We start from the raw sequence: 144,179 nt of genomic DNA, 5'->3' as shown, positions 1-144,179 counted from the left end.
TCTGTTCCACTAATTACAGCTCCCCTTCCAGGGGGATAAATTGCTTTTAAGAGTATTTCACCCCCTGATGAGTAATAGGGAGCCAGAAGCTTCCCCACTCAGCTCAAAGTTACATTAATTTAAATGAGGAGGTAGCACCGAGTTAACGTACTACCTGCCTTAATGGGAACAGATGTATGGGATCTAAAATCGCAACACTAAACCTGCAAAATGACCTCAGCAAATTTTTATCCTTGGTGTCTGACAATTGTTGGATGCTTTTATGGACACCAAGCTACCTCATCCAGCCTATATCCTCTGTAAAAACTCCCCCTCCACAAGACTTCCCCAGCAACCTCCACAGAACTCTCCCACACCCCCGTCCATGGGACTCCACCCTTCGACAAGACTGCCCATCCCTTCCCCACAGTTCTCCCCAACCCCCCTCCATGGGACAACCCCCACTCCACAGGACTCCCCCACTGCCCCCACCAATCCCCACCCACCATGAGACTTCACACAACCCTCAACTATACCCTAGGCCTGACCCGACCCGACCTGACGCACTGCCCCAACATCTGGCACAACCCAAGCCTCCCTGACACCGCCACCACCCTCTCCCCCCTAACACCCACCCCCAAACGCCCAACCCCAAGGTCTGGCTCAACATGATCTGATTCCACCAGCTAGTACCATAAAAAGGGGCCATGGCTTACTTATCTTTGACTTTACAGCCCTCAATGCTAGGCCCCAGGGACATACTGCACTGCCCAGATTGCACCCAGCCTGAGTAGGGAGATCGGGCAAGATAGGATCGGTTGGATTTTCAGGTAAGAACTTTAAGTGAAGTGGCAATCCGACTGAATTGCCACTCCATTGGAACTTACAGCCCAGTGTGTTTCATTTGAATCGTGAGTCCTCAATAAAACTGCTAGTTACTCAATATTTTGTATAATCTGTGACTCATGATCAAATCTTGCATAATGGAGTCTACAGATGAACCAGACATGAGGAAAATCCTAGCAGAGAAGAGTTTTGGGCACCATACGTCCAAAGTGACTTTTTTCTTCCAAGGCAAGCTAGAATAATTGTGTCATGACTCAAGTTACTAATGTACAGTATCTAAAATCCTTATATTTTGAAGCAAAGCTAACTAATTAGCATTTGAATGAGTGACTCTCTTAAGAGCATTGAAGTAGCTTTGCACCCTGAAAATTATTGCTTTTTGACAGTAACACGAGTGTGAATGAAAAGTGGCACAAAAATACCTCTGCGTCAGATAAAAAACATTTTTAAAAATCCAAGAAAAATCCACTGACCGCTGGAGTGACACTTCACAACTTTGTTGGTCTTTTATGAACCTCCAAGATTGATTATCAAATGAGAACCATAAATCGTGTAATTAACAGGTTTAAGTAAGACATTAACTACAAGTCCTCAATGGCTGCAGCAAGAATAATTTGTCATAAGGTTATAAAGCCAGCAAGTTCACAAGCACTATTAAGTTCAATGGGGAACCTCATGGTAAGAACAAGCTTTTACCAGCTTTGGCAAGGTGTAAATCGACTCGTAGTTTGTAGGCAATTGGAAATGGGAGCATATCTCTTTTACTCTGCAAATTCCTGTATTTTTAACAAATTATTTACGGTGAATGCCATTGATGCATCATTCTAAATTCTGGCCCAGTGATGCACAGGCTGGACTCCTTTGCAGCTCCTGAAAGTTGCCCATAGTGTTACCTACAGAATGCAGCACAATGTAAATTGGCTCTGTGGCCTCTGCCTCGATTCAGCGATCTGCACTCACTATAAGCAAAGTTCTATGCCGCAAGCGGAATCCTGTGAAACGCGGAATGGGGCTAATTGACAAAGACTAAATTAGTTCTTTTTAAACAGGCATTAAATGGGCCAAAAGGTTTCCTTCTATACTGCTTCATCCTATGATTCCACAAACATTGAAACATGTCCTTTTTGGTTCTTTATTGTCAGCCAGTTCACTTCAGACATGAATTCAATGTTTATGTTCACACTAATGGAATTTTCACACAGGACAATCCAAAGCAATTTTCTGAGGACACAGTCTTACCTCAACTTCCGAGCTCCCTTGCGTTGGATTCGGAGGGTACCACAAAGATGCACTGGGGAACCCCTCTCAGAGCTTCAAAGCTAAGGGTTTGCATGGCAATTGCCCAGAAGTGAAAACTTCCTCTGGGAAATTGCCCTGCTCTGGGAATTGTCCAAAAATGTGATTTAAGTCGCAAACATCAGATGGTTCTGGCTCTGTTACACAAATAGCTACTCAGAAAAGGTTAGAAAAATTTAATCCTCTTCGAACTTCTAGATAATTATTGTAAAGACACGTTCTCCCCTCCCTCCTGCCCCTGACCTCTGACACTCCTCACCTCATCCAATATCTGATCCCCAACCCCCGCCGATGTCCGGAATCTCCTACCCCCGCTGATGTCCAACACCCCCAAATGTCTGAGCATGGCTATCCCCAGCTCCGCAGTGTCCAACCACCCCCCGATGTCTGAACCCCTGCCACTGGTGTATGAAGCCCCCTGATGTCCAACCGCCGCCCGACCCCCATAACCGAATCCTCCCCAACCCCCTCAATGTCCGACCCCCCCAGCAACTTCCAACCAATGTCCAACACCCCCACCTCACCCCTTTGATGCCTGGCCCACACCATCCCCACCCAACCGCCAATACCCCACACAGCCCAAATCCTTCCACTTATCTTAGAGACTTACCATGACAGTAGGAGTGACCACCGCATATTCCCTGTGGAGACAAAGTCCCGTCTTCACGCTGAAGATACTCTCCATTGTTTTGTGTTGCACTAACACCATTCTAAATAGGATAGATTTCGAACAGATCTAGCATCTGAAGACTGGGCATCCATGAGGTGCTGTGGACCATCAGCAGTATCAGAAATGTACTTGAACACAACCTGTAACCTCAAAGTCAGGCATATCCCTCACTCTACCATGACCATCAACCCAGCGGATCAACACTGGTTCAATGAAGGCTGCAGGAGGGCATACCAGGAGCAGCACCAGGCATATCTAAACATGAGATGTCAACCTGGTGAAGCTATAACACAGACTACTTGTGTGCCAAACAGCATAAGCAGCAAATGATAGACAAAGCGAAGCAATTCCACAACTAGCGGTTCAAACCTAAGCTCTGCAGTCCTGCCACATCCAGCAATGGACTATTAAACAACTCACTGGGGGAGATGGCTCCACAAATATCCCCAGCCTCAATGATAGGGGAGCCCTGCAAATCAGTGCAAAAGATAAGGCTGAAGCATTCGCAACAATCTTCAGCCAGAAGTGCCAAGTAGCTGATTCATCTCAGCCTCCTCCAGAGGTCCCCATTATCACAGCTGGCAGTCTTCAGCCAATTTGATTCGCTCCGCGTGATATCAAGAAATGGCTGAAGGCACTGGATACTGCAAAGGGTATGGGCCCTGACAATATTCCGGAAATGTGATAAAAGTAAAATACTGCAGATGCTGGAAATCTGAAGCAAAAACAGAAAATGCTGGAAAAAGCTCAGCAGGTCTAACAGCATCTTTGGAGAGAAAAAAAAAAGAGTCAACGTTTCAAGTCCAAATGACTCTTCTTCACAGCTAAAGAGAAATAAAGATGTGATGAAATTTATACTATTTAAGCAGCTGGAGCAGGTGAAACTAGAAAGAAGGCCAGTGATAGGTGGAGGCAAAGGAGAGATTGCCAGAGATGTCATGGACAAAAGGGTATTAATGGTAGTGGTACAGGCTAAAGGAGGTGCTGATGGTAGCATTAAGGTTTAGAAAGCAGAATGTGGAGGGGTCCAGGTGGAAGGAGAATATTGGAGGTGAGCGAAAGGATCCATGGAACAGGGGGAGGATTCCTGCCAAAAGAAGTGAGCACGGAAACAAAGGTGGTGGAAGAAAAGTTCAGCATCATGCCAAGCCTGGAATTCATTAAAGTGAGGGCGTAAGGATATAAAACTGAATCCTTTGCTGAGTACTGAACGTTCAGCATCAGAGGGGGGAAGGTCAGGGGGTATGGTGAATACACGGCCAGGGCTGGGATTGGAAGACGGGATGGGGACAGAGGGACAGGCAGGGGTGGAGGGTCCTGGATGGGTGTTGGTGTCAATGAGTTGTTGGAGCTTGCGTTCCTTTGCACCTGAAAGGAAGAGACAAAGTTTCTTCTTAAGGTGTTGGATGAGACGAAGAATGAAATGAAACTGGGGGCAAGGACAGCTTTGAGATAGGGTGAGTCAGTGCTGCTGAAGGGAGAGGTCGAGTGTGTTCATATGGCGGTGCATGGCACTGAGTATGGATCTCAGGATGTGATGAGAACAGCAGTCCGAGGATCATTGTATGTCCCGGAGATACCTGTAATCCTGAGTGGATTCGAAACCTGAGGGATAGAAGTTCAGTTGGAATCCATGTAGGGTAAGTTGGAGATAGAGACAGTCACTGAGGAAGGAAATATGGCTGTGAAAGTGAGTTTTAGTAAACACCTTTCAAAACACCAAGATGGAAATAGAAAGCAGTGAAGATGAACAGGGCAAAAGAGACAAGTGGAAATCCTGTCGGAGAGAAGAGCAGTACTTGTTCAAGGTAGGAATTCCTGGAAGAGAAGTGGCAGTCATTAAACACTAAGGCAAAATACTGCAGATGCTGGAAATCTGAAACAAAGACAGAAAATGCTGGAAAAACTGAGCAGGTCTATCAGTATCTGTAGAAAGAAAAAAACAGAGTTAACGCTTTGAATCCATATGACCCTTCTTCAGAGCTAAAGAGACATCTCTGGCAATCTCTCCTTTGCCTCCACCTATCACTTGCCTTCTATCCAGCTTCACCTGCTCCATCCCTCTTAAAAAGTATAAATTTCATCACATGTTTATTTCTCTTTAGCTCTGAAGAAGTCATACAGACTCGAAATCTCAACTCTTTTTTTCTCTCCACAGTTACTATTAGACCTGCTGAGTTTTTCCAGCATTTTTTGTCTTTGTTTAATATTCTTGCAATAATATTGAAGACTTATGCTCCAGAATTTGCCGTGTCCCTAGCCAAGCTGTTCCAGTACAGCTACAACACTGGCACCTACCGGGCAATGTGGAAAATTACCAAGATTTATTCTGTAAACATAAAGCAGGAGAAATAAAACCCGGCCACTTACCACCCCTTCAGTCTACCCTCAATTGTCGGCAAAGTGATGAAAGGGGTCATCAACAGTGCTACAAATGGCAATTGCTTAGCAATAATCTGCTTACTGAGGCTCAGTTTGTGTTCCGCTAGGTTCACTCAGCCCCTGACCTCATTACAGCTTTGGTTCAAGCATGGACAAAAAAGCTGAACTCAAGAGGTCAGGGTGAGTGCCTTTGACATCAAGGCAGCATTTGCCTAAGTGTAGCATCAAGAAGCCCTGGCAAAACTGGAGTCAATGGGAATCAGGGGGAAAACTCCCTGCTGTTTGGAGTCATACCTAGCATAAGCAAAGGTGGTTATGGTTGTTGGAGGTCATTCATCTCAGTTCCAAGACATCACTGCAGGGGGTCTCCAGGGTAGTGTCCTAGACCCAACCATATTCAGCTGCTTCATAAATGACCTTCCTTCCATCATAAGGTCAGAAGTGGGGATGTTCACTGATGATTGCACAATGTTTGGCACCATTCACGACTCCTCAGATGCCGAAGTAGTCCATGTCCAAATACAGCAAGACCTGGACAATATCCAGGCTTGGACTGGCAAGTGACAAGTAACATTTGTGCCACACAAGTGCCCGGCAATGACGGCTCCAATGAGAGAAAATCTAATGATCGCCCCTTGATGTTCAATAGCATTACCATCACTGAATCCCCTACTATCAACATCCTGGGGGTTACCATTGACCAGAAACTGAACTGGGCAAGCCATATAAATACTGTGGCTACAAGAGCAGGTCAGGAGCTAGGAATTCTGTGGTGAGTAACACACCTCCAGACTCCCCAAAGCCTGTCCACCATCTACAAGGCACAAGTCAGGAGTATGATGGAATACTCTCCACTTGCCTGGATCCAACAACACTCAAGAAGCTCAACACCATCCAGGACAATGCAGCCCACTTGATTGGCCTCCCTTCCACAAACATTAATTTCCTCCACCACCGACAAAGAGTGGCAGCAGTGTGTACCATTTAGAAGATGCACTGCAGAAACTCAGCAAGGCTCCTTAAACAGCACCTTCCAAACCAATGACCACTACCATCTAGAAGGACAAAGGAATCAGACACAGGGGAACACTGCCACCTGGAAGTTGCCCTCCAAGCCACTTACCATCCTGACTTGGAAATATATCACCATTCCTTCACTGTTACTGGGTTAATATCCTGGAACTCCCTTCCTAACAGCACTGTGGGTGTACCTTCACCACAGGGACAGCAACGGTTCAAGAAGGCAGATCACCACCACCTTCTCAAGTTCGAGTAGGGATGGGCAATAAATACTGGCCTAGCCAGCGACGCCCACATCGCATAAATGAGTTTTTAAAAAATTTTTCCCTGGCCTGTCAATTTGAATGGGATCTTTAAACTTACCTGGTTTAAGACAGCTAGTGCTGTTAAAAAGGGGGCGTGTTCTTCTGTGATCCGACTCTACTGGACTGGGACACTGGGCTTCAGAAACAGCTGCGTTGCCTGGTTCTCACCCAGCCTGAGTCAGAAGGTCAGTAAGGCAGGTACAGAAGACATTTCCTGTCAGTAGTTGGGCATGTTGTGGCAATCTGACACTGATTGACACTCCGAGGAAGTTATGGCCCAATAAATGGCCCAATATATGTCTATCACTGAGGATATTATTCTCCTTTTTTAATTGTGGAAGGTCATTATATACAAAGGAAAATGTTCCTAAAGGTCCAGATGGCAATGATAAATATATTGATTCCAGATATTGTTTGGCATAACAATGAATAACTGAATCAAATAGCCTAATTTCTGCACACTTAATATCAAGCCACTGTCTTTTTATATCAGTGCTTAATCCAGTTAAATCCTGTAGGCTCAATTATATAATAATAAAGTAAAAGAGAATTTTATTACCAATATTTATCATGAATTAATTATAGTGGATAATATTGTATGATAACCATTCACTTTTCAGCTTAAAATTCTTGTAAGCTTCCTTGCAAGTGCAAATTAAGAGAACATTGGTTATGTATGTTGTAATATTTTTATAGCTAAGTACTATACACAGTTTGGGTCTCCATATTACTAAAAGGGTACATTTGGGCAGAATTTTCCCATTGGCATGGGGGCCAGGACCCGCACACCGACGCGTAAGATGACACATGGTGACATAGTTTTAAAAACCTCATCCACGGGTGGGATAAGAAGGATGAGTAGGGTCGCGAGTGGTCTTTGGTGGACATTTAATGTTTAAACTTACTGCTACTGGGTGAGCCCGGTGCCTTCGTCAACAAGAAGGGCTTCCACTCATTGAACATGCAGATAGTATCTGACCACAGGATGCAAATTCTGCAAGTCTGTGCAAGGTACCCAGGCAGCTCCCATGATGCATACATCCTGAGACACTCCCAGATGCTGAGGCTCTTCAGTGCTCTGGCTTGGCTGGATGGATGGCTGCTGGGTGACAAGGACTATCCTCTCAAAAGGTGGCTCATGATGCCTCTCCGCCATCCAAGAACAGAGGCTGAGCAGCAGTACAATAGGAGCCACGCTTCCACAAGGGCTGTGGTAGAGAGAACTATCGGTCTGCTCAAGGTTTGCTTCCGATGCCTGGACTGTTCAGGGGGTGCACTGCCATACCCCCAGATCATGTGTCAATGATAGTGGCTGCATGCTGCGCTTTCCACAATCTGGCACCGGAAAGTGGAGGATGAAGATGTAGACACAGATGCTCAGGCTGTACATGATGAGTCCAGTAGTGAGTTGGAGGATGAGCACGCTCTGGAGAACGCTGAGGGGGTAGACGCTGACCTCGCAACATCTAGAGAGGCAGGGGCACCTGGGAGGCTTTAATGAAATGAACCTTCAGCTAGCCCACCACAGATGGACCACACACCAGGGCTGCAGACTCCATACTTCCATACTCGATACCTGAGAGCAACAGCTGCCTGGATAGGAACATTAACTACGTGCCTTGTCAATAAAGCTCAATGACAAACAAGTCACTCATAACATCATGGAGTCCCGTACACCTGCAGAAGTGAAGAATCACCCTGAGCCATGTTCACAAATGAAGCATTTAATCAATGTAACAAATAAAACAGAAAAGAGACTTAATTCAAAGGTGTTGAGCTGCACACCAATTATAATCAACTAATAGCGGGGCAACATAAAACCACCAGTGAGAAGCCCGTGATGTGCCTAAGGTGCTTTAAGTTTATGTTTCCAGCTGCTACATCTAGATGCTCCCCTCTCGCTGGCACTGGTATTGGAGACAGCCTGCTCACTGTGCTGCCTTTTGGCCTCGATGACCTTGGTGGGAGTTTTCTGGCCCGTGGAGCCTTTGATGGCCCTACCTGGGAGGGAGTGGCCAGTTCCAAAGCTGGCATCTCCCCAGACATCGCAGCCTCATCTGATGCCACGGTCACTGACAGAGGGGTGGAGGAGCTGCTGCCCTCATCCGGAGTGCCCTGAGAGGAGCCCACAGAGACGACAGGCAACTTGTGTGCCTATGTGAGGTCGCGTCGGACCTCCCTGCCCACCATTGATGGATGGATACCAAGCTGGGATAATTCATGCCCAATCTATCTCCCACACTGGCACTGACCAGCTGAGGTCAATACCGCTGTGAGGGCTTGCAGATCTGAGCGCAACTCCAGGGGGCCCTGATTGTTCTCCTGGAGAAACCTCCCTACGAGAGTCGCCACTCTCTCCATGGAGGAACCATGAGAGCCAATGTATTGCTGATGCTCCGCACGGACTCCTCCAGCACAGGAACCATGCCATGCCTTGCCTCATGTATCTCCGCCAGATCCTTCTGCAACCCTGCTGGACTTCCAGTGCCTGCTGCCTCACGGATGGCTCCAGAGGCACATCATCAGCCACTGACTGAGCATTGTCCTGGTCGACACCAGTCCTCCGACTGCTGGTGCCGTGGGCACTCTCTGTCTCCGCCTGCATTTCAAGCGAGTGTGAAGTGCCCTCACTGCTGTGTCCTGGGACACTAGCCGCTGATCTAATCTCCACTGAGGTGCTAGTATGCGAGCTGGTGCCTGCCTGGCAGAGATGGTGTGACACTGGTTCTCGTAATTCGTCAGGGCCTTCAGATATTGGTGGCAGCCTCTCTGCCTCCTCCTCCTGGCCCTGCTCCGGTGAGGCTGAAAAGAAGAATAAGGACATTTGATTAGTTCAAATCATTACAATATCAATGTACCTGGTTGGCTCCCGGATCAGTGTGTGCTCCTCCTGCCATAATCAATGGGAAATCCATGTTGGAAGCTTCAATCACTAAACATTCAACAGTGGGATGGCTGCTGGGACACACATGCACGGCACTCCTGCCTCCTCCTGGCACCACAGCCTCATCACCACCAGTGAACCTGGGCAAATGGCACCTCTCCAGCTCCATAGCCTCCTGCTTGTATCTGGTTATAATTGGCAACTGTGCCTAGCCTCCATCAGTCCACATCCGCTCTGCATTATTGTGTATGGTCTTCTACTGAAATGGAGAGAGGAGCATTGATGAGTCCACCCTGTACCTGGATAGCCATTGCATCCCTGCCACCCCCACCTGAATGGGACATTGCAGGGCTCCAGTGAATTGTGAGCCTGGAGCTGCCACACACTCACACCAAGAAGCCAGGGCTGATCCCCCCTTGCCCACACGCTGCCTCCATCACATTTGCCACCACATGGTCTAACTTTGCAAAGCAAAGATGCACAAGCAATTGGAACACCAAGGCCAGTAGATGAATGGGTGCCCCATCACCTGGAAGTTCCCCTCCCAGCATGTCAGCATCCTGACATTGACATGTTTTGGAGTTTCAGCACTGTGCCTTGTGCAGATCCTTGTGCAGGTCTCCCCAAAACAGTACTCTGGGTGTAAGTCTACCACATGCAGCAAGTGTAGAACCCAGCTCAGCACAAACCTCTCGGGGTGAACTAGGCATGGGCAATAAATGCTGGCCCACCCAGCGAGGGACACATGCCGTGAATGATTCAATGCAGTAACTACACTGAGTTGGGGAGGGTTGGGGTGGGCGATGGGTGGAAAGCCTACCTGCTGGGTTAAGTGATCAATGCCAACATGGTACTCACCCTTCCCAAGCGCAAGAGGTCGTTGAAATGCTTGCAACACTGGATCAAGGTGCATCGCACCACTTTGCGGGAGCTCACCACCTCCACCACATCCTCCCAAGCACGTTTGGTCATGTGGGGGTCCTCCTCCTCCCATCCCTGGGAACAAGGATCTCACACCGTGTTGTCACCTCCTCGAGAAAGCCACAAGGCACTCCTCTGAGAAGCAAGAGGTACAGTGCCTCACCAACCTGCCCTCCTGCCTGGTCTGCTCACAAGCAGTGCTCTGGGGACCCCTTCTGCTGGCCATGTTGACAGCCTTTGCACAACCACCTGAGCGCTCTTTTAACTTGCCGCTGGGTCACCACTGCACCCAGCAATCATTGCAGTCCCATGGCCGCCTGCCCCCTCCCACTGTCATTGGGAGCTGTGTTTCACACTGGGTGGGCTTAATTTGCCCACTGACGTAAAATGGCGGCAAGGAGCAGACCGTGGGCGGCGATCGGCTCTGCACCCACTCCCAAACAGCCCACCCAACGGGGAGAAAATTCTCCCCGTAAGTATGACAGAAGGTATAAATAAAACTTGACAAGGATGATACCAGAATTGAGCTATTGTAATTATTAGGATGGGCTAAACAGGCTGGGCATCTTCTCTTCAAGTGAAAGCTGAGGAACATAATGGCCTGATTTCAACTCACTCAAAATCCATTGTCTTACATAGAGTTAAAATCAGGCCCACATGATTGTAGCAACTTGAGCTGACCATTTTGTGCTTTGAGCCATTTCCACCATTTAACGAAACCATGGATGATCTGACAGGTCACCCAATAAATATATTTAAAATGTTGAATGGATTTGATAGGGCTAACATAAAGAAGATGTCTCCAGTTGCGGTGGAGACTGAAACTATAGGCTATAATTATGAAATTGCCACTAATAAGTACAAAAAGGAATCCAGGAGAAACTTCTTTTCTCAGAGACTAGTGGGAACATGGAACGCACTATCACACTATCATATGGAGTGGCTGAGATGAATTCTGTACTATTAAGTACAGGAGGAATAAAGAAATAGAAGGTTATGCTGATGGGGTTAGGTAAAGGGAATTGGGAGGAGGCTCATGTGGAGCATAAACACTGGCATAGAGCAGTTAGGTCAAATGGCTTGTTTTTGTGCTGTAAATTTTGTGTAATTCTCTGTAATTCAAGTTTGTTTTTTCTACAAATAAATTTGATTTTTTCTATAGTCAAAAGCTCCCTTCCACACGCACTCTCATGGGTGAAGAATGACCAAATTGAAGTCAGGAGACCCAATGGAACTGCAACCCAATGAGTCAACACCCAGCCAGGGAGATTCGGTTTCCTCTGCATTGGAGAGACCAAACGCGGACTGGATGACTGCTTTGCGGGACACCTTCAGTCTGTCTGCAAGCATGACCCAGACCTCCCTTCCCTTGCCATTTCAACATTCTACCCTGCTCTCATGCCCACATGTCCGTCCTTGGCCTGTTGCATTGTTCCAGTGAAGCTCAACGCAAACTGGAGGAACAGCACCTCATCTTCCGACTAAGGCACTTCACAGCCTTCCGGACTGAATATTGAGTTCAACAATTTTAGATCATGAACTCTCTCCTCCATCCCCACCCCCTTTCCGATCCCCCTTTTTTCCAAATATTTATATAGAGTTTTCTTTTCCCACCTATTTCCATTATTTTTAAATGTATTTTCATCCATTGTTTTATCTCTGCCTTTTAGCCTATTTCGATCCCTTCCCCCCACTAGGGCTATCTGTACCTTTATTATCACATTTCTTAGATAATATCACCAGCTTCAACACCTCTTTGTCCTTTCGTCTATGACATCTTTTGGTTATCTCCACCTGTCACTGGCCCTCCATCCTGCCCTACCTGTCCCACCCCCAGCCCCCGCTTAAACCAGCTTATATTTCACCTCTTTTCTATTTTTCCTTAGTTCTGTTGAAGAGTCATATGGACTCAAAACGTTAACTGTGTTCCTCTCCGCAGATGCTGTCAGACCTGCTGGGTTTTTCCAGGTATTTTTGTTTTTGTTTAGGAAGATTTAAATGTTAGCTCTGTTTCTCTGTCTACAGATGCTGGCTGACTTGCTGAGTATTTCCATCTTTTTCTGTTTTTATTTCAGGTATCTAGCACCTGCAGCATATTGATTTTGCTTGCATCTGGGTTTTGTTGGAAGCTTGCTATGTTGGCATAACTTTAGAGATATAAAAGTAGTAATCATTTCAGATTTATTTTCATTATGAAGTTAGCCCTGCTGCAATATAAGCATCTGTGTGGGTCTCTGAAATAGCTGAAAGATTTTCTGATTGCTTTGTATATGGTCTCATGGAGGGATGTAATTGCAAAGCACACACTTTGCCAATTTACTTTGGCTAGGCAAGTGTTGGATAACCTTACATTTGCAGTTTTCCTGAGGCTGGCAAAATTTTCTGCATTTGGTGCCAATAAGACTGTACATTAAATGTTTACCCTTTTGGCCACATTTCTCTATGCATTACAGATCACTGTTTTATGTCAAAGGTTCCTTCCCTGATCCTTGCAGCTGCACTTGCCTTTTTCTTCCACTGCTGAATCAGTATCTCCAGTACTGCATTGGTGAAAGCTCGTTTTTGGCAATACCATCCAGTCATGAGATTCCACAATGATTTTGTTCCCAGAATTTTCTGCCAGTTCATCAAAATATCTTTAAGAGCTGCTCCTGAAATCCCAACCTGTTTAATTTACAATGATTTCATCCCTTGTTCTGGTCTGGTTGTATTCTGTGTTTTTTTTCTTTTTCGGGCAAACATCTATTCTTTTAAGTGGGATTTGTAAAAGGCAACACAGGAATATTAGACAAGACAGCAGCAATAATGTCCATCACATGTCAGTAATAGTGCATGAAACTGATAATTTTTCTGGCTACTGAGGTATGATCAAATAAATAGAAATTTGACATGATATGATATCTATTTAATTTATACAAATATCACCTAAAATGTTCTCCTTCATTAGCATCCAATGAAGTATAGGAAAGAGGCCTATCCCAACCTTTCATTCATCACAGGAAGGCTTAAATAAAGAATGTAATGTTAAAATATCCCAGCTCAAAATAAATTGCTCCATAAATTTTGATGCGTAAGGAAGCTAAACGTGACAGTGTCTTCCATTATTCTGCAACTAGCAGCAACCTAATGAGGTGAGAAGCATAAAGCTCTCAGCAGGGTTTTACGAACTATTGATTACTATAGAAATTTAGAATGATAAAGTCAGTTAGCACGCCACACTCAGAAGTGTTGCTGTTTTCATATCTATCTGCATTAATTTTCCATTTTTATTTGATAAGTTAACCTTGGGACATTTAATTTCCAATCATCTCTTGTAACTCTAACTAATTATTAAAATTATGCAATTAGCATTGCAGGGTGATAAAAACTTTAGCAATGTCTATTTGGAAGTGTGTTCAAAGCTTGATGAAGCAATTGTAATGTTAATAACATATAATGTGTCAGTCAAAGATTTGGTCTACTTCTGACCACCTATTTGCTCAAATGTCTAATTATATAACAGTCTTTTATTGACAAATGGATATCTATCTTACTGATTCAGAAATAAAATACTGCAGATGCTGGAAATCTGGAATAAAAACAGAAAATGATGGAAATATCGAGCAGATTAGGCAGTATCGGTGGAGGGAAATTGAGTTATTGGCCTAGGTTTTTGCAATGACATACAGCCTCTCCGTTGTTGCATAAATAGCGGAAGACACCAAAATCCAAAAGTCCCATCTCGAACACGGCACCTATTATATTTTTAAGGGTGGAATGGGCCTGGGACGGAATTTGCACATGCGCAGTTCACGCAGGAAGCTGCCCAAAAAAACAGCAGATGCATCCACTCATGTCTCATTTTAGTGATCCAGGTGTGTGAAACAGGATATGTACAGGTCAGACCTGGTAGGAGCAGATCTGAACTATGTGGTATCCCTTGGAGAGTTGGGGTACCCTTTTGAAGAGATGTGGTACCCCTTTGTACATGGCCCCAGGATACCTTTTGGGAAGTTCAGGTGCCCTTTGAGGGAGGTCAGGTGACGCTTGGGAGAGGTAAAGTGCTCCTTGGGATTGTTAATGTGATGTGCATGAATGTGTCTAAATGGTGCATATACTCATTAACTGTCAAGCTAATTGGAACTCTCAAAAGTATCAAAATGAACTATCAAAGGCAGTTAGAAGTGTCAAAATGAACTGTCAAAGGAAACCGTCAAAAGTAGCTGTCAAGCTCTTAAGACATTTAAAAATCCTGCCCTTTAAATCTTTGAGAAAAAACATTGGGAGTGTTTAAAAAAAATCATTGCTTGCTTTTTCATTCTGTTTAGTGTCATAAGCTTGAAGGCTTCCATTACTGGATCAGTGCTGTATTACTGATTTCACAATGTTCCATTAGCACAGTGGGATGTCTGCCATTTCACAGTTTGATTGACAGTCCATGTGGTTATAGACTCTTTGAAGTAGGACGATGAATTCAATTGCTTGTTTTTATGCACTTGAATGAAATGTTTGTTCTTATAAAGGATTATGTTGAAAGAATGTAAATATAGTGCATGTTTTTTTTATGAATGAGATCACTTTTTAAACTAAAGTCTGCAAAAACACTTAGAACTTTATTTTGTTTCATCTCAGCGTAGCTCCTAAGAGTTGGCCATGGTTGATACTGGGTGAGTTGGTATGATAGGTGTAAGGGTAAATGGTGGTGGATGGGGGCGTGGGTTGGCATGAGTAGCACTAAGTTGGCATGGGGCTATAAAGGGCCATGGGGGTGAGCAGAGGGACATGAGGTGATATGGATGTATAAATTATATGGATGAATAAGGAGCCACGGGGGGTTGGTGGTGGGCATGAAGTGGCCTGGAGGGTATGAGAAACCATGGGGACAATGTGTGGAGGGGTGACAGGGTGTGAGGAGTGAGGGCTGGAGGACTGTTTTATGTTTTACTGTTTTTCTGCACTTCGACCTAGTGCAGGAGCACAGAGGCAGTCCTTCTATCCAGCTTGCCTCTGGGCCCAGTAGCCTTCACATTCATTGTGGGATTACCTGGCCCAACACCCAGACAACACAACAACCCCTGGAATGAAAATCTAGGCACTTTCTCCCAGCTAGGGTTTGCAGAGCCAGGAAATGTTCCGATTCTGTTCTCCCGCCCTGGGAGCGAAAATTTAGGCCAATGTTTCAGGCCGATGACCCTTCATCAGAACTCTACCTTACTAATGTTAGTTATTAGTTAAAAAACTGTAATTCACTAAAATATCCAGTAGGTATAATTTTGACTTTGTGTGATTACATAAAGAAGGTGAGAGCAAGCTTAAAGCCTGTTATACAATTTATCTGACCATTATTTCCACCCGACTTCAATGAAATAAAAATGGGGAGAAATGTAAAACAGGCTGCTGACTCACCATTGCCCATTTCATACAATTGCACAAATCCAAAAGCTCCCCCAGTGGATTCACTTTTAGTTCTTCAGTACTTGATCAGTGGAGATCAAGTAAATGCGACTAAAGTTACATAGGCTGAGATTTTAGATTTCGAGTAGGGACCCCAGTGGTGCAAAGACATCATGGTCCTGATCCTGCTCGGGCAGCAAAACACTCATCTGACACAATCTCCAAATGCAAATGAGTTAATTGGTAAAGAGGCGTTGCTGCCCAATTTTCTATGATGAACTTGCAGGAGAGGTGGGACCACTTTGGGAGCAGGCTGATTTAAAAGAAGTTCAACAGCCATTTCTGAGGCTGCATTCATGAAGGTTATGAATGCTGATGCAGAACAGAGGGCAAGAGGCAGGGAGTGGCCTCTTGCTAGGGTAGCTCCCACCCAACTGTTGAAGAAGCACTTCAATGACCTGATTAGGTCTAGCAGGGTGAGTGACGAGAGAGACACAGATGGCACGCCACATGGTCAACAGAGACCAAATGCCAGGGAGGAGGGCCAATGACCGGGCCAATCACCATGGCAGAGGGGTGTGCAGTGGAGACTCGCTGGCCCACTAGCACAGCTCAGAACTCAAGTGCTGCAGTCTGCACTGTTGCCAACAGGTGAAAGATTATAAATGGAGAAAGAGCCCTTGTGCTAATTGCAACGTTGTTCACCTTGCAGGCAAAATGAGAGATTCATGCTGCTGGAACGGAGAGCACATGTCTGGAAGGAGGGCAGACACAGCTGGCAGTTCTCACTCGCGTCAAAGAGCAGGCACTGCAAATGGCCAGAGTGCCCATCCACAGGGACACAAAGGAAAGGGAGGTATGGACTGTTGTAGACTGTTTCAGCATTTCTAGGTTTAGGAGATGGAAGCAAATGCTCCCCATGCACCCAACTGTCATTTCAGATTCCTGTCCTCAATGTAAACTGTCCAAGCATCTACTTTGTCCTCTGATCTTTCCTCACTATCCTCTCTCATGTCTCCCACAGATCCATTTGCGGATGGCCATCAGTTGCCATGTGGGCAACAAGTCCTCGAGGAATCCACGGGGGAAGACACCTTGGACACTGCACCATCACATCTCACCACTGCAGCAGTGCACCTTCCAGCAGTGCAGATACTTGCACCTCAGAGGGTCTATGCACATCAGTAGATGTGGTGGCATGGGGTGCATGTCAGGTCGGAGCTGGAGGATTCAGAGCAGGCAGATTTGACCCTGGCCAGTCTCCCTTGGAGTGTGGAGGATGGAGGACAGAGGACAGGCTCAGCCCTGCTCAACCAGATGGAGATGATGAGCATCATATGTCACAAACCAAAAGGCTCTTTATAGAGAAGCAGCGTGAGAATCCCATCTGTCTGAGTTAGCTGAGATGAGAATGGAAAAGTCGATCAATCTGATGGGCTCCACAAGTGACTAAGTGTTTTGAGCATGTGAGCTCCTTCATTGAGGGAGAGTGGAAAACCTCATGGATAGTCACGTGCGGCATCACTCAGAGTGGGTGTGAGAACAGCATTCTGACATGCAGAAGGTTCACAGCATACACAGCAGCATCCACCCGTCAGTGGTGCAAATGTGGTAGAGAGTGGTAGAGAGGCATGGAGTAGATGCCAGCTGTGACCCAGCTGGTAGAACCCTCTAGTGACCAATAGTGTCAGGAAAGGCCTGAGGTGGTGAGAAATGGTGCTAGGGGAGCCACTCCTTAGTTGGCTCAGTTATTGTCATCTGCCCAGCTTGTCTCCTCCAACCATCAAGTCAACTGAAGAGTCAAGCCTGTGACAGAGGCTGCCCCAGCCATGTTGCAGGTGCAGCTGCTTTTGGAGGGGCCACCCCTGACACCACCTGCAAGGGTAGCTGCCATAGGCATCTCAGGTCCAGACAGACATGATCGAGCAGCCTGCCCCCACCTCATCCTCTGCTGCAGTGGGTGGGTGTTCGTGCAGGCCATTGCAACAGTCAGATCACTTTGTGGGTCACCCGGGTGTGTAGAACATGAGACGATGTGTGATGGTGGGAGAATAAAGCACTTGTACATATTTTGCCCTAGGGTTAACTTATGTATCTTCATGTGATGTTGCTGATACTCCGGAGAATATAAGCGAGAGGTGGCATAGTGAGAGAGTATACTATTGAAGTGTGTATATATCTCAGAAACTGGGGCCAATTTACAATCCTTTTATTGAGGAAAGACATCCTTCTTAGTTGCATACTGATAAGTGAACAGAAAAATGGAAGGGTTGATAAAGAAGGAGGGGGGAATAAAGTTCTGCACTTTAAGTGTCAGTCTGTCCTCTCTCTTTGACTATTCTTATAGATCTGCCAATGTTGGACCATGAATTTCTAGCCTTGCCTTAGTCAGCACTGTGTCCTTCCTCTCCAATGCTCCTCTACGATGTGCAACTACTGCCAACTTTCTTTCTTCTGCTGCCAGTATTGTGAAGGCCATCTCACAGTCTTTTATAGCAGTGGCTGCTGTTTGCCTCTGCTCCAATGTCGTAGAACACTTCCTGCTCTTTTGCCTCCTGTCGCCCTAAATGAAAATTCAAGTGTGCCAGTCTTGAATTGGGAAACTGGCACACTAACCCAGTGGGTAGGTTTCCGCTGCTGCCGACCCCCGAACACACACTTTTACATCCTTTTAAAATCCAGCCCATAGACACAAAAGGAGAATTGTATTTGCTTCCTGCTCAGCCAATGAGGGCAGTTGCACTGCATGGCTTATGAGGATTCTGGGAGGAAATTGTACTTGGATGGCAGTAGACCGGACCCTGAAGGAAAATACCAGCCAATGTCTCTCTTTGAACTGAGTGGATGAGGGACAGGGAAAGTAGGAGCAGAACAATAGTTCTGTGAATTGTAGGCTGGTAAAAATTTTATAAATGTGTTCAAAGCTTGATGAAGCAATTGCAATATTAATAGTAATGTGTCATTCTTTAGAGAATGATTTAGTCTACTTCTGACAGCCTTTCTGTTCCAATATCTATTTGTATGTCAACACTTTAGGAGGGAATGGATGTGAACTGTGGGGATTTAGGGGGGACAGACACAACTTTCCTCACCATTTTAGCACAGCAGTGGTACATAACCAGGAACCTTAGGCACAAAAATCAGTTGCAAGTTATCTCCTTTTTTTCAGCATTGAAATGCTTCACCTGTTTCTCTCAAGCTTTTGAATCCTTCCTGCGATTCATCACTTGAGTCCACAATCACCTCGTTGTATCCTTTAGAATGATGAGCAGAAACTTACCTGAATTTGTGCTGCTTATGTACTTTTGGTAAGTTGATTGAGATACATGAGGTGCAATAGCGGCTGGATCACCTGGCCGCAGCAGAACTGAACCTATAAAGTCTGAAGAGTTTAAACATTGATTTCTCCAGCAGCAAAATGCTTTTAATAGTATTCTTTTGGAATCATGACTACAAATACCTTCACTTATATTTATCTGTATCATCCTACCAGCATTGTGTCAGATCCTCTCTCCCACATAGTCAGGACTTTTCAGTGTAAGTACGACATTCCCTTGTATGTCATTATCATGGTGAACAAGGAGCAGCAGCACAGAGTGGAATTGTCTTGCTTCTTATTTCTCAATAATGCACACAGGTGATTGACATTGTAGCTGAGCTAATTTTATTGATAACACATTTCCCTAACATGTGAACACATATCTGCAGGATCTGAACTCTATCAAGACAGGCTCCATTATGTGCTATCTGGCCTTCAACCCCCAGGTCAGGTGACCCCATATTTAATACAGAGTACCGTATAGTATCTAATACTGGAGACATACCACAATTGGTTATTATCTTTGCATTTCCCTTTTAAAAAAAACTTTTATACAACTTAAGTACACAGAAGCCTGAATCTTTAGGTCAGTGGGCAGGCACAATCGACCACCTGGGATCAGCCGGGGAACAGACCGCCGACCGCGATGGGCTTCTGACTGCAACTTCACGCTGGCTGACCAATTAACGGCCAGCCAGCATCAAACGTGCGCTGAGAAGCTCAGCGCTGCTGGGGTGGGGGTGGGAAGAGAGCAGGCGCTGGCATCAGCACGGGCATGAGTGAACGTTGACAAAGCTACCTAAAGGCAGAGAGCCTTCAGGAAAAAAATTGTGAAAGCATCACAATCAGTCACCTAAACATATACATTCCAAAAATACTGTCCATAGGTTTTTCTTTTTCTTTCATTTAATAACGGCAACCTCATCCTGCCGACGGATAAGGTTTCATGAAAAATGCAAAGTCCACCTGACCGATTTGCCCATCCACCAATGGTAAGATTGGACTGACCACAAAAAATTGGAGACAAGTGCACCTTTAATTACCTTAATTGGCCTCTCAATTGTCGGCAGGCATGTTTCTAACTTTTGCGTGTGCCTGCAGACTGAAATATCGCGCAAGCGCTGGATGATGTCAGGACACTCGCCTGATCTAAAAGTTCTGCCCAAAGTCTCTTATCTCTTCTTTCCCATTTTGTTTTGATCACTCTGTCTTGTCTTTTCCCATCTGTGTATCTCTGTGGCTTTTTCACAATTCTTGTAGTGGATGTTCTGAATGATGACAGAGGTGATTTTGAAGGACAAGATTTCTTCTCCAGCTTTGTGTTACTATCACCCCTTAGATAGTTTTCAGGGGTCTCAGGCTTTGCCTGGTTATATGTTACTTCACTGGTGCATTCTGGATTTTGATCTTCAGCTACCATTTGGAGTCTGCACCATGTAAGACCTTGGTTCTCCTGAGATTCCTGTGATAATAGCAGAATTCCAATCCCTTCTGCTGAATCCTCACTGTCTCTACAATGTTCAAGTCAGGTAGAGGTTGGGCGCCTCGATCAAAGTACTGTTTCTGCTTCTGCTGTCTCAGTTTGAGCAGGTGCTGCATGCTGTAGCTCACTGGCTGTGGAAATAACAGTTGGGATGCAGTTGGAAGCTTAGTTCTTATTCTTCTCCCCATTGGGAGCTGTGCTGGAGATGATCCAATGCCCTCTAATGGAGTATTCTTGAAATCCAGCAGAGCCAGGTAGGCCGACAATTAAGAGGCCAATTAAGGTAATTAAAGGTGCACTTGTCTCTGATTTTTTGTGGTCAGTCCAATCTTACCATTGGCGGATGGGTAAATCGGTCAGGCGGACTTTGCATTTTTCATGAAACCTTATCCGTCGGCGGGATGAAACTTCCTTCAACAGGTGTTTTAAGGTCTGCACAGTATATTCCACCATTCCATAGGGTTGTGGATATTTGGGACTTGACATAGTGTGGCAAAACTCCTAGTCCTGTGCAAATTTGTGAAACTCAGTGCCTGAGAATTGTGGACCATTATCAGAGATGAGCACTTCAGGTATGCCATGACAAGCAAAAATTAATTTCAAATGATTTATTACAGTGATGATCTTATTGCCATTTCTCAGCAGCAGCACAGACTCAAAAAAACTTTGAGTAATAATCTACTGCTAGTAGGTACTCATTGTTGTCAAATGTGAACAAGTCCACTCCAATTTTCTGCCAGGGGTCTCTGGAACTTTGTGTGGTTGAAGTGGTTCTTTTTATTACGACTTACTGTACTTTTAGCACACTGCACATGCGTTCACCATTTCCCTGATTTGTGTTCCCATTCCAGACCAAAACATTACATCTCGAGCTCTTCTCCTGCATGTTGCTATGCCGAGGTGAATTTCATGAATGCGCTGCAGTATTTTTTTCCTTAGTGTTGCAGGAATTTTGATATTTTCTCCCTTGAAAAGTATTCCTTCTGATACATGAAGTTCCTCACGAAAGTTCCAGTACTCTGGTTTGGAAGGGGGACTCTCTGCTCTGATGTGTGGGCCAGCCAGTTTGCACAATCTGCTGCAGTTTTCTCAAGGTGGCATCGTTCTTGGTCACTTCCCTGATCTTATCCAGTTTGGTTACAGTCACAGGTAAGTCCTTTGTCAGCATGTGAACCTGTGCTTCCATTTTTTTTATCCTCTTCCTCCATGATGGACAGGTATGCATGTGACAGAGTGTCTGTGATGTACATTTCCTTGCCGGGTTTGTATTTAACTCTGACCTGGGGCTCCTGCAGACACTTTCATAATCTTTGGATTCTTGGTGGTGCACAGTTCTAGGGCTTTTTAAGTATAACTTCCAAAGGCTTATGATCAAATTCTACCTCTACATCTTTGCCATAGACAAACTGATGGAAGGTCAAACACAATAGCATTTCTTTCTCTATTTGGACATACTGCTGCTGTATTTCAGTCATTGCCTTTGAAGTGTATGCCACCGGTGCCTCACTTGGCAAAACGACAGCTCCCAGGCCAGTCTTTGAAGCATCCACTGAGATCTTGACTGGCTGATTGATGTTGTAATACTTTAATACTGGTGCCTGGGTCAGTGTTCTTTTCAGGCTGGTCAAAGCTTCATGGTGACTTTGTTCCCAGTGCCATTCCACATCATTTTGTAGAAGTTCTCTGGGAGCTGCTGTCAGGTCTGACATGTTCGGAATGAATTTCCCAAGAAAGGTCATCATTCCCAAAAACCTCTCCAAGTCTTTCTTGCATTCTGGGGGTGGCATGTTTACAACTGCTTCAATTTTACTCTGGTCCATCTTCACTCCCTCATTTGTTAGCACATGTCCCAAGTACTTGATTTCATGAAGACTTATTTTGCACTTTTCCTCCTTCAACTTGAGGTTTCTTTCTCTAGCTCTGGCCTCAGTCTGTGGTCGTGTTCTTCTCGTGAGGTTCCCCAGGCCAGTACATTGTCGACTTATGTTTCCACGCCCTCTAACACTTCAAACAGATGCTTCACTGTTCTGTGGAACACCTTCAGAGCTGAATTAATACCAAAAGGTAAGCGTAAAAACCTGCATCATCTGTATGGTGCATTGAAGGTACAGAGATAGGAGCTGTGCTCATCCAGTTTGACCTACCAGAAACCTGAACTCGCATCCAAGGCTGAATAGTATTTAACATCAGCTAGCTTACATATGATCTCTTCTACTGTGGGCAGCTGGTAATATTCTCTTTCTACTGCCTGGTTTAGGTCTCTGGGATTCAGAGACACTCACAGATTCCAATCTAATCTTTCTACAATTACAATTGGATTAACCCAGTTTGCTAGTTCTTCAATTTTCTTGATGATTTGGAGTTTCTTCATTCTGTTCCACTCTGCTTTCAGTCGATCTCTCAGCATTACTGATATTTTTCTGGGCCGGTGTATTCTGGGTGTCACAGTTTTGTCAATCTTGATGGTGTGTTCTCCTTTTAGGCAGCCAATCCCCTGGAACACATCTTAATATTCCCTCAGGATGTCATCAGTGGAGACAATCATTATTCACCTGATTAGCTTCAGATTTCCACAAGCTTTGCTTCCAAGAATAGGTGCTGCATCAGTATTCACCACTATGAATGGAAGTGCTTGAGAATTTTTTTTTGTAGTTCAACTTGAGTGTGCACTTGCCTTCTACTGTATTTTTTTCACCTACATAAGTAGACAGCTTCACTTTTATTTTAGTTAGCTGTTTTTCTTTGCTTATCTTAAGATACAGGCTTATGGGAATGACATTTGCTTGTGCACCTGTGTCGAGCTTGAAATTCACCATCATGTTGGCAATTTTTAAATCTCTTCCATTCATCTTCTTTGGAATTTATTGTTACTGCACCAATAGAAAGTTCAGTTTTAGTGTCTGAGTCATCATCTGCAATTGTGTGCACTTTCTTCAATTTACACATCTTAGCAAAGTGATTTAGTTTATCACAGTTCTTACACTGCTTTCCATAAGTTGGACAACCACATGGTAAATGCGCTGTTCCTCATTGGCTGCATTTAAGTGTTTTAACAGCAGCTTTGTTCTTTTTACCTTCAGGCTGTCTGTTTGTTTTTTCCGGGGACTGTTTCTGTTTAAGTGCATCTAACTGTTCGACCATGTGCAGCTTATCATCTTTTGTGATCTGTTTAATCTAGCATTTCATTGTCTCTGCCACTCTGTAGATATTTATTGCTTTCTCCAGCATGAGATTAACTCCTCTCAAACCCATTCTCTCAGTGTCATTTGTGATCCCGCAAATTATTCTATCTCAGATGAGTGATTCTTCAAGCTCTCTAAATTCAAACAATTTAGCACATTTTCTTAGTTCAGTTATCTACTAACTAATGTCACTTCCTTGTGTGCACGTAAAAAATCTGTACCTTTCATACGTGATGTTTTTCTTAGGACTGCAGTAGGCTTCAGTTTTTTCCATTATTTCTTTCAAGTCATTTCATTTCTCATCACTTCCAAAGGTGAATGTGTTATAGACTTCTATGGCTTCTTCCCCTGCAACATGAAGAAAGATGGAAATCTGTACCTGAGGGTTTTGTTTATCACTGCCATCACTGTGAGTTACAGCTTGAATCGCTGCCGGAACCTCCGCCAGTTTTTGGTGAGATTGCCCTCCAAGCTGAGTTCTGTCAGTGGTTTCCGAACCTCCATTGTTGCGTTTAGTTTACTTCTGACACCATGTCTTGTTTCTTGTTTCTTAATGATGCGCAGAAGTCATTGATATTGTAGCTGGGCTAACTTTATTGATAACAGATTTTCTTAACATAGACACATAGTTGCAGTATTTCTATCAATGACAGGTTCCAACATGTGCTATCTGACCTTCAACCCCCAGGTCAGGTGTTCCCATATCTAATACAGAGTATCATATAATATCTAACACTGGGGTCCACAACCACAATCAGCTGTTACTATAACGGAGCTAAGGAGAAGTAGTCAGTACTTGGTGAGGATGCAGCCTCCACAGAACACAAATCTTGTGAGGACCTTTATATTTTTCTATTTATTCAATGGATGTCAGCAGCAAAGCTAGCATTTAATGCACATCCCTAATTACCCTTGAGAAGATGGTAGCGAGTGGTCTTCTTGAATACAACTGAATGGCTTGTTATGCCACTTCAGAGGGTCGTTAGGAGTCAACCATGTTACATTAGGTCTACAGTCACACATAAGCCAGACTGGGTAAGGATGGCAAATTTCTTTCCTGAAGAATATTAATAGATGGATTTTTGCAATAGATCTCCATGTAATGTATAAAGTTTAATAGAAAATTAAGTATAAAAGGCCAGCACATTAATCATCCTTAACATTAGATCTTCCCAGGGTACTTTTATAATTCTCCTTCTATATAATATCTGATGACCAGCATTGCATGATCTAATTGTCTCCTTATGCTATACTGAAAGGACTGGGTGATCTTCATCTGACATTTTAGTGCTTCTGGGCAGCCTAACGCCTCCTCCCACATTCCATTAATGTAATAGTAAGAGGTGATTGACCAGAGGGCTATCAAGTACTGCTATGTACTTGAGATGGTCATCTCAAGCAGTGCCACTCCTGAGTGCTTAGTCCTCATCACCCTCTTCAGCATTATCATTATGTTCCTCCTTTGCCATCCATTGCTGTGGTGGATCCACAGGTTGGGAGGGTACAGTATAGGTAAGAAATTAATTTTTAAAAGCAATTCAGCATACAAACTTCACATGCAATTACAGTTTTGCTTCTACGTGTGCTGTAGAAGTGCAAAGGCTAATTTATTTTTAAAAATGTTCGAAGGCAGATTATTTTTGTGAACATGATGCTGAGCCGACAGATTGTGAATCAGACACCGCTGAGGGGTGTTGTTTTCTATCTTACCAGAGATATGTCAGTCAGGGCTGTGGCATTTACTATCAGGTGGCACACATCCTCAGCGATGGATGCAAAACTGAGCTATAATCAGTAGGTGTTTGGAAAGAACACAAATATTTTATTTGGTTATAGTTAGTCATTATAATATGTTCATGATGACACAAATGCCCTCCTCACATTCTACTCTGGAAACCTGAGCTCTAAAATCTAGGATGACATCTTGATGTAATACTGAAGGAGAGCTGTACTGTCTGAGGTGCTGTCTTTTGGATGAGATGTTAAACCGAGGTCCTGTCCACTCTCGCAGATGCATGTAAAAAATTCCACAAAGTCCTGGCCATTAAACATCCCTCAATCAACATTGTACAATAGATTAAAAGCAAACTTGCGGATGCTGGAAATCTGAAACAGGAGATAACATAAGCTCTGAAGAAGGGTCATACGGACTCGAAACATTAACTCTGTTTCTCCTTCCACAGATGCTGCCAGACCTGCTGAGCTTTTCCAGCATTTTGTGTTTTTGTTTTGTACAGTAGATTATCTGGTTATCATCACATTGCTTTTTTTTTATCACTGAAGAAAGAGACATGTCCAAGCTTTTCACCTTGCACTCATCAGGACTCTCACAAGAATAAGAGTGGGAACAACAATTTATACTGTATGTGAAGCGAGTGCTGATTGCTGGTTAAAAGGCATTGTCATGGAGAACGCACCACTAATGGTGACAGACAGTTAACTGCCTAGCACTGTTTGAAATTTAAACCAGGCAACTTGATCCTGATTGGTCAAGACATTGCCCTGAAGAATGAGTCAGCGAATGGATGTCACTTATTTCGTTTAGCTGAAACGGGCATAATGTGTGTGCATGCTCTTTCTGCCTGTGTATTAATGTGTGCAGCTTCCAATACACACAATGCGCCACACTACGAGCCCAACTGACAATCTTAAATTGGTTGTCAGCATAAAACATAGCAAACTGAAGATTATTTAGCAAATGTTGTCCAATTGTGGAATCACATCTAAAGTTGAACACTGTGGGCGGAATTTTCCGTGCCCACCCTTGTCAGCCATGATTGGTGGCATGAGCAGACACTATGGCTTGATTGGTTTTATGATGGCCAGAAACCAGTTCATGATCATCCGCTCAGCCCTCTGATAGTGGGCCACGTTTCCCGCCATTGGACATCAGGAAGCTCATTGTAATACATCAGCATATCATTATCAAGCCAGGCCACCGGACACGTCCCCCCTGTGCTGGATCATCCGCCCAGGTCGGCAAAAAATCACGCCATCGTGTTTCACAACAGTACATAAAAGCCATGCACTGGAAGGTCTGTGCTTTGAAGGGAACTCAGAGGTGAGTAAACAGTAACGTTGTAAGCATTCACCAGGGGCACCTGTTGGACTTCAAGCTTCAGGGGTGCTGGGGGGGGTTGGGGTAAAGGGAAGCCCTGCCGTTGAGGTGACTTGTGGTGGGGTGGGGTTAAAGACAGCCCTGCTGCTGAATATAGTGTACAAGCACTCAGGGTGGGGTTTCAGGTGGGTGAGGGAAGTGGCCATGTATTAAGGAAACCTATATAAAAGTGGTTATTCCCCTGCAACGGAGACAGCTCAGGTGCAGCCACATTGATATGATTGAGTTAGGGCTCCTAACTTATCTGTCCACTCAAGTAACTCAGAGGCATCAAAGTGCCACTAAGTGCTCCAGAGCTTCCCATGGCTCCCCTCCACCCACCGACCTCCGCACAGACTGCAAATCTGTGAGCATTTTAGCAGACTGCAGAACAGTTGGATGACTGCAGGCATTGCTAAATCTGGCCATGTAGCAGGCACTGCTGGAGGTGCTCACAGCCCCTTGCAATGTCATCATGCCGGTTTGCACCTGTCTTCCCCATGGTTCAAGCTAGCAGGGCAGCCATGCAGCGCACTACTCTCTGGCCATCCAAGTGGTGGTCAGCACTCTCCGGGAAGCGTTAAGGAGCTGTCAAACTTAACCAGGACAAGTTCTTAGTGCATCTATGCTAACCGCATGTCTCTTTCTTTCAACCTGCAGGAGGAGTACATCAGGATCATGGAGCCTGGAGAACTAGCTGTTTGCCTGATGGCCTACAGAGTGTGAAGACGATGGGGGAGAGAGCGACTGGAGCTCCTGGCTGTGCAGAGGCAGGAGCAGCAACCTCAGGAAGAAGGGGCAGCTGGGGCTCCTACACATGCAGCCCAAGAGCCACAGTGAATCATCGCAGGCAGGCACCTAGCAACACCCAGGGTCTATAGACACTGCATTTCATTCCTGCAGATGACCAAGAACCAGTGTCACCAAAGACTGTGCATGTCTAGGGAACTAATCCGTCACATCTGCCAGTTACTGCAGGACTTGACTTGAGGGCATTGACTGCCAGTGGCAGTGAAAGTGACCGTGGTGCTCAATTCCTACACAAATGGTTCCTTTCAGGGCTCCACAGGTGATCTCTGTGGGATCATCTACCCACAAATGCAACCATGGTGTCTTGGATGCCATCTTTGCAAGGCCACACAACTTTGTGCATTTTACCCGGAATCAGGACTGTCAGGATGCAAGAGTGATTGGATTGGCTCAGATCTCGGGTTTGCCGCAGGAGCAGGGTGCGACGAACTGCACTCAAGTGGCGCTCAGATCTCGGTCACAACAAAAGGTGAACTATATCAGCCGCAAGGGGTTCCATTCACTGAATGTGCAACCAGTGTGTGACCACCAGAAACACACCCTGCAGGTCTGCACACAGTTGCCAGGGAGTGTCCATGACTCCTACATTCCCAGTCAGTCACAGATCCCCACAGAAGCTGCAGGGATGGCTCCTCAGGGACAATGGCTACCTGCAGAGGACGTGGCTGCTGATGCCCATGTGGCGGCCTCAGACTGCAGTTGAGCGACGATATAATGAGACTCATGCTGCAACTCGCAACTTGGTGGAGCAGACCATAAGGATGCTGAAAATGAGGTTCTGGTGCCTGAACCGGTCTGGTGGAGCTGTTAAATACAGTTCGCATAGCTGCTAGATTTATGGAGGATGATGACAACAGCAGTGAGGAGACACCATAGATCCTCACATTACATGTACGAACGTTTGACTCCAGTCTGGCTTATGGCAGTGCGAATACCCTTTGTGAGAATGCTCCTATCAGTGGAGGCCATAATAGTCACTCGATTGCAGGGGGATGATGACAACATGCAGTGAGGACATTCCATAGAGCTTCACATAGCCCCTGAGGATGTCTGACTCCTGTCTGGCTGAGGGCAGCTCGCTTGTGCTCTGTGATCAGGGTCATATCATAGAGATGCAGCCATAAAACCTTAGAAACATCTGATGCTTTGTCTGCCTTCAGCACCTGATTCCTCCAGGAGCATACTATCACTGGTCGCAGACGCTGAAGAGATGGGTTCCAGCCCCACCTTAAAGGTGCTGAGAGCACACAGAGAGAATGAGCAAACTCTGTGGTGCCTGCTCACTACAATCTGGAAGCAATGATAAGCACCGTCGAGGTGCAGGCACCAGTAATGTGTCCAGGGAGTGTGTGTCTGGGTCATCACTGTGGTCTGAAGGCTGTACAGAGCACAGGGAACAGGCCCTGGACTGAGACACCTGCCTTTATCTTATGCAGAAAAGTTTCACATCTGAGTGACATGAACACTGCTCATCAGAACATGGAGCCATAGGCAGGGAGACATTCTTGGGAGTTTATTGACAATAGTGAACAGTATGTACAAGTGATTAGCACCCGTGCCCAGGCTGTGCAACTAATTTTCCTTAACTTTTCTAACCCTGCCGCTAAGTCTTGGTGCTCCCTGGACATCCACAGTTGAGGTGTAGGCAGCCTGCTGTGGTGACCTTGGCGGGCGTCCTCTGGAGAGCCAATACTTGGAGGGCCCCAGCCTGCTTTCAGAATCCTGCTGTGTGGCAGTGGCATCCTCCTCGGTCTGTGTAGCTGAAGCTGCTGAGTCACAGGAAGAGGGGAGTCGGATGAGCCGGAAATGCTTGGAGTCACCTGGATGGATGGCCCCAGAGTGTGCACCTACTAATCCTCCTCCCTATGGGTTCCTGAGCACCCCAGGCTGACTCCTTGAGGAGCAGGGATAGTTGGAGTAAGTTGAACTGCCTGGCACCCCTCTCGCGTACACACTGTTGGAGGCTAACTATGGTATCAGCGATGGAGTCGAGCCCACCCAGCAGTGCTGGACCAAAGTCCTGGACCATGGTCTCCAAGGCGGCTGCCATCCTACCAGTGTTGACCTCAGTGCATTGGCATGCCAGCGCTATCACCGCAGCCTGAAGGAAGATGGACACTTCCATCATGCCCTGCAATCTGCAGAGTTCAGCGGACATCCCTTCCTGATGTTCCCGAGCTTGCCTTTGCAGCTTCAGCGACTGTGACATGACCGAGTCCAGAGGCTCGTCTTCTGACTCGGACACAGCAACGTTCTGGTCTCCAGCAGTCCTCTGAGTGTCAGGGACCTGGGAAGTCCCTCTCTCAGCCTGCTGTGGATCAGACAGTGCGAAGTGCTCACCAGATTGTGATTCCGAGGCTACTCTAAAGCTAGGTCTCACCAAGTGTGTGTTTTTGCGCTGGTGGGGGGTGTGGGTGAGCACTGTGACGGGACTTCAGGGAGGGTGCCTTCAGATTCCTGTTCAAAGGTTTCTTCAGGGCTTGATGGGGCATCCTGGGTCACGGACTCCATTGGCTGTTTGGCAGATGTGCCTGCGAAAGCAAGCAATGGTAATTAGTGCACGGCCTGTGAAACAGGACACATCACTCACAGTATGGTTGTCTGATGGATGTTGCACTGCTGGATCCTCACTTGCTAGATTACCACTGACCTCACCGTCAGCACAGGACTGGTCCAGATCCTCACCAGCCAGCTGGATGGCTCTGTTTCCAAAGTCCGTGAGGGCCTTGATTTCAAGCATTTTGCCACTGGCCTATGACATCTCTCTCTTGTGTGCTAGCTTGTCCTACATGGATAGAGATGGAGAAAATGTAAGCAGGATGCCTGATGATAAGTATGCCTGGCTTGTGTGGGTAGTGAGTGGTCTTATGGACAGGAGGAGGACAATGATGATGAATGTGAGAGAATGAATGGTGATTTTGCTTGAACCAGCAGTGAGCGAGCACCCTGTGGATGTGTGATGGGTTTGTGAGTGTGTGAGTTGAGAGTGATGAGGAGAGTGACTTACCCTGGCAGAACAGAGGAGATAATTCATCCTCCTGCGGCACTGGATGACTGTACTCTTTTGAAGGGCATAGGCGCTGACCACCACTGCCACCACCTCCCAAGTCAGGTTAGTGCTGTTGCTGCCCATCCTACAGCCAGAGGGGGTCTAGAGGACATCTTGGTGGTCCATCACGGCATCCAAAAGGCGCCTAAAGAATGCATCGCTAAACCTGGGGGCTGCAGCCTTCTTCAGTTTCAGGGCCATGTCTTCCGTGCAGCAGTGGTGGTCTGGAAGCGCTCAGATGTATGCTTGCGGCTGAACTTTAAACATGGTGCCCTGCATGATGCAGTGGCGGGATGATGACGGGCAGCAAATGAGAGCCCACCAGCCATGGAAAAGGTGTGTTTCCTGGGAATGCATAAATAATGTGACAGTTTTTGGATGATACGGCGTGAAAACCCGCCATCGTGGCTGACAGGTAAAACATCACTTTACACGCCCGCTACTGCACTTCGTGCAAATCTGGGAAAATTCTGCCCTGTGTTTTGAGTTTTGCAAGCAGGGGCTGGTTCGGTACAGTCTGTCCCCTGTCCATTGCAAACAGTGACTGGGAGATGCTGATTGATATGATCCGCCAGTCTTAGGGACGTTCGGCTTAAATACCTAACATTACACTGGCACTGAAATTCATATACCACATTACTCATTTGTGTGATAGCCAGAATGTTCTTTTGGCTTGACAGCAGCATCCTGTTAGTGGTGAAAATCACTCATGTTGCTACTGCACAGTAGCAGCGTGAGACAGTTAGCTTCATCTGTTGCTCAAATTATTGAGATACGCTGCCTTTCCTGCTACCCTGATCAGATCATTTCATACTGTATATCACACAAGCTCATGAATGGGCCTGAGGCTGTCACTTTCGGCCCTGAAAAGTGCCCAGTCTAGCTCAGATTATCCTGCTCACAATGGGCAGGTACCCAACCAACCGTTGCTTGTAAAAATCAAAACACAATATCTAACATTAGATGTGATTCCGTGATTGGACAACCCTTGCTAAATAATTCTGTGTGCTAAGAATTATGCTGACAACGAATATAAGATTGCCAGTCAGGCTTGCAGTGTGGCACTTTTGCGTGTACTGGAAATGACATACATTAACACACAGGGTCCTGTTCTTTGTAGACAGAAAGAACATGTACACACATTGCGCCTGTTTCAGCTAAACAACATAAGTGACAACCATTTGCTGACTCATTCCTCAGGGCAATGCCTTGACCAATCAGGGTCAAGCTACCTGATTAAATTTCAAACAATGCTTGGCAGTTAACTGTTAGTCACCATCAGCAGTGAGTTTGCCATGGCAACAGCACTCGCCAACCAATCAGCAATCTCTTCACATATGGTATAAATTGTTGTCTTCCCCTTATATTGGTATTCTTGCAAGTGTCCTGATGAGTGCAAGACGAAAAACTTAGACATACCCCTTTTTTTCAGCAACACTCAAGTTCTGTACTACCGAACAACTATTGTTTTCTTTTGTTGGAGCTTGCTGTTTGGGAATTAGTTGTCATATTTCTTGAATTACAATAGTGACTCCACTTCAAAAATTCTTCATTGGCTTTAAAGAGCTTTGGGATATCCTGGGGTCATGAAAGGCATTCTATCTTCCTTTCTGACAATAAGGTTACCTTTATTTGTTCCATGGAATGTGTAATCTGCAATCCTGACAATATTTCCATCATTTCAGTCCTGCTCAAATATCAGACTGTACAGCTGGTATAATAAAAACAATGACACAATTATTTGAAAAGCTTGATCTGACCCTAATATTTCAACCAAATGATGCGCTGGAACTTTATTAATATTTAAGGTGCAGATAAGCTCATTCTTAATTTCTAATAGCACATGTTAGAAATGTAAAAATCAGCTGGTGCAGCATGTTTTAGTATTTCTTCAACTTGAGCTCGAAATAAATCTGTGGTGGCAACCGTCAGTCAGGAACAATCTTACCATACAAACTAAACTAACGATGTTTTCTATGAATGTACACATCAGAAGCAGAAATAACATTTTTTTATCACTTCTACATCAGAAATTCTGTACTTGCTGTCTGAGCAATAACTTGCTTGAGGTATCTACAGGACCCAAGGTTACCAAGCAGTTTAATGACTGGCAATGAGAGAAAAAAGTACTGTCTGATAGTAAGAGGGAAAATGTAATCATGTATAGCTGGCTTGGGTAATCCATGATTCAAAGCTAGAAAATGTAAAAGGAACTTATGTTTATGTATAAACGTACATGGATATCTTAATATCAAAAGCTACAATGAAGCTTTCCATCCTAAAAAGCACACTTGGTGTTCTCTGATGGAAAATTAACCATAACCATGACCTGTTAGCATTCATGCAGTCAGCAAATAGATTTGAACTTCAGTAATGCATGGCAGGATCAATATTTCAAGAACAATGTATGAACAGACACTTTTTGACAGAATTTCACAACTCCTGCAGGATATTGGCATGACAGGAACATAAAATATAAATTACTCCTTCTAAAGAGCTTTTTTGGGCTTGTGGTGAACAGCTTAAGCCCAATGGAATCAGTTGGCATGGCCTGTAAGTACTTTGTAAAATTAATCTCCCTTAAACAACTAGAAAAAGTGACTGAAAACAAGTAAAGTTACATTATGCCGATTCTTGGTTGATCCTATGCCTAGGTGAAAGCAAGATTGCCAAAACAATAAATTATCATCTGTAAGGTATAATTTACTCACATTTGCTGTTCATTATGGTATAATCAAATAGCAAGTAGTCTTTGCTTAATATTTTTTGCAATTCATTCCCTAATTTATGATTGAACAGGCTGTTGGAATATTACAGATTGTCTGAATCAGTTACTGAGATGGTGTGCTTGACTCTCCGTACCTGACCCATGGACGAACATGCAGGCCTCAGCTCCTGCCCAGTGGAGGCAGTGAAAATTGTCTCTCACTTTGTTGACCTTCCTGTTGGTGAAGCAGAAGATAACAGAATGCAAACGATATTGTAATTGAAAATAAAGAACTGGCAAATTTGCTAAATAATGACTTGGTCTCAGTCTTTAACGTAAAGGAAATATATGAAATAACAGAGATATGAGGGCAACTAAAAGTAAATCAAATGAAGAAATTTACTAGATCTAATATAAGCTTAAAAAATGATAATGGAGAAAGCTTTAAGGCTGAAAACTCCAAGACCTGATGGTATCCAGCTTAGGATATTAAAAGTAATACATAAGGAAATTGCAGATGTGTTAATCATGGTCTCTCAAACTCTTTTGTTTCAGGAATTTCTCCCCTGTATTGGGAAATTCCCAACATTAATTCATCATTAGAGAGATAAACCAAGGAATGATGGCCCTGTTGTCTAACCACTGTTGTGGGGAAGTTTATAAACTACCATTAATGGCAGAATGACTGAACACTTGGCCAGTATAAACAAATCAGAGAAAGCCAGCATGCAATTGTAAAAGGAAGTTATTTATAACCAAATGAGTTGAATTTTTGAGGAGTTAATCATATTTATTAAAATTTACATTGATTTCAAGAAGACATTCAGTAAGGTCCACACCAAAGATTATTCACAGAAATTGAAGTTAGTGGAAACTTTTGACATGGTAAGAGAATTGGTTAGAAGGTAGAAGACAGAGAGTAAGGATAATGGATACGTATTCCAATAGGCAGAGTGTGACTGGTGCTGTCCCTCAGGGATCTACACTGGTGCCTCAGCTTCTCAATGTGTTTATCAATTATTTTGATGAAGGGATAGAGAGCCGTACAGCCAAGTTTGCTGACAACATTTATTCTGTTAAAACAATAACGGTGTAGATGGAAGAAGAAAGCCGTGAAAGGGATTTAGTTAAATTGTGAATACACAAAACTGTAGTAGATGGAGTTCATTGTGGGGAAGTTCAAGGTCACCCACTTTGGACCTAAGAAAGGTAGATCACAGTACTTTCTAAGTGGTGAGAATCTAGGAACTGCTGTGGAACAGAGATATGTAGGATTAAACAGATATTTAGAATTAGCCATTAAACTAGAGAAGTTTAATGGCTAATCTTAATCAGGTGTTTAAAATTATTTAAGAATGTGATGGGTTAGATAGAGAGAAACCATTTCCTCTGGTGGGGGAGTCCAGCACATCTTCATGTTGGATCTAAGCTATTCTGAGGTGATACCTGGATGCACTTCTTCACATAAATGAGAGAAATTCTCCCCCAAAAATCTGTTACAGAAAGGTCAATTCAAAATTTCAAAACAGGTTGATAGGTTTTTGTTGGTTAAGGGTATTAATGGATATGGAGCTAAGGTGGATAAATGGAGGTAAGACACTGATCTGCATCAAACAGTGGAACAGACTCAATGGGCTGAATGGCCTACTCCTGTCCCTATGTTCCTAATTCTTTTCATAAGGATAGGTCACTTCTGAAGTCTTCCAAAGTTCTATGTTTGGCCCATTCCTCTTCTTCAACTATGCTCTGCCTCTTAGCAATATCACCCACAAGCATGGGGTCAGCTTCCATTTGTCCTGTCAACTAATTACCACTTCCATACTGTCAGACTACAGGTGGAATCATCCCAGATTTGCACTAAGTATAATAGCAGGTGGGAAAATGGACATTTTACCTGCTAACTGTGATGGTGGTTTTTCCCACCATATCGTCCTAGCCCCACCTCATCATGCATTCCTGAGAAATACACAGGGTGGCTGGCGGAGTGTCCTGTCATTCACCTGCCCTGCATTCAGTAAACCGGGCATCATGTTTAAAGGCTAACCCTGCAAAGAGCTAGCAGGCTACAAGGGATAGGAAGTTGCTGTGAGCTGATGGCTGCCAAAGGGAGGAAACATGCTGACCCCCAGATTTAATGACACCTCCCTCGAGCACCTACTGGACACAGTGGAGGCCCGCCGTGATGTCCTCTATCTCTGCAGTGGGGTAAGGCCAGCAAGCAAGGTCACCAATCCTGCATGGAAGATGGTGGCAGCGGTGCTTAGTGCCAATGCCTTGCAAAAGAGGACAACCATCCAGTACCAAAAGAGGATGAATGGTCTCATTAATTCTGCCAGGGTAAGTCACTCTTCTCACCACTCTCAACTCACACACTCACAAACCTCACACACATCCACAGGGATCTCACACCTCAAGGAACAACACCACTAACTCTCATCCGTACCCTCACATCTCCATTAGGCTCATATACTCTGGAGTTTGCAATCTCATCTCATCCATGGCTTCACTCACCACACAAACATTTCATGCAGTGTCTGTTCACAGTCTCTTCATCTGTTTCCGTGCAGGAGAAGCTGGCTCACAACAGCAGGGAGAGGCCCCAGACCTGGGGTGGAGTGTCCCACATTAGGCCCCTCACTCATTTTGAGGAGCGTGCCATTGAGCTGACTGGTGAGGACATGGACTGTACCTGCAGTGATCATGAGGTTGGCGGTGGACACGCACGTGAGGTTCCTGCACAACATCATCCCTCTCTCAATGCGACAGTGAGTGCTCTATCTCCTGCTTTTGACTGTGTTGACATGTACTAATCATCTCTACTTTGGTTCACAGGGACCTCTGCCAAGCAACCAAAACAGTCTGCCAGCCAGTCCCTCAGCTTCATCCACGTACTCATCTCCAGCCAGGAGGACACCTTCTCCATTGAAGAGCTGGAAGTAAGCAGTCTGAAAGACCTGTCATAGCACTTACCCACACCCTGCACCGGCGCAAAGGCATACACTCGGTGGGACCTAGATCTAGAGCAGGCTCAGGTTCACAATCTGGTGGTCACCGCATGGGCACGTATCCATAACAGGAGGAGGCAGGTTCAGCCGAGCTCCCCAGCACTCAGAGGACTGCTGGGGAAGAGGCACCTCTGAGGTCTGAGTCAGAAAATGAATCTCTGGGTTCGTCCTTCCAACTCATCCTGGAGAGTCACCAGAAGGCGGGGGAACATCACGCAGAGCTGTTGGAAGCCCTCAACAGAGTGGCATGTGAGTCAGAGGAGTGCGCCCGCCAACTCTCAGATGAAGTGGTACCCACATGTACGCGTTTGGAGGTCTCCAAAGGAAGGATGGAGGATGCCTTGAAGACCCTGGTCCAGCAGAACAAGGAGACGCACACAGACCTGCACTCCATCATGAGAGCCATGGGCGAGTTCCTGCAGTGACAAAGCAAAAGGAAATGGGGCACCTCGACCTCCCTGCAGGTGTTCCTTCCACTAAAGGAGTCAGGTCAGGGCCCTCAAGCAGCCAAAGGGAGGAAGAGTGGCAGCTGGACACCCTTAGATCATCCACTCAGGAATCTCAGAGGCTGTCCACTCCCTCTGAGTCCCCTTTGCCTATAATCCCCGTCAACCTCATCCTCTGTCACCACAGAGGGAGCAGCTGGCCCACAGGAGGACAGCTAAAGCAACCTGGGTCTTTCAAAGCCTCAGATCTCCAGAGGACCCCCACCAAAGTCATCAGAGGCAACAGGGCCAACCATTGCACAGGATGCCTCCACCCTGCTGCTGATGTCAGGGCAACACCTAGAAGTGGTAGGCTGAGAAAAGTTAAGAAATTCTGATCAAAAGTGGTTGCACGGGTGAACACATTTTGTCACTTTACAATCTGCAAATATTTTCACTTTCACCCAATAATGTGTAATGTTGCCTTTCAGCTTCATTGAAAGGCTTCACGAGCCCTCTCCCTGCTTACCCCCCACCACTAGCAGTTCAGCTGCATGCAGCCAGACCATTAGCGATTCTGGAGGAAGAAGCGTGTGTGGGTCAGGGCCTTCAGAGCCTCATGCAAGCATCCTCCCATGCACATGGATCCTTTCTCACTCACACTCTTCTCATTGTCCCCAGCATTTTTAATGCTGCCTGCTGAGGTTCCCTTTCAGTTATCCATCAGAGCTGACCTGCATCTCTGCCCACCCACTGACCACACTCCTACGCAGCACCTGATCCTGCCGAACACAAGGCACTACTCACTTTCGATCTTAGAAGCATGTTACTGGTAAAGTTTGTCTTTAGTTCCCCCGTCCTTTCTGTTCCCCCTGTCACTCATGTCCTTTCCCCCATCACTGTGGACCCCCCGGCATCACCTTCCACCTCCTCTACTTCACCTACCATCCCTTTCCAGGATGTCCCTACCTTCCCGAGAATCCCATACCCATCCACACTGACCTCGCCAACCTCCTCCTTCCCACGCCCAGGGGTCTGTGTCTGCCTCCAAGGCCCACCAACCATACTCTCCGTCCCTTCTACCACTACTGTCACACCCTCACCGTCCCATCCTATTGGCTCACTCTGCCTTCTCTAATTCTCACCATTCCCTCCTACCACCTCAACTCTCAGTTCACTCCCCAGGAGGCAGTCATCAACTCCAAGACCCCTCCCTTGCATATTCACCTGGACATCCTCCCCCCACCGACTCCTTCCTCCACCCTTACTCCTTCCTCTTCTCCCCCATACTTTTCCTCCCCCTGGACTCCTTCCTCCTCCTGGACTCCTTTCCCTCTACAAACCCCTTCCTTCCACCAGATTCCTTTGTGCTCCTGGACTCCTTCCTCTCTCTGAACTCCTTCCTCTACCTGAAGTCCTTCCCCCTCTGAATTTTCTCCCTTACACCTTCTTCCCCCTTACACCTAACTCCCCAGTTGCTGTATTCTCCCCCATTTCACCCTCCTCCCTCCCCCTTCCCAACCTCAGCCCTCTGACACCATCGGCCACCCCTCCCAACCTCACCCCCACCTCCCTGGCACACCTTCCTCTCTCAGTCAAACCTTGACCTTCTTCTACCAGCATCCCTGGTAAATCTTCCTCTCCCACCAACGATCATCCGTAGCAGATCATGGCCAAGACACTGATGTCCTGAAGCAGAACCTAAATGGTGACCTTTCATCTTCCATGAGTTGCTTCAGGGTGGAGCCATGTCCATGCAGCATGTGTTCCTCCAGCAGCATCTGCACCCCGCCCCCCATCCACACACTCTTGTGTTGCCATTTCAGGAACTCAAACATGGCTACCGTGATGGAGTGCAGGTCTACGTGCAGCTCCGCATTCTCCTGGACCATGGTCTCCATGGCATCTGCAATCCTTCCCATGGAGACCTCCATGTGTGGATATGTGGGCAATTCTTCATCAGAGAGCAGGTGAGCATGCTCTTCCCACTTGCATGCCACTCTATTGAAGGCTGCCAATGTTCCCCTGCCTTCTGCTGACCCTCCACAATGAGTTGGAAGGCCGGATCCCGAGGCTCATCATCTGACTTGGACCCCACTGGTGCCTCTTCCCTAGCAGTCCTCCGAGTGCTGGGGAACTCAGCTGAACCTGCCTCTTTCTCCTGTAGACACATGTCCATGCGGTGACCACCAGATCGTGAACCCGAGCCTGCTCTAGATTTAGGTCCCACCGAGGTGTGTGCCTCTGCACTGGTGGAGAGTGTAGGTAGGTGCTGTGATGGGTCTTCCAGGCTGTTTATTTCTAGCTCTTCGATGGAGGAGGAGTCCTCTTGGCTGGAGATCAGGACGTGGATGGAGCTGAGGGGACTGACTTAGGGTGTCGGTTACTTGGCAGAACTCCCTGTGAACCAAAGTAGAGATGATTAGTGCATGGCAGCAGAGTCAAAAGCAGGAGAGAGAGCACTCACAGTAGCGTTGAGAGAGGGATGATGTGGTGCAGGATCCTCATGTGGGTGCTCACTGCCAAACATACCATCACCGCAGGCACGGTCCATGTCCTCACTAGTCAGCGTGATGACACACTCCTCAAAGTGATTGAGGAGCTTAATGTGGGCCACTCCAATCCAGGTCTGGGACCTCTCCCTGATGATTCTGTGAGCCAGCTTCTCCTGCATGAACACAGGTGGAGAGAGTGTGAGCAGGATGTATGGCACTGTGTGGAATGTTTGTGCGGTGAGCGGAGCCAAGGACGAGATGAGAACGCGAGCTCCAGAGGATATAAGCCTGATGGAGATGTGAGGATGTGTGTGAGAGTTAGTGGTGTTGTCCCTTGAGGGGTGAGATCCCTGTGGATGTGTGATGGGTTTAGGAGTGTGTGAATTAAGAGAGACTTACCCTGGCAGAACGGATGAGACCGTTCATCCTTTTTTGGCACTGGGTTGCTGTCCTCTCTTGCAGGATGGATCACTGCTGTCAACACCTTCCATGCAGGATTGGTAAACCTGCTTGCTGGCCTTCACCCTGAGCAGGTGTAGAGGACATCATGAGGGGCCTCCATGGCATCCAAAATGCATTTGAGGGATGCGTTACTGAATCGGGAGGCTGCAGTTTTCTTGCCTTTTAGGGCCATGTGTTGGGTGCAGCAGTCCTGGACTGGAAGAACTGAGGGATGTGCTCATGGCTGCACTTTAAATATGGCGCCTGGCAGGAGGAAGCGACAAGATGACGGTCTGGCGGGCGAATGAGAGCCTGCCCGCCCTCAAAACGATCTATTTCCCAGGAATGCATTTTTAATGTGGTGGGATTGGTATGATACGGTGTGAAAATCCTCCATTGCAGCCAACGGGTAAAACCTTCTTTGTCCCGGCTGCTACCAGACTTAGTACAAATCTGGGATGATTCCGCCCTATGTAAATCCAGCTCATTCAACAACTTTCAAATCAGTGTGTATGGACCATAACACCATCAAAAATTATTTGTGATGATGTTTTTGGGTGTGCAGCCAAAGCCAGCAATTTTCTAAATTTACCTTGCTCCATGATTTTCTCTGTTTGGGTGCTGGTAGAGGAGAGTGTGTAGGTGGGGGTGGGGTGCTGCTGGTGGTGCTGGTGGAGGAGAGTGTGTGGGTGGGGGTGGGGTGCTGCTGGTGGTGCTGGTGGAGGAGAGTGTGTGGGTGGGGGTGGGGTGCTGCTGGTGGTGCTGGTGGAGGAGAGTGTGTGGGTGGGGGTGGGGTGCTGCTGGTGGTGCTGGTGGAGGAGAGTGTGTGGGTGGGGGTGGGGTGCTGCTGGTGGTGCTGGTGGAGGAGAGTGTGTGGGTGGGGGTGGGGTGCTGCTGGTGGTGCTGGTGGAGGAGAGTGTGTGGGTGGGGGTGGGGTGCTGCTGGTGGTGCTGGTGGAGGAGAGTGAGTTGGTGCTGGTGGTGCTGGTGGTGGAGAGTGTAGGTGTGGTTGGGGTGCTGCTGGTGGTGCTGGTGGAGGAGAGCGTGTTGGTGCTGGTGATGCTGGTGGAGGAGAGTGTGTGGGTGTGGATGGGGTACTGCTGGTGGTGCTGGTGGAGGAGAGTGTGTGGGTGGGGGAGTTATTGGGGAGGAGAGTCTGTGAGTGGGGGGGTTCTGGGGGAGGAGAGTGTGTGGGTGGGGGGCTGCTGGTGGTGCTGGGGGAGGAGAGCATGTGGGTGCGGGTATTGTTGGTGGAGAAGTGTGTGTGGGTGGGGTGGGTGCTGGTGGAGGAGAGTGTGTGGGTGGGGGTGGGGTGCTGCTGGTGGTGCTGGTGGAGAAGAGTGTGTGGGTGGGGGTGGGGTGTTGCTGGTGGTGCTGGTGGAGGAGAGTGTGTGGGTGGGGGTGGGGTGTTGCTGGTGGTGCTGGTGGAGGAGAGTGTGTGGGTGCTGGCGGTGCTGGTGGAGGAGAGTGTGTGGGTGCTGTGGTGGTGCTGGTGGAGGAGAGTGTGTGGGTGGGGGTGGGGTGCTGCTGGTGATGCTGGTGGAGGAGAGTGTGTGGGTAGGGGCACAGTGTGGGTGGCGGTGGTGGAGCAGTGAAATCTGCTATTTGCCATGCCTGAAACTGCCCAGCTGCCCCTCTCTCCCTCTTTTGGGTTGATATCAGCTTAATAGACATAAATGAGGCCCAGCTATTAAAATTGGTTGAAGCCTCCGCCAGGGATTGCCAGTTGCCAGGACGTTTGGAAGGTTAGTGGATCCCTAGGTCTTATGTTCCTTCTGTCGGGTCACTTTGCTCATGAACATGGTTGCACGCCTATCTACCAGCGGGTGAGTTGGCAAACAATATATTTCAGGCGCAGAGACCAATATAAGATGAAGCAAGTGCTGTTTACTTACACAAATAACACAGCACTAACGCAATGTGTGCTTCTGAAACCAGACCCTTTTCTAAACTACTAATTAACATGGTAGCCCACGCTGCACAGCCTTGGGTAATACAGTCACCTGTCAACCTGCTCACATTCTCTTAAAGGTGTATTGTACCTCAGATTACCACATCCCTCCCCGTTTACTCAAAAGTACAATTTACAATCTTTACAAAATATCAATTATTTACATAAATAAACTATTTACAAATTCAGTCCCTCAGGAGGCTTCTTCAAACGTGTCGAACGTTGTAGTTCTACAACTTCAGATGGTTTACCTGAGGCCTTCCTCTCAGGAGTCATCTGTCCACTAGGCTCTCCAGTAGGAACTTGTAAGTTTGCCTCTTCTACTCTCTCAGGCTTAACGGATCTTACAAGTACTTCCAAACCAAGGGGAATTACTTCCAATATGGTGTTAACTCAAATGAGAATGTTTTCCCCTTCTTTCAGACCCAATCACATGCACTCCTGCTGCCCCTCCCCTCTAAGTTCAACAAAGTGAAGGTCAACTGTCAGGAAGGTTCTTAAAATCAGGATGTTGGGAAAGAATAAATTCAGCACAGTATGATCAGCTTCCTGTTGTATAAGAAAAAAAATTGGGGGCCTTGCCAGTAATTCTGCTTTTTCTTCCTACATGTTTTCTTTTGATGGATTTTCTTCTTGGCAGTGCTGACTTTAATCTTGGCTTTCTCTTCAACTTCCCTTTTGCCAGACCAAGCTCAGGTATGAGCTCAACTTGAGTGAGCTCAGTGGTTGAGTCTTCCAGCATTTCCTCATCTGTCAGCTCCTTTGGAAACTCAGGGGTCTCTATTTTTAAAGCTTCTTGGCTTTCACATAGCTGATTCTTCAGCTCTTCCTGTTCCTTTTTATATTTGTTAATGGTTTTCTGGAGAATTAAGCATTGTTGTGTTTTCTCAGCTAATTTATTCTTCATCTCAGCCAGAGATGTGCTGAATTCTTCCTGTTCTTCTTCATACCTTTTTAGTGGTACAGATTGGGATCTGAGGGAATGTTGCAATATGTGAAAATCCTTCAGCAAGTTTTCTTTTTCTTTTTGGAGGGTACTGACTTCAATTTGAACTCTGTCCTCAAACATCACCTCTAGGAGTTCCTTCTGTTGAGTCTTTACATGCAGCTTTTTCCAAACAGTGACATTTTCTGCTTTTGATTGAGATTTCAGTATTGATCTCTCTTAACCAGTCTCTTCTGTGGAGACTCGGTCCTCTGCCTGCTATCATTATCAGGAGTAGATTAACAGACTGATTTCCATACTGTACTGGAACCTTGCATACACCTCTTTCTCCAATATTTCCCAGTATACATCTTTAATTTAGCATCTGAATTTTCCAGATTTAATCATTTGCCTCCTCCATTCAGATATTTGAACGTATGTTCCCCAAAAGTGTCATGAATGCCCCTGCATCCACCTCCATTCCGATGGGTTTCCCGTTGGCTTCCATTGTCATGTAGATTGGCTCTGTTTTACCCATTTTTAAGTTGTGTAGCAACTGTTTCCTGTATTATGTGGATTTCACGATTTCAACATTTTTGTGTAAAATTTTGTCTCAATCTGCCTTTACAATATCGCATAATGTGCCCATTACGATGGCAGTAGAAATACTTGAGTCTTTTAAATTGTCATTCGTTTGCAGGCTGTCTGGCTCCATTTCTGCCATTATTAATGTTTTCTCTGTTAAACCATTGCTTTTTGCTGGTCTGTTAATGGTGGCTGGTTTCTGCCCTTCCACGGAGCCCTGTGCTTCTTCACCATTTCTAACCGGTGCTTCCCTCCTAACGTGAAGGACGGTGGCATTTTGTGCTCCCTTGATTGCTTCTGAATCCCTGACTGCGCTTTTCATTGCGAACGCCAACTCCAAGGCCTTGCTGAAGTCTAAATTTGTTTCTGACAACAATCTTTTGTGAATGGCAACTTCATTAATCCCACATACTAACCAATCCCTTGACATGTCGTTGATTAGCGTCCCGAGCTCACAGTGCTCAGTTGTTTTAAGGCTGCTACATAGCAAGCAGCTGTCTCTCCAGGGATACAACATCTCAAATTGAATTTAAAATGCTGTTACCAAGGATTTCAGCTGAATGTGGCTTTTCACAAGATTTACCAACTCATCAAAGCTCATGGAATCTGGGGCGTTAGACCACAAATTTGGCCATATGTTTTACTGCCACATGTCGATAAGAGGATCGGCTGCTTCTTCTCCTCCCCTGATATGTCGTTGGCCAAAAGAAGAATGCAAGGTGTTCAGTATGATGTGAACAGTGGTCTGATCAAATGGTTCAATATGGCCAAACTGTGGCATACTGGAGGGAAATAGTTTCCGACGACTACAGTGAGGGCTGTACTTATAATGGGCCTGCAAGGCACAGCTGATTCACTTCAGTGGAATTTTCGCAGCTTTCCTTGGTGTCATTGACTGGCCATGGTTTGCCTCATCACCAGTTGTTATGTTCCTTCTCTCAGGTTGCTTTGCTCGTGAATACGGTTGCATGCCTATCTACTGCTGAGTGAGTTGGTAAACAATATACTGCAGACGCAGAGATCAATATAAGATGAAGCGCATGCTGTTTATTTACGCAAGTAACAGAACACAAACACAATGTGTGCTTCTCAAACCAGGCCGTCTTCTAAACTACTGTTTAATATTGTAGCTCGCGCTACACAGCAATTGGGTAATACAATCACGTGGTCGATCTGCTCACGTTCTCTTCAAGGTTTAATGCACCTCAGATTACCACACCAGGCTTCTGAGCTAGGCCTGGTTTATGTCTGCTGGGCTGACATAGAAGAGTTTTAATTTCCATCTGTAAATTTTACAATTATTATTTCAGTATATCAAGAAGGGCAGTGGGGATAAAACAGGTAATTACAGGCCAGAGAGTATAACGTCAGTGGTAGGGAAACTATTAGAAAAAATACAGAGGTTCAGGATTAATGTCTACTTGGAAAGGCTGGGGTTGATCATGGATAGTCAGCATGGCTGTGCCAGGGGGAGATCATGTCTAACAAATTTGATTGAATTTTTTGAGGAGGTGACTGGTTGTGTAGATGAGTGCAGTTGATGTAGTCTACATGGACTTCAGTAAGTCTTTTGACAAGGTCCTGCACGGGAGAATGGTCAAGAAGATAAGAGTAAGAACCCATGGGATCCAGGGCAATTTGGCAAATTGGATCCAAAAGTGGCTTAGTGGTAGGAGGCAGAGGGTGATGGCCGAAGGTTGTTTTTGCAATCGGAAACCTGTGACAAGTGGTGTACCACAGAGATTGGTGCTGGGACCCTTGCTGTTTATAGTGTACACTAATGATTTAGACGTGAATATAGGAGGCATGATTAGGAAGTTCGCAGATGACACAAGAATTGGTGGTGTCGTAAATAGTGAGGAAGAAATCCTTAGATTACAGGATGATGTAGATGGGCTGGTAAGATAGGCAGAGCAGCAGCAAATGGAATTTAATCCTGAGAAGTGTGAGGTGATGCATTTTGGGAGGACTAACACAGCAAGAGAATACACAATGAATGGTAAGACCCTAAGAAGTACAGAGGATCAGCGGGACCTTGGTGTACATGTCCATAGATCCCTGAAGGCAGCAGCACAATTAGATAAAGTGGTTAAGAAGGCATATGAGATACTTGCCTTTATTAGCTGAGGCATTGAGTATAAGAACAGGGAGGCTATGTTGGAACTGTATAAAATGCTAGTTAGGCCACAGCTGGAGTACTGTATGCAGTTCTGGTCACCACACTATAGGAAGGATGTGATTGCATTGGGGAGGGTTCAGAGGAGTTTCACAAGGATGCTGCCTGGGCTGGAGCGTTTCAGCTATGAAGAGAGACTGGATAGGCTAGGGTTGTTTTCCTTAGAGCAGAGAAGGCTGAGGGGGGACCTGATAGGGTTATACAAAATTATGAGGGGCATAGGTAGGGTAGATAGGAAGAAACTTTTCCCCTTAGCGGAGGTGTCAATAACCAGGTGGCATAGATTTAAGGTGAGGGGCAGGAGGTTTAGAGGGAATTTGAGGAAAATATTTTTCACTGAAAGGGTGGTTGGAATCTGGAACACACTGCCTGAGGGGATGGTAGAGGCAGGGACTCTCACAACATTTAAGAAGTATTTAGATGAGAACTTGAAATGCCATAGCATACAGGGCTACGGCCAAGTGCTGGAAAATGGGATTAGAATAGATAGGTGCTTGATGGCTGGCAAGGACACGATGAGCCGAAGAGCCTATTACTGTGCTCTATAACTTTATGACTCTATCATGCTGCACTTGGATACCACAAACATACAAACAAGGAGCAGGAATAGCCCATTTGGCCCCTTTAATAAGATCATGGTGGATCTGATAGTAACTTCAGATCTGCATCCTATCTTCTCCCAATAATCCATCATCCCCTTGCTTACCAAGAATCTATCCACCTCTGCCTTAAAAATATTCAAAGACTCTGCATCCACAGACTTTTGAGGAAGAGAGTTCCAAAGACTCATGACCCTCAGAGAGAAAAAAAATCACCTCATCCCCATTTTAAATGGGCGATCCCTTATTTTTAAACAGTGATCCCTAGTTCTAGATTCTCCACATCCACCCTGTCAAGTTTCCTCAGGGACTTATATGTTTCAATCAAGTCACAGTATACTGTTTATATGTTTTGGGTCTGTTTAGGTTTGTGATAACCTTCTTAGCATTACTAATTATTTTTCTGTTACTTCTTTGGTGGCTCTTGTCTGAGTTGGCAAGGCAGTTCTGCACACTATTCTTTATGCCATACTTCTCTTCATTCTCCATTTCTGTTTTATGTGATTCCTGACAGAAGGAACAAAAAAGTATAGTGTGGTAATCTGAGGTGAAACTGAGCATATTGAACACGTGACTGTAAGACCCAATAGTTGTGTAGTGCAGGCTACCATGTAAAAGTTAATCTAGAGTAGGGTCTGACGGAGAAGCACACATCATGTTAATGCTCTGTTGTTTGTGTAAATATATAGTATGTGCTTCATTTCATATTGGTCTCTGCATCTGCCTTATATTGTATTCGACTCACCTGTCGACAGATAAGCATGCAACCAGTTTGCAAGCAAAACCACCCATAGTCAAAACATAACAGGCAACGAGGCAAAACACCACCAGTCGATGACACCAAGGAAAGCTGTGAAAACTCAACAGCACTGAAGTATCTGGGCTTGCAGGCTGATTGTAAATCCTCACCGTAGTCATCGAAGTTATCACCCTCCAATATGGCCACAATTTGGCCGCATCGAATCATTTGATCAGACGACCTGATGACTGGTCACATTATATTGAACACCTCGCATTTTTCTTTTTAGCCAACGACATATTGGAGGAGGAGAAGAGCTGGGCGATCCTCTTGTTGACATTTGGCAGTAAAATGAACAGCCTAATTCATAGTCTATCGGCACCAAACGCCCTAGATTCCAAAGGCTTTGATGAGTTGGTGAATCTAGTGAAATGCGGTTTCCAACTGAAACCCTCAGTAACAATGCAGAGTTTTAAATTCAATTTGAGGTGTCGCGGCCCTGGAGAGAGAGTCGCTTGCTATGTAGCAGCCTTAAAACAATTGACAGAGCACTGTGAGTTTGGGACTTCAATTAATGGCATGTTAAGAGGCCGATTAGTGTGTGGATTTAATGTGTGGAATTAATGTGTGAATTAGTGTGCCTTTACGTTTTTGGGAAACCTCATCCACGAGTTATTTTCAGGTTTTTTTTAACAATTGCTTCAATCTCCCTGAGGTAGCTCCATGCGCATGTACAAAAGAGTGCTGGACCCGAATCTCACTCCTCCTCCTGCCCGCACGGGTAGCGCTCACCACTCGCGATCCATGCTGGATGGGTCTTAATTGGCTCGCCTGAGTGAAATCGTGGTGCGGAGCCGATCACAGATGGCGGTCGGCTCCATGACTGCTCCCGCCGAGCACGCCTGACCAATGAAAAGTTCTGCCCCTTGAGAGGGTGGTGGAGACAGGTTCAATTGAGGTATTCAAAAGGGAATTGGATTGCTATCTGAAAAGAAAGAGTGTGCAAGGTTTCGGGGATAAGGTAAGGGGACTGGGAGTAGGTAGAATGCTCTTTCAGAAAGCCAGTGTAGACTTGATGGGCCAAATGGCCTCCTTCTGCACTATAAAGATTCTGTGATTCTCTGAATTGGCAGTCATTAATACTTACACATTGTTAAAGAGTCTGGATGCTTGTAATGACAAGGCTTAATTGTCTCTGTGGAATTTAGTGGGCAATTTCTTGACAAATGGAGCTAGTTCCTAAAAAAAAATTGAAGGCTAAGGTCGAGATGCCATTTTCACAAAGCTAACAACAAGTGACACATCTCTGACAGTAACTTTGGGTACTCACATTTAGGAATGCATCTGCCCCTTGTCTGAAGTCGCTGAACTATTTTTTCAAAAGTAACATCGAGAGCTAATAGCCTTGTCATTATTTTGTCAACAAACTCTGACCCAATATCTCCTCCTGCAGGAGGAAAGCACAGTGCTAATTGGTTACTGCAGTGTCCCGATCCTGTCAGGATTTGTGGAATGAATGGCCATAATAGATATCAATGAGAAAGGGTCTAAGGTGCTAGTATGAAATACTCAGAGGTTCTTCTGTGAATAGGGACCGAATGTTGATGAAGCAATGCTTGTCTATTGTTTTAGGGAATACTGATATGCAGAGTTTCAGCTTCCTGCCCTGTTATTCACCGAAAAACTGTCTTATATTTTCTGAAGTAGTGAAGTCATTGAACTTTTCCAGCACTTTAAGGGACCACTGGGATTCTGAACCTCCCGCTGACAACCGTCTCCTTCCACATGGTCCACACTTGTACAGCATTACCTCTTTCATGTTGCTCAAAATATGACATCTCTCCTTTTCCTACTTCTATCCAGCAGCACCTCCACAACAGCCTCTAAAAAGTTAGCAGATCACCTTTCCTTCTTCACCTTCAGTCATTCCAATTCCTTTCCTAAAAGCCTGCTCAGCCTTTTGAATAGGGAAGCCGGGTCTCTCCTCTGCCATGTTAATGGTTCTACTAGCTTTAGCCCCCAGCAAGTTAAGCCAATTCCCTCAAACTTATTGCTAGCTTACAGTCTCAACTGTCAGAAATTTCCAAGCATTAAAGGAGCATAGCATCCAGAGTGGTTCTAGACTGGGCTCTAAAGTACAAGGGCATTTCCCCCGGGAGTCCCAAAGCTAGTAAAGTTATCTTAGGATGGGACATTCATTGAGGCATGTCTTAGTTGACCAACTTCTTTGAAAGTTTACCAATACCAGCTCTTAGAAATTGAACCAAGACTTCTGGAGTAATGTGTTTATGTGTGGATTCTCAAGATAATATATTCTTTAGACAAGACCCCTTGTATGCTTCAAAAATATGTCTTTTATTGAAGACAATTATAGATTACAGCCTATACATGAGGTTACATATAGTAACTAAAGCTAATCATAACATGTCAATAATGTCATGAAAAATACATGCAAAGTTTGGATCTTCAAATAAATATTACAAGAAAATTATACTCACAAATCCAATATGACTATATTAGATTTTGAAGTGTCTCTGTCTCAAAACCCTGGGAGGGGGAATTCAACAAAGGAACTTGACCTTGTGTCCCAAAATGGGTGACTGATGACTGACCTGCCTCAGCTATTTGTGTGTATTTTTAAAGTCAGTTTCACTGTGATAACAACATGGCTGACTGACTTCTTCAAACTAATAGTCAAATTTTTTTTAAGAAATGTGTTCAGCTGTATGTCACAGCATCTTTAATTGTTCATTGTATTTGTGTTGGTGAAAATATTGTTATCTTATCTGAGAGTGACCTCGGTTTATTAAGGTCTCATTCATAAATGTTAGACCGCAGACATGCATCTGGCTATTCTGTCTATGTCCCAATTTCTTACCATCTAAACGCCCTTGTTTATTTTATATGTATTGGCAATAATTCAAATTAGCAGCCATTTTTGTATCAAGCTTTTATGGCGAACTGCCATTTTATAGTGCTAACTTGGGATTATCATTTTAAAATCTTAGGTTCCCCATCATATTTGTGAGTTTCTTCACAACCCCTCTTTTAAATTTTCCACCCTATCCCCTTTCAGAACTCACATTCTTGCCCCAGCAGAATTATTCTCAAGGGCAATTAGGGATGGTCAACAAATGCTGGCCTAGTCAGTGACACCCACATCCCGTGAATGAATAATAAAAAAAAAGTCCAACCAATTCAGCCTGGAATTTCTGATGGGGGTCAGCCTCCTAATGGTTTCAGTGGCCTATGGCTCACTCTGCCACATATACTGGCAGATTAGGGACCTAGGAACTTCCCAGCCATTGTGTCCAATGCAAATTCTGCGTGCTTTATCTGAGGAAGGGTGCCAAGGACATGGAGAGGATGCAGGAGAAATGAACTAACATGACAAGTGGGATCAGAGTATTAAATTATGAACAGAGTTGAGCAAAACTAGAGCTGTTTTCATTAGAACAAGGAGGGTCACAAGGAGAATCCATAGAGATGTGCGAAATCATGAACTAAATCAAGGAAATCTATTTCTAGTGGTCAGTAGAGCTAATGTGGTTAAGAAAATTGGAATTGCAAATTGAAAGTAAAATTTGCTGGAATATAAAATTTGAAGCGAAGTTGGTTCCTGTCAGGTGGGTGAGGTTAAAATTACTCTGAGTGAATCAATGATTAAAGGTCATAAATTGGAGATCAGCACCAAAAGAACATATGATTGTTAGAATATCAAATTTCCTACTAGAAACAATTACGGAAAGAAATTCTATAACAACTTTGAAAAGAGAGGTAGATAAATAGAAGTTTAAAAGCATGCAAGGAAAGGTTATGAAAGTGAAACAAAGGGAATAACTCTTTCATAGAATAAGCACAGTTGCAATCTATCAAATGGCCTCCTTCTGTGCTGTAAAAGATTTCTGTGTAGAAATTCTGAGGGTCAATATCTCCAATTACTTACTATAATTCTGTCAGAAACCTTCAGGGTACAGCTTACATGTCTATTTACGAAGCTAGAGTGGACACTCAAGAGAAACTCCTGTGGAAATTACTGCCAACTAATTCTAAGAACACACTTCATTGTTTAACTAATTTAGCAATAAATCTGGAATAATTTTCATACCTCTCTTTCAGGCTTTATTTACTCTCTGGGGATATTGTTGTCTTTTGTGCCTTTTCTAATGTTTCACACTAGGTTAACTAGCTCTCTTTTCTTAGATCATTCTCATAGGTTACTCTAAACTCCCTAAATGTGCCTGTCTTATCCTTGATACCTATTGAACAACAACTTGCATTTAGATAGTACCCTTAAAGTCATAAAACTCCCCAAGATGCTTCACAGGAGCAATTATCAAACACAAAGTGAGACTGAGCCACATAAGGAGATATTAGGACAGGTGACCAAATACTTGGATTTTCAAAATTTCAAAAAATTCAAAATTTCAGAATTTCAAAAGCATCTTAAAGGAGGAGAGCAAGCTAGAGAGGGTGGAGAAATTTAGTGAGGGAATTCCAGTGCATGCACAGCCTAGGCAGATGAAGACACAGTTGCAATTGACACAGCGAAGAAAATTGGAGACGTACAAGAGGGCAGAATTGGAGAATCAAGAGATCTTGGAGGATTGTAGCATTGGAGGAGATTTCAGAAATAGGGAGGAGTGAGGCATGGTTGAGAATTTTAAAACTGAGGCATTACCAGACCAGGAACCAATGTAGGTCAGCGAACACAGGGTGATGGGTGAATAGGACTTGCTGAATGTTAAGATATGGGCAGTTTTGGATGAGCACAAATTTAGGGAGAGTGCAAGATGAGTTGCTGGCCAGGAGAGCATTGGAACAGTTGAATCTATATTTAGCAAAAGCATTGATGAGTGTTTCAGCAGCAGATGAGCTAAAGCAGGAGCGGATTCAGGTGGCAGTCGGCAGTATTGATGGTGGAAGCGGTGAGGAGTCAGAAGGGGGTTAAGGAATGGAATGTCAGCCAAGCAACGTGGCACAACTGAGGAGCTCAGTGAGGTGATGGTGAGGTCAGCCAGGGTGTCATCAGCAAATATGCGGAAACAAACAGTAAACTATATCCAGTCAGGCAGTTTATTGAGCAGATCCAGCCGTTGTTAAAACCTTTCATCAGTTGCCATGGATTTTTGGGATTGTTGCAGCTAATTCTGAGAACAAAAATACACAGTTAATTTACTGAACAAATCTGTGTTTTATTAACTCCAAAATTAATTTTTATCATAATTAATTAAAAGAAAATGTGCAGACAATAGAAAGTCCAGGTCCTGATGTGTATTGGAGAGGAAATGTTAAGCACAATGCCCTCTGGCATATTTAACGGCTGAGCCCAACAATAAGTGAGCTATGGTTTTGAATGAGATTAGTATTATTGCTGTCTTATCATAAAGTACAGCTCATCTCGTTGTGTGGTGGGCTTTTCAATGAAAATGACTGGCACCTGATTAACTTCATTCTTTCTATGTGTATGTTGGTGCATGCCAGCTTGTTGGTACACCTCCATGCTCAAAATTGCATGTAGGGATTGCACCCTTTTCTTCATTGTATTGTAACTGTGTCTTGGTTTGACATCAATGTAGCCTCTCTTGATTGTTTCCAAGAAGAAATGTGAATGTTCTTTATACTGCTTTCCCTCATACAGGCTTCCTATGCTTTGTGTCCCAATTTGCTGAGCGGGTCTCTACTTCCCCTATCACAGGGGGCCTGTGTTAGTTATCTCCTTCTTCCTTGAAATGATGGGTCTTTGCTCTCCACATTTTACTTGGCAACTGTTTTGTTTTATTCTCCTTACATCAGGTTCTTTGCTTTGGTTCCCTCACACCTGCTGTTCCTTGAAATATTTATTCACAAGATTGTTCCCTGGGGTTTTGTAATAATTGATAGCAAAATGTTTGCAGCTTGTCTGTTAATTGTTATATGTTCAACAGTGCTCCTACTTAGATTTGTAATCTATTTGTTTGCAATAATTTACTTTATCACCTTCTGTATTTAAGAACAGAGGAAACAGGATCAGCAGTAAGTCACATGACCCATTGAGTCTGCTCTGCCTTTCAATAAAATCATGGCTGATCCTTCTACCTTAACTCCAATTCCCATATCCCTTGGATTCTCCTATTCCATAATCCCAACTGAGCATCCACAGCTCTCTGGGGTGGAGATTTCCAAGATTCACAATAGTTTAAGTTAAAAAAAAACTCTACATCTTAGTCCTAAATTGCCACTCTCTTAGCTTAAGATGATGGCCCCTAGTTCCAGAATCTCCAGCAAAAGGAAACAGCCTCTCAGCATTCACTCTGTAAAGCCCTCTCAGGATGTTATACAGATTGGGCTCATTCTACTCAATCTATTCTCATAGGACTGTCCACCTAAGTCAGGAATCAATCTAGTGAACCTATATTGCACCTATCTAAGGGAATACTTTCTTAGGTAAGGAGACCAAAATTGTATGCAGTACTCCAAATGTGTCTCACTAAAGCCCTGTAGAATTACAGCAATATTTCCTTACTATTATACTCCATCCCGTTCGCATTAAAGGCCAATGTGCCACTTGCCTTCCTAATTATTTGGTGCACCTGCATGTTAACTTTCTGTGCATTGTGTACCAGAACAACCAAATTCATCTGTATCCTAACATTTACTAGTCTTCTAGCTTTTAAAAAAATTCTGCTTTTCTATGCTTCTGACCAAAATGGATAATTTCACACTTCCCTACACTACCACCTTCTTGTACAATTGTTTAACTGGTTTGTATATTTTTGCAGCATTTTTGTGTCCTCCCAGTTTACTTTCATCTGCAAGATCGGATAGATGATACACAGTCCCCTCATCTAACTAATTTGTAGTGACTCAACGAAGCCGACAGGTTTCAACGAGAAACAGATAAACTTTATTACAGAGAGCTTTTCAGGTGCTACACGCTTCATCAGAACTCTTGTCAGGAGGCTCCACTCCCCAGATTGCCAGTACTGAGGGCTCACTGGTCAGAGCCTTAACAGGATATCACATAGCCCCCCTACTGTCTATCAGGGGTCATCTCGGCTAGGCCATTCGATGAGGAATGGTAAGGGGTGATTTTAATATGTCTGATTCCATTCAGATCCATAAATTTCTGAAATGCTGTGCTGGTAAAAGCGGTGACATTATCTGGAATGACAATTTCAGGTAGGCCATTTATGCTGAAACTGTGACATAGCTTCTCAATATTTGCATTTGGTGTTGACGGCTTGACTTCATATACATGCATCCATTTGGAATATGCATCTATAATTAACAAGAACATGGTACCCAAGAATGGTCCCACGTAATCGATATGTAGTCAAACCCAGGGTCAACTAGACCACTTCCACAGATGCAGGGGAGCCGGAACAGGATCTCTTGTTTGTCCAATTTCTAATTTGTTCCGATAATAGCACTAATTCCTGCAGAAAGGGAGTATGCACAATACTGTCTGGTAACGGGAAACGACTGAGTACATCTGCATTTGCAATGTGTAGACCGGGGGTGGGGTATCTAAAAGTATACTCAAACACAGATAATATCAGAGCCCGTTGTTGTAACCTTACTGATGCTATTGGTGGCATGGCCTTGTCCTCACTGAATAAACCCATTAATGGCTTATGGTCAGACACAATGGTGAAATGCCATTCATGCAGGTACTGGTGGAATTTCTTCACCCCGAACACCACCGATAAACTTTCCTTTTCTAGTTGAGAGTTACCCTTCTCAGCTGTGGAGAGGGTTCTCGAGACATCGCCAATGGGCCTTTCAGACCCATTTTCCATTTTATACGATAACACAGCTCCCACCTCATAGGGAGAGGCATCACATGTTAGTGCCAGCTCTTTCAACGGGTCATAGTATACCAATAGACACTGTGAATGCAATGATTCCTTCGCTTTCATGAAGGCTTCTTCCTGTTGTGATCCCCCAAGATTAATGGTGTTTCTTGTTTAGTAATGAGTGTAACAATGCCAACACAGTTAATAGATTTGGTAAGAAGCGACTATAGTAGTTGATCATGCCCAGGAAGGACCTGAGTTCTGTTACATTGGGTGGTGATGGCACATCTTTCATTGCCTGAACATTGTCTTCTACTGGGTGCAGTCCCATGGCATCTTCCCTGTGGCCTAGATAAGTCAAGTCTGCTGCCTGTAATGTGCACTTTTCCTTCTTTAACCATATGCTAGTTTCCATGAACCTCCTTAGCACCTCCACCAGGTTGGGCAAGTTTTCTGTGTCGGTTAACCCCGTGATGAGGGCATCATCTAGATATACAATTACTCATGGGAGTCCTTGCAAAAGGTTCTCCATTGTTCTCTGGAAGATAGCACACGCCGATGAGACCCTGAAGGGTAGATGGGTGGACTGATAGTGACCCTTGAGTGTGTTAATGGTTACGTACTCCCTCGATGTGCTTTCCAGCTCTAGTTGCTGGTAAGTGTGGCTTGTATCCAGTTTCATATATGACTTAGTATGGTGTGGTTGTGCTTAGTCAATGGAATAATGGGCACAGCCCATTCCAAGAATTGAACAGGTTGGATAATGCCAAGTTTTTCTAACCAGTGCAGCTCCTTGTCAACCCTTTCTTTCAATGTATAGGGCACAGGTCTTGCCTTAAAGAAGCGAGGTGTCACCTGTGGCTCCACATGTATCTTGGCCTACATGCCTTTTAACTTCCCTAGTTCATCCCAAAAAACCATGTTGTATTTTCTTAGAAGTCCTGGGACTCCATCAGATTTTAGGTGAAATATCTAAGACCAGTTGAGTTTGATCTTCTGTAGCCAGTCTCGGCCTAAAAAATTGGGTCCTTCTCCTTTCACATTTATTATGGGCAGCTGGGCTGTATTTTGCTTGTAGGAAACTGGGACTCTGGCAATGTCCTTTACCTGAATGGATTCTTCCATGTATGTCCTTAATTTAGTGGTCGTTTGCTCCAAGATTATTGGTTGTCGACCTTCATTAAGGTACCTGAAAGTGTGCTCTCCTGCCGCTGTAGTTGAGGAACCTGTATTCGCCTCCATTATTAGTGGCTTCTCATTAACTTGGATTGTCAAAGTGATAGGTTCGATTTTCACAGCAGTTACGTTATGCAGGGAATAAATGTTGGTCTTGGCAGCTTCAGTCTCTGCCTTATTCTTTAGTTTGATCATGTTGGTTTGCTGTTTTGCGGGCTACTTCAGCTTTACCTAGCATTGCCTTACTACGTGACCTTTCTTATGGCAGTAGTGACATTCTGTCTCCTTGAATTTACAGGTGTCCACTCCGTGGTCACCTCCACATCTATAACAACTTAATCTTGGAGTCGCTGCTGAAGTGTTTCATCTTGGCCTTTTCATGTCTCTAACAGTGGATATTGCATCTCGCTTCGATGCTGTGGGTCTGGTTTTCGCTCCATGCTCGGCAGTAGGTTCCGGCCCCACATGAAGAGCGGCGCCATGTTGTGCGTGATGCAAAGCCTGCGAGTGTCTCACAGCACTTTCAATGGCAAGGGAGATTTCTAAGGCACACTTAAAGACAATGTCGACCTTGGTGAGTAAACAGTGCTGTATGGCACTGTCCTTAACTCCATAAACTAATCGGTTCTGTACCATATCATTTAATGTGCCGCGCAGTTGCAGTGTTTTGTTAACTGCTTGAGGTTCACTATATAGTTTGCAGTGGACTCTCCTGGGGCCCTAACTCTAGAATTAAATTTAAAACGCTGCATTATTACGGATGACTTTGGCTGGTAATGCATTTTCACGAGGTTCACTAATTCATTATAGGACTTAGAATTGGACGCAATTGGAGCCCTCAGGTTGCGAATGAGGTTATATGTTTTAATATCATTAACTCAAGAAGATAGTTTTTTGCTTTTCCTCTGCAGTAATTTCATTTGCTACAAAATAAAATCCAAGACATTCTACATAGTGGCTCCAGTGTCCTATAGTTGCATCATATGGATTGATTCTACCACAGAACTGCATGACTGCTGAGTAGTTTTTTTTTAGTTCAGTGTACTCATAGAAACAGGGCAAGGCACAGAGTTGGAGCTAATTTTACCCTCAACGCCAAATGTAATGACTCAATGGAGCAGACAAGAAACAGATAAACTTTATTTGAGAGAGCTTTTAGGGCTCACTGGTTGGAGCCTTAACAAAATATCACATGATCCCAGATAGACAGCAGGAAGGATTAGACCCTCAGTTATACATAATTGATCTAGATTGTAAATCATCAAGCACTGATCTTTGCAGCACTCCATAGTGCAGAATTTTTCATTGAGCAGGGTGGGTGCACACCCGACGTGCTTGACCATAAAATAACGTGTGATGACGTAGGGTGATCATCCTGACATCATCACGCGCATGTGGGAGTCGGGGCCACACCGGCTATCAATTATGAGGCCAGTTAAAGCCATTAAAAAGACAATTAAGCTGGCTTTTATGGTGCCTATGCCATTTCGCGCTCGTCAAACGGCCAAACGGGCAGGCAGCTGACAATTTGCGAAACCTTATCAAATGATGGGATGAAAAGGGTCAGCAGCATTGCCAGCGTGAGTACTGAGGAATTTTGGAGATAGTTTGCTGCTGGTTGCTTATTGGTACTTGGCAGCCTCACCTATGTTCAGGGCTTCATTGTTAGCAGTTCTAGGCTTCAGTTCAGGACTTATTGATGTCTCGAAGACCACTGAGGATTCAGACCTCAGGTATCAGGCAGCCTTCTATAACCCTGGTAATGGGAATTGTGGTCTCGGCTGGTGGCACCTCCTCTGAGGAGGAAGAGAGGGGCAGAAGGGGGAGGAGGCCAGTGTCCCAATGCAGCTTCCAGGGGAGTGACCTGTGGGAGGCGAGGCGCAGGCACAAGGGGTGCAGGGCCAGCAAGAAGTCCAAGGGGGCAGGGGCCACAGAAGACGCCGCTATCCAGCTGCCAGTGTTTACAGGCGACGATGCAGCTACCTCAATATGCCTGAGGTGCAATGCCGAAAGAGGCTCATCCTCTCAAGGGAAACAGTGACCTCCATTGTCGGATGATTCGGCCCAAAACCAGCTCCAACTGTGTGGGTGGACACCCCATTCCAGTGGCTCTGAAGGTCACAGTGGCCCTCAACTTCTATGCCTCTTTCCAGGGGTCAGTGGAGGATCTTTGTGGAGTTCCCCAATCAGCTGTCTATGGTTGTGTCAAGCTGGTGACAGATGCTCTGTTCAGGTGGGTAATAAGATTTATTCATTCCTGTATGGACGAGGCCAGCCAGGCTGAGTGAGCCAGAGGATTTGCAGCGATTGCTGGGTTCCCCCACATCCAGCATTGACTGCACAAATGTGGCCATCAAGGCGCCAGTGGGTGAGCCCGGTGCCTTCATTAACAGGAAGGGCTTCCACTCCATGAACGTGCAGATAGTGTGTGATCACAGGATGCAGATTCTACAAGTCTGTGCAAGGTACCCTGGCAGCTACCATGAAGCTTACATCTTGAGACACTCCCAGCTGCCGAGGCTATTCAGTGCTGCTATGGATGGCTGCTGGGTAACAAGGGCTATCCCCTAAAAAGGTGGCTCATGAAGCCTCTCTGCCACCCAAGTACAGAGGCAGAGCAGCATTTCAATAGGAGTCATGTTTTCACGAGGGCGGCGGTAGAGAGAACCATAGGTCTTCTGAAGATTCGCTTCTGATGCCTGGACCATTCAGGGGGAGCACTGCAATACCCTCCCCCAAAGCAGGTGTCACTGATAGTGGTTGCATGCTGCACTCTTCACAATCTGGCACTGGCAAAGGGGGGACCCACTGGAGGAAGAGGATCTCGATGCAGCTGCACAGGCAACAGATGATGAATCCAGCAGTGAGTCCGCAGAGAAGTACGGTGAGGAGAACGCTGAGGGTTTGGAGGCAGACCTCAGTAACCTCCAGGGAAGCAGGGACACCAGGGACACCTTGATCCAATGTTCCTCCAGCTAGGCTGCCAAGGGTCTACTTCCACCTCATGCCAGGGCTGCCACATCCATCCTGGGTGTCTGAAATGACCCTTTCATTTGCACCCAAAGTCCACTCAATGTCTGTGCAATAAAGTATCCAGCCACTCACATCCAGCATTACAAACTGGTGTACCCTGCACCAGAAAGAAAAAATGTGAAGCATACTCAGGCCATCAGAACCAAAGCAAATTTAATGCTATTGTCACATTGAATGCATAATGAAATCACCATTACTGGTGTTGATGTCCAGACCAGTAGACATATAAACCAAACAGAATTGAACAGAAAATCATCTGTGGACTGGCCCTTTTGTGCTCATGGTGTCTTTAACTTATGTTTCTGAGTGCTATATCCTTGGTGACACAATCAGCTTTCTTTCAAGTTAGAACCAAAAGAAAGGATAAATGTTTTTTCACAACACCTGAAATATAAACTCAACAAACATCCACTCTTTATGCACACCAGATACACACATACAAAGAAAAGATTATTTCTAAAGATGTAGCATGCACTTATTTATCTTAAAGAGTGAAAAAAACAGTCATTTCTGGTCAGCCCGCAAGAAGGATTCTCGAGGTTTATGGTGATGGATTCACACTGGTTCAACCCAAGCAACAGCAAGCTTCTGGCTTTCCAGTTGGAACTGGCTGAGCCACTGTCCTGAAAAACTATACTCTTTCAGGTAAAACAAATAAGCCCCAATTCCCTGCTTTATGTGATTTTTGAGCATGGTCCTTCCTTGTGCTGGGGAAAGAGGTGGCTTCCCTCCAGTCTTCATATCCTGAACTGAGCTGCCTGGCCTGTCCTTATGGATTAATAAGGTACCTTCATGTATCTTTTATAACAAGCTAGTTTCTGTCAGCTGGCTTCCTGTATTGATATTTCCATTGTCCACACAATGGATCGATGGCTAAACAATTTGCCATGCAATTGAGGGTGTTTCATGACCCATTAACATTCCAGGCATGAATAATTTCCAAAGTATCTTTATTTATAATTCCACTTTCATGGGGCCAGAAAGCCTAACAGTCATTATTACTTTGAGTCTCTTCAATGGAAGGTCCTCCAAGGTAATTTACATTTTAGTGTCTTTTCAGAGTTGTGTTCAGGCATGAAGCTAGTCCCTGCTGTGCAGAAACCACAAAAGAAGTCATCTGATTCTTTAGAGTCCATATTGTGGAGCAAATTGTCCATATTTCAAGCTGCCTTTTAAGTAAAGGGTCCATATTTCTGATAAGATTTACAAGCATATGACATGATCATGACATTAGGTACATCAGCAAAGAAAATGGCTCCATTGTAAACAAAGGCATGGGAGGCCATTGCCAACTGCAATAAACAGTTAGAGAGCTGGGTGCAACTACCTTGAGTTTGTACTCCAGGGAGAACGCTGTCACTAAGGAATCTCCAGACACTGTAGAAAGCCTGGCTGTCATGGCAGGGCTGGATATTGAACTCACAGAGGAAGAGCTAAGCAAAGCTATCGACTCGCTTGCCATGGGTAAAGCTCCAGGTGTTGATACCATACCACCTGAACTCATCAATCATGGGAAACTGGCAGCATCCTCCTGCAGCATCTGGATGAACTTCTCCATCTCAGCTGCAGGGAGGGGGCAGTGCCTCAGGATATGCATGATGTAAAAATTGGGACACTGTATAAGAATAAGAGCGACTGCAACGATTGCAACAATTATCGAGGCATCACTTTTGTGCGAAAACTATTTGCTCATGTTGCTCTTGTCAGACTGCAGATCCTGGATGGACAAGTCTACCCCAAGTCAGGTTTCAATGTGGTTTAAGAACTGGAAGATCTATAATGGATATGATCTTCTCAGTCCGGGACCTGCAAGAGAAATGCTGTGACTAAAGGAGAGCACTGTATATTGCCTTTGTTGATCTCACCAAGGCATTCAACCATATAAGCATGTTCTAGTGAAGCTGCTGGAGAAAACTGGGCTGAAGCTGTTCAAAGTGATCTGCTCTTTCTATGACATCATGATGGGTAAGGTCAGCTATGACAGGGCAATATTGGAGCACTTTTAGATCTGTAGTGGGGTCAAACAGGGTTATATTCCAGCACTGACATACTTTGGCATATTCTTTTTGTTGCTACTGTCATATGCCTTCAGCTCATCTACAGAGGATGTCTAGTTATACACCAGAACTGACAGAAAGCTGCTCAACCTTGCTTGTTTAAGATCTGAGACAAAGGTATATTAAGTCCTCATCAGAGAATTTCTCTATGCTGACGATAGCAGCACTAGCATTCCGTACCAAGGCACATCTTCAGTAGCAAATGGACACACTCACACACCTGTAAAGAATTTGTTTTGACCACCAGAACCAAGAAGACAAATGTCATGGTCCAGAAAGTTGGCATACTGCTATCTATCTTTATTGATAATGTGTCCCTGGAGGTTGTTGATAGCTTCACATATATGGGCTCCACAATCACCAGTGATCCGTCACTTGATGCTGAAATCAAAACGTGCATTGCAAAAATTGCATCTGTTATGACTAAGCTGAGTAAGAGAGAGTGGAACAACAGCAACCTAACTGAGAACACCAAATTGCAAGTCTACCAAGCCTGCGTCCTCAGTGCATTCCTTCACAATGGTCAGATCTGAATAATATATGCTAGGCAGGAAATAAGGCTGAACAGTTTCCACCTTCGCTGTCTCAGCCATATTTGTCAGCATCTCTTGGTGGAATAAGGTCACCGACTCAGAGGTTATAGAGCTTGTGAATTCCATCAGCAATAAACTCATTGCTAAGCCAATGACCTCTGTATTAGTTTGGCTCCTTTCATCAGATGGATGATGGCTGTATACCAAAGTTCTGTACGGTGAACTGGCCACTGGGTCACAACCGCTTGCACATCCATTCCTCTACTACAAGGACACCTGAAAGCATGAAGATATGAAGATGATGGACATTGACATTGGCAATTGAGCGACAATCACTGACAGCCATCACGTCTGGAGACTGACTGTTTCGAAGGGCATTGGCAGAGGTAGTAGAACCAAAAATCTCAGCTGGACAAGAAGAGAGCCCTGAGAAAATAGAGGTTGAAGGGTTCTCAAAATTCCCACATTTTTCATATCATCAACAAGGAAATGGCTTTTAGACTTTTATGGCAGAGGACCCAACTGCTGAGTTAAGTGTAGAACCCTGCAGACAGGAGGCTAGGCCCATGAAGGCCTGGGACTGGACATGCCCAGGCTTGTTAAGTGCAGTGTGGATTGTTGCCTGAAACCAGAAAACGAGAGGAGACAGAATACGCATTTTTCCCTTTAAAACAATCAGCCCAGAGAAATACTTCATCTTAAACGAAACTAAAGCCCATAAAAATCTTGCATAAATATCACTACTAACTACTAAGGCAGGAAGGCAGAAATCAGTGCAATTATGTGAACCTATCAATACTCCACATACACAATGGCTTTCAGTTCAAGACTAGTTACGGGGACAGGAAGATAATGATAAACACCATGCAAGCCCATTAAAAACAACGAGACAACAATCACCTGAGGAAGCCCACCAAAATCAGACAAAGAACTAACCTTGATGTGGATTCAGATAAGAACTTCGATAAACAGTATAACTGGGCCACCAGTTAGAAAGGGGAGGAGGGTGAACAGTTTTGGAGCAGTTGAAGCAGAGTTTAAGCAGGGCGAGGTAGCTGAACCAAGCAGAGGAAGGAGATCTAGAGGTTTGCAGGCCTGCAGGCAACATCACGGTGAGGGGCACGGGGTGGCAGGCTCAACCGAAGACAACAAGGCCGCAACCGCAGCCCTCCACGAAGATCGACCACCAACAACCATACCCTCCACCCAACTGAAGAACCTTTGCAGATACCACAGACCAGGACCACATGGGGACAGCAGGCCCCAGAGGACACAAAGACCATACCCCAAAACTGCAACCGGCGTACCTGGCTGAATTTTGAACTGTCAAGGAACCCTGGTTGGTGAGCATGATCCCTGACCTCTCCTAGTTTAGTTGGGTTTTTGGGGTGGGACAAGGGTAAGGGGATTAGTAGCATGATTTTCTCTTGTCATGCCATGTGTTCCCCCATTCTTAAATAAGTGTACTTTGTAGGTCTGTATAATCTCAGTGTAATCCTAATATTATAAGTTCATTTGTGACATCAATAAACCCAGTTTTTTTTTTCTTGCACCAAAACCAGTTGTCTGCTGCACTTTGTCACAACCCCCAAATAAGTCCAAGGTCTAGAACCCAGGGAGTGGGAGCGATTTGGACCGCTCAGAAGTCAGAAGTGAAGCTGACACACACCAAGGTCACCCACAACGTCAGCAAATCATGTACCTTCTCAGCCTACAGTCTTTCTCTGCAGCAAATGTGGCAGAAATCATCGTCTTACAAGATGGAAGGCTGTGATTGGAGGATCACATGAGCCCTGACTTTTGTGCAACCAACACTTGAGTGACACCTGATCAAATGTCTTCTGAAAACCCAAATACACGACGTCCACTGATTCCACCTTATCTATCCTGCTAGCTGCACCCTCAAAATTTTTCAAACATGATTTCCCTTTTAGAAAGCCAGGTTGTCTCTGCCTGATCATTTTTTTAAATTTTAGTTTTATTCCTAGTAATTCTTTTACATAAGCATGTTTTAAATGTACCAATTCTTGGAGGTGGTGCAGAGGATCTTCAGTGTGTCTATTTTGACCTATTCCTCCAGTAAATTTTCATGAGGATGTATATGTAAATCTAAGAGAAATTGAAACCATGAACTACTAAACAGAAGGAAAAACTTCAAAATGTCTTTCTTCATGAGTGCTCTGACCTTGAAATCATGTGCATGGCATTTCTAAAGAGAATGTCCTTTATTTCCATTCATAGTTCCTTTGCTTTGTTTAATCTGATTCTTTGGTATTAGGCTTCCAGCAAGTCACTGAAATCAGTGTGATAGAAAATGAATGACTTACTGAAGAGCTGCGTGTCAGAATTTCAGCGGTATAACTCTGCTGAAACATGCAGTGCATTGCTTTTCTTCTCCATTCTGTACACCAACTATCCCGCTGTGAAAGGTTCTGCTGGGACAGTCACTAAGGCTTTTTATTCAGCAGAGATCTTGCCCTTTTGCGTACAACTGCTTAGACTATAATGGGGACCTTGATAGTGCATAGCCCATAAATGTTTGAAAAATGAAAGCTCAGGATGATACAGCACTTGCTTCTACCGAGCATTTTAAATTCTGATGGATGATTTACAGTTATTTGATTTTGTGCTGCAACTGTGAATTACGGCTCTGATCTAAATTCTTTGCTTAATTATTTAAGCGTTGCATACTAATGATACAATTCAGGAACTGGGTTGCTTGCTCAATTTAACAAGTTGGAAGATATGCATTAACATTAGCGTGTACAGTCACAGCAATAATAGCATATGAGTTTGTTTTTTTTCTACCATCTCTAATCGCTTACAATCTAAGTGGAGGACTGAACATAGGCTTGGCATGTTTTGTTATGGGAAGCTGGGATTACTAGTGGAAAGTAACAACAGATAAAGCTGGGAATACTCCGCAGGTCAGGCAGCATCTATGGGTAGAGAACAGAATTAACATTTCAGGTCAATGACCTTTCATCAGAACTGGAAAAAGTTATAGAGACGTAACAGGCTGAATCTAAGTACAGAAGCAGGGATGGAAAAGGGGAGGAAATAACATATGGAAAGTTCTATGATCTGGTAGAAGGCAAGAGATTAAATGATAAAGAAGATTATGGTGCAGGCAAAAAGGGGATGGCAAGGGGACGATAAAGAAACAAAGTATGGGTCTTGAGGAGCCGAAAATGACAAAAACAGAATTATTACTATCAACTGTTGTGTGAAAAATTGAAGCAGTGTTTATGATCTGAAATTGTTTAGCTCAATATTGGGTCAGCAAGGTTGAAAGTGTTACTCCTTATATATTGTATCAGTGGCCCTAACAAAAGGATAAGGAGCTGATGGAATGTGTGAAGCTCATCTGTATCTTTATGATCTGGGTAATGCTGTGTTGGTTACTGGTATTATTACTAGTGAATGAAGTTAACCATATAGCCATGGTAACAGAATGATAAGAGACTGAGAAGAATGAATTGCATTTTGCTGTCACCATGTTGTTATTCTGATGACATTTTTATGTATCTTTGACGTACTGCGATTTAGTGGTAGTATGCATGGAATGTGGAGACCAAAGATAGAATTAGTACAAGAGTTAGGACTGAACCATTATATATTGTATACATGCTGGATTGTGGAGTGTGGTGTACTTGGGTTCACATTTGTATTGTAAACTCAATAAAGACGTATTCATCCTGGAATTATGAAATATGGAATTATGTGCTGTTACTACTGATGAATTTGTACTCCAGAGCTTAAAATGAAGAGAAATCAGACCAAGAAAGCAGTCCAACAACTGACACTATTTTTTACTTTAGAGATAGATTCTGCACTTGATGAGACTCAGGACTGCAGCCAAGGCAGGAGATACAGTAGACCAGGTGCCAGCCCATCAGACGACAAAGTCACACTTGAGTTCTACTGCAGAGGATTTAAATTAGGACTTCAATGAGGTATGATATAGAAAAAAAAATGCCTGATATGTTGAGAGACCTGTAAGAAAGCCTTGGGTTAATGTCAAGGAGCATAGAAGAGCCCAACAGTAACTTAGCACAGGGCTTTGCAGAGAGCTTTTCCAACATGAAAGTGGTGGTCAACTGCATTAGCACACTGTTGGAACCAACCATGATGCAACATCTGATGGCTGATGTTTCAGCTTCCACTGCAGCTCAGCAGCCATTCAACCCAGCCAGCCAGCCCAGACTACTGTCACTCATGCCAATATGGTGTAGCCTGAAACTGGCCTTGTAGGCAGAGCTGCTTGCAGATGTCCTGTAAAGCCATTCGCATGCCCCACTGAAAGTCAGCAGGCTTCCACTAACTATGCTGCAGGCCCTTCGGTAGCATTGCATAGGAGTACTGGAAATGACATACAGACATCAGGCACTAGAGGAAGGCTCTGGGGTAATTAATAAACATTCATGTGCATTATAGCAAGGTTTGACCTATAAATTTGATTTAAAATATTTATTTTGTGGTGGTTTTTTTTGCATTGTGGAACTATTGATGAACGAGGAATTGGGTTGGCGTTTTCTGGTATTGCAGTCCGATCATGGGGAGCCCAGCCAGAAAAGAACAGTGTTGATTTGATCATCTCTTTCTCTTCCACTTCCTTCTCTTTCTTCTCAGCTGGTTTCAGCATAGCTGGTGGCAAGGGCTCTGACCTGATGATGCCAAGGATGTGCAGCAAGAAGCTGACCACCACAAATGATGGTGTGTGCTCTGTCAAGTATTGTCAAGCCTAACTACTAAGTGACCCAGGCATGAAAAACTTTGTTTAAGTATCCCAATGGTCTGCCTTACATTTCATGTGGCAGCATCGCTTTTGCTATGTGCATGCATCTCACACTTGCATGGGTAGCACACCAGAATCAAGAGCAATATTATCAGTCAATACTCCTTGTCACCTAATAGCCAGCCTATGGTTTGTCTTGGTGGCTCAAATGAAGATGGCATCACACAGAATGAAAGCATCATGTCTACTTCCAGTATACCAGGCACTGGCCTGCATGATAAGCTGTGTATGGGCATGCAACAGCTGGACATTGACAAATTTAAATCCTTTCCAGTGGCAGTATGTTGCATGTTGATATGTGGAAAACAGCAACAGCAAAGTGATATTTGTACAATCAATGAAACTCTGCATCATGGAGAAGCCTGCAATCCTTGCAAAGTGGTATGCTTGCTCAGCATATTTCTCTATGACAACAGAGAAATGTAGTCAGTTTCCTCAGAATAGAGAGTGTCAGCGATCTCCCTTATGCAACATTGAATGACAAACTGGGTGATATTGCATACACATTTTTGGCCATGGTTACTGTTGGGATATCATTTTAAGAGAGATATACTAATGAGTAAGTAGCCAGGATTTAGACCATGTGACTGTCAGACATTTTTCAGAGGAGCTTTCAGTTTTGTTAGCAGCATGTGGTGTGAAGGAACTGCAGCCGTACTTTCCTGTTAACAATAGCTGTTGCATCTTTATAATAACTCTGTCTGCTGAGCAATCCTGTACTACTAAACCTATGTTTAGTTTACCAGTCCTATGTGAGATTGGTAAATTTGTATTCAGCACACATAGAAATACAACAGTTAGTGTTTAGTGGTCCCCAGCAATGGTTTAAGTTGCTGTGGTTTACAGTGAGTGATGTGACACGTGGTGTAGGACTTTGTTCTGATTTCAAGGATTTTGCATGAACTGCTTGGGTAGAGTAGGATGGCTACAACCTTTGATACCCTTGGATACAACATGACAGAATAAGCAGGGGCAACACAGAGCAGGGCAAACTGCTGGAAGATGGAGGAGGGGGAGAAAGCCATTGAAAATGCCATTCTTGCCCGGCTTTCAGGTTGCAGTTTGGCTGGAGGAGAGGGGAGATTTATGTGACAGTGTTCTTAGTGAAATGGAAACATCTCACACACTGTTCCTCGCTGAGGATGAGATAATAGAATTGCAATCTGAGCACCCTGGATCAACATGGCCTCCTGCTAAAAGCCTTTCTCCCCTCTTCCATCTTCCAGCAGTTTGTCCTGCTCTGTGTTGCCCCTGCTTGTTCTGTCATGTTGTATCCCTGGACACTCTCTGCCTCCACTTGCTCCTCAAGCAAATGTGAAGTGCCCTCACTGCCATACTCCGACATTCTAGCTGATAATATAATGCCCATCGAGGTGCTGGTATCTGCGCTGGTGCCTGGTTCAGAAAGCGGGTGTGAAGCAGGTGCAGCTGAAGCCTGACAGTCTTCTGGCATTGGGGGTGGCTCTTCGGGGTCCTGCAATTGAGTGTGTGTTGGTGAATCTAAGGGATAACAGCAACATGTCATTAATTTAAGTCATCACATTGTCACTGTTCATGCCAGACACCCTGGTGAGACAATGGAGATCTGCATCATGATGCCATCATCAATCAATGATCAGTCCGGAATCCAATTTTGAGGCTCCCATCATTGATGAGGCTACACAAGAATGTTTGCACCATCTGAAACTCTCACCTCTGTGCACTGCACTCTTACCTTCATCTGACACCCCAGCGTCTCTGTGATTGGCTGACTGAGGTTTGTGGTGCATCTTCAACTCCAAAGCGTCCTGCTCGAACCTGGATAGGATTGGAGGATTGGAGGTTTGGGGGGCCTGTCCATGACCTCTCTATGTTGTTATGGCTCATCTTCCCCTGAAAGGACAGAGGAGTATGGATTAGTCCATTCTCTACTTGCAGCACCATTGCAGTCCTGGCCAACCCCAGCTGAGGAAAACCTCTCAGGGCACATCCGAGTCGTGGCTCTTGAGCCGCAGGGCACTCAGTCCAAGTAGCCAGGGCTCACCCCCTTGGCAAGCTCTGGCATCATTGACAGTTGGCACTCAGACTCTTAGCATCCACGAGGTCCATGGGGGTACGCCACACCTTAACATTTCACCACACTGATCCACGCCAAGATGGTACTCACCCTTGCTGAGTGCAGCAGATTGTTAAACCTTTTGCGGCACTGCACCCAGTACAACTGCAATCATTGTAACAATCCATCCAAACAATGTGCACTGCACCCACGCTGCATAACCTGAGCTGTCACCTCCTCCCAAGCTCTTTTTGTAGGGTGCAGTGGTGCCTGCCTTCTATCTCTGGGGACAAGGATGACCATCCTGGCAGCCACCTCCTCCAGGTGGACCACGAGGTACTCGTACATAAACTGGACGGGGTGGGGGCAAGTACCTACCCGACTTGCCCTCCTGCCTGGTGTCTCCAGCTGCATTTGAGGCCATAGCTTTGGTTTTCAGCATGCAGAAGAAATGTTCTTCCATCGCAGCCTTCAAGGAGCTACCTGTGTTGTTTTTAAACCATTCACTGGGTTACCATTGGACCCGGCGGCCAACAGGCTCCTGCCCACTCCTAGCCCTTCCTGACCATTGGGAAGATGCGTTTCATACTGGGCAGTCATTAATTGGCCAAACTGCATGAAATCGCGGTCGTGGGCTGATTGCGAGCGGTGGCCTGTTTCCCAACTGGTCATGGGCCCAGCAATCGCACCCGCCTGCCAAGGGTAAAATTTAGGCCCAGGAAAACTGAGGTCTTCTTCCAACCATCTCCCACAGCAAAACATTACCACCACTGACTATGATCAAAAACACATTGACTGGACGGGTTGTTACAGTGATTGCAGTTGTACTGCCCTGGCATTGAGAATATTGATATCACAGCTTTGATTATTAAGCAAGTGTTTAAGTATAGTCAATGTTCAGGTATAGTAATGCCTCCTAGGAATTTCCTGATAAAGTGATCGATAGTCACTGTTAAATATTTACCTATGAAAATAAAAAAGACTAATGTTGATGTTAATTAAAAAATCAAAAATGTGTTGGGTATTCTCTTTGTTTTTAAATTATAATGTTGGCCAACTTTCTGGAGTGCTGGGTAGTCTGCCAAACAATTCATATGCATTCCTCGTTTTTAATATTAAGGGTAATTTTCAACTAGTAGTCATCCATTTCCTCTTTGAGAAATAAACGTCTGCCATTTAAAATTCGGGGAAGGAGAGTACCTCGTTTACACCACTGAAGTCCAAAGACCATTTAATAAAGTTTCCAGGGCATCCAGTATATGGGTGAAGTGTAAAAAAAGAGACATAGAAATTAATTTGTTTTTTGAATGGTCAGGAAGAGAAGGTTAGCTCTTCCCAGGCCTGACAAAGAAGCTGGCCTGCTGCCACCCCATCCCCAGGGTCAACCGGCTCACTGTGGGAGCTGACCAATTCCCCAACCTTGCACAATGAGCGAGCTGCATTGGGGTACTTGTTCAACACCTGTAGTTTAACGGAAGCATTACAACAAGGATTGAGTCTAACTATGATTTGTACCCCCGTGATGGCAGACTTGATTGAGCTTATCGACCCCTCTGCCAATTTCACACTAATTTCAGGCTAAAGTCGAATTTTCTATTCCACTCCCCCATACAATATTATTTGACTATTTTTGTCAATTCATACATTAAAAGGGAGTATTAACATTTCCTTAATAATTCATTATTCTACCAAGAATAAACCTATTGTTCAGGGCCCTTTGTAAATTTGATTTCATTCTATTGGCATGCACCATATATGCTGCAGATAGTTTTTTCTCAAGTGTGCAACAATCATTAAAGGGATGTTAGAAGCTGCCACCCAAAAGTTAAAACTGGGTGTAGGTAATAGGTGTCCCAGGGCTTGAGAGATCAGGTCGACAGGGGAATGCAGCTGTGGCAGTGGAGGTCAGTGTGATGAAAAGAAGGAGGAGCTTGAATTATTTTAATATAGGGATGGGAGGAGAACTCCTGTTTCTCCAAGCTCTACATTTGGGTTAATTATGGCGCTTTCCTGTTGCTGTACTGTACATTTTGAGCATATGGCCAGCGAAGTGCTGGGGCATTCAGAAATCGAAAACCCACCTGGCAAGAGGTGCAAGATCATGATTTAAATAAATTATTTGCCCTTGTAAATGTCCCTGGTGTGCACACTTAACAACAATGGAAGCACCTTATCCAGTATGATAGGCAGTGTATTTCTGACCAGAAATACATGTATACCCTCCCCGCCATACTGGAGGCTTAACAGTGGTCAAAATTCTAGGCCCAAGGATGCTATCCATGTGTTCACAGTTCCAGTTCAAAATAAAACAATTTACAAATATTCTCAAGCTCGTAGCTAGACAATCAATTACTTCATAAAACTATTTGGCCAATTGGTTGAGCTCATCAGATACCTGCCCTGAAAAAGTGCTGGGGACAAGCAACAGGGGACAGGCTAATTATGATTTGCTGTTTGAAAAGCTCCCTAGCTCCTTTCTGCAAAGAAATAACCTTGTGGTATTTGACAGGGAGTAGAGAATTCATCCCAGGTTCCTACTTTTGGCATGTAGTTTGTGTTCACAGAGGCAATTTATCCCGCTACACAGTTAATTTTCAGACCAAATTAACTGAAATTACTCTCATCAGGAATCACATTGTTGCTAATTGATTCCAAACTTTGTACTTGATCAGCTGTATGATGTTTCAAGGTGCAACATTGTTTTTAGGTTGCCAAGAATAGAAATTTCTAACTGTGAACATAAGGTGCCAGCTTCTGCATTTAACACAGCAACACACTAAAGTGACACAGTGTGTTTGAGTTCTGATGTGCTATGCAGTTTTGGAGTGTGAATAGGACATAGGTGAGGACTCAGAGATAAAAACAAAAAAACTGCAGATGCTGGAAATCTAAAACAAAAACAGAATTACCTGGAAAAACTCAGCAAGTCTGGCAGCATCGGCGGAGAAGAAAAGAGTTGACGTTTCGAGTCCTCATGACCCTTCGACAGAACTTCAGTGAGTCCAGGAAAGGGGTGAAATATAAGCTGGTTTAAGGTGTGTGTGTGTGTGTGTGTATGTGTGGGGGGGGGGGGGGGGAGGGGGGGGGGGGGCGCGGGTGGGTGTGTGTGGGTGGGGTGAGAGAGAGAGAAGTGGAGGGGGTTGGTGTGGTTGTAGGGACAAACAAGCAGTAATAGAAGCAGATCATCAAAAGATGCCACAAACAACAGAACAAAAAAACACATAGGTGTTAAAGTTGATGATATTATCTAAACAAATATGCTAATTAAGAATGGATGGTAGGGCACTCAAGGTATAGCTCTAGTGGGGGTGCGGGGAGCATAAAAGATTTAAAAATATTTTATAATGGAAATAGTTGGGAAAAAAAATCTATATAATTTATTGGAAAAAACAAAAGGAAGGGGGGAACAGAAAGGGGGTGGGGATGGAGGAGGGAGCTCAAGACCTAAAGTTGTTGAATTCAATATTCAGTCCGGAAGGCTGTAAAGTGCCTAGTCGGAAGATGAGGTGTTGTTCCTCCAGTTTGCGTTGGGCTTCACTGGAACAATGCAGCAAACCAAGCACAGACATGTGGGCAAGAGATCAGGGTGGAGTGCTAAAATGGCAAGCAACAGGGAGGTTTGGGTCATTCTTCCGGACAGACCGCAGGTGTTCTGCAAAGCGGTCGCCCAGTTTACGTGTGGTCTTGCTGCATTGTTCCAGTGAATATTTTTAAATCTTTTATGCTCCCCCACCCCCACTAGAGCTATACCTTGAGTACCCTACCATCCATTCTTAATTAGCACATTTGTTTAGATAATATCATCAACTTTAACACCTATGTGTTCTTTTGTTCTGTTGTTTGTGACATCTTTTGATGATCTGCTTCTATTACTGCTTGTTTGTCCCTACAACCACACCAACCCCCTCCACTTCTCTCTCTCTCCCCCCCACCCAAACCACCCCCCCCCGCCCCCCCCACCCCACCACCCCACCACCCACACCTTAAACCAGCTTATATTTCACCCCTTTCCTGGATTCACTCAAGTTCTGTTGAAGGGTCATGAGGCCTCGAAACGTCAACTCTTTCCTTCTCCGCCGATGCTGCCAGACCTGCTGAGTTTTTCCAGGTAATTCTGTTTTTGTATAGGTGAGGACTCACTGATTGTATATAGTGAGTCCTCAGATTCAGGTATGTTGCTGTGGGGAGACAGTTAATGAAGGTTCAGTGTTTCACCTAGGGAAGGGAAAAAATTTGAAGGAGGAAGGCAGAACTTGTATTGAAGACATACATTATAGAAGTCAAATACTACTTGCTCAATAGAGATATGCTTTTGCATGGAAGATACATTATGCCTGAGGCACATTGGAGAGTATGAATGACAGTAATGGTTGCACTACAGCAGCTTTTGATGCATGTAATCAAATGTAAGTGCAAAGCAGTCCACTGCATGCTCACTGATGTAGAATTTCTAATTTAAGGGGCAATTCCCCAAATGGCCAAGCAGGCTATAGGGTCTGTTTTTTACTGATATTCAGAGTCTGCCATTTTTCAACCAAACCCTTTTTTCAAAGCTGAGAGCTATTGTATGTTTCATGCAATCTCCTTATTAATTTCCCTCTAAATTTTTCAAATGTGTGAAGTACAAGATATTATCATCTCTTAGCTTTTTTGCTGGGCATTCACTTAAGCCATTGAGTGTTCATTCAAGGCAGAGAGAAAAAAAAACCGTTAAACAATTTGGGAAGTATACTTTAAAGATGAGGTGTAGGTTTGCAGCTGTTATCAATTAGTAATCAGATTTCATTGCATATTTTTAGTTGCAAGGGTTTTTTGTCTTTAGGCCAACGTTTTTTATTCTTCCTATTTTTTGGAAGGCCATTTATTTTCTATCTCTGCAATTTAAATTGCTATAAGCACAATTGAAAAAAATGCCATTTTACTGTATGCATTTCTCTACATGTTTGTTTTGGAGGAGGAATGAGACAGAACTATGTTTACACTTCCTTGCAAGTATCTTTAGTCATTAACTGTACTGACTAATAAAATGTCAGGTAAGATGCGTTGTGACTGCTTACACTTCACCAGGAAGACAGTCACACTTAGAGTAAGCACTCAGAGAACTTGAGTGGGCCAACTGGCCTGTTTCCATGCTGTAAGTTCTAGGAAGGTATTTCCATGTATGCAATCACAATAATCCACCATCTTCTTCAACCAGACTAACAGACATGTTCCATTGCAAAACAGCTCTGCTTGTAACTGTCAAGGTGACACAATTAACATTTATATAACTAGATGCTTTCAAGCGACAGCTGGTGATATGTGCTAAATATCTCAATTGTGTATAAAACCGATGACAGATGTCGTGTTTTCTGAAATAAGATACTTGTTTGCTGTCGCCATGGAAAACAGCAGCATCACAAAAGGGTATTGTACTCCTTTTCCACGTGGCAGCTTTCCCCAAAGATTATAGGACCTGATTAGTCTGTAATGTTGCCCTCCCTGCTTTCTGTTGGTGAGGTATAAATAAAGTTAGTTTAATAATAGCTGCCTGCAGCTCAACATGTTAGTTTTACCCAATGCAATGGAGAATAGAAAACTGACAACAAGGCTGTGATGGAATTTTCTTTCACATTTCGTTTGAGAAATTAAGGTCTTAAGAACACTGTGACATATTTTTGACACTTCTAAAATTGACTCTGAGGAAGTTTCAGTGATATGAAAGATTTCCCTGTGAGTGCACATCGTACTCAGCCACCACGATATGTAATTGAAAAAATGACACTGAAGACATATTTGGGGACAATGGGGGAATTCAACCCTAGGAAAGAGGACTGGTGTAATTACGAATGATGGTTACAAATTGGCTGAAAGTGAATAAAATAAGATATGAGGATAAAGTAAGTATTTTCCTCACATTGATGGGGCCAAATGCTTCTAACCAATGTTGCCACAAGACCCTAGTACTATAGGCTATCCTGAATAATGACATTTTGGACTCATATTATGGCACAACTAAGAATGAGATTGCACTGAGAGTTGCATTCTGTGAAAGGAAGCAGCTGCCAAGTGAGACTGTAGCTGATTACATTCCCAAAGTAAAGAAACTCTCTTATCGCTGTGAATATGGTATGAACTTTAAAAGTAGCCTTAGAGACATGTTTGTAGGGGGTTAAAGGAAAATAAAACCCAGCCAAGCTTTTGAGTAAAAGCAATAAGCTGATGTAGAAGGAGACCTTTGATGAGGTCAGGCCATGAAAATGGCAGAAGGAGATAGTTGCAAATTGCAATTTCTGAGCCAGCATGGGAGGTCCACCAGACTTCAGAGGGATCCAGACCACAGCAGCCTAATTCACAGCCTCAGAGTCAGAAATTTAAATGTTACCACATTATGGTAGCCACCACCTGAATGACTATTCCTAATCAAAGTGCTATGCCTGTGAGAAAGCTGGTCGTATCCAGATGGCACACAGGAGTAGAAGAAACAGGAATGCTCCAGGTGGTGGTAAAATTCCCGGTTGCAGCCTTGCACCAGCTTGAGGTAGGGGTAGATTGAAAGCAAGTTTAGGGGTCTGGAAATCCTCAAATGTGCATATGATCGATGTTAAAACAGAAGTTGATGTTATTGAGCAGGAAGATCAAGAATTGTACTCAGTCAGAGAGCAAGAAAAAAATGTACCTGGAATATGAAATTAAGAGGGTTGAAGATAAAATTTCAGCACCCACCGCATAAATAAATGTTGGAGATTTACACATTGCTTTCATCGTTGATACAACTGCAGCTATGTCTGTTATCCCAGAAGGAGAGTATAAGAAGTCTTAAAGTTAGATTCCCTTATCCAAAACTGATGTGAAACTGATAAGTTATTCCAATAGCAGCATTCCATCATTAGGTGATGTTAGTGTTAGGGTGGAATATGATCCATCCTATTATTTGCCATTGGTAGTAGCAGGAGGGAATAAAGACTCTCTGATGGGAAGAAATTGGCTTAAGAAAATATAATTAAACTGGGCCGAGGTATTTATGGGAGGGATCAGTAAGTGTACATCTGACATTGAGGAAGTGCCAAGAGAGCAGAAAGTGGTCTTTGAGCAAGGAGGAAATGATAAAATCCGACATCACAAGGCTCAAGTCAAGAAAAAGGACAGCTGATATTTTGCAAGATTAGGCCAGTGGTTTTTACATAGCTACAAGTAGTAAGTAAAGAGATGCTCGCAGGTGGTGGTGTTCCCATGCATCTGCTGACCTTGTTCTTTTAGGTGGTAGAGGTTGTAGGTTTGGAAGGTGCTGTCGAAGGATCTTTGAGTTGCTGCAGTGCATCTTGTAGATGGTACACACTGCCGTCACGGTGCATCGGTGGTGGAGAGAGTGAATGTTTAAGGTGGTGGGTGGAGCACCAATCAAGCGGGCTGCTTTGTCCTGGATGCTGTTGAGCTTGTTGAGTGTTGTTGGAGCTGCACTTGGTTTAATAAGTGACAGTCAACCTTGATTTGTTAAAGGCACATTATTGCCTGATTAACTGGATTAAATTCTTTGATTAGATACTGAAGAAGTTTGTCGAAGATAGTGCAGTTGGTATTGTGCATATGGCCTTTCAAAGTGTGATTGATAAATTGCCACATAATAGGCTCAATAGCAAAATTAAATCCCATGGGATTATAGGGGCAGTAGCTGTATGGATACAAAATTGGCTCTAAGACAAAAATCTGAGAGCAATGGTAAATTGCAGGCTTTTTGATTATAGGGAAATATACAATGGTGTCTCCGGGATCAATATTAGGAGGACTGTTCTTTCATATATACTAATAATTTGGGTATACGGGACATAACAATAAAGTTTTCAGATGACATGAAACTTGGAAATGTAATGAACAATGATGAGGATAGTAACAGACTTTGGGCAAACACAGGCTGATGAAACAGGTAAACACAGCAGGTGAAATTTAAGGCAGTGATGTGAGTTGTTATGATCTGAAATGCATTATCTGAAATGGTGATAGAAGCAGATTCAAAAATAGTTTTCAAAAGTGAATTAGATTGCTACTTAAATAGGAAAAGTAAACAGGGCTATGGAAAGGAGAGGGGATTGGGATTAACTGATAGCTCTTGAATGCCAGCACCTTCTTCTGTGCTGCATAATTCTATGAAAACCTCAATCAAATAACTAACAACTGAGAATCTCATTGCTGAGATTTGTCCAATATCTACATCATTCTTTGTGTAGTCATGTGTTTTATTAAATAGAGAGGCTATACCTGGTTTGATAAAATTTCAGAGAATTTAAATTTATTCTAAATCCTAGAAACAAGGTTAGGTATCTAACTATTATTAGGTGTCTACAATTCACTGATTTTTACATCTGGTATCCTAGATTTAAATCTAGACTAGAGACAGGGCACCAAGGCTTCATCTATGGTCACAAGCGATATCAGTCTGGTCAAACAAGAAGCGAAGATCAGGAGCTTCCAGCTTGAGTTACTTGAATCTGTCTCATAGGCTGAGGTTGAAGCCCTCAGCTGTTGAAAGCTTAGCCGTGAGTGTCTGATGAAAACATTTTTTGGAATGAAGGTAATCTCATATTATTCTCCCCGACCAGTTACGCTTGACCTTGGAGCATTCAGCTTTTCCACTGAAGGTTTGTTTAATTTCACAGCATCAGTGTCTCTCACTATAAACCGATAGGGCAGGATTTTTACCTCGTCGGGTGGGCGTGGCGGGCGGGCAGGCCTAGGAGCGGCCGCAAAACTGCCCGCTGCCCGCAGTCAGCGCAGGTGCGGGGGAGCGCACAATGAAAGCTCCCTGAAGGCACAGAGCTGCCAAGATTTTTAACATTAAAGAGAAGCAATTGAAAAATAAGGAAAACATGTCCGCTCATGTAATTCTTTCACCTGTTAGGTGCGCCCGCCTGACAAGGGAAAATTCTGCCCATAGAGGAGTAATTTTGAATTAATGCATGGGACAGGTTTTATTGTCGACTTTTATAGAAAGATTCAGAATTACATATGTTTTGAAAGGCTACCAAGTTTATTTGTCACTGTACCATAAATGATGATTAATAAGGGTCTTTCTCTGTCTCAAAAAAATCAAGTGACATGATGATATGAAGAATGATGCCACTGGAAAACAGGAATGGTTTACTTAGTAATGTTTGCATATTGTTTTAAACCATTAAGCTGCATGTGAACTTTAATGTCTCTCTTCATACAAACCCTGGAAGATTCACAGTTGTATTTGAACATATGGCCAAGAAGCTTGCCAAGACTTTTTTCTGAAAAGCAGCTTCTATAAAAGTCACAGCATCTTGAGAACACAAGCTGGCATTTCCATTAGTCCTGTCCCTGGAGGTTTACAGCCTGTAGCAAGAAAATGTGGTAGAAGCACCAATTAAATTTAAAGCTACAATACCTCACAAATACATTTGGTAATTTTAAATTTCATCACTGATTCTTTGTTTGCAGCACATGGGCCTAAAAATTAGATTGTGCAGCACCTATCTTTTAGGTACACCGTAGCCCTGTGCCCCAAGTGGCTGGCAGGGAGCACACACATACTTCTGCCTGAGTGAATTCCCAATATATAGAGTAGGACAAACAGGAGGCATCTTTTACTCATGTCAGAAACAGGCATCAGATCCTTTGCCCGTTACAGGTGCCCACTGCAACACTGGTTTGCCCAGAGGCAGGGAAATCAATCTTGAACATTGCCTACTTTAAAAAGAATGTTACTTACCTGTAGTACACCATCCCAATCACTGCTGCGGATGGCTTTGCGGTCCTGGGATCCGAAAACCCCATGCTCAAGATTTTGGCCTTGTAACCCCTGACATCTGACCGCCAGGCTTCATTCCACCCCTGAGCACTGATCTCCCTTCCAAGGTTCTTGACCTACAGGCCCAATCCAGTGGGCAACTGCCAGCTCTCATCATTCCACCAACACCACTAATCACTACACCTGAGGCCTGTGGTCCTCTTCAGCCTACAAGCACTCACCTGCGGGCTGAATTTCCAGGCCTGTGATTTCTGCTAAAGTTTGATGAAAGTCAAAATGCACAGCAGCAGTAACAGTAAAGTCCTGTGTATTGTCTGAGCCAAATGTATCACCTATGTCCTGCTTATAGCTGTTTATTCCTGTGTTGATGTAGATGACATTTCCCTGGTGTTCTTTCCAGTGACTATGCCACACCATGGAGATCCTGTTCATTAAAATATAAAGGCTTCAATAATAAAGGGTTTTCCCAGTGGAGCTCTCCTTTGTAATTTTGTTTTAATAAAATTTACAGCACAGTTTCAACACTGTGTCTCAGCAGTATTCGACAGCAACAAGCTAATCATGCGTACATGTGTTAATTAGTAATTACACCATACAGTAATCTCATACCATCTTGTCTTTTTTCTGCACTATCCATGAGTGCGGGTACTGTTGGAATTTTTCTTGTTTGTGAAGAGAAGATTCAGGATTATGCTATCATCAGGTTTGTCTATGTGCAACTGTCACTATAATTCAACAGTTAATGGCCCAAGTCTTATGCCCCTCCCCTGAGGATTGGGCTGGCAAGTGGGGGTGGGGTGTAAAATCAGGTAGGAAGGCGGGGGGCACCATGCCAATCGCCTGCCTGCTTCTGCCACTTAGGTGTTATAATATGAGTTATTTAGTTGTCTCAATGAAGGAAACTATATTTAAACGTGAACCGTTTATTGTTAACCTTTAAATATTTACAGATCCCAGGTTATTGTCGTGCATGCTTCTGTTACCTCCATGCAGGCTGGTTCCAGAGTGTTCTCTCTAGGCTGTTCTCTCTGTTTATTACCATGTGACTCTATACATCATAATGTGGGCCTGTCCCACGTTAATCCATGCTCTGCTGAGTACCTTTACAATACAATGGCATGCAGGTACATACAATTATGGCCTACCTTGCTGGGTGTCAGCATGGTCCTGTGGGAGACATTTGGGAGCTGAGGAGGATCTATTAATAAAGGCAAGGGATTGCAGTGCAGCCTACTTTCTTGGGAGTTTGAGCAGACCTGCGGGAGACAGTCGGGAGTTGAGGAGCAAACCATTTCACCATTTCAGCTGCTGTGGGGCAGCAGTGGGAAAAAAACAGCTAGTCACAGGAAACTAGTAAGTTGATTGGCTTGTAAGTGCTCAGTGTAAGGTCCAGCTTAGGACGCAGGAGTTAAGGGAAAAATTAAAAATAAATAAACAAATAAACTAAATTTTTAAAATTAAAAAACACAAAGACTTCAAAACTTTAAAATTGAATAAAACAATAAAAATGTTTTAAAAAAATTTAATAAACAAAACATCTAAAGCACATACCTGTGTAGTTAAGAGGCATATCATTTTTGGTTGTCAGTGACAATAGCATTCAATAAGCACAGTAAATTGTAGCATACATAGGAATTACTCTATGTTAGTGAAGAAAAAAGTTAATTAAGTTAGCTAAACAACATAAGTTGGAATGCAGGACAGGTGTTATGTTGCAGCTGTGGAATATGGGAAACTTTGGACGCCAAGGTGATCCAGGGGAAACACGTCACAGAAAGTGTAAGCAGCTAGAGTAATTCCTCATCAGGATTGCTGATCTGGAAGCCGAGCTGCAGACATTGCGCAATATAAGGGAGGGGAAGAAATACCTGCATACTTTGTTCCAGAAGACAATGAGACCTCTTATAATAGGGTCGCCTGTTTTGGTCAGCAGTGAGAGACAGGAGGATGTGACAGTGAATGAGGCAGGTAAAGGGACCGAGTAGACAGTAGTGGAGGAGCCTCAAACTTTGCAATTGTCAAACAGGTTTGAGGTGCTCACAACCTGTGTAGACGTAAGTGAGATCTGCAATGGCACCATGGTACAGGAAGCAGTGCAAGCGGGGGGAACCAAACAGGAATATAGTGGTAGTAGAATACAGTATAGTGAGGGGGATTAACACAGTTCCTTGCAACAAAGAGCAATAGTCCAGGAGGCTGTGTTGCCTCCCCGGTGCCAGGGTTCGGGACATCTGCTCAGGGCTGAAGAGGAACATGCAGTGGGAGGGGGAGGAACTAGTTGTTGTGGTCCATGTAAGTACCAACCACATAGGCAGGAAAATGAAAGATGTTCTGCATTGTCAGTATGGCACCAAATTAAGAAGCATAACTCAAAGGTTATAATCTCTAGATTTTTATTTTTTCACTCATGGGGTGTAGGTGTCGCTGGTTAGGCCAGCATTTATTGTTCGTCTATAAGTGCCCTTGAGAAGGTGATGGTTAGCTGCCTTCTTGAACCACTGCAGTTCATGTGGTGTAAGTACACCCAGTGTTGTTAGGGAGGGAGTTCCAGGATTTTGACCATTGACAGTGAAAGAACGGCGATATATTTCCAAGTCAGGATGGTGAATGGCTTGGAGGGGAACTTCCAGGTGGTGGTGCTCCTATGTCTCTGCTGCTTTTGTCCTTCTAGATCGTAGCGGTAGTAGATTTGGAAGGTACTGTCTAAGGAGGCTTGGCGAGTTCCTGCAATGCATCTTGTAGTTGGTAAAAACTGCTGCCACTGTTCATTAGTGATGGAGGGAGTGAATGTTTGTGGATGGGGTGCCATTCAAGTAGGCTGCTTAGTCCTGGATGGTGTCAAGATTAATGAGTGTTGTTGTTTAGCTGCACTCACCCAGGCAAGTGGAGAGTATATCTTCATACTCCTGACTTGTGCCTTGTAGATGATGAACAGGCTTTGGAAAGTCAGGAGGTGAGTTACTCATTGCAGGATTCCTAGCCCCTGACCTGCTCTTGTAGCCACAGTATTGATATGGCTAGTCCAGTTCAGTTTCTGATCAATAATAACCCCCCAGGATGTTGATAGTGGGAGATTCAGCGATGGTAATACCATTGAATGTCAAGAGACGATGGTTAGATTCTCTCTTGTTGGAGATGATCACTGCCTGACACTTGTGTGACACAAATGTTACTTGCTACTTGTCAGCCCAATCCTGGATATTTTCCAGGTGTTGCTGCATTTGGACATAGACTGCTTCAGTATCTGAGGAGTCGCAAATGGTGCTGAACATTGTGCAATCATCAACGAACATCCCCACTTCTGACCTTATGATGGAAGGAAGATCATTGTTGAAGCAGCTGAAGATGGTTGGGCCGAAGACACTACCCTGAGGAACCCCTACAGTGATGTCTAGAGCTGAGATGACTGACCTCCAACAACCACAACTATCTTCCTTTGTGCTAGGTATGACTCAAACCAGCGGAGAGCTTTCCCCCTGATTCCCATTGACTCCAGTTTTGCTAGGGATCCTTGATGCCACAGTTGGTCAAATGCTATCTTGATGTCAAGGGCAGTCACTCTGACCTTACCTCTGGAGTTCAGCTCTTTTGTCCAAGTTTGAACAAAGGCGGTAATGAGGTCAGGAGCTGAGTGACCCTGCCAGAACTGGGCATCAGTGAGCAGGTTATTGCTAAGCAAGTGCCGCTTGATAGCATTGTTGATTACCCCTTCCAATAGTTTACTGATGATTAAGAATAGACTCATAGGATGGTCATTAGCCGGGTTAAATTTGTCCTACTTTTTGTATACTGGATATACCTGGGAAATTTTCCACATAGCTGGGTAGATGCCAGTGTTGTAGCTGTACTGGAGCAGCTTGATTAGGGGCTCTGCAAGCTCTGGAGCACATGTTTTCAGTAATATTGCCAGAATATTGTCAGGGCCCATAGCCTTTGCATTATCCAGTACCTTCAGCTGTTTCTTGATATCATGTGGAGTAAATTGAATTGGCTGATGACTGGTATCTGTGATGCTGGGGACCTCCGGAGGACGCCGAGGTGGATCATCCACTTGGCACTTCTGGCTGAAGATTGTTGCAAATGCATCAACCATAACTTTTGCACCAATGTGCTGGGTTCCCCCATCATTGAGGATCGGGATATTTGTGGAGCCTTCTCCTCTAGTGAGTTGTTTAATTGTCCACACCATTCAGGACTGGATGTGGCAGGCCTGCAGAGCTTAGAACTGATCTTTTTGGTTGTGGGATCGCTTAGCTCTTTCTATCACTTGCTGCTTGGCACACAAGTAGTCCTGTGTTATAGCTTCACCAGGTTGACACCTCATTTTTAGGTATGTCTGGTGCTGCTCCTGGCATGCCATCCTGTAATCTTCATTGAACCAGTGTTGATCCCCTGGCTTGATGGTAATGGTAGAGCGGGGGATATGCCGGGCCATGAGGTTACAGATTGTAGTTGAGTACCATTCTGCTGCTGCTGATGACCCACAGTGCCTCATGGGTGCCCAGTCTTGAGTTGCTAGATCTCTTTGAAATCTATCCCATTTAGCACAGAGATAGTGCCGCACATCATGATGAAGGGTACCCTAAATGTGAAGATGGGACTTTGTCTCCATAAGGACTGAGCTGTGGTCACTCCTACCAATACTGTCATGGACAGATGCATCTTTAGCAGACAGCTTGGTGAGGATGAGGTCAAGTATATTTTTCCCTCTTGTTTGTTCCCTCACCAACTGTTGCAGACACAGTTTAGCAGCTACGTCCTTTCGGACTCGGCCCACTCAGTCTGTAGCAGTCCTTCTGAGCCATTCTTAGTGATGGACACTGGAGTGCCCCACCCACAGTACATTCTTAACTCTTGCCACCCTCAGTGCTTCCTCTAAGTGGTGTTCAACATGGAGGAGCACTGATGAGGGGTCACAGTACGTGGTAATCAGCAGGAGGTTTCCTGTCCACATTTGATCTGATGCCATGAGTCTTTATGGGGTCCAGAGCAGATGTTGAGGACTCCCAGGGATATTCCCTTTCAACAGTATACCACTGTGCCACCATCTCTGCTGGATCTGTCCTCCTGGTTTGGCAGGACATACCCAGGTATGGTAATCATGCTGTCTATAAGGTGCGATTCTGACTGTATAAGGCTGCTACTTGACTAGTCTGTGAGACAGCTCTGCCTATTTTGGCACAAGCCCCCAGATGTTAATAAGGAGGATTTTACATGGTCGACACAGTTGAGTTTGCCATTGTGATCTATGATGCCTAAGTCGATGCCAAGTGGTCCATCTAGTTTCATTCCTGATAGACTTCGTAGCAGTTTGATACAACTGAGTGGCTTGCTAGGCAATTTCAGAGCACGTTTAAGGGTCAACCACATTGCTGTGGGTACATGTTGACCAGAGACCTGGCCTAAATAGCTAAGTGGTTATGGTACTGGGCTTGCAACCCCAAGATCAAGAGTTCAAATCTCACAATGGCAAACTATGAAACAATGTAACTTCATCTGAATAGGAACAGATGGAAATGTGTTTGTACTCAAAAGAGTTACATGTAGACCAGACCAGGTAAGGACAGCAGAATTCCTTCTCTAAAGGACATTAGTGAACCATGTGGGTTTTTACAACAACCTACAAACATTATTCTTTAATTCCAGATATCTATCGAATTCAAATTCCACAATCTGTCAAGGTGGGCTTAGAATCCTGGTCCCCAGGGCATTACCCTGGGTCTCTGGATTACTAGTCCAATGACAATACCACTGCGCCACTGCCTCCCTTTATTACCTGGGCCACATGGAAATTGGCATATGGCACATAAGATTAGAAAGCCAAATCATGGTTCAAAGACTGATATGGGAGAAGCAGGTTCCTGTTTGTGGGACACTGATATCAGTACTGAGGAAAGTTGGGGCTGTAACGTTGGGACAGTCTACAGCTGAACAATGCTGGGACCTGTGGTCTAGCGAGCCGTGTAAATAGTGAAGTAGAGAAGGCTTTAAACTAAGCAAGAGAGATGAGGGATTAAACTTGAGTAGATGTAACAAATCAAGGGGTAGAGTCAAGGCAGGAGAGCAAGATAGTAATATGGGAAAATTAGGATCAGAGAATGTCAGGAAGGGACAGAGAGAAAAAAACCTAAGAATATACCAACAGGTAAGGCTAGATGCTACAAAGATAATGAAAAGACAAAACTAAAGGCTTTGTATCTGAATGTGCATAGCATTCAAAACAAAGTAAATGAATTGATAGTGCACATTGAGTAAAGGAATATTATCTGATAGCAATTATGGAGATGTGGTTGCAGGGCAATAAGGATTGGATCCTGAATGCTGAGAGGTATATGATATTCAGGAAGAATAGCTATTTAAAGGTGGAGGGGTAGCACTGTTACTCAATGATGGCATTGGTGCAATAGTTAGAGATGACCTTGTTTCAGGAGATCCGGATGTAGAATCAGTTTTGGTGGAGATGAGGAATAGTAGGGGGAAGAAATTCACTTGTGGAATGGTCTACAGGCCCCCTAACAGTAACTACAATGTAGGACAAAGTATATAAGAAGAAATAGTGGGTGCTTGTGAAGGGAAGCGGTACTGAGCAAACTGATGAAGCGATGGGCTGACAAGTCTATGGGTCCTGATGGACTTCATCCTAGAGTCATAAAAGAGGTGGCTAATGAATTGATAGATGCACTGGTGTTAATTTTCCAAAATTTGCTAGATTCTGGAAAGCTTCCAATAGACTAGAAAGTAGCAAATATAACCCCGCTTTTCAAGAAGGGAGGGAGGCAGAAAACAGGAAACTATAGGCTAGTTAGCTTGATGTTTGTCATGGGGAGATTGTTTGAATCGATCTTTTAAGAGGTTCTGGGCACTTAGAAAAACTCAAGGTAATTAGGAAGAGTCAGCAGTAAAAGGGAAGTCATGTTTAGTCAATTTATTGGAGTTTTTTGAAGAAGTAACATGTGCTGTGGATAAAGGGGAGCTTGTAGATGTGCTGTACTTGGATTTCCAGAAGGCATTTGATAAGGTGCCAAATCAAAGGTTATTACAGAAAATAAAAGCTCATGATGTAAGGGTAATGTTTTAGCTTAGAAAGAAGATTAGCTGGCTGGAGAGTATGCATAAATGGGTCTTTTACTGATTGGCAAGATGTAACAAGTGGAGTCCCACAGGGATCTGTGCTAGGGCCTCAGCAATTTTTTTTTTACGCTTTACATCAATGATTTAGATGAGGGGAGTGATGGCATGGTAGCTAAATTTGCAGATGATGCTTAGATAGGTAGGAAAGTATGTTGTGAAGAGGACATAAGGAGGTTGCAGGATGGATAGAATAGGTTGAGTGAGTATAGGGGTGGTGGTGTGAGTCAGTTTCACTTCTGACTTCTGAGCGGTTTGAATCGCTCCCACTCCCTGGGTTCTAGATCTTGGACTTATCTGGGGGTTGTGACAAAGTGCAGCAGACAACTGGTTTTGGTGCAAGAAAAACTGAGTTTATTGAAGTCACAAATGAACTTATAACATTAGGATTACACTGAAATTATACAGACTTACAAAGTACACTTGATTAAGAATGGCATACGGATTGGATCCTGAATGCTGAGGGGTACATGATATTCAGGAAGAATAATGGGGGCATAACGAGGGAAAAATCATGCTACTAATCCCCTTACCCTTGTCCCACCCCCAAAACCTAACTAAATTGAACAAGGAGAGGTCAGGGATCATGCTCACCAACCAGGGTTCCTTGACAGTTCGAAATACAACCAGGTAAGCTGGTTGCAGTTTTGGGGTACACTCTTTGTGTCCTCTGGGGCGTGCTGTCCCACACGCAGTCCCGGTCTGTGGAATCTGTGAAGGTTCTTCAGTTGAGTGGAGGATGCGGTTGTGGGTGGTCGTTCTTCGTGGAGGGCTGCGGTTTGTGGCCTTGTTGTCTTTGGTTGAGCCTGCCACTCCTTGCCCCTCGCCATGATGTCGCCTGTGGGCCTGCAAAACCTCCAGATCTTCTTGCTTAAGCTGTTTCAACTGCTCCCAACTGCTCACTGCCTGATAGCTGGTTTCCCTCTCTCTCTCCTCCACTAGCTGGTTTCTCTCTCTGTGTCAGCTTTCAAAACTGCAACCCCCTTCTGCTAGCTGGTTTCTCCCTCTTACCCCTTCGTAACTGACTGCCCAGTTATACTGTCTTTCGAATTTTTTATCGGAATCCAAATCAAGGTTAGTTCTTTGTTTGACTTTGGTGGGCTTTCCCTGGTGATTGTTGTCTCTTTGTTTTTAATGGGCTCGCACGATGTTTATCATTATAGATAAAAACAAAAAAACTGCGGATGCTGGAAATCCAAAACAAAAACAGAATTACCTGGAAAAACTCAGCAGGTCTGGCAGCATCGGCGGAGAAGAAAAGAGTTGACGTTTCGAGTCCTCATGACCCTTCAACAGAATGAGGTAATTCTGTTTTTGTTTTTTTTGATGTTTATCATTGTCTTCCTGCCTAGTAACTAGTTTTTGAACTGAAGGACATTGTATGTGTGGAGTATTGATGGGTTTGCATAATTGAATTGATTGTGAGCGATTATTTATGCAAGATTTTGATGGGTTCAGTTTCATGTGAGGTGAAGTCATTCTCTGAGTTGATTTTATTAAAGAGAAGAATGCTTATTCTGTCTCCTCTCGTTGTCTGGTTTCAGGCAAAATAATCCACACTGTACTCAATAAGCCTGGGCATGTGCAGTCCCAGGCCTTCATGGGCCCAGCCTCCTGTCTGTAGGGTTTTACACTTAACTCAGCAATTTAAAAGTCCAAAAGCCATATCCTTGTTGATGATATGAAAAATGTGGGAATTTTGAGAACCCTTCATGAGTGGGCAAAGATCTGGCAAATGGAGTATAATGTGGGAAAATGTGAAGTTGTTCACTTTGGTATGTAGAATAAAAAAGCAGATTATTACTTAAACGGAGAACGACTGCAGGATTCTGAGATGCAGAGGCATCTAGGTGTTCTAGTATGAGTTACAAAAAGTTAATATACAGGTACAGCAAGTAATTAAGAAGAATAATGGAATGCTATCATTTATTACAAGAGAAATTGAACATAAAAGTAAGGATGTTATGCTTCAGTTATACAGGGCATTGGTGAGACCACATGTCAAATATCATATGCGGTTTTGGTCCCCTTATTTAAGGAAGGGTGTTAATGCATTGGAGGTGTTTGACACTTGGTTTACTAGACTGATACCTGGAATGAGTGGGTTGTCTTTTGAGAATATGTTGAACAGGCTGGGCTTGTTTCCACTGGAGTTTAGAAGAGTGAGGGGTGACTAGATTGAAGTCTATAAGATCCTGAGCATTCCTGACAAGCTGAATGTTGAAAGGATGTTTCCTCTTCTGGGTCAGTCCAGAACTAGGGGGCACTGTTTTAAAATTAGGGTTCACCCTCTTAGGACAGAGATGAAGAGGTTTTTTTTTCTCAGAGGTTTGTGCAAATTTGGGACTACCTCAGAAGGTGGTGGAGGTGGGGTCATTGAATATTTTTAAGGTGAGGGTAGATAGGTTCTTTTTAGGCAAAGGAATCAAAGGTTATTGGAGGTAGATGAGAATGTGGAATTCAAAACACAGAGCAGCTTTGATCTTACTGAATGGTGGAGCAGGCTCAAGAAGCCAAATGGTCTACACGTGCTCCCATTTCTTATGTTGTTATATCCTCCTTTCTTCTCCAAAGAAAACTTGTCTTTCCAACAGAGTATAATTATTTTTAATACAAGTTTTACTTGCTATCCTTGCGCCCCCATTTCAAGTCTCTGACTTTATAAATTCAGATGATCTTGAGGCTTGACAATTCTTTTACATCTCGGACTGTCATGTTTGGAGGATTGGTAGTAATACTCTGAGTTTCTGGTACTTGGTTTTCTCCATTTGATTCACTTTTTGCGCTCCTTCAAGTTGTGCTTCTCTTTATTAAAAACTTGTCTGCTTTATTTGGACACTGTGGGTTTGTCCTGTCCCTTTCAAAGGGAATGTGCACTCCATTCACTCCTAGAGTGGACTCAAATTTTCTTTGTCCATGGTGTCCACCATGTTCTTGCCAGACGTGAATGTTTCACAAATGGAACCTTCATTTTCATTTGTTTCACAATCTGAGTCTAACATTTCTTTGTTGTTTTACTTTCAAACCACTTTGCAAGCTTATAAATCTTTTCATTCAGCTCAGTTGTTCTCAGTAAGTCTGGGTGCTCTTTCTCCTTCTAGTTCCTTGCTCTTCAGTGCCAGATTTACATTTTTATTTTTATTATATTTGTCTTTTCTTTCTCTGTCTGCAACAGAAATTTGTCCTTGTCCTTCATTTTGGTTCCACTGTTGGCCAGCTCGGTCCTTGGCAAAGTCTTAACTTGTGTCAGGTCTGTAATTATGCAATTCATGGCTTCATAATTCACTTGCAGCTTGGAAAATTCTGTGGTTTTTCCTTTCAATGCCTCCTCTTCTTCATTCAACTGCTTCTTCAGCTCTTAAGTCTGTTTCTTGTGGCTTTCAGCTTCCTTAACTCTTTTTCTTCATGTTTGTGTTTAAAAAATCTTTGTTTGGTACTTGCAGCTCACTTTCAGCTTCCCTCTGGATGCTGAGCTATTGAGACTGCCACATATTCTAACATGTAAATATCGCTACTTTTTTGTATTTTTGCTCACCATCTCATGATCTGTGTCACACATGTTCTTGCAAATTTATGTAACAGGCTTCCATTCACTCTGGTGGATTAATCACTTCCATGTTGTAGTGAAGCATCTTCAACTTTTTCTCCAAGTTTTCTTCTTAGGTGCTCATCTCTCTAGCTCGGTTTCAGTTGCTTTTCACTTTTCATAACTTGGGATGCTGTTCTGGGTTCATGATTTAAAATGCCACTTTTCATATCGCCACTGATATGATATGTTCTAGAAGCGACCATGACCACCAACCATGTTGTACTATGCTGATAGTGCTGGTATCCCACTTATGCCAAACCTGTTGTATTATGCGTTCCTTAGATGTCTCAACGATGAGATCTTGAGAGTTGTATATTTAAACATGAGGCCTTTATTGTTAAACCCTTAACTATTTACAGACCCCAGGTTACTGCCATGCATAGTGCTTTTACTTCCATGCAGGCTAGTTTCAGAGAGTTCGCTCTAGACTGTTCTCTAATCTATTGCCATGGGACTTGAAACACAACATACTGTGGGTGGTGCTATTCTCTAATCCCATGTTAACCCTTGCTCTGCTTAGCACCTTTTCATTACAATGCCATGCAGGCACATAAAATGTCATACAACGATAAAGTCCTCCTCCCACCACCATCACCACTGGTATTATTCCCTGACAGCCTGGGTGCAGGCTCAAGGGGGGAAGCGGGGAAGGAAGGGAAGGGGTCCCCCCTGTTTAGGCACCCTGTACCCAACAGAAGCCCCAAATGATGATCAACCCACTTGTTCCACTGCCACCGGCTTCACAATCTTGGCTTTCCACCTCCCCTCAAAGGGGTCTGCTGCACTGTCCATGGTAAAGCTGTCTTGACTTACCTTTGAATCTGGTATCTATGCTGCTTCTCATGGGCCATTGGCCCACAATGACCACTGCTCTTAGGCGTGCTGCTGGGACTGGAGAGCTGCTGGCCATCTGATTGGATGGTAGCTCTCAAAGGCTGGACATCCTCCCAGGTTGGTGGAGGGAGGGGCAGGGTAGGGGGCAGAAGCTATGACTTTAGCCACTCACCAGCCTGACAGCCATTGAATCAGGATCAGCTTCTGGCTTCTCAGCCCTGCAAAGTCAGACCCACCCCTGACTTTTCAGCTGGGGGGGATAGGCTACCACCTCCTTTAAAAATTATGGCCAATATTTTAAGTGTGTTTAACTTTGAAAATCCATGGGCCATGGAGGCAACTACACATATTAAAATGCAGCTGCCTCAGTCAGATCTGTTTTTGGCTGGTGTAATGTCTAAAACATGCCTTTTGCACTTTAGATCTGGTAGGAGAAGGTCTAAAGCTGCTAGAGTTCTTGGGTTGCCAGAGTTGGGTACACTTTTTGAAAGTTACTCTTTTGGATATGGTCCTGGGACTCCTTTTGGAGAAGACAGGTGCCATTTGAGAGAGATCAGGTTCCCGTTAGCAGAATTAAGGTGCCCTTGGGATTGTTAAAATTAGACATGGATGTGTGTAAAAGTGCACAAATTCATTGGACCTATCAAGCTCATTAGAACTGTCAAAAGAACAGTCAAAGGAACTGTTAAATGAACTGTGAAGCTGTTAAGGTTTGAAATGTCTGGCCCTTTAAACAATAGAAAAAAAACTGTCTGGATGGTAAAAAAACATGTTTGCTATTTCATCCTGTCTGTTGTCATAAACCTGAGGGTCATAATTACAGGATTAGTGCTGCACAACTTATTTCACAACCTATTATTATCGCAGTGGGTTGCCTGTCAGTTCACAGCTTGATTGACAGCTCCCCTTTTTAAGCACTTATAAACTCTTTAAAGTGAGACTATGAATACAAATGTTTGTTTTCATAAGAAATTAAAGGAAATTAAATGTAGTGAATGGGTTTTTTTATCAATGAGAAGTATTTTGAAATAATGAATTTATCAATCGACATTTAAGAATTTTATTTTATCTCAGCATGAGTGTGGATACTGGGTGAGTTGGCATGGTAAGTATAAGGGCAAAGGGTGGTGGGCATGGGTTGGCATGAGTTAGCACAGGGATGAAGGGCCATGGGCACTAGGTAGAAAGGAATGAGATGGCATGTGTTGGCATGGATGGGGCATGGGATGTGGGGTGTGAGGGTGATGGCTGGAGGCTGTTTTTATTCTATTCATCTTTTGATATTTTTGACAATTTTCCAGAGCAATGAGTCGAGCCTTCTGCCCAGTCTGCCTCCACACCCGGCAACCTCTGAACTCTTTCTGGGGTTTGCCTGCCGCAGTTCCCATTTTCACCCAGCCACCAACACCCTCACAAGCTCAAACCCATGCCCAAGCCAAAAAGCTGAACAACTGGGCCAATATTTTTTCAACTTTCCAACAGATCTCCTGTGCAAATTACTTTTAACTATAAATGCATGGATTATTAGAATATTCTTAACAGCAATATTACAAAATGGATGTAAGTCTGTCTCATGCAAAGCAGCACTTGCAGCAATAAACACACTTAAGGAATAAACTACTGTTTTAGTGACTTTTTTTTCTAGGCTTTTGCAAACGTAGCAATAAATAACTCAATGTTCAATGCTTTTGAGAATTTGAGCAATTTACTAAGGGTTGAAATGATGGATGGAATCACCCCAGATTTGTACTAAGTGTGGTAGAGGGCAGAAAAATGATGTTTTCTCTGTGGGCCACAATGGTGGCTTCTCACACCGGAGCATCTCAAACCTGCTACCTAAATTATCTATTCCCAGGATATACGCCATTTCAATGGCTGGTGGGCTCCAATTCACCTGCCATGCCATCACCTCGCCCCTTCATCATGCCAGGCACCACATTTAAAGTACAGCCATGTTCTGTGCTTCCAGCTCAGGGCTGTAGCAAAGAAGACATGGCCCCAAAAGCCAAGAACACTGCTGTCCTTGAGCATCTTTTGAGCATTGTGGAGGCCCTCTATGATATCCCCTAACCCTGCTCTGGCCACAGGAGAGCAGTTACATTACCACTCCGGCTTGGTAGGTGATGGCAGTGGTGACCATTGCCAATGCTGCACAGAAGATGTTGGCCATCTAATACAGATAGAGGGTGAATGATCTCATCTGTGCAGCCAGGGTATGGCAATCATCTCATCACTCCACTCACACACTTAAGCCCATCACACATTCACTGGCACCTCACTTATTGCCAGCTCAAGGGACATCACCACCCATTCTCACATACATACTCTCACATGTCCATCTGGCCTCATCTCCTATGGAGACTGCTTCCACAGCCCTCACCATCTTGAGGCCACTTGCACAGATCAACGTGTGCCCCACACACCCTGATATATGCTCCTTCCCCAGTACAGCTCTCGTTCTGCAGCCTCTTCCCTTGCCTGAGGCCACTTCTCCCACTTCCCCAAGCAAACCCTAGCCCTGCAGCCATTGAAAAGCCACCCACATATGGCTGATCTGGTAGGTAGAGACCTGCCCTTGAGCTCCCTCTATAAGTTATGTGGCACTGCCTGTGAAGCCTGGCGCTGATGACTGCAAATGCTGACCGATGCAAGGTTGGCAAGCAAACCTTGAAGTCTCGAGCGAAGTGCAGCCCATCAGGTGCATGTTGCTTATGTGCGGAAACACATCTGCATTTTTCCCCGCCAACGTGGGCGGACAATCCCGTGGATGGGTGGGGGGTGTGTGTCTGGCAGGCTGGCCTTATGATGACATGCTGATGTATTACAATGAGGTTCCTGACATCCAATGGTGGGGAACGCGGCCCGCCATGGACGGGCTGAGCAGACGATCACAAACTGGTTTCACAACCTCGTGAACCGGATCTTTGGCTTTCTCACCATATTGTCCGTTCACGCCACCAAACACATCTGATGCCAGAGGGCACAAAAAATAAATCTGGGAGAGAAAAAATTTCTACACTGAACTCAGTTTAATAATTTTGCCACTTATTGGCATAGTGCCTCCTGCCCAACAGATGGTTAAAGCTGCTGGGACTAAATTAGAGCATACCAACAAAAAACCAACTCAGATTAGCAATAATCAGAAAACCACATGCACATTTAACAATGTTCTAACAATATCTGCTTGGCCAGTCCCGTGAAGATGAAGGAAAATGAGGAGCTCCCTAGTTTGAGTTGAATGAATAGGATAATAAGTAGGATTGTGTAAGCCAGGTTACACAAAATAAAATTAAGGTACTTGAGGCTATAATTTACTGCCAAAAATTTTGAAAAATCCCTTACAGTTTCATTTAAATTGCTAATTAAATTTTCTTTGGGGCATCAGAGAGACAATGCTAATAACTGCACTTTCAATTTGAAGGAAATGAGAGTGCTGTTGTATTCATTGTATTTTACCATCAGTAAATATTTAATTCACCAATATTCTAACTGCACCCACAAAGGCAGTCGAATTTCATTACAGATTTTTTTTTTGTTTCTAATTTTCTTTGAAATGTTGGTTGCCACAGCATCTTTGAAAATATAGGCACTTTTCATCAATTTATAGAGGATGTCAGCTAGTACAAGGAAGACAATCTGCTTTGTCAAATTAGCGGCAATAAGTTTATGCCTTTAGTCCATACTCTTCAGTGATTTAGACACAAATGTAGGGGGCGTGATAAAAAAGATTACAGATGATGTAAAAATTGGCCATGTGGTTGAGTGAGAAGGAAAGCTTTGGACTCCAGGAAGATGTAAATGGTCTGGTCAGTTGGACAGAAAAGTGGAAAATGGAATTCAATCTAGAGAAGTGTGTGGTAATGCATTTTAGGAGGTGCAACAAGTCAATGGAATACACAATAAATGGGAAGATACTGAGTAGTGTGGAGGAACAGAGGGACCCTGGAATGTAAGCCCACAGATTCTTAAAAGGTGGCAGGACAGATCAATAAGGTGGTTAAGAAGGCAAATGGCATGCTGAGGCATTAGCTGAGGCAGAGAATTAAAAAGCAGGGAGGTTATGCTGGAACCGTATGCAATAGTAGCTTCAGTACTGCGTCACCAGATTACAGAAGATGTATGTTTGTGTTGGAGAGGATGCAGAGAAGATTGATGAGGATGCCAGGACTGGAAAATACTAGCTGTGAGGAAAGATTGGATAGGCTGAGGGAGGCTGAGGGATGACTTAACTAAGATTATAAAATTATGAGGGGCCTAAATGGTGAAAATAGGGTTGACCTATTTAGCAGAGAAGTTAAAAACTAGGGGGTATAGATTTAAATGAATTGGTAGAAGAATTAAAGGGGAATGAGGAAACATTTTTTCACCCAAAGTGTAGTAGGGACCTGGAACCTGCTGCCTGAAAGCATGGTTAAAACAGAAACCCTTACTACATTTAAAGAGTACTTGGATGTCACCTTTCAGAGCCATGATGTGCAGGGCTATGGGCCAAGTGTAGAAAACTTGGATTAGGCTGGGCAATTCTTCAATGCCCAGCATGGGCACAATGAACCAGATGACTTCCTTCTGCGCCATAATTTTTCTATGATTCTATAACATTCATTTCTGCTGCACACAGAGGGTTCCCTCTCATTAAAATCTTAAATGATTTATCTAATAAATCCATTTTCTAATCAAACACGTAGGGGATTTTATCATGGAAAGCTCATTGAGCCTCTAAGAAATGAACCCACAGGAACTCTAGTTCATATTCCACGAGTGGACTGCACTAAATATTTATACATTCATAGATAGGGACAGAAGCAGATGTTCATTCAACTGATACCTTGATTCTAGGATTTGAGCACAAAAATCAAGACCGACATTCCACTGCAGTATTAGGGAGTGTTGCATTGTTAGAAATGCTGATTTTTGGATATGATGTTAAATGAGGCCCCACCTGCCCTTTCAGGTGACTGTAAAAAATCCAATAACACTATTTTGAAGAAGTGCACGGGAGTTATCCCCACTGTCCTGGCTATTTTCCCTCAATCAACAGAAAAAGTACAAATTATCTGATTATTATTCTCATTGCCATCTGTGAGGGTTTATAGTGAAGAAGTTGGCTGATGCAATTGGAACAGTGACTACACTTCAAAAGTACTTAATTGGCTGTAAAGCACTTTGGGTTGTCTGGTGGTTGCAAAAGGCGCTATGTAAATGTAAGACTTCCTTTTTTTGGTTCTGATAGCTCAATGCTTTCAACAGTTTGCTGTATGAAAATGACTGTATGCTACCAGATATGTTGAGCGGTCCATTGACTGGATTACAGGCAGCAGTTAAATGTTTAATGTTAACACAGAACCAAGACTTGAAATCAGCGTGAAGCTAAAGCAGTGTGAGACTGACTCATTGGCACAAGGATTGCCAGAATTTGGTACGTCATCTATTTATGGCCACGATCCAGATTCTTAGTTATATTTCTCCTCCAGCAACAACAATAACAGCTTGCATTTATGTAGTGCTCTTAGCTTAGAGACATAATCAGAAATAATGGTTGCCATGCCAAACAAGGAAATAATAGTGTATATGGGGGTCCAGGGGGTGAGGGGTTGGTATAGTTAAAGGTGATCTTAAAAGAGAATAAGATGGAAAGTGGTTTAGGGAAGGAGCTCCAGAGGATGGATCTTGGTGACTGAAGTGACAATGATCGAAGATGCAAAGAAAGAGTAAGGGACACATAAACAGCTCGAGACAGAATGGATAGTTAAAAATGTAATAAAAAGGGGCAGGAGAAGACCATACACCCTTTTGAACCTGCTGCACCATTCAATATGATCTTGGTTGATCTTGGGCTTCAACTTCACCTTTCCACCCCATTCCTTGATTTCCTTGGTCTATCTCAGCCTTAAATATATTACATGATGGCGCATCCACAATCCTCTGGAGCAGAGAATTCCGAAAATTCACAGCCCTTTGAGTGAAGAAATTTTTCCTTATCTCAATCCTAAATGATGCCCCCCCCCACGCCCCCCCCTACCTATCCTGAAACTGTGGCCCTTTGTTCTAGGTTCCACAGCTAAGGGGAGCAAGATCTATCTTGTCAATCCTCTTCATAATCTTGAGTGTTTCAGTAAGATCACCTCTCATTCTTCTGAACCCCAAATTAATATGGACACAATTTACCCATAGGGGTAAATCATAGGACAGCCCACTCATCCCAGGAGCCAAGCTAGTGAACTTTTGCTGTAGTACCTCCAATGCAAATGTTCCTTACATTAGGAGACTAAACTTGCTCACATTATTGCAGATGTGGTCTCACCAAAACCCTATATAACTGCAGCAAGACCTCTTTATTCTTGCCAGGCTATTTACTTTCTTAATTGCTTGTTGCACCTGCAGGTTAACTTTTGTGCACCTTGCACAATTGGGATGTATTGCAGTGCAGGAGAAGGTTACATAATTGGAAAGGATAATATCATTTGGGATTTAATCAGAAACATTAGAATTTAAAATTGGCAGCATTAGATGAGCCAGGAACTGATGTATGTCAGCAAAGATGGGTTGACTGGTGAGCAGGACTTGATGAAGGACGCTTTGGGATGAACTGACATTTAGAGAGCATGGTGGATTGGAAACCAGCTACAAACACATAGGAATACTCATTCATGAGTGTTTCAACAGCAGATGGGTTGAGGTGGAGAAGAGGCAGCGATAGCAGATCATGGAAGTAGCGAATATTTTTGTTTTTATATCGCTGTTTTAAGACAAATAATATGATATCAGTGCAAAGAAAGTGCAGTGAAACTGGAGCATATGAGACATACAGGACAAGAAAGAGATCAATTATCTGAATTATAAAATGCTTCTTGTAACAATCCCAGGAAATGGAGAAAATATAATTGCATATTTTCAACAGGCAGTGATAAGGACTAGTCACTGTCTACATCAGTTGCACAAATTATTTCTATTTCACACAATTTTACCAGCAAGCTAAAAAATTCTCCACGGATGTTCTAGCTGTGAGTGATTTTTTAATCATTTAGAAACAAAAAGACACAATGCATTAACAAAAGTGATTAAAAATAAAGAAAAAGTGAACAACAATGATCTCATGATGCAACTGACGTCTTGAGAATGGTACATCAGAATTATTTGCAAATATTAATGTTAAAAACTATTTTTGTTTCTTTGTTGATAAATAATTATGCGCGGGTGTCACAAGTTTATTTGACAGAATAATAACCCTCCTAAAATTTACAATATTAAAGGTTTACATCTCCTTTTCAATAATCTTGACTCCCCATTCTCCACTTCATAAATTATCTTTTCAGGCAATGCTGTTAGTATAAGCAGCCGTAAAGCATAGACACTGGGTGCTTAGTAAGAAGTCAGATATATTAAACCACCACTGATGTGGGAAGTGTTTTGGAAGGAAAAAACATCAAATGACTGGAGCAAGTATTTCAAATATACTTGGTTTAAAACGTCACTCTTTGTTAGTTGCAAAAATGCATAGGGGAATATCTCATAACACTTATCTAAGACCTGTTCCTTCCACAGCACCTTACAAATCTGCAACCTCTACCACCTAGAATGACAAGGGCAGCAGATTCGTGGGAACACCACCACTTGCAAGCTCCCCTCCAAGTCACACCCATCCTGACTTGGAACTTTATCACCGTTCCTTCACTGTCACTGAGCCAAAACCTTGGAACTCCCTTTCTAACAGCACTGTGGACTACAGGGGTTCAAGAAGGTGGCTCATCCCCACATTCTCAACGGCAATTACAGATGGACAATAAGTGCTGACCTAACTAGTGGTGCTCATGTCCTGTGAACAAACTAAAAATAAACCTTAAAATATTATTATGAAATGACCACAGGGCAAAAGCCCACCAAAGCAAATGTGAAAGGAGAGTTCTTCCAGTGAATGAGAGAAACCCTATAAGCTGTTTGAAAAGGTCCTGTTTTTAATAACTGAAATGATTTTCTTTCATTTCCTATAATAAGTAGCAGAGATGCACACACTTTGATATGTTAGCGTTGCCATACTTGAAAAGTCCACTGCACAAAGAACGTCGAGAAGTGTTCATGCTGGGTGTCCACAATCTTGGGTCCTTAAAGAGAGTTGGAAGGCCGCCAAGCTGAATGCTAGTGGAAGGACCCCAAGAAATAGCATACCTCAGGGAGCAGCAGGAACACTAAGGAGAATCAAAGTGAATTCCTGCGAGCTGTGACACACCTTGGTTTAATCCCAGGAGAAATGAAGGAACCTTCAAATTTCTATAAAATATAGGGCACTCTTAGGTGGAAATAATATGAATACTGAAGAGTGACCTATTGGGATTTTTAGGCTTAAAGAATAAGTGTTTACGAAATACAGGCCTGAATTTACCCTTAGCATGCTGATGCGATTGGTTGGCTGCAACTGGTCGAGAAATGGGCAGCCGCCCGTGCTCAGCCTCCGACCGCGATTTCACACTGCCAATTAAGGCCTGCCCAACATGAAACATGTTATCCTAATGGTTGGGAAAAGGCAGGCGGGGGCCTGTTGGCCACTGGGTCCAATGGTGACCTGGCGGCCAGTTCAAAGATAGCACAGGCAGCTCCTTGAAGGCTGGCAAGGAAATACATATCTTCTGCTTTGTGAAAACTGAAGTTATGGCATTAATTGTGGCTGGAGACGCCAGGCGGGAGTGCAGATCGGGTGGGCACTCAACTCCCCCAGTTTTCAGATGAGTGCCTCGCAGTCCTCCTGAAGGAGATGGCTGCCAAGAGGGACACCCTTGTCTCCAGAGATGGAAGGAGGAAGCCACCGTGCCTAACAAGAAGAGCTTGGGAGGAGGTGGCAGCGCAGGTCAGCAGCCAGGCTGCAATGGCGCTGCAGGTAGAGAGTGGACGAATCATGTTCCTCAGTCCTTTCAGGAGAAGACGACCCATAGTGAAATTGAAAGGTCACTGACAGGTGGAGGCCCCCCAAAACTCCTAATCCTATCAAGATTTGAGCAGGATGCCTTGGAGCTGGAGAGACCTTGGTCAGCTGGTCACAGAGAGGCTGGGGTGTCAGATGAACATAAGAATGCAATGCACAGAGGTGAGAGTTTCAGCTGGTGCAAATATTCTTCTGTAATCTCATCATTGATGAGAGCCTCAAAACTGGACTCCCCATTGATCATTGAAAGATGATGGCACCCTGATTCAGATCTCCATTGTCTCACCAGGGTGCCTGGCATGCATAGTGACATTGTGATATCTTAAACTAATGACATGTTGTTCTCCCTTAGATTCACCAACACACACTCAATCACAGGACCCTGAAGAGCTACCCCTGATGCCAGAGGACCACCAGGCTTCACATGCACTGCATCACGCTTGCTCTCTGAACCAGGCACCTAGACAGATACCAGCACCTCAGTGGGCATCAGATCCTTGGATAAAATATCAGAACACTGTGTGAGGGCACTTTGCACTCACTTGAGGAGCAAGCGGAAGAAGGGGGTGCCCAGGTTACCAGCAGTTGGAGTTACTGGAAACCAGGATGATGCCGGGTCGAAGGCAGATGATGAGCCTCTGGAGTTGTCCATTAGGCAGCGGATGCTGCATGTCCTGTGGAATGTACGGGAGGATCTGGGGAGATCCATGAGTGCATGCATGCCAATGGTCTCTATTGTGGAAGAGTCCATGCGGAGCATGAGCACTGCGCTACCCTCATGGCCTACTGCACTGCCTCCTCCAATGATAGAGTGGCGACTCTCATGGAGAGGCTGCTCCAGGAACAGAATCAGGGGTTCCTGGGGTTGTGCTTGGACCTGCAAGCCCTCACACAGGCAATGACCTTAGATGATCAGTGTCAGTGTGGGAGATGGATGAGGCACCTGGTATCCTTGCTAGGTGCCCATCCATCAATGGTGAGCAGGAACGTCCAGAGTGACCTCATTTTGACACATAAGCTGCTTGTTGTCTCTACAGGCTCCTGTTAGGGTGCTCTGGATCTTGGCAGCAGCACCTCTGCCCCTCTGCCAGTGACTGTAGCATCTGATGAGGCTGCGATGACTGGGGTGATGCCAGCCGTGACACTGGCTGCTCCTCCTAGGTGGGGCCAGCACAGGCTCCACTGACCAGACAATGACTGCCAAGGTCACCAAGGCCAACAGGACAGCAGAGTCAGCAGGCTGTCTCCAACGCGGGGGCCAGCGTGGGGGGAGAACCAAGATGTAGCACTCACAAACGTAAGTTTAAGGCACCATGAGTACAAGAGGGACTGGTCACGGGTGATCTTCTGCTCTATAATGTTTTGTTTATGTTTTCTGGTCTGGGAATTAAGACCAGAGAAGGTGATGTTAATTTTTTTGGATTGTGAAAATGAGATAAATTTTGTTTTTGCCGTAATGGCCTGAGTATGCTTCACCTTTGTATTTTATCGGTGCAGGGTGCGCGAGTATGTAATGCTGGATGTGAGTGACTCTAAACTTTATTGCACAGGCACTGAGTGGACTTTGGGTCCAAATGAAAGGGTCATCTCAGACATCCGGAATGGAGGTGGCATCCCTGACATGAGTTGGAAGCAGATCTTTGGCAACCTAACTGAAGGGGCATTGGACCAAGGCATCCCTGGTGTCCCGCTTCCCTGAAGGTTACCGAGGTCTGCCTCCACGCCCTCAGCATTCTTCTCATCACGCTCCCCTTCTGACTCACTACTGAATTCATCCTGTGTGGCCAGTGGAGCTGTGGCGGGATCCTCTTCCTCCAGAGGGCGTCCCCTTTCTATGGTTGCATGTTGCGCTCTCAACAATCAGTGACGACCACTCTGGAGGGGTATTGTACTGCTCCTCCTGAGTGGTGCAGGCATCGGGAGTACATCTTCAGAAGACCTATGGTCCTTTCTATCACTGCCTTTGTGGAGGCATCACTCCTATTATAACGCTTCTCTGCCTCTGTTCTTGGGTGGTGGAGAGGCGTCATAAGCTACCTTTTCAACAGATAGTCCTTGTCACCCAGCAGCCATCCATCCAGTCGGGCTGGAGCACTGAAGAATCTCAGCACCTGGGAGTGTCTCAGGATGTAAGCGTCATGAGTGCTGCCAGGGTACTTTGCCCAGACTTGCAGAATATGCATCTTGTGGTCACACGCTATCTGGACGTTCATCGAGTGGAATCCTTTCCTGTTGATGAAGGTACCCAGCTGACCTTCTGGTGCCTTGATGGCCACATGTGTGCAGTCGATGGCACCCTGACTGCGGGGGAACCCAACAATCCCTGCAAAGCCTCTGCTCACTCAGCCTGGTTGGCTTCACCCGTAGGGAAATGAATAAATGTCATTACCCACCTGGACGAAGCTTCTGTCACCAGCTTGACACAATTATAGACAGCTGATTGGGACATTCCACAAAGATCCCCCACTGACCCCTGTAGAGATCCAGAGGCATAGAAGTCAAGGGGCACTGTGAACTTCAGAGCCACTGGCATGGGGTGTTCACCCACAGTCAGAGCTGATCTGACAAATGGAGGTCATGATTTCCTTGGAGAGGTGGACCCTCCTTTGTCGTTACACCTCAGACATATTGAGGTAGCTGCATCACTGCCTGTAAACCCTGGCAGCAGGATAGTGGCATCTTCGGCCGCCCCTTCCGCCTTGGACTACCTGCTGGCCCTGCGCCCCTTGTGCCTGCGCCTAATCCCACAGGTCCCTCCCTTGGAAGTTGCATTGGGACACCTGGCCTCCGCAGAGGAGGTGCCACCAGCGGAGACCACAATCCCCATTACCAGGGTAATGGAAAGTTGCCTGATACCTGGAAGGATCCACATGGCCAAAATCTCTGGGGGTCTTGAGGTCACCAATGAGTTCTGAAAAGAAGCCTAGGAATTCTAAGACTGAAGCTCAAAATGGAGATGAAGCTGTCAAGTTCAAATAAGCAACCAGCAGCAAACTATCTCCTAAACTCCTCTGACTATGCTTCTGGCCACCCTGGCGTCATTCTACCAAATGCTACTTTGATTTTTGATGTAGAGCTCTTGAGACTCGAGTAAAATCATTATTCAGTTTGTCTCCTGCTTTTGGCACACAAACATGAGCAAGCTTGAAGATTGTGCATTGAATATGCAGGGCTTGGCTACAATCACACTACATTTACCTTCCCCATCCACAACCTGCTGTATGTCAGCAACAAATCTGCTTCTCTCATGTTCCTTTTGGGCTGTAACTTAAAACCTGATGATCTCAATCCTGAACTTTATTTTTTAAATTTTTTAAAGAAAATCATGCTTCGCTTTCTGATAATGCTAAGTTGTGCATGATCAAGAATGAACATCAAGCTGCCTGTTAGTAAAAAAGGACAGCTGATCATTTATGGCATACTACTTAACATTGTTAACAGAGGTGCAGGTTAGTTTTGCTCTCTGTCCAACACTCATCTGAACTGATCCTTCTTCCCAGCCCTTGATGACCTGATTTTCACTGATTTGACCCTTTCTATCCTGCCCTTGGATGAGTTTTTGCAAAATGTGAGCTGCCCGCCTATCTGTTTTGGCCGTGCAATGAGCGCAAAATCGCACAAGCGACATAAAATTGGCTTCAATTGGGTTTTTAATGGCCTTGAGTGGCCTGTTTATTGATGGCAGGCGTGGCTCCGACTCGCACACGCAGACCAACCTGAAGATTGCCTGAGTGCAGGATGATGTTGGGGCATCCGTCTGATATCTTCTCGCATCATTTTATACCCAATCGGGTTGGGCGCGCGCCTGCCTGCAAGGTGAAAAATTCTGCCCACAGTGCTAAGTTAGTCATATTTGTTTTGTTTAATCCTTGTACAGTAAAAGATTTCATTTAAAACATGAAAACTTGGGGCGCAATTCTTTCAGTTATTTACTGGGAGGTCTTTTGCAAAAGTTACTGGCCTCCCTCGAGATCATAACAGCCATCTTACTAAAAGAATGAATGCAGATATGACCACCACCTTTGCCTTAACTTACATGTCCCCTTAAGCACTTTTCTGTAGTCTTCTGATGCCTCAAACATCAGAACTCTCAGTAAAAGCATTGAACAAATGATGATTGTGCTGTCAATCATAACCTAGTGTATAATTATTCACATCTACAGTAGCCCAGAAATTCCCACTGATGATATCAATGCATTAAACTTGAGATCTACTTTGATATCTTAAACAAAAAAACAGTTATACATCCTAGAAATTATTGTTGATGATATTGGTTCACTTTTTGTCACTTCTCTCTGGTTTTCTTTTACACATTTTATTTTGTTTGGATAACTTACTGCAACATGAACTCTGAAGAAAGAGTGGAAAATCAAGTACATTTAAATGTGTGAGCCTGCACGCTTGGCTAATAGACATAGGCATCAGACTGAAATCTAGGTCATCTGGGAATGAGCTGATTATGGTGTGAATTGATAGTTCAATGCTCTTATTTTTGATAAGCCACAACAGAGATAACTGCATTCTGTCTGAAATAATCCATGTTAAACTTTTTAGTAATAATTTAAACTGATGGACAGAATACACATTAAGAATTTACCCAGGAATACATATGTATTCTTAAATTAGTGGGAAGAACACGCTGAAAAGTGAGAATTAAATGAAACGTTCTAGAATTATACCTTGTTCATTAATTTTTAGGCAAAACCTAATAAAATGTCAAAGGTGAAGAACGAAAATAATCAGCCATTTAGATAGACTAAACAGAAAATATTACTTTGTTAGAAATAAATTTTTAGAAATTGCACAATATTTCATCTATTACACATAATTACAAGGCTAAACTAATGATAGTTTGCTGAACATTAAATTCTTACAGTGAAGACCATATTAAGCCTATTCTAAGGGAATGCATAGAATCGTGGAATGATACAGCACAGAAGGAGCCCATTCAGTTCATCATGTCCATGCCAGCACACTGAATATGCTGCCAGTTAGTCCCAATATTCTGGTTTTGCCCTCAGCCCTACAATCTTTTCCTTTGTAAGAAGTGATCCAATTCCCTTTTGAAAGTTACCATTGAATCTGCTTCCACCACTCTTTCATTCCAGAATAGTACAACTCACTCACTTTCTGGCCAATTATTTTAGATCAGTGTCCTCTGGTGACTGACCTTCCTGCCAATAGAAAGAATTTCACTCCATCTACACTACAACACCTTTCATAACTTTGAAAACTTCTATTAAATTCCTTCTTACTTTAAGGATAATAATCCCAGTTTCTCTAGTCTCTCCACTTAGCTGAAAACCCTCAACCCTGGTATAATTTTAGTAAATCTCATCCGCATTCTCTGCAAATGACTTTAACTTCCCTCCTAAAGTGTGGCACTCAGAACTGGATGCATTACCTGAGGTTTAACCCTTGACTTATAAAGATTGAATGTAACTTCTGTGTTTTTGTACCTTCATCTTTACTGGGGCAGAATTTCCAAGTGGTGGGGAAGAGAGGCTCCGCACATAATGAAGATTTTCTGAAGTACATTTCATCTACATCAATCATCTCTGCAGTACATGTTCTGTTTGCTGATCAAGGTATTCTGAAAGAGTAATATGTGATAATGGAATGCAGTTTATCTCCAGAGAATGTAAGGGATACACTGAACAGTATGTTCAACATTGTCACCTCATCACCACATTACCCAAGGGAACACAGTTTTATAATAAGTGACATCCAGATGGTCAAGAGAAACCTAATGCTGAAAGAAAAACAGAGACCTAAATTTTTGCCTTTTTGTCATTCCAATCTACACTTTTCAAGGAAGACATGAAATCACCTGCAGATGGGGAGGTGATGGCATAGTGGTATTGTCACTGGACTGTTAATCCAGAGACCCAGGGTAATTGTCTGGGGACTCGGGTTTGAATCCTGGCATGGCAGATGATGGGATTTGAATTCAATAAAAATCTGGAATTAAAAGTCTAATGATGACCATGAAACCATTGTTGTAAAAACCCATCTTTATGGGTTAGCCCTTTCGGGAAGGAAATCTGTTGTCCTTACCTGGTCTGGCCTATATGTGACTCCAGACCCATGGCAATGTGGTTGACTCTTATATGACCTCTGAACAAGGGCAATTAGGGATGGGCAATAAATGCTGACCTAGCTGCCGATCCCACATCACGAATGAAGAATAAACTCAATAGTAGAAAGTGCAAAACAATTTTGCCAAGCAAGATACATCTTCCAATGGACCAGGAAAAAGTAAAACCATGATGCACAGGTAGTAGGATGTCACCACTTCAAAAAGCACACCAAATCTGTTAAGAGCTCCAAGGGCAGAATTTTCCCATCGGCAAGCAGGGGGTCAGGGCCCACTTGCCGACGCATAAAATGACGCGCAGTGACACTGGGCAGAACTCCCAACATCACCGTGCCCCATTTAAATTTTCAGCTAGGCGGGGGCGCAACAAAATCAGCTGTGCGCCTACCGATCTGTCAATGGCGAATAGAGGCCATTCACAGAGTCATCGAAGCAACTAATGGACCTGCCTGTCCAACCTTAAGTTAGGCAGGCAGGCCAGGAGCCCAGGTGGACTTCAGAAAAAGCATGAAACACGAGGCTTAATGTGTTTCTTTTAAAATTTAATTAAAGTTTTTTAAAAAGTTAAGGACATGTCCCAACTCATGGGACAGTGTCACATGAGGGGACATGTCAGGGATTTTTTTTTCTCTATTTTTAATATTTTTGACAGTAGAACCAATCTCCCTGTGGCAACACTTAACCTCAGGGAGATGAGTGCGCTCTTTCTTGCGCATGCGCAAAAGAGCACACTCTCAGGTTTAGAGACTCACCCCGCCCCCCCACCCGCATAGGGAGCACATAGCACTTCCGTGCGTACGTCACGCTGGGCAGACCTTAATAGGCCCGCCCACATAAAATGGTGTCATGCCCCCAATCGGGGGAGCCAATCAGAAGACCGCCTTTGCACGCCCGTAGCTCAACTTCGCGCCCGACCAGGGTGGGGGGGTGGGAATCCTGCCCCAAGAGTACATTGTATCTAGTACAATGTTTTTATTAGAACTGAATGTAACTTGGCTGCCTCCAGCCTGTGCCTCATGGCAGAGGTCACTTGACTATGTTAAACCAGGTAGAACCTTTGGTACATGATTGGATTTCAATCCCAAACATCCCCTTTTCATAACAAACAGAAGACAAATTTGCATGCACTATCATGTGTAACTGTGAGCTACCCCAAGGTATCCACTATACAACCACTGTTCTCATGCATTAGCAAACTGTTTATTATTCTCATCAGTCTGGGCATAGGTATTGCATGCATAATTGTTAAATTGTGCAGGCCTCTTAATGGTTGTCAATAGCTGTTTATCTCCAGGGAGTGTCATTCCCATGGCACTTGTTGTTGCCGTGGTAACTGTTGTTGTTCTATTTCTGTTGCTGAGGATTGGTGGACCTCTGGGAGTGAGTGCTGTTCTATACTCTGCAGTTGGTGAGATCCCATCTTCCTGATTGGCCACCTGCAGTGAAAGAACAGTTCATGTATACCTGTGGTTTGGTTGTTCACATCCACCATGAGGTGACAACTGCTCCACACATGTCCCAAGTTGCTACGTGGGCTGACTCCCGTTGAGAGTATTGAAAATTTGTACCCTGACTGGCTCTCCAATGCTCAACTCATGCAATAGTTTATCAGTTTTGTTGAAATTAACTTTGGTTTTCTGCCGTACTGACTTGAATTTTTTAACTCATGTCTGTTAATACTTCTGGCTTCAGTAGCTTTTCTGCCATTGGAAGAGTAGTTTGGGTGTGGCATGACATTACTCTTCGGACTGGACTACTTTCCATATCTTCAGTCAATGCATTTCTCCGCTCGAGGATTCCCTTGTATACATCAGTGCCAGATTTGCTCGATTTCTTGATGATTCCTTTGGTGATTTTCACTGCCGTCTCAGCCTTTCCATTGGACTGGGGTTAGTGTGGAGATGATGTATTGTGATGAAATTTCCCGATCCTTTGTGAAGCGGCTGAATTCTTCACTCATGAACTGTGGGCCATTGTCATTTATCCCAATGTCTGGAATTCTGTAATGACTGAATTATGCTTTCAGGCATTCTAGAATCGCATCAGTTGTCATTGAAGTTAATCATAGTCTACAGTGCTCAGATAATCAGTTCCTGCTAGAGTGAAGAGGTCTACTCCAGCTTCATCCATGGTCTATCTGGGTTGTCATGCATCATCAGCGGCTCTCTAGTTTGTTTAGCTCCGTACTCATTAGAAGCACTGCACAGACTGATGAGGTCCTTAAATTCATTGCACATGTTTGGCTAGTAGAGCATTTCCCTTGCCTTCCTCAGATGCGACTCAATTCCTTGATGTGTTGAATGGATGCGCTTCAGCATCTCTCCTTATCTCCTTAGGGATAATGATTCCATTTCCTATCTACCAGATGGTGAGAGCTGAGGAGGCAGTCTCTAGAGGATTGAGGCCAGATGGATGTGTGAGTGTTGGTCACGCCGCTCCCCATCCTGTGGCCAGAGTGGGGTTAGAGGACATTATAGCATGCCTCCACGGCATCCAAAAGGCCAGTTTGGGATGATATGGCGTGAAAAGACGTCATTGCAGCTGGCGGGTAAAATGTTTTACTACCCACTACCGCACATAATGCAAACCTGGGGACAATTCGCTGTAAGCTAAGTAGCATTCTTTGCAGACACTTTGGAGCAGATAGTAGCAGTTTGAGAAAAATACTTTCAAGTGGCTTGTGATTGCACTCCACTATCACTTTGTCTCTTCCAAGCAGATATTGATGAAAATGCTCACAAGCAAAGACTATAACCAGGCACCTTTTTCAGTTTGAGTGTAGCATCGTTCAGTTTGCGTTAGTGCCCTGGATGCAAATACAACTGGCTGTCCTTGCTGCATTAGGGTTGCTCTGAGACCTGTCCCACTGACATCACACTGCAAGGTGACTTCCTCATTGCTGTCATGGTACTTCAGCACTGTGGTGGCAACATTAGTTGTTTGCGTTTGGTGAATGCTACTTCTTGTTCTGTGCCCAATATCACAGCACATCCTTGGCAGTGAGCTTGCCTAATGGTTCATGCTCTGATAACAAATTAGGCAAAAAATGTTGCTAAATGGTTCACTAACCCAACAAATCATTACACTGCATTCACATCTGTTGGTCTCTGCATCGCTGCAACAACTCTCACCTTTACAGGGCCAGGATGAAGACCTTTTGCTATCAGTACATGAGCTAAGTACTTGACTTCAGGCATCTTCAATTGCAATTTTTTCTTGCTCAGTTTTAGGTCCATCTGGCGAGTTCTCTCTAGCAGTTGCAGTAGATTCTGATCATGGTCAGCAATGACTTCTTCCATTGTGTCTCCACATCCATTGACTAGCAGATCTTTCACTATGGCTTCCACTCCAGGAAGATCACTGACTATCTCATGCTGTCTGTGTTGATACTCTCCTGGAGCCATGGAAATGCCAAATAGCATGTACAACCATTTGTATCTCCCTAAAGGCATCCATAGTGTAGTTAGAACACTGCTGTTTTCACCCTGCTTCACTTGCTAGTAACCATCCTTCGCATCTAGGGTAGGAAAGGTCTTTGCTTTGGCAAGTTGTGGTGAAATTCCTTCGATAATTGGAATGGGGTAATGAGATCTCTCAATGCGTTAGTTAGCTCCTTTAAGTCTATGCATACTCTCAGCTTTTCACTGCTAGCATGCTGCTAATCCAATCTGTCGGCATTGTCATTTCTTGATTACTCCCTTCTTTTCCAACTCTCCTATGTTGTATTTTAGGCTGGACTCAAGGGCAGCTGGAACTCTTCTCTGCAGATACTGAATTGGTCTTAAACTCTCATCTACTTTGAGATGCTATTCTCCAGGCAGACATCCAAACCCTGTAAACACACATTTGTACTCTTCCAGGATCTGTTCAACAGTCAGTAGTTCTGTGTGGTGCAACACATTGTAAATCTCTTTTGGCATGTTTAGGATTACCAGTCCAAGCTTTAGACTAGGTCCAACCGAGATGAGTTGCTTTTGTTTACCACCTATAATCCAGAACTCCAGGTCTTCCTTCTTGCCATTGCATTGGGCTCACAGACTAATTTGTCCTCTTGATACGAGTATCGTTCCATCATAAAGCCTCAACATTACTCTCGAGGGCTTCATTTTTGGATCACCATGTTGAGCTACTTCACACAGGTCTGTGAAGTTCATGATGTTGCCTGATGCACCTGTGTCCATCTGACACTTCATGTTCACTTGATACTCTCCTTCTGCAGTCATCATTCTAACAGTCACAAACCATTTAACAACTATAGACTTGATGGAGCTAACCTGTTGTATGGTGTATAGTGATCCTAAGAGTCTTCTGCTGATATCTCTCCAGTAGCTATCTGTATAGGATTGTTTTGCTTCTTTCTGGCCAAACAGGTGTGAAAAATGATTGTGCTTTGGACAGTTAGAGCCCTGCTTTCTCCATGCTGGACAAGCCTTCTTTTTCTTTGTGTGATGTCCTCCACAGCATTTGCCCTTTGTCCATGATTGTTTTGCGTTTATGGCCTGGAATGTCTATCAGCATAATGCCACACCTGATCTAACATCTATCACCCAAATGATACCATGAATAACAATTTTTTGAGAAAAAAAAAATTCTTCAATTTAAATTTAATTATAAAAGTCATTTGTTCACCTTTTTTGGTTTAGACAATATGAAAGAAAATAATGATTGGAACAGTTAGACATTTTTTCATTCATTCACAGGATATGTGGGCTTCGCTGGCTGGGCCAGCATTTATTGCGCATCCCTAGTTGCCCGAAAGAAGGTAGCATTGAGTTGCCTTCTCGAACCACTGAAGTTATATTGATATATTTTTGATTCATTCCTCACACTTCAGCCAGAATAGTGCGCTTGTTGGGTGGGCGCGCGCTCAACCTGAACGAGTGTAAAATGACATGCGATGACATCAGGCGAGCATCCCAGCTTACCGACAGTTAATAGGCCTATTAAGGCCATTAAATATCTAATTGAGTTAAATTCTTCGCTGCCCATCCAACCCTACGGTTGGCGGGCAAGCGAAAAGGCCAAGTGGACATTGGATTTTGTGCAATACCTCATCCACAGGCAGCATGAGGTTTCGATCCATCATTAAAAAATTTTTAAATTCAACCTAATTTCCATGCCTCAGGGAGCTTTTCCTGCGCACACCCACATGCATGCATGAACTTGTGCACTCATCCTCCTCCCACCCCACCCTGTCACACAGGCAGCGCGTGTTTCATGCTGGCCTTAATTGGCCCACCGGCATGAAATCATGGTGAGGCCCAGATCGCGGGCGGCCGTCCCCTTCTGGACTGCTCCCACTCACACCCGCCGAGCCCGCCTGACGAGGTCAAAACTCTGCCCCTACAGATACAAAGGCAAATGAAGCACATGATTACATCTGTTCCCATAGCTAGTTATTCCTGGAGCAGATTGCTAGCCTGTCGCCAGAGACTATAACTTGAGGGCGCCACTCCACATCAAGCATGGCTGACCAGGAGATTTTCCCACTCTTACCACCTGTCATAGGTGTATTGGAAGGATTTGCAGGTTGATAATCAACCCGAAGTGTTTTGTCACTTCTTAACAATTTAGAAAACAAGCACACACACACCTATCTGCTTCTGAACCCCCAGTTTTCTGTGTAAAACCAAAAGATATCTTTATTCTTTTTTATACACCAGAGGGCAATACATCTGAGATTTAGCACATCCTACTGGTAGGTTTTTTTACATAGCACTTATTTTTAACTCAAACGTCTTCTTACAAAAAAGCATAAACAGTAAACACAAACATCTCATCCCTTCTCCCTTTAGCCAGCAACAAATCGGTCAGGCAGTTTGCAGATTTGCTTTGGTCTAGAGAGGAGTGTTGGCTCAGGTATCTCAATTTATTTGTTTAGGAATAGAAGATTCTGCTGTTCCATTTGTTTCTGTTCAGGCTCAACAGTTGCAGCAACAGGAACCACAGGTTTGTCAGTTGAATCAAGTCAGGTTTCACCAACTGGAGCAAATGTTCCTCAGAAATCTCCCACTGTGAGTGGAGATCCCTAGAAATTTGGTTCCTTGGATTTGGCTTCACTAATCTGGTCAGTGTGTCTCTTCCAGATTCCACTGGAAGATTCAACATCATAGGTCGGTGGGCCTCGACGCTTGATGATTCTTCCCAGGAGCCACTTTGGTGTTCCATAGTAATTTCAGACCCAAACAGACTGATCCAGATTAAACTCACAAGCTGGTTTACTTGTGTCATGTGACCTCTTCTGATAAAGTTATCTTGAACTAATCTTTTCTTTCAAAACCGGACACAGCAAATCCATTCTGGTACAGAGTTATCTTTCAGACATCAGCTCACAAGGAGCCTGTTGTTGAATGTGGAGTGTTATGATACGTCATCAAAAAGTTCTTCAGCTTCAACTTCCAACCTGTTTGTGTCCTCCCCTTCAATATGGCAGTTTTGAATGTCTGGACAAAGTGCTCCACTTCACCATTTGAGAATGAGTGGTAAGGCGAGATGAAAATCTGCTTGATCCTATTTTTTTCAGGAATGTTTGAAATTCTTTCAGATAATTGAGAAAATTGATTATGCAGAGTGGGCAGCTCCAATAATCCAATAGATGTGAACTGCATGCCATTGTCAGACGCAATCTATCTCCAGCAATCCAAAAGTAGTGAGTACATTCCGGAGAGCACCAATTGTCTTTGTTGAAGTAGTTGACTTAATGGGAATAACATGAGGCCACTTTGTGTGGGCATCCATCATGATCAGGGACATATGTCCAAGAAGTGGTCCAGCAAAGTCCACATGAAGTCTCTGCCATGGGTGGTTAGGCCAAGTCCATGAGTATAATGGGGCAGGTGCAGGTGCAGGAGCAGGAGCAGGAGCAGGAGCAGGAGCAGGAGCAGGAGCAGGAGCAGGAGCAGGAGCAGGAGCAGGAGGAGACTTCATTTCTTGGCATGGAAGGCAATCACTGACCATGCCTTTGATTTCTTTATCCAGGTGTGGCCACCATACATGTAGATGAACCAATGTTTTCATTTTGACGATTCCCATGTGACTGGGGTGAAGTTTTTCTAATGCTCATGTTTGGAATTTTGAAGGAATAACAACTCTGATTCCCCATAACAAACAACTGTTTTACAGAGTCAGCTCAAATATATGCATGTAGTAAGGTCTAAGCTCAGTAGTCACTTCTTGGGGTGCACAACAACCTTTGTGTGTGTGCAGTTAACCTTTGGAGAGTGCAGCATCCCTCCGTGTTTCAATGCATGATTGAATGTGATCCGCTTTAATAGGTAACATGTTTACCTGGTTCACATTGAAAGCATTGACTTCACTTCAGGTCATGGAGCTGTAGTGTAACAGAAGTCTGGAAATTTCCATGATTCTTAGTAGGGTGAAATGTAATTTTGTACTAGTAAGCAGGTAAGACCATTGCCCGCCTTTGTAGGCATGCAGCAGCAAGTGCCAGGGTTTGTGACTTCGGGCTAAGCAGCCAAGTCAAAGGCTTGTCATCTGTAATTAATGTGAATTTCTGCCCATGCAAATATCAGTGGAACTTCTTGACTCCATTGATTAGTCCAAGATCTTCCTTCTCAATTTGGGCATAATTTCATTCTGCCTTGCACAACGTGCATGAGGCATATCCGAAGGGCCTTTCACTGCCGTCAGGAAATGTGTGTGGGATGACAGCTCCAACACCACATCCAGATGCTTCACAAACCAGGCTGACAGGCAGCTTTTCATTGAAATGTGCCAGGAATTTATCAGAATTGAGCTCTTGCTTGAGTTCCTTGAAACTTTCCTGATTGTGACCAATCCCATTTTGCATTCTTCTTCAGCAGATTATTCAGTGGTGCTGCCTTGGTAGCTAAACCGGAAATGAACTTGCCGTAGTAATTCACAACAAAGCTCCTTTACATTTTTGGGCTGTGGTGCATTCACCACTGCCTCCACCTTTCTGGATGAGGTTGAGAGTCCAGTTTCATCAATCACATGTCCCAGGTATTCCACTGAGGGTTTCAGGAATGAGCATTTGGATTTCTTACAGCAGATGCTATATTCTTCCAGTCTATGCAGGACCCTGTTCAGGTTCTGTAAATGTGTTGGGAGGTTTTCCCTGGTGCTGAGGTTGGAAACGGATTGCAGCAGGGAAGCCCTGCAATATTTTGTCTATGGTCTGCTGGAATAAGGCTGGTCATGACGCAATTCCATGGTAGTCATTTGTATTGATATAGACTTCTGTGTGTGCTGATGGTTGTATACTTACTGGAATCATCACTCCGCAGCATTTGCAAAAATGTCTGTGATAGGTCAAGCTTTGTGAATAATTCACCTCCGTTCAGAGCAGTGAACAGGTCCTCAAATTTCAGCAGTGGGGACTGATGCACTTCCAGGAAAGGATTAATGGTGATTTTAAAGTCACCACATATTCTGATAGTCCCGTCACCTTTCACTACTGGGACTATTGGAGCTGCCCACTCTGCATAATCAACTTTCTCAATTATCTGAAAGTTTTCAAGTCGTTCTAGTTCTTGCTTGATTTTCTGTCACATTGAGTAGGGAACTGAACGTGGTTTGAAGAACCTTGGAAAAGCTTTGGCCTTCACAGCAAGTTTGGCTTCAATGTCCTTAATAACTGCAAGACCTTCTTTGAAGACATCAGTATGCTTGTCTGACAAGGACTGCAACATGGGATTGCAATGCACTTTATTTATTTTATTCCAGTCCAGCCAAATTTCTTTAAGCCAGTTTCTGCCCATAAGCAATGGAATGAAATAGGGAATGACTGTTTCCAAAGTTCTTGTTTAATTGAAAAAGGTGCAATGTATGGACATGTTCCTTCTATCGTCAAAGGACAGGGCCTATTGTGTGAATATATGTGGCTTCTAGCATGCTTAAATGAGCCACTCTGATTCTGACTGACAATCTTACATTGGTTTTCAGTGTAATTCTTAACATAATCAGGATTATTTAGCAAGTGTTGTCCAATTACGGAATCTAATATTGAGCAGTATGTATTACGGGGGTCAGCACAGGCTCTTTCACAATGATAAGTGGCAACTTTGCTATTTGATCTCCATATGGAGCTTGAATGGATATTTTTCCAAGTACTTTCACAGGCTCACCAATGTAGGTGCTAAGCTGAAGGAGGGTTTTCTCCAATGCGCATTTCTTGAAAATTTTCTCCCATGTCTTCTCTGAAGCATTAGAAACCATTTAATACAATGCCAACTTTTAGTCCTTCATCTAGTTTCAGATCAGACTGAATACAATTCTGCATTGTTGCGTGTTAGTTTCACTTCCTGTCTCATCTGGACTCTCATTACATTTATATTTTGTTTCCAAGTAATGAGTCTTTTTAAACTGCCTGTTTATTTTCAAGTGTGATTGTCTGTGTGCCCTTTTCTTGGTGGTACTGCTTTACTGTGATCAGCCTTTGATCTACATGCATGCTGTATGTGTCATTTGTTTCCATAATAATATCATTCAGTGTCTTTCCACTTACAGGCTGCTGCATTATGCCTTTTCCATTGCAGCAGTAACATGTTTGGAAGTGAGTATCCCCTGACTTTACTATTTTAACTTTGGCATTGTTATAATGCGCTTTCAAAACTCCAGTTTGTTTCTCTGCCATTTCTATGCTTTGTGCAATCTCGAACACTTTCTTCAGTGTCAACTCTTGCTCTGCTAACAATCAATGCTGAATTCTTTTGTTTCTTAGTCCACAAACCAAGCGATCATGTTACGCTTCTTCCACGTAACCTTTAATGTCACAATTTTCCACTAATTCTCTCAACTCAGCCAGGAACTGGGAAACTGATTCACCCTCATGCTGTTCTCTTTGGTGAAACTTGAATCTCTCAGCAATAATTGCTAGCCTGGGAATGAAGTACTTTTTCAAAATGTCCACAATCTCTTTAAAGCTTTTATCTGCTGGCTTGTCAGGGGCAAGGGGATTTCTTAGTAAAGTGAAATTTTTCATTCTGATGACTGTAAGAAACACTGAGCTTCATATATCTCATTCATAATGAAAAATTGTTCCATTTGCTTGACATAAACTACAAAGTCCATAGCAGATGAATCAAAATCTTATAATGATGACCCCATCCTCATCACCATTTGAACTGTTTGTCACTTCTTAACAATTTAGAAAAAAGCATACACACACACCAACTGCTTCTGAACCCCAGTTTCCTGTGCAGAAACCAGAAGGGAAATTTATTCTTTTTCTACGCTAGCGAGCAATACATCCGAGATTTAGCACACCCAGTGGCAGTTTTTTTTTATATATAGCACTTCTTTTTAACTAAATTGACCTTTTACAAAAAAGCAAAAATGTTAAACACAACCACACAACCTGTTGGTCATGTTATGAACACGCCTTCTGAGGCCATCATGTCCTGGAGTAGGTCTCAAACCCAGAGTTTCTGGCTCAGAGGCAGGGAGGCCACAAGACCTCCAACAAATTGATATATAGTGGCGTTATACTTTTTTAAAGAAAGAGGGATGTTATATTGTTCTATGATTCAAGTATGATTTCTGAACTATATGTTCATCTGCATTTTTATGTCTGCTTCCAGAGTGCACATTGCTTACTACTGCACCACAGCTTGTGTATCGAACTGACAAAATATCAGTCCGCAGCATTTGTGTCATCTGGACAAATATATTTAATGAAGCTTCTGCATTTGAGTTTAAAAGTCTGATTATTGGGAACCTGAGGAAATAATAGTGAGTGTCAGTCAGACTTTTATTTTTGGCAGACAGCTAGGGGACTACATGTAGAGTTGCACCAGCAACTTGAAGAAATAATTCAGCAACTAACAGATAAATAGTTCATGATTCCTTTAAGTAATGCTGTTGGTGCACTTTCATGCCATATAATGCATGTTTGGCTGTACAAGGATAGACAGAATGTAATCTGTAACACAGAGTTTGAAAATAGCAGCACTCATATCAAATCAGCGTTGCACACTGATTGAGGTTATGATTTGCCTGCTCTGCTTGCTGCTGGCAGTTGTGAGGGACGTGTGCACAAAATCTTTTACAAATATGGGGCTGAATTTTACGTGATCCCACTGGGCGCATTTTCAGCAAGGGAGTGGTAGATCAAATAGGGTGGGTGTTAACCCCACCATCTTCCCACCCATCCCTGTGCTCACTCCTATAATAAATACTGCCTAACATTAGATATGATTCTGCAATTGGGCAGCGCTTGCTAAATAATCCTGATTATGCTAAGAAAACCAATTTAAGATTGTCAGTCAGAATCACAGTATGGTTCACTTATGCATGCTAGAAGCCACATACATTCACACACTGGGACCTGTCCTTTTCAGACAGAAGGAACATGTCCATACATTGCACCTTTTTCAATTAAAGAAAAGCCTTGGTGCCAGAGGACTGGAGAACAGCTAATGTGGTTCCGCTATTTAAGAAGGGTTGTAGAGATAAGCCTGGAATTACAGACCAGTGAGTCTCATGTCAGTGGTAGGGAAACTATTGGAGAAAATTCTGAAGGAGAGAATCTATCTCTACTTGGAGAGGCAAGGTTTGATCAGGGATAGTCAGCATGGCTTTGTCAGAGGGAGGTCATGTCTAACAAATTTGATTGGATTTTTTGAGGAGGTGACCAGGTGTGTAGATGAGGGCAGTTGATGTAGTTTATATGTATTTCAGCAAAGCCTTTGACAAGGTCCCACATGAGAGACTTATAAAGAAGGCAAATGCACATGGGATATAGGGTAGTTTGATAAGGTGGATTCAAAATTGGTTTAGTTGTAGGAGACAGAGGATAATGACAGAGGGCTGCTTTAGTGACTGGAAGCCAGAGTCCAATGGTGTACCACAGGGATTTGTGCTGGGTCCCCCATTATTCGTCATTTATGTAAACGACATAGATGACTATGTGAGGGGTAGGATTAGTAAGTTTGCGGATGACACAAAGATTGGCTGGATAGTTAACAGTGAGGTTGTGTGTCTTGGGCTAAAGGAAAATATAGATGGGATGGTCAAATGGGCAGAATGCTGGCAGATGGAATTTAACCCAGAAAAGTGTGAGGTGATACACTTTGGAAGGAGTAATTTGACAAGGAAGTATTCAATGAACGTCATGACACTAGGAAGTTCTGAGGAACAAAGAGAACTTGGCTTGTGGGTCCATAGATCTCTGAAGACGGAGGGGCATGTTAGTGGGATGGTGAAAAAGACATATGGAATACTTGTCTTTATCAATCAAGTCATAGATTACAAAAGTAGGAAGGTCATGTTGGAGTTATATAGAATCTTGGTGAGGCCACAGCTGGAGTACTGTGTGCAGTTCTGGTCACCACATTATAGGGAGGATATGATTGCACTGGAGGGGGTGCAGAGCAGATTCACCAGGATGTTGCCTGGAATGAAACATTTAAGTTATGAAGAGAGGTTAAATTGACTTGGGTTGTTTTCATTGGAGCAGAGAGGACTGAGGGGTGACCTGATTGAGGTGTACAAGATTATGAGGGGCATGGACAGGGTGGATAGGGAGCAGTGTTCCTACTCCTTAGTTGAAGGGCCAGTCACGAGGGGACATAAGTTCAAGGTGAGGGGCAGGAGGTTTAGGGGAGATGTGAGGAAAAACATTTTTACCCAGAGAGTGGTGATGGTCTGGAATGCACTGCCTGGGAGGGTGGTGGAGGCGGGTTGCCTCACATCCTTTAAAAAGTACCAGGAGTAACACTTGGCATGTCATAACATTCAAGGCTTTGGGCCAAGTGGTGGTAAATGGGATTAGGTAGGTAGGTCAGGTGTTTCTCACATGTCGGTGCAGACCTGATGAACCGATGAGCCTCTTCTGCACTGTGAGACTCTGTGATTTTGTGATTCACCAGGGCAAAATCTTAACCAATCAGAGTCGACCTGCCCAGTTTGAATTTGAACAAAGCTGGGCAGTTAACTGTTCCATGCTGCAAATTCTCCATGGCAACACTTCCATCAATCAGAGTCCACTTGGCAACCAATCATCATTCTCTTCTCATGCAATATAAATTGTTGTTCCCCTTTATAGTTGGTCATTTCTTGTGAGCGGTCCTGATCGTTGCAAGACGAAGAGCTTTGATACCTCGTCTCTTTTTTCAGCACTACATAGCTATAATTCCTGAGTATTTATTTTTCCTCCTAAATCTGTAGAATGAGTGCATGGAGTTTTAATATGAGTAAAGTCCACCAGCTTTGAAGACCTAAGCTGGAGTAACATCGGGGTCGCAGGCTTTGCTGTTTCTCATCAGTTTGATTGCTTGGCTGCAGCTCTCCCATTGATGGTGGTCCACAATTCAATTCTACCAGAATGTACTGGGGGATAGCCTAGAGAGTATCAGCTGCCACTGTGGATTCATGGTTGAGGAGTTGTTGAAAATGCTCTTTCCAGTGTTGACAGATGGTGTTGTCATCCTTAAGAAGAGAAACAACATTTTATGAGTAAAGGGTATTTCTTCCATTTGTCCTATGTCTATAGATGGCCTTGGTGGCTTCAAAAAAGCTTTGCATGTCCAGATGGTCAGCATATTGTTGATTCTCTTGGGCTTTCTCTTCCCACTACATGTCCTTTACCTTCTGGATTTGTTTTTGGGCGTCAGCTTTGGAATGCTGCCTTCTTGATTAGTGACATTGAGTTGTTCTGCCAGGCAATGAAGGCTGCTGGTTTTTGTCCTATTAGCTCACATACCTCAGCATCACTTTCATTGAACCAGTCCTGCTGATGACCATGCTTCAACTCAATGGTCTGGACACAGGGTTTAGTACAACTGACTTTATGGCGGGCCACGCTTTCTGCTGTCAGATGTCAGGAACTGCATTTCGTTATAAGCCCAGCTTGCTGGAATTACCCCCAACATTGGATTATCCAAGCACATGCCAATGTGTTATCCTGGCGGCATGGATGAAATCATTCATCCTCTTTCTGCATTGGACGGCCAAATGCTTCTGCACAGCTTTGGCACTGATTGCCATTACCATCGCCTACCAAGCCTTAGTGGTGAGATTGCTGGACCTCCTACAGCCAGAGCGGGGTTAGAGGACATCACAGCGGGCCTCCACAATGTCCAAAAGGCATCCTAGGGATTTGTTACTGAATCGGGGCTGCAGTCTTCTTGCCTTTCAGGGCCATGTCTCCTGTGCGGCGGTCCTGGGCTGGAAGCACTAAGAGGTGTGGACACGGCTGCACTTTAAATGTGTCACTCGGCATGAAGAAGTGGCAAGGTGATGGAGTGGCAGCCAAATGGGAGCCCGTCCATCATTGCAACAGCGTATTTCCCAAGAATGTATGACTAATGAAGTGGGATTGGGACAATACGGCGTGAAAAGCTGCCATTGCGGTCAATAGGTAAAATAGTCCTTCTCCCGTTCGCTACTGCACTTAGTGCAAATCTGGGACTATTCTGCCCAATACAATTGAGAAAATTCCAGTGTACTCAGAGAGCTGCACACTTGGGTAGATCTCCATTCAATACTGTCAGTATAGCCACAGATTTTACTCCAATTTCTATAAGTATCCTTTCCCGCATGACAATTGGCCTATAAATTTTTGGAAAAGAGAATTACAACCTATTTAACATTGTGATAATCAACAGGACTAATGTGACTAACACCATTTTATATCTTATTTAATCATAAATGTAGTCCTGAGTAGAAGCAATGGACACAGCTACCAAAAACATCCATTTACTATTCAATTTTCTATGCCTTTTGCATTAATACACAGCAACTCATAAAAATACTAGAAAATATATTAAGTCAGCTAATTTTTTTGAAACTAGATGTTGAAGAGTAGCAATCATTCCATAAATAAGCTTTTACCATCAGGTTGTTATTGGAAATGGAAGAAGGTACATTAGGTCAAATGAGAATTATAGCATTTCAAAAAACAATCTTTCTGGCCAAAACAAAAACAGAATTACCTGGAAAAACTCAGCAGGTCTGGCAGCATCGGCGGAGAAGAAAAGAGTTGACGTTTCGAGTCCTCATGACCCTTCGACAGCCAGTGGGATTTCATTATTCATTGTTTCGGATGAATGATAATACAGGCCTCCCTCACTTCAATAATGAGTACTTTTCTTGGTGGTATATTTACCATTTCACAGAAGTGTTGAACAAACGGTTTGCTCAGATTTCCTTATTCTTAGTTGTATGCTTTTTGTGGCAGGTGAAAACTTCATGCATTTGATGCAAATTTTCAGCACTTCTTTCAAGTTAGCAATTTTATTTCTTCAAAGCCTTGAGGTATTCAATTATTTTAAGATGATTACAAATGTATCCTGCTGTTTTGTTTAGCAACTAATGATTTCAATAGCGTTAACTCAAAGGAAGCAAATTAAGCTTTAGCAAGAACACTTCTGTCAGTAAATACAACATATTAGGCTCCAATCATATGAAGAAGGCCTCTTGCTCAAAGCTCTTCTCCAACTTCATCTCCTTTGTCTCTGAGAAACTTGTCCTTTTCCTTACAGCCAAAACCACCTCCGGTACAGCACCAACCTCTGCGCACTTCACCAACACCCAGCATTTCCACAAACTCAAGCAGAGCCGGTAGAAAGTAATCAGTAACAAACCTTCAAATTGTTGATGATCCCTTTAAATTGAGCTGGTGGGGGTTCCTTCCTACTGCTGAACACTTGTGTGAAGTTAAGAGACGATGCTCATTGGAAAGATGAGGTCAAAAATGGCAACACTAGCCTCAGATCAGCCTTACAAGGTGACTGATGTCACAATCTGCCTACCCTGCATACTTCTGCCACATACTCCTAGCGCCTGCACTCACACCCTTACCAAGATGCTGTTCAGCACAAGCCATGCAGAAAGTGTGTGGGAACAATGTCAAGCCAGTTTGGTACCAAAACAACACCAAAATACTAAAGTTCTGGGCACTATAGACCCATAACCTATGCTGGTACTTCAGAAAAATGTCAAGTGCTGCACTGTTCAAGGTGCTATTTGATATTGAACTAAGACCTTCGCAGCTTGTTCATGTGGATGTACGATCAAGCTCATTAAGCTTGGTCGCCAGTGGGCAAAAACAAAACACACCACCATGGACATCCATGACCTTCAGTTTGCAGATGATTGCTGCATGATGGCTCAGTCTACAGGGCATGTAAAGGATACCTGACCTCTTCAACACCTCGTACAAGAGATTTGGCCTGTCCTTAAACATCACCAAGATGAAGGTCCTTCACCAACCTTCCCCAAGCCAGTTGAGCATTCCCCGTGCCATCCACATAGTTGGGGTGGCTCTGGACTATGTGCAGCACTTCCATTACCTCGGCAGCCACAACTATCATCGATGAGGAAATCCAACACCAAGTTAACTGTGCCAACACTGCCTTCAAGTTATACCAACCCGTCTTTGACAACAGGGACCTTTGGAAATCAACAAAGGTTCTGGTTTATAAAGCCGTTGTGATGACCACCTCCTGTACTGCAGCGAAACATGGAATATCTGTCGATGCCACATTAAGATCCTTGAGAGCCTCCATCAGTGGAGCTTGGGTCAAATCCTGGGGATCAAATGGGAGAATCGCTGGACTAACTTGAGCATCCTCCATGAAGCTGCATTTACCAGCATTGAAGTCCTGCTCCTGCAGAACCAATTCCGATGGATGGGCCATTGCGCCCGGATGCAGAAAAACTTCCTCCCTCAACAGGTTCTCTTCTCACAGCTCTCCGTTGGCCAATGCTCAAAGGGCAGCCAAAGGGAAAGGTATAAGGATATGCTCAAGGTTGCCCTAAAGCACAGAGGCATTAAACACCACTGACTGGGAGGAGAATGCTGCCGATCACACCTCATGACACCACCTGGTCCAAGCCACTTTGAGGCTCAGCGACTCAATAGCGAGGTGGAATGGCAATGGCAGAGGAAAGAGAAGGAAACCAACCCGGGGCTGTGATTTCTATACTCCCCTGCGCAACCACATGTGGATTCAGAATTGGACTGCTCAGTCACCTGAAGCCTCACCAAGCCTGACGGACATCATCCTTGATTCCGAGGGACCGGTGCTGATGACAAAATATTCCATTGCATCACTAAAGGGATAGAATCAGTGTGGTATCTGGAAAAGCTTTATCACATCATCAAAAGAAGACTAATTAGTAATCTGTTTCATTTGTTGTTCATGAAGTCTTGCTGTATCAAAATTGACTACTGTATTTTTCTACATAACTATCTATTAGTTAACTGTGGAAAACTTGAAACCATCCTGAGGATATTAAATGCAGACTATAATTGCACTTGAAAAGATACATTTTTCATACTCTAAATTGTTTTGAGTCTGATTTGGATCAAAAGCTCAAGACCAGTTTCAGCAAAAAAGGATGTAATAAACCAAGAATGAGAAAATGCCATTTGTCCCATTTTGCTCGTCTGAAGTTCCTGCCAAACTATAAATCATTACATAGCTCTTTCTTTGTCAATAGGACAACTCTTGGCTACTTTGAGGCATAATGTTGCCCCTGTGATAAAGGGCACTCAGCTGCAAAGAGATACTGACAATCAAGAAAGCTGAGGCCAGGCCTATGTAACTGCTGATTCCCTGGCAGGTCATATGGCCAATAATTTCTGTTCTGCAGCTGAAATCAAAGTTTGCATCCAGTAAGCAACACTGTTAGGGTTAGTGCAAAAGAAAGAAGCATTATTAGATTAAAGCAGAAGGTCTCTAAGGCAATACAACTATAAAAATGGGAGCAGGAGTAGACCATAAAGTTTCTGGAGCCTGCTCGCTATTCAGTAAACTCATAATTGAACTTTTGCATCAACTCCACTTTCCTGCTATATACTTATATCCCTTGATTCTTAGTGCCCAAAATTGCATTGATCTCAGTCTTGAATATATTCAGTGACTCATCATCTTCAGCCATTGGGGTAGCCAATTCCAAAGATTCTCCTCATTTCAGTCTTAAATGGCCAACCCATTATCCTGAGATTATATCCCAATTCTGGACTCTCCAACCAGAGGAAAGAGTTTCTCGGCATCTATTCTGTGAAGCCTTCCTCGAATTTTATATGTTTCAATGAAATCATCTCTCATTCTTCGAAAATCTAGAGAATATAGGCCCATTATTAGGGATGGGCAATAAATGCAGGCCTAGCCAGTGACGTCCACATTCCACGAAAGAATTTTTAAAAATTCCTCAATCTCTCCACATAGAATAGCCCTCTCTTCCCTGGAATTTATCTTGTGAATCTTCATTGCACCCCTTTACATCCTGCCTTAGGTAAGGAGACCAAACCTGTACACAGCACTCCAGATGTGGTCTCACCAAAGTCTGGCTACAATTGCAGCGTGATTTCTTTACTCTTAAACTGCAAATCCCTAGCAAAAAATGCTAATATACCATTTGCCTTCCTAATTGCTTGTTTTGCCTGCATGTTAACTTTCTGAGATTTGTGTGCCAAGGCTACCCAACATCTACTAAACTCTTAGCTTTTAAAAATATTCTGCTTTTCCATTTTCCCTATCAACGTGTATAATTCCACACTTCCCCACATTTTACTCCTTCTGTCATCTTCTTGCTTAGTCACTAAATTAGTCTATGTCCTTTGGAGTGCCTCCTCAAAACTACTTTTTCACCTGACTTTGTTTCATCAGAAAACTTGGATATAATACACTGGTGCCCTCACCTAAGTCATTCCTGTAAATTGTAAATAGCTGAGGGCCAAGCACTGATCCTTGTGGTGCTCCACTTGTTATACACTGCTACCCTGAAAAATTTCTACTCCATTTTTTCTTTCCTTTAACAAATTCTCTAACCATGCTAATCTATTGCTCCCAATTCCATGAGCTCTAATCTTGGGTTCCAATTTACATAACCCTGCTGGGTGTGCTTTCAGCAGGTGTGGCAAGGGGGCACATAACATAGGATGGCTGCCCACCCCATCATATCCCCACCCACCCACGAGCTTCAAAGGGCAGGAAGGAAGAGGGTATTCTACCTTCGGGGGCTTCCCTTTGCAAATTGGGGAGCAGCACTCTAAGGTGGAACCCATCTTTCTTCCTATCTGCCCGCAGCATTCAATCGACATCCCAACCCCCTGGACCCCCTGCCTGACCTGCCCAAACCATCCTTGCCCAAGACCCTGGACTTACCTGATTCCATTGGATCCATGGGCCTTCCTCCTCCTCCTCCTGCAATCCCAGCAGTGGCCACTAGCATGCTCTTGATGCTGCCTGGACTGATCGAACTGGCAGCCAATTTGATTGGCTGGCAGTTCCTGAGGGCGGGGTTTCCTCCCCAGTGAGGAGTCTCAATCAGCCCTTGTCTAGCCTGCCCACTGCGTGTTTTGGCTGCGTGGTGAGCTGGTGTGGAGCTTTGAGTCCAGAGGGTGGTGGGGCGGGTGCTGGGAGCCATCTGCAAACCACCTCCCCACACTGCCATTTTAGTCAGCTCCTTGAGTGATCAGGATACCTATTGTCTGGCACTTTCTGCCTTTTAAAAATCAAATATACTACAACTTCTGGTTCCCCTTTATCTACCCTGATAGTTACATTTTCAAAAAACTTTAACAGATGTGTCAAACACAATTTCTCTTTCATAAATGTGTTGACTTTGCCTAATCATATTGTGCACTTAATATTTGAAGTATTTTTCAGAGGGATCAAGATTTGCTGCAAAGCCAGATTATAATACAACAAGTTGTGAGGTCAGGGACACCATTAAAAAAATAAAGCAACAAGCTATGATTGTCCTTAGAAGTGCACAAACTGTATCCTAAATTGTACTTCTGCTGGCTAAAATTATGGTTAAGAAGTCCTCTGGTACATTTCCAAAGATCGACAAATCTAGGGCTCTCCAATTAATGCAGTAAGGCATATTTGGGATTCAGAGAGAGAACTACACATGGTTAGCATCTGGAATAGCAGCCCATAGAAATAATTCATCTGCATAAAGGTTGGAAACTTTGGTTGCATCTGCAGCACAGATGAAAAAACCTTAAGGAATCAAGTTCATTGGAAGAAATCAACTCAACAGTGCATTTCCTAGTTAATAGTCGGATGATGTGTGTGGATGGTATTAATGCTACTTCCTGAATCTGCATTTGGTGGGGCAAAGGACAAGGGGGGAGGATCAATAATCAAAAGTTATTGTAGGTTAATGAAACTTCAGAAGACATTGGAGCAAGAGTAGTCCATTCAGTTCCTCAAGACATCCACCATTCGATCAGAGGATGGCTCATCCATTCCTCAGCTCCATTTACTTTTATTTCTTTCACCATGGATGTTGTCTATATGGACTTCCAGATGCATTTTTTTAGGTTCTACAGAAGAGATTATTAGTAAAATGAGAATGCATGAAATTGGAGGTAACCTTGGTGATGTAGGTCAGTTAATGACTGGGAAGTAAGAGATTGTTTTTAGGAGCTAAAAGATTTGCTCTCTGTTTGGCAGGGTGTGACAAGTTGTGACAGTGATCTTTAATGGGGCCTCAGTTTGTCACCATAACATATCAATGATTTGGATGAAGAAATAGAGATTTGTATATCCCAAAATACAGATGATACTAAAACAGGAGTACAGCAAGTTGTGCGAATGATAGTAGGAAGTCACAAAGACATATAGTTAGATTAACTAAGCCAGAAAAGCCACACAAGATGGAATTCAATGCTGGTCATTCCTTTATGAAACCGAGAAACGCCAGTTGTAACACAATCTTAAGGGTGAGGGACTAGAAATTGTGGACTAATGGAAATTTGAGTGCCCATGAACATAAGTCACTAAAAACATGTGTACAGCTATAAAAAGTAATCAAAAAGTTGTGTGGAAAATTATCTCAAGAGAGTTGGAATTCAAAAGTTGAGAAGTAATGCTTCAGTTGTTTAGAGCCTTGGTTAGATGCCATCTATCTAGGCTGCTCGGTTCAGATTTAGGCACAAGTCCTCGGTAAGGATATACTGACTTTGCATTGGATGCAGCACAGTATTTCTAGAATAATATTGTGGCTCAAAGGGTTAAGTTATGAGGAAAAGCTGCATACTCCACCATGTCAGTGACCTCATCAATAAATTCAACTGGTCAAACAGGACCAGCCTTTCCTTGCCGATTGTCTTTGATCAGCTGATATTTATAAAAGTGCTCAGTCACTCTGGCCCCAATACTTACGGTGCAGCGGGGGAGGTGCAACGGCTTGGAAATATGGTTTTGTTGGAAGTCCTACTGGATTTGGCATCAGAATCTGATTTAAATTTTTGGTCTCAGTTTCCAGCCATATCTGGCCAGATTGAGAGGGTAAATCAATGGGATTCCATCAGTGAGGCAGAGGGGGTGGGGGGGTGGTGGGTGGAGGGTGGAAGCATCAGCTGATCTATACAGTAAACTAATGGCCCAGCCTAGGGGGTTAAAATTACCCCTTCTATTTCTGATGATAGATTCTAACTACTTGCCCATGGGGAGCTATATTAAGCTTTAGCACAAAGTATTTCTTTAAAATAACCTCTTCTAGACTCTATTAATTTCTTGCTCTGGCCTATGACACAAGATTATATCTAAAGATATTATCGGTATTGGTACTCAGGTGTCCTGTTAAATACAAAGTTAACCATGGCCTGTTCCTTAAAAGCCCTGCATACAATCATACAATGTAACCTTGCCTTAGCTTCACAAAATCACAACTTCCCCATTAACATAGCTGTTTCTGTCTGAGAAATTTAACTCACTCATAGTTAGTTCTTGCCCTTTCCCTTTTTTTTCAACAACTTCTTTTCAATTATTTATTTTGCCCCAATGATTTGTAATAATTCCCAAAAATTCATCTAGTTCCCAGCTGACAAACAATTCCACCGAGAAACACCCACACTTTTGAAGCAAATTCATTCTTTGATTACTGTGAAATCCTTTCTTTGTTGGAGCAGTCTCTCCACAGTCTTCATTCTGTCTCTTTCTAGTCTGATACTTTGGTCCTTCCATTCCATTCCATTAATGCTCTGCCTGAAGGCAGATTCCTGGCTCATCTTCTGCTGATGCTGGACATTGGGTATCCTGCTTCTTAAATTGTTGGAGCTTTTAGGATAGATTATTTTTCTGCTAGAAACTTTCTAAATCAAAAAGACCTGGGATTCAGAGAAGACTTGGGTCCAGAAATCTGGGTGTGCCTATTTTTGAGCATGCCGGGGTACAAAGAGTGATCCGTGCACCAGGTGGCTGAGGCCATAGGCTTCCCAATATTATGCCTCAGGCTGAATTCCCATAGAACCAGTCAGTTGTGGAGAACCACAAGTAACCTGTTGGTGAAGTGCGCCAGCAGCTCTCAGGTAAGTGAGAAAGAGGACCATTGGGAAGGGATGTGTTTTGGATGAGAGGCCGCAGCAATCAGAGAGGTTGGTGAATGTTGGATGTTGATGTTCACCAGTGAACCGTGTTCTTTGAATGAGGGCTTGAGAGGTGAACTCCACATTTTGCTAAATATATTTTGAATATTTACCTTATTGCTTGCAGCCCAACAAGCCTCAGGGAATTTATGGTTTGTGGTTTCAGTGCAGCATTATTTGCTCTATGCATAGTCATTGCACAGCAATTATTTTTGACCTTCACAAAAATGGTGGACAGTACACTACTGGATCATAATGTGTGAACACTAGGAGGTTATTTGGCAAATATAAAAGGGGGAATGCATGACAAAATTCTTATTCTTTGCAGTGTTCCTTTTTGTATGCATGTCAAAGAAAAGTTTGGGCATCATAGGAATCGATTTTAACTGCCCAAGCCTAGTGGAATTGGGGTGTGGGGCAGTTAAAATAATGGTAATCATTTGCCCTCTCTTGTCCTGCTGCTTATTCTCATCTCCCATATAAACATGCTCTTTAGAGTGAGCAAGTTAGGTTATTTGAGCAGGAGAACTGGACACCCGCAGGAAGGAAGTGGGTGTCATGTGCACCCAAATGGCAATTTCAACCATAGTCCAGAGCAGATGCGAGGGTGTTGCATGTGGGGAGGTGGTGAGGGGCGTGGTGATGGGGCAGTGCTGGATTCCCTGTCAGGCAAAACCTGACATGAGCTAGATCCTTGATCGGATGAGGTGGTCAGAAGATAAGATTTAAATCAATTTTCCTTCTGGGTGGATATAGGTAGGAACATTCCTCTGATTACCTTCTGATGGTGGCCATTCCTCACCCATGATGGTGGCCACACCTTTCTTCCCCACATCACTAACTTAAATAAAAACAGTAAATGCTGGAAATGTTCAACAGATTAGGCAACATCTGTGAAAAGAGAAACAGAGTCCATATTTCAGATTAATGAGCTTTCATCAGAACCATTCTGATGAAACAGAGTTAATAGGCCAGATTTTAACCCTCTAACTGAATGGATTTTGGGTGAATGAAATTTGGGCGCGTTAACTTTGTTTCTCTCACCACAGAAGTTGCCTGATATGCTACATATTTCCAACATTTTCTTTTTTTCCAGCATCTGCAGTATTTTGCTTTTGATCCACTAAATTAAGTTTGGCAGGTCGCAACCACGTATAGATAGAAGACCTTACTGAGTTCATCGCCCACTATCGCTCTCCCCCAGGCCCTCTCTGCCTCCATGTTAATACTGGGGCCATGATAACTGTTGTAATCTTTTGCCAAGTTTAAAGCTAATTAGGAATAATTATAGAATCATGGGTAGAGCATTGACTTAAGTCTGAATGTTTGCTTTCCTGAAGATGAACAATTATGAAAAACACTTCTGTATTTAAAAAAATTGAGTTTTGAAGGTAGATTTTATGAATTTGGGCTTTTGGCAGGAAGCTTAATGCAGCAGAGTTGTGTATTTGAAATCTGGGCTTAGAAGACCAGAATTTTCCGACCACTAATGTTAAACGTGGAGCGAGGTGATGGCTACAACCAAAATCCCAATATATGTTTCTATTGTGTGAAGCTCTGTGTCACTGAGCCTACTCTTCGATGCTTGGTTTCCATTTTAGGCACAGTAAGGTCAGAAATGGGAGGGTAGAGGAGCTAGAATTGCTGTGCTTGAACTTACTGCCCCAAGCATCACCTGGAATCAGGCAGGAACCTCATCACTGTATTAAAATTGAGGTCTTTTGATAGACATAGGGCCCCAGTGCAATCTAGTGCAACTGCAGGACTGCTTTTCTGTCATGGACACACTGCCCAGTTGCACCTTCTGGTGCAGTTGAAAAGGTCCCAGAAACTTATGTAAATAATTGGCAGGACCAGAAAGAGTACTTCTTCAGGCTCCCAAGAATAAGGTGGGTGGCTGCTGCTCCTGGATTCCAACACCACATTCCCACCTCCACTGCCCCCCTGCCCCCACCCCCATTTCCCTCCCCTACCCACCAGCCAGCTTTACCTTTGCGCTGGGCCATGCTGCAGTGGTATGCCTTTTTGAAAAAGTAATTTGCCAGCAACATGTTGACGAGTTCAGCCCACTGCCCAGTTGTTTCAAGTCTGGAGGTTAAATAGTGGACAAGAGTGTCTTTCGAAAAAGCTCCCTCTATAGTAGCTCTAATATTCTCTTTCACTTGTTTCAGAGTTGCTGCTGTATGTTAAAGTGACCACTGACAAACTTTGGGAGAACTGACCACTTGAAAATTGCCCTCTGACTGTGCACAATTTAAGACCAGATTCAGACAATATTTGGTACCACCTACATTTATCTACACTTTAGATATTCAAATGTAACCTCTGAAAAGCACTTTCAAATGAGATAAGTGATTTATTTTTGGATTTCATAACCTTTTCAAATATGGGCCAGGATTTTACGGCCCTTCCCACCCGGCAAGATATTACAGCCCTGCCGAACTGAACGGAGATTTAAATGGCTCGCAGCATCCGTCGGCGGGGGGGACATGTTGCAGCATAACATAACATTCTGGCCATGGTCTGAAATGTGTTAGACCTGTAAAATGTTCCACACTGAGATGGAAAAAAGTACTTTTTATTTAAAATTGCCTTATATAATTCTACATTTTTTTTACCTCATTGCAAAGTACTCTTCCAAATAGTGTGAGCTTTAAGGCAAATCATCAATTTCTTTTTCAAAGAGAAGTAAAGCTGCGAACATTACCCAAAACATTTTAATTAACCTATTTTGCGCTATTTTTATGTGTCGTTCAAGACCTTTGGATGGATCAGTGACCCATATGATGATAAAGAGGTAATTACGTAAGTAAGAAATGAGTAATTAAAAGAGTGGACAGTTTACAAAGCTAAATTATCATTTACATTTATTCAATTTTTTAGTTCTAAAGGCATGTTTACAGCATCCGAAATAGCTGAAAAAAATCAGAAATATCAGAAAAAGCCCAAGCTACTTTGGTGCTGAATCTGAGTTAATAGCCTATTATTTTTAATTCACTGTTCCTACTCACGGCTGATTTTTCCTCTCAATCATTTTGCTCCTCAATGTCGCTTTTATAGCAAGGGAATGAAGGATATCTCCATTTAGATGTGACCTTGTTTCTTATTAGCTCAATTACTCTTTTCTATTATTTGTACTTGCTTTATCTTTTCTATATTGCTTTAAGGACGAAAATGCTTCCATTTCCAGTTCCTTGACCTAGCACCTGGCTCCTTCCTCTAGCTCACAAAACCTGTGATAAGGTGCCTAACCCTTCTATCCGTCTTCATCTCCAGTAAAGTTTTTGCACCAGATTTTGTTGCAGGTGACGCATTATTTGCATTCTACAGGGGTTTGAATGGCAAATTGCTATCAGTGGGAGATCCAAGAGACTTCTATAGGGCATCTGAGACCGGAGATCTTTGTGAACAGGGGGCAAGCAGCTATATATCTACTTAACCAATCAGATTGAAGAATTGTTCATGAGCAATGCAGAGTATGAACCAGGAAATGTAAGTTAGGATGTGAAATTAATGCCAAATCAGCTACAGAAAATAAAGTGAGGGAAAGAAAGGTTGGATCATGAAAGAGGGATAAAAGGGGCAGAAAGTATGAATGAGTGTAGTGTGGTTGGTGTTGTGAATATTGACTTTCAAAATGCATTTGATTAAGAGCCACATAAAAGATTTCTCAGCAAACAACAATAGTTAAAAGCTAAAGGATTTCCATTGCTGGAAACATTAATTTTCAATGCTGGGGACGTTAGTTAAGATAATAGGACCATAAGACATAAGGGCAGAAGTAGGTTATGCAGCCTATCGAGCTTGCTCCGCTATTCAATGAGATCATGGCTGATCGGATAATTCTCAACTCCACTTTCCTGTCTTTTCCCCATAACCCTTGATTCCCTTACTGACTAAAAATCTGTCTATCTCAGCCTTGAGTATACTTAACAACTCAGCCTCTACAGCCCTCAGCGGTAAAGAATTCCACAGATTCACTACCCTCTCAGAGAAGAAATTCCTCCTCACCTCTGTCTTAAATGTGCGACCTCTTACTCTGAGATTATGTTCTCTGGCCCTAGACTCTCCTACAAGGGGAAACAACTTCTCAGCATCTACCCTGTCAAGCCCCTTAAGAATATTATATGTTTCAATAAGGTCGCCTCTCATTCTTCTGAACTCCAGTACAGTACTAAACTTGAGTACAGGCACAACCTACCCAAACTCCCCTCCATAATCCCTCCATACCCAGGATCAACCTAGTGAACCATCTCTGGACTGTCTCCAATGCCAGTTCATCTTTCCTTAGAAAAGGGGACCAAAACTGTTCTCATTATTTTCGGTGTGATCTAGCTAATGCCTCATATAGTTTTAGCAAGACTTACCTATTTTTATACTCCATTCCCTTTGAAGTAAAGACCAACATTCCATTTGCCTTCCCTATTACCTGTTGAACTTGTATGCTAGCTTTTTGTGATTTATGCATGCGGACCCCAAATCCCTCGGTGCTACAACTTTCTGCAGTCTTTCTCCATTTAAATAATATTCAGCTCCTCTATTCTTCCTTTCAAAATGCATAACCTCACATTTTCCCACATTATATTCCATCTGCCAAGTTTTTACCTGCTCAGTTAACCTGTTTATATCCCCCTGTAGACTCCTTGTGTCATCCTCACCACTTGCCTTCCCATCTATTCTTGTGTCATCCGCAAACTTGATGTAAGTATATTCACTTCCCTCATCCAAGGCATTAATATATATTTTAAGTAATTGTGGTCCCAGCACTGATCCCTGTGGCAATCCACAGGGAATTACACATTGCCATCCTGAAAATGCCCCCCTTATCCCAACTCTCTGCCTTCTATTAGTTAGCCAATCCTCTATCCATGCTAATACATTACCCCCAACACCATGGGCTCTTATCTTATTAAGTAGCCTTATGTGTGGTACCTTACTAAATGCCTTTTGGAAATCCAAATATATCACGTTCCACTTTATCTATCCTGCTTGTTACCTCCTCAAAGGATTCTAATACATTTTGCCAGGCATGATTTCCCCTTCATGAAGCCATGCTGACTCTGCTTGATTATATTATGTATTTCTAAATGCTCTTCTATTACATCCTTTATAATGGACTCTAACATTTTCCCAATGATAGATGTTAAGCTAACTGGCCTATTGTTAACTGTTTTTTGTCTTCCTCCCTTTTTGAATAAGGGGGTTACATTGGCTGTTTTCCAATCCTCTGGGACTTTTCCAGAATCCATGGATTTTTGGAAGATTACTATTTGGCAATAATTAAGTCTTACCACATTAAATGAACACTTAGGCTGGAATGGACAAGCATTAACTTTTTGTGGTGAGTTTTGTCCATATCGATGATGGAAATGCAAGAATTTCATGCTGTTCAATATATACTTTTATGGGAAGCTAGGTAGTGGGGTTCCATTTGCAATTTGTGGAGGAGTAGGACATATTCTACCGCAACTTCCAGATTTTCACATTTCACTAGAAATTATGGTCCAATTTGTATATAAATAATGATGATCACCGTTAGTCTCACCATAATTTCCACATCAAATCCCAACCCAAAAGGCTCTTCCCGTTGGTTCCACTCGGTGGCCAGGTGTCTGAGCTCACAACTTCTGTCCATGTACATTTCCTTGGAGAGTATGCCCTTCCTTTCTATAATTTTATCTCTCTAGGTATATCCTCTCACCCTCCTGTCCTGTTGTCTTTCAATGTTGGTGTTGCTTTTCAGTGACTTTTTCCTTTGAGTTCAGTTCTGGCACCGAGGCTTAAACTCAATTACATTCATTTCTTTTAGAAAGGTGTTCCCCTTCATTAAAATAAAGGAACACGTACATTTACATTATACTTTTCAGATGTCTCAAAGTGCTTTTCAGCCAATCATGTACTTTTTCTGGAAGTCAGTCACTGTTGTAATGTGAGAAAAGCAACAGCCAATTTGCACACAGCAAGCTGCCACTGACAGCCATAATCTGTTTTTATAGATAATTGAGGAATTAAATAAATGGCCAGGACACCAGGGATAACCCCCCTGTTCTTTTTCAAAATATCACCATAGGATTTTTTAAGTTCAACTGAGAGGGTGGGCAAAGCCTTGATTTAACATTGCACCTGAAAGACAGATCCTCCAACAGTGCAGTACTCATTCAGTACTGCACTGGAGTATCAGCCTTGATATTTGTACTCAAGTCCTGGAATGGAATTTGAACATTGAACCTTATGACCCGGAGACAAGAGTACTCCTAACTGAGCCACAGCTGACACCTGATGTGGCAGCATTGTGACCGCAGCCACATGTTGTACTAAACCTGTTCCTTGGGGTGTTCTGTACCTTTGAACTGCCAAATTTGGAGGAGTCTCTCCAAATTTCAGCTGATGGTGTGAGAGGCAGACAATAGCCAGCCATCCTTGCATAGCAGAATACACTCACTAGCAGGATAGGCAGGAGCAGGCGCTTTGCTGGTTTAACTTAGGATTCGAGATTTTTGATAGTTTCTTCAGGGGCTTGGATGGAGATGTAGGCCGGGAGCAGGGGGACAGCTTATATTGGTTCAATCTGGAATTAGGTGCATCAATGCTAATGACACTTAAACGCAGGGTACATGAGTGATGAACAGAAACTTACTTAAGTCCTGGGGCAGAATATTGCAGTCAGTGTGCAGGGGCGGGACTGGCACAAGATGACGTTGAGTGTGCGTCCTGACGTTGTTGCGCGTCATTTCGTTATTTTGTTCGGCGGGCGGGTGTCAGAGGCGGCTGCGCACCTGCCGAACTGTCAACGGCCTATTAAGGCCATTAAAAAGGTAATTTAACTTATTAACAAGGTTGCCCGTCCAACCTTAAGGTTGGCGGGCAGACGAAGAGCCCAAGGGCCTTTGCATTTTTCAGGGAACCTCATCCACTGGCAGGATAATGTTTCCTGAAGGTTCTATAAAATAATTAAATAAATTTTGCTACACTCACAAACATGTCCCAGCTCATGTAACACTGCCACATGAGAGGACATGTATAAATAATTTTTTACTCTATTTTAAGAAAAGTTTTATTATCTACTTAATCTCCCTATGGCAGCTCCATGCCTCAGGGAGATTGCTGCGCTCTTTCACGTGCATGCACAGAAGAGTGCAGGCCCCAACTCTGCCACCTCCCCCCGCCCGCACAGGTAGCACTGAGTGCTACCAGCCGCGCATTACTCTGGGTGGGCCTTAATTGGCCTGCCTGCATAAAATGGCGGTGTGCAGCCAATTGCAGGCTGCGATCAGCTCCATGCCCTCCCCCGCCCACTCCCACTCAGCCCTCCCGCCATAGGAAAAATTCTCCCCCTGGAATAAAAAGGCTTGCATTGATCTGAAATAAAAAGGCAAAAGATGTGGAACCTAAGAGGGCTTGTTGGCTCTGCCAGGTTATCAAACTGCAGCTAGACTATTATGGAAGCAAAAGCTAATTATAAATGAATAGAATTGTGATATCATGCAGGACAAAACAAATTAATCCACCAGACTGGAGAGGATTATAAAAATGCTTTTAAAATCATATCAGAAAAAATGAATTGTACCTCATTCGAGTAGTGTTGGTGATTTGAGTTATCTTGCCTGATCTTTATCCTACAAGATTTCACCTTTGTTCTTACATTGTTAGGCGCACTGAAGATTTCATTAATGAAACACAATTGCTAGAAATGTTACAGTGAAATTTGATCCCTGTTTACTGCAGTTATTTTTAGATTCACTCGCTTTGTCCTTACCAAAGACCTATTTGCTTCTCTGACTGCATACAAAGTTCTAGTGTCAGAACATTTTTTCTGAGGCCCATTTCATGTTAAACAACAGTTACAATACCTGATACTTAATGTATTCATAACACTGACAGTGCTACTGTTATCAGCTGTAACCAGGGGCTCAGGTGCATGGATTATCTGAACACAAAAATGAGCTGACACTACCTCATTGTTTGCATGAAAGCGCCATCTGGTGTATACTGATGGAAACTAATGACCTGAATATTGATACAGCATAAATGGTTATCTTTGCACAGGTGTGGCAATGGTTAATTCTGTGACCACACCATGGCTTCAGGAATGTGACAACTGAAACAATCTTCAAGGTGGGAGATAAATCATGTGTGGAAATTATCGAGGTATTTCCCTCTTGTCCAGAGCAGGGAAAATCCTGACACACACTCCCCTGAATTGCCTACTTCCTTTGCCTGAGGAAAACCTCCCAGCAACAGTGTGGCTTTAGAACTTCCAGGGGTACTTCTGACATGGTCTTTTGTTGCCCAACAAATCCAAGAAAAATGTTGAGAGCAAAGCCAGGAACTTTTCATTGCTCCTTCGACAGCACTTCCCAAACCCACGACCACTATCATCCAGAAGAACAAGGGCAGCAGGCATATGGGAACACCACCGCCTGGAAGTTCCCCTCCAAACCACTCACCATCCTGACTTGAAAATATATCGTTGTTCCTTCACTGTCACTGTGTCAAAATCCTGGAACTCCCTTCCTAACAGCACTGTGTGTGTACCTACACCAAATGAACTGCAGCAGTTCAGGATTGGCAGCTCACCACCACCTTCTCAAGGGCAATTAGGGATGGGCAATAAATGTTGGCCAAACCAGCGACGCCTATATGTCATTAATGAATAAAAACATTCATAGGCCTAACCAAAGCATTTGACTCAGTAAATTGTGAGGCTCTATGGTTTGTATTCCAAAGATTTAGGTGTCCAAGAAACTTCCGCACAGTCCTGCAATTACTTCATAAAGATATTATTGCAACTGTCTTGAGTGATAGACCTGAAACAGACACCTTCAAAATCCAGATCAGGATCAATCCTTACTTGAGAGCCCCCATACTATATACAATCTACCTAACAGTGGCTATTCATCTTATCACAGATCACTGCCCTCTGGTGTCAGTATTAAATACTGGCTGGATAGAAAACTCTTTAACCTCAATTGCCTCTGTTCCAAAACAAAAGTGACCACCATAGACATATGTGATCTACAGTTTGTGGATGACTGCAATCTCAATGCCCACTCCACCAGATTTGCAAGTCACCCTCAATCTCTTCTTTTCTGCGCACAAGAAACTTGGTCTGTCCTTGAATGTTGCCAAAACAAAACTAATATATCAACCCACACCTGATCAGCCAAATATTTCATCTCCCATATATGTTGAAGGAGAGAATCTGGAATATGTTGAGCACTTCCCATACGCAAAGATCTGCAGGTTGAGAATCAGCCTGTTCAATCATATGAAGACCCATGGCAGAAACTTGTGACCCTGAGTATATGCTATCTTTAAATCGAGGAGCAGACAATGATGACTTCTGTGATTTCTGTTTATGGTCCATTTGAATAGCAACCACTTGTCCTGATAGCCATTTTCAAATGTGAGAAACTTGACTGTCTATACATTGGATGTGGGATGCTTTGTCATAATTTTGTCCCTTTTTTCCTGTCTCTTCCTGAAAGTACACAGCATTGCTGGAATACTTCCCTCTGGTGCCCTGCTCAGTGTCTATGTTTCACAGGTTCAATTTAGCAAGGCTACATCCTACTGGCAAGGCTCTGTTTTATTCTGTTCATCTTCCGACTAGGGACTTTACAGCCTTCCGGACTGAATATTGAATTCAACAACTTTAGGTCGTGAGTCCCCTCCCCCATCCCCACCCCCTTTCTGTTTCCCCCCTTTTTTTTTCCAATAAATTATAAAGATTTTCCTTTTCCCACCTATTTCCATTATATAAAATAAAAAAAAACCCACTAGAGCTATACCTTGAGTGCCCTACCATCCATTCTTAATTAGCACATTCGTTTAGATAATATCACCAACTTTAACTTTAACACCTATGTGTTCTATTGTACTATTGTTGTTGACATCTTTTGATGATCTGCTTCTATCACTGCTTGTTTGTCGCTACAACCACACCAACCCCCTCCACCTCTCTGTCTCTCTATCTCTCCGCCCCCCACACACACACCTTAAACCAGCTTATATTTCAGCTCTTTCCTGGACTCGAACTCAAGTTCTGTCGAAGGGTCATGAGGACTCGAAACGTCAACTCTTTTCTTCTCCGCTGATGCTGCCAGACCTGCTGAGTTTTTCCAGGTAATTCTGTTTTTGTTCTGTTTTACAAGGCCTTGTATTGTTATAAAGATTTTTAGGGTTCATGCTAAATGTTTGGGTGAGGCTCCACCTATATCTTCAATCTTAAAAAAAAACATATGTACCAGTGACAGAGCAAACATTTTACAATAGTTCCATTATTGCTTGAATAAATATGTGTTGGGGACCCTCATGCTGGTCTTTTTGTTCAAAGTTCACTTTGGTTTTTGCTTTATTCCTTTTAACATGCAAAATATCTGTCGCGACCAAGTACTAGTTAGGATAGTTGAGGAGATGACCGCATTAATTCCCAATCTGCTGCCTCATATGCTTGAGGAGTGTCACCTCACAGAATCACAGAATTTTAACAGCACAGAAGAAGACTGCTCGGTGCATTGTGTCTGCACCGGCTCTCCACATGAGCATTCTCAACCCCCTCCCATGGCACCCTCCCATGCAACCGCAGAAGGTGCAACACCTGCCCCTTTACTTGCCCTCTCCTTACCGTCCAAACACTCCTTTCAAGTGAAGCAGCATTTCACTTGCACTTCCCTCAATTTAGTCCACTGCATTCGTTGCTCCCAATGAGGTTTCCTCTACATTGGAGAGACCAAACGCAGTCTGGGTTACTGCTTTGCAGAACACCTTTGGTCTGTCTGCAAGCATTACTCAGACCTTCCTGTCGCTTACTATTTCAAAACTCCACCCTGCTCTTATGCCCACATGTCTGTCCTTGGCTTGCTGCATTGTTCCAGTGAAGCTCAACACAAACTGGGGGAACCGCACCTCATCTTCCGACTAGGCACTTTACAGCCTTCTGGTATGAATAGAGTTCAACAATTTTAGATCATGAACTCTCTCCTCCATCCACACCCCCTTTCTGATTTCCCCCTCTTTTTTGTCCAATAATTTATATAGATTTTTCTTTTCCCACCTACTTCCATTATTTTGAAATGTATTTCCATCCGTTGTTTTATCTCTACCTTTTAGCCTTTTTTGATTCCTTCACCCCACCACCCCCCACTAGGGCTATCTATACCATGATTGTCCTGCTTGCTACCCTTAATTAGTACATTCCTTAGATAATATCTTCACCTTCAACACCTCTTTGTCCTTTTGTCTGTGACATCTTTTGGTTAACTCCACCTATCACTGGCCCTCTATCCAGCTCTACTTGTCCCACCATCACCCCCCCACCTTAAACCAGCTTACATTTCACCTCTCATCTATTTTTACTTAGTTCTGTTGAAGGTTCATTCAGACTCGAAACGTTAACTGTGCTCCTCTCCGCACATGCTGCCAGACCTGCTGAGTTTTTCCAGGTATTTTTGTTTTTGTGTTGAGTATTAAGACCTATTGCCTTTTCCCCATACTCCTGCACATTGTTTCTATTCAAATAATCATCTAATGCCCTCGTGAATGCCTCAATTAAACCTGCCTCCACCACACTTCCAGGCAGTGCATTCCAGACCCGAACCACTCGTTGTGTGCAAAAGTTTTTTCTCATGTCACATTTGCTTCTGTTGCAAATCACTTTAAATCTGTGGCCTCTCGTTCTTGATCCTTTTATGAGCAGGAACAGCTTCTCCCTATCTATTCTGTCCAGCCCCTCATGATTTTGAACATCTCTATCAAATCTCCTCTTAGCCTTCTTCCCTCCAAGGACAACAGTCCCAACCTCTTCAATCTATCCTCATAGCTGAAGTTTCTCATCCCTGGAACCATTCTTATAAACCTCTTCTGCACTCTCTCCAATGTGTTCACATCCTGTCTACAATGTAGCACCCAGAACTGTACACAATTTTCCAATGGAGGCCCAATGAGTATCAACATAATCTCCCTGTTCTTGTACTCTATGCCCATATTAATAAAGCCCTGGATATCATATGCTTTATTAACTGCTTCTCCAGCTGTCCTGTCACCTTCAATGATCTATGCACATATACACCCAGGACTTTATTCTCCCACACCCACTTCAAAATTTTACCTCTTATTTAATATTGTCTGTCTATGTTCTTCCTACCAAAATGCATCATCTCACACTTCTCCACATTGAACTTCAACTGCTACCTATCTGCCCACTCCACCAACTTGTCTATGTCGTTTTCAAGTTCCACACCATCTTCTTCACAGTTCGCAACACTCCTAAGCTTTGTATCATCCACAAACTTTGAAATTGTCCCCTGCAAATCAAGATCTAGATCATTAATTTATATCAGGAAAAGAAAGGGTCCCAATACTGACCCCTGGGTAACTCCACTACAAACTTTCTTTCAGTCTGAAAAATACCCATTGACTGTTACTCTCTGCTTTCAATTTTTCAGCCCATTTTGTATCCACGCTGCTACTGTCCCTTTTATTCCATGAGCAATAACTTTTCTCACAAGTCAGTTGTGTGGCACTATATCAAATGCCTTTTGAAAGTCCATGTACACCACATCAACAGAATTACCCTTATCTGCCTTTTCTGTTACCTCTTCAAACAGCTCCAACAAATTGGTTAATCATGATTTCCCCTTTAGAAATCCATGCTGGCTCTTCCTTATTAACCCATTTTTTTCCCATGTGACTACTAATCTTATCCCGAATAATTGTTTCTAGAATCTTGCCCATCACTGAAGTTAAACTGACTGGTCTGTAGTTTCTGGGCTTATCCTTGCAGCTTTTTTTAAAAAAGGATGTAATGTTTGCAATTGTCCAGTTCTCTGGCACCGCCCCTGAGTCTATGTAAGACTGAAAGATTATGGCCAGCCCCTGCAATTTCTACTCTCACTTCCTTTAGTATTCTTGGATGCATCTCATCCGGTCCCGGTGCCTTGTCAATTTTAAGTACCGACAGTCTATTCAACACTTCCTCCTTATCTATTTTGAACCCTTCTAGTGAGAAAGTATCCTCGTCAGTCGCCATGGCCTGGGTAGCATCTACCTCCTTGGTAAAGACAGATGCAAAATATTCATTCAATACCTCAGCCATTCCCCTTCATCCATGTGTAAGTTCCCTAAATGGCCCAAGTCCTCCTTTCACCACCCTTTTACTATTTATATACATATAGAAGACTTTGGGATCCCTTTTATGTTTGCTATCAAGCTTTTCTCAAAGTGCCTCTTTGCTTCTTTAATTTGCTTTTTCACCTCCCCTCTGAACCTTCTGTATGGTTCTCAATTGTATTTTCTACCTGACAACTGTCATAAGCACAGCTTTTCTTCTTTATCTTAATTTCTACTTTTTCATCCAAGGAGCTTTGGATTTGTTTGCCCTACCTTTCCCTTCCGATTGTGCCCAAACTAATTCTTTTTTGAAGGTAGTCCATTGTTCAGCTACAGTTTTTCCCACCAATATTGAGGAAAGAGTTTGAAGGGAGGAAAAAATCCAGGAGGAGGAAGGTGTTTGGAGGCAAGAAGGAGTCCAGGAGGAGAAAAGAGTTCAGAGGGGGGAAGGCATCCAGGGAGAGGAAGGAGTTCAAGGGGTGGAGAGAGTTATGGGGGAGGAAGGAGTAAGGGGGAGGAGGGAGTTAGTGGGGAGGAGGAGTGGGGTGCGGGGAATGTCCAGGTGAACGTGCAAAGGAAGTGTCTGTGGAGTTGATAACTGCCTCCTGGAGATTGAAATGAGGGTGGGCGTGGAAGGAGGGATTGGTGAGATTGAGAGAGGACACTGTGAGCTGGTAGGGTGGAAGGGTGAGGATGGTTGTGGGGACTTGGAGGTAGATACCGGCCCTGGGAGAGGAAGTCAGGGAGATCAATGTGGATGAAGTAGGATTCTCAGGAAGATAGGGAGCATGCACGTTCACCTGGATATCCCGGAAAGAAAACGGTTCTGGTTGGTAGGTGATGGAGGAGAGGTGGAAGGTGATGCCGGGGGGGTTGAGGGGGAGGGTTGTCAACAGTATATAGGAGACCACATTGTGAGTAGACAATACAGTCTACTAAGTTGAAAGAAATATAAGTAAATTGCTGCTTTACCTGGAAGGAGTGTTTGGGGCCTTGGACAGTGAGGAGAGAGGAGATAAAAGGGCAGGTGTTTCACCTCCTGTGATTTTTTTTTTCTCTCAGAGGGTTGTGCGACTTTGGAATTCTCTGCCTCAGAAGGTGGTGGAGGTTAGGTCATTGAATACTTTTAAGGCAGAGGTAGATAGATTCCTGTTAGGCAAGGGAATCAAAGGTTATCAGGGTTAGATGGGAATGTGGAAATCGAGACACAAGATCAGCCATGATCTTATTGAATGGCAGAGCAGGCATGAGGGGCCAGATGGTCTACTCCTGTTCCTACATCTTATGTTCTTATGTGATTGCATGGGAAGGCACCATGTGTTAAGAGTGATTGAAGAGTGGATCGGGATATCAGGGAGTGAATGGTCCCTTTGGAATGTTGACAGGGGAGGGGAGGGGAATATATGTTTGGTGGTAGCATCATGCTGGAGGTTTTGGAAAGATGGAGGATGATCCTTTGAATGTGGAGGCTGGTGAGGTGAAAAGTTAGGAAAAGGGGAACCCTATTGTGGTTCTGAGAGGGAGTCAAGATAGGAATTAAGTCCAACCCCTTTTCCTGCACTTCTGCTCCCACTCCTTCCCCTCCTTCCAGAACCGTGATTGGGTTCCCCTTGTCCTTGGTTTCCACCCCCTATACCTCAGAAAAAATAAGGATATCAAAATCAGACAAGAAGCACTAAGTGATTGGCTTCGTCTGTGTCTTTGTATATTCTTTGACACTTTGAAATGTAATACCTAGGCCAGAATTTTTCCATCAGCGTGTTAGGGGCGGGGCCTGCTCGCCGACGCGAAAATGACGCGGGATGACGTCGGGGGAACCCCCGCTCCATTTAAATAATCAGGAAGATACGCAGACAGTGAAATCAGCTGTCCACCCGCCGACCTGTCAATGGCCAATTGAGGCCATTGACAGGATAATTAAGCCAATTAAAGGCCCTGTCCAACCTTAAGACTGGCAGGCAGGCCAGGAGCCCTAGAGGGCTTCTGATACTACATGAAACCTCATCCACTGGTAGGATGAGGTCTCATGTCTGTTTTAAAAAACTTTAATAAACTTTATATGATATTTATTAACATGTCCCATCTCGTGTGACATTGTCACATGAGGGGGACATGTTAATAATTTTTTTATTTTTCAAGTTTATAAAACTTTCAGCGCTCTTCCTGAGACAGTACTTAGTCTCCCCTCCCACCCCCGCACAGGAAGCGCATAGCACTTCCCGTTGGGTGGTCTGCCCACTCAAAATGGCGGCGGGGCCCGTTTCAGCGGCGGCGATCTGCTGCCTGCCCGCCGCCAAGCCGATGGGGCCTGCCCAACCATCAAGGGCAAAATTCTGCCCCTAAAGTTTGTCATTTAAAGCATGATGGACCCATGCTTGATACTACACTTCTATACAAGTGAAGCTCCTGTTCTGTTGTTCACAGTAAGTGAACATATGGTTGGTCTTACTTGTTTTTGGTGTTCAGGTTGCTGCTTCTTCTTGACTGCTTTTCAGCATTTCTGTTTCTTTCTATCTGCAGTTTCTCTCCTCTTCTGCTTCCCACTTAATTTATTTTCTGTTTATCTCTCTCTCTCTCTCTTCCTTTCTTTATCTCTCTCCTGTTTCTCTATTTCTGGTTTCTTTTCTGCTGCTCACTGTCCCCTTCTTTTTTGTCTGTCTTTATCAACAACAACTTGTGCCTTTAACATAGCAAAATATCCCAAGGGATTTCACAGGGGTGTTATCAAACAAAAATTGACACTGTGCCATAGAAGGAAATATTAGGGCAGTTGACCAAAATCTTGGTCAAAGAGGTACATCTTAAAGGAGGAGAGACAGATAGAAAGGCTGAAGGAGGAAATTACAAAGCGTACAGTCCAGGAGCTAAAGGCAGGGTTACCAATGGTGGATCAATTAAAATTGGGGATCTCCAAGAGGCCAGGAGAGTGTTGAGTTACATGACTAGAGGGGGTTACAGAGATGAGGAGGAGCAATGCTATGGGGGTCTTGAAAAAAAGCAGGAGAATTTTAAAATCAAGGCATTGCTGGACCAGGAGCCAATATAGGCACATGGTGAATTAGATTAGCTTTGTTAGGGTACAGGCAGCAGTGTTTAGGATGAGCTTAACTCTGTGAAGAGCAGAAGATGGAAAAGCCAGACAGGAGGGTGTTGAAGTCGTCAAGAGGGGTCTGGACAGAGTAGATGGAAAGAAAATATCCCTATTGGTGGAAGGGTTATTAATAACCAAAAAACACTGATTTAAAGCCAATAGCAAAAGATGCAATGGCTACATGCTCCATTAAAGAACAAAATAAAGGACCCTTGTTCTGGACTTCCCGCTTGTGCAAACAGTTTCTCTCCTTTCTATCCTATTAAATCCTTTATTCATCTAAAACTTCTCAATTAAATCACATCTATAGCTTCCATAAATAAGGCAATACAACCCTAACGTTTGCAACTTGCCCTCATAAATTTAATCTTTTTAGCCTCAGTAATATTCTGGTGAATGTGTTGCACTCCCTCCAAGACCAACATATCCTTTTTTTTTCCAAAAATATACTTTATTCATAAAATATCTTCAACATTTCAAACCATTTCAAAATCACCATCACAAAAGTACAATCAGGTTCAACTTTACAACATGTATCACGAAATGCACCAATACAATAAATGAATATTACAATCATTTGCAGACATTAATTTTGAGCTGTACAGCCCGAGGGGTTTTAAACAGTTCCCAGTCCCTCGGTGCACTGTGGCAGAAAGGTCTTAGACAGCGACCTTTCCCCATTGCGCCTTTGCGGCGGCTGCCCCAACTTCAGTGCGTCCCTCAGCACGTAGTCCTGGACCTTGGAATAGCTTGGCTGGTGGTGAGAAAGGAGGGCCCATCAGATCCTTCCTACACTCCAGGAGTCTCACCCCCTTGGCACATTGCCCTCGAGGTGGCTGTGGTGGAGAAGAGACCATTGTCCACCTCCTTGTAGATTGTGCCTTTGCAAAGAAGGTCTGGAGAGAGATGCAGTGGTTTCTGTCGACGTTCATCCCAAGCAGTTCTGTGACACAGGACTCTGTGCTCTACAGGCTGTTCCCAGGGACACACACCGAGACACACATCAACTGCAGCTCATCAACTCGGTGAAAGACACTCTTTGTTCTGCCCGAAACTTGTTGGTCTTCCAGTGCAGAGTTGTCCCCGACTGAGTGTTGCAGACTGGCACATTCCAAGACGAACATATCCATTCCAAGCTACAGTGCTCAGGCCTGGTCTTGGTACGCCAGATTCCGTAGCTTCATTCAACTGTAGCAGATCTTACACCCCTTTTATTCCAGCTGACTCAAGATAAAAGCTGACATTCCATCAAGCTTTTTTATTTTATTTTACCTATACTAGCT

The sequence above is a fragment of the Carcharodon carcharias genome, chromosome 4 (assembly GCF_017639515.1).
Source record: "Carcharodon carcharias isolate sCarCar2 chromosome 4, sCarCar2.pri, whole genome shotgun sequence".
In the NCBI taxonomy this organism is placed as follows: Eukaryota; Metazoa; Chordata; class Chondrichthyes; order Lamniformes; family Lamnidae; genus Carcharodon; species Carcharodon carcharias.
Note: the sequence above shows the minus strand (reverse complement) of the source record.